The following is a 144179-nucleotide window of genomic DNA, read 5'->3' on the forward strand; positions in this document are numbered from 1 at the left end:
GTAACTAAGTCATCAATATAGGTATCTGTGTGTTCTAACCCTCGAATTACAAAATCAGTCATTCTCTGGGATGTTCCTGGAGCATTTTTCCTTCCAAAAGGCAAAACATTGTATTCATACAACCCAGATGGTGTCACAAATGCAGAAATTTCTCTACCTCGGTCCATCAATGGAACACACCAATACCCTTTCAACAGATCAATCGTTGTAAGAAATTAGCTTTTCCAGCCTTATCGATGCAATCATCCACTCTAGGGATAGGATAGGCATCTGTTTTTGTTACTGTATTTACCTTTCTATAATCAGTGCAAAATCTAACACTACCATCAGGTATGGGCACAATAATACAGGGTGACTCCAATCTCATTTTGAAGGCCTAATAATACCATTCTCCAGCATATACTCAATTCCCTGGTCAGCCAATTTACACTTTTCTACGTTCATGCAATTTGGGTGTTGTTTAATCAGTTTAGCTTGACCAACATCAACGTCATGTACTACGACCGTGGTTTGCTTGGGAACAAAGGGAAATAAATCTTTAAACTTCAGAAATAATTACTTCAGCTGTTAACCATATAACAATCACAGCACGGAAACAGGCCATCTTGGCCCTCCTAGTCCGTGCCGAACCCTTAATCTCACCTAGTCCCACCTACCCGCACTCAGCCCATAACCCTCCACTCCTTTCCTGTCCATATACCTATCCAATTTTACCTTAAATGACACAACTGAACTGGCCTCTACTACTCCTACAGGAAGCTCATTCCACACAGCTATCACTCTTTGAGTAAAGAAATACCCCCTGGTGTTTCCCTTAAACTTCTGCCCCCTAACTCTCAAATCATGTCCTCTAGTTTGAATCTCCCCTACTCTCAATGGAAACAGCCTGTTCACGTCAACTCTATCTATCCCTCTCAAAATTTTAAATACCTCGATCAAATCCCCCCTCAACCTTCTACGCTCCAATGAATAGAGACCTAACTTGTTCAACCTTTCTCTGTAACTTAATTGCTGAAACCCAGGTAATATCCTAGTAAATCGTCTCTGCACTCTCTCTAATTTATTGATATCTTTCCTATAATTCGGTGACCAGAACTGTACACAATATTCCAAATTTGGCCTTACCAATGCCTTGTACAATTTTAACATTACATCCCAACTTCTGTACTCAATGCTTTGATTTATAAAGGCCCGCGTTCCAAAAGCCCTCTTCACCACCCTATCTACATGAGACTCCACTTTCAGGGAACTATGCACAGTTATTCCTAGATCTCCCTGTTCCTCTGCATTCCTCAATGTCCTACCATTTACTCTGTATGTTCTATTTGGATTATTCCTGCCAAAATGTAGAATCTCTCACTTCTCAGCATTAAACTCCATCTGCCAACGTTCAGCCCATTCTTCTAACCGGCATAAATCTCCCTGCAAGCTTTGAAAATCCACCTCATTATCCACAACACCTCCTACCTTAGTATCATCGGCATACTTACTAATCCAATTTACCACCGCATCATCCAGATCATTTATGTATATCACAAACAACATTGGGCCCAAAACAGATCCCTGAGGCACCCCGCTAGTCACCGGCCTCCATCCCAATAAACAATTATCCACCACTACTCTCTGGCATCTCCCATCTAGCCACTGTTGAATCCATTTTATTACTCCAGCATTAATACCTAACGACTGAACATTCTTAACTAACCTTCCATGTGGAACTTTGTCAAAGGCTTTGCTGAAGTCCATATAGACTACATCCACTGCCTTACCCTCGTAACTTCTTCAAAAAATTCAATAAGGTTTGTCAAACATGACCTTCCACGCACAAATCCATGCTGGCTACTTCTAATCAGATCCCGTCTATCCAGATAATTATAAATACTATCTCTAAGAATACTTTCCATTAATTTACCCACCACTGATGTCAAACTGACAGGTCTATAATTGCTAGGCTTCCTTCTAGAACCCTTTTTAAACAATGGAACCACATGAGCAATACGCCAATCCTCCGGCACAATCCCCGTTTCTAATGACATATTAAAGATCTCCGTCAGAGCTCCTGCTATTTCTACACAAACTTCCCTCTAGGTCCTGGGGAATATCCTGTCAGGACCCGGAGATCTATCCACTTTTAAATTTCTTAAAAGCGCCGGTACCTCCACCTCTTTAATTGTCATAGGTTCCATAACTTCCTTACTTGTTTCCCACACCTTAGACAATTCAATATCCTTCTCCTTAGTGAATACCGAAGAGAAGAAATCATTCAAAATCTCTCCCATCTCCTTCGGTTCCACACATAGCTGACCACTCTGATTCTCTAAGGGGTCAATTTTATCCCTCACTATCCTCTTGCTTTTAATATAACTGTAGAAACCTTTCAGATTTACTTTCACCTTATTTGCCAAACCAACCTCGTATCTTCTTTTAGCTTTTCTAATCTCTTTCTTAAGATTCCTTTTACATTCTTTATATTCCTCGAGCAATTCCTTTACTCCATGCTGCCTATATCTATTGTAGACATCCTTCTTTTTCTGAACCAAATTTCTAATATCCCTTGAAAACCATGGTGCTCTCAAATCTTTAACCTTTCCTTTCACCCTAACAGGAACATAAAGATTCTGTACCCTCATAATTTCACCCTTAAATGACCTCCATTTCTCTATTACATCCTTCCCATAAAACAACTTGACCCAATCCACTCTCTCTAAATCCCTTCGCATCCCCTCAAAGTTAGGCTTTCTCCAATCAAAAATCTCAACTCTAGGTCCAGTTCTGTCCTTCTCCATAATTATATTGAAGCTAATGCTATTGTGATCAATGGACCTGAAGTGCTCCCCAACACATACATCTGTCAGCTGACCTATCGCATTCCCTAACAGGAGATCCAACACTGCCCCATCTCTAGTCGGTACTTCTATGTATTGTTGCAAAAAACTATCCTGCACACATTTCACAAACTCTAAACCATCCAGCCCTTTTACAGAATGAGCTTCCCAGTCTACGTGTGGAAAATTAAAATCTTCCACAATCACCACCTTGTGTTTACTACAAATATCTGCTATCTCCTTACACATTTGCTCTTCCAACTCACGCGCCCCATTAGGTGGCCTATAATACACTCCTATCAGTGTTACTGCACCTTTCCCATTCTTCAATTCCACCCAAATGGCCTCCCTAGAAGAGCTCTCTAATCTATCCTTCCAAAGCACCGCCATAAGATTTTCTCGGACAAGCAAGTTGTTGTTGCTTTGGCTGCAGATGAGACAACCTGTTAGCAATGTTTTCTGGAACAACCGAGTTCATTAGCCTAACTGGGACCATGTTTGGCTTGTAAAAAGTCTCAGACAAGTCAATTGTTTCATTCTCAGGGTTGCCAGTTTCATTTGTTTTGACAACAACACACACAGATGGTACCTACTTGTTCAAAAAAGGTTTTATCATATTTATGTGTACCACCTGTGTTAGTTCACCGTCAGTTGGGTGTTTTAATAACATAATTCACATCATTAATTTGGGAGACTATTTCAAATGGTCTATTGAATTTCGCCTGAAGTGGATTCGTCAACATAAGGCAAGTACCTTATCTCCCACCTGGTATTTTCTTTCGCGAGCCCTGTTATCAAACCAACACTTCATTTTGTTTTGAGAAATCTTTAAGTTTTGTCTCACTGGATTACAGGTTTGGTGTAGTTTATTTCTGAACTTCAAAATATAGTCTAACGAGTTAACATCAATCCATGTTTCTTTTAACAAGGTCAAAGGTCACTCTGCGACCAAATACAAGTTCAAATGGAGTAAAGCCCAGTGATTCCTGTACTGACTCTCTTTCTGTGGACAAAAGCAAATGTATTCTTTCATCCCAGTCTTTTCCATTTTCAACACAATATGTCTTAATCATTGTTTTGAGGGTAGAATGAAATCTTTCTAAAGCCCCTTGTGATTCTGTATGGTATGCAGGTGATGCAATTTGTTTTGCTCCCAGTTCTACCTGCTGGAATAATCCAAATGTAAAATTACATCCTTGATCAGACTGGATTTCTTTAGGCAAATCGAATAATGTGGAAATCTTGGTGAGAGCCTTCGCCACAGTTTTAGCTTTAATATGTATGAGAGGTATTGCCTCTGGGAATCTGGATGTGGTACACAAAATAGTTAGCAGATACTGATGGCCAGCTTTGGTCTTTGGCAATGGGCCAACACAATCCACTATAACTTTGGAAAAAGGGTTCACTGAATGCAGGTTCAGGCCACTGGGGTGAGCTCATTAGGTTTACCCACAACTTGACAAGTACCTTTTGGAAACTCTTATTCAGGGTAAACATAACTTTATGAGTTAAAGCAAACTGATCTGCTAATCCAGCAGATTCCTCCATAGTGGCAGCATCATTTCCATCTAAATACATCTTTCTGTCATCAGGGACACACCTTCTGAATTCTTCAATTAAAACCAACTCTTTCAAGCTGTTAAAATCATCATTTACATGTTCAGATGTGCACCAGCGGTCAAAACACACAAATTTCTCGTAAGCAAATTCTGTATGTCTGGTTCACAGTTTTCTTCAAATTTCTAAACTTTTGCCTGTCTGCTTCTGGGACCAACTCATAAGCTTTGAGCACAGCCTGTTTCACTATGTCATAATATGTGGTGCGTGACCATGTGGTTAAGGTGTTGAACTAGCAATCTGAAAGTCATGAGTTTGAGCCTCAGCCAAGGCAGCTTGTGTGTCCTTGAGCAAAGCACTGAACCACACACAGCTCCTGCACATTTATAGCCCAGTGGCGATGATTGGGGAAGCATAAATAAATAAATAATAAGCTGCTTCAGCGCTGTCAAAGCAGAATAGGCTTGCTCAGCCTTCCCCTTAATTACACTTAGTAAGAGTATTTTCTTACTGCTTTTCTGTCTCTCCAGCCTGAAATTGCCTCTGCCTCCATCTTTAATTTTTCTCACTTGTACTGGAGCTCAAGCTCACTAGGTTTACGTTCAGGAAACACCTCCAACTCCTCCACTTTAAACACCCCCTCAGATACATAATGTTCAGCTATTATCCTCTGCATCTGTGCCCTCCTCATTGTCAATTTCACCTTAGCAAATATTAACACTTTAGCAATACTCAATAACTCAATCCTTCTGGTGTCTTCTAATGCCTGAGAGGTTCACACTTCCAGATATCTATCAACATCCATTGCTGCAGATTTTCCACACACAAATAAATCAAAAGGGATTTATCCAATGAAATCGATATTAAATCAATCCTTAAATTTGTTCATATCCCAGACGCAGGCCCCATTTTGTTACAAACCATAACGCTTTAAAAAAGAACCAGCAGCAACAGACTACTCCCAGTGGCCATACATTTTATTTCCACATCCCATTCCCATTCTGATATGTCTATCCATGGCCTCCTCTACTGTCAAAATTAATCCAAACACAGGTTGGAGGAACAACACCTTATATACTGGCTGGGTAGCCTCCAACCTGATGGGATGAACATTGACTTCTCTAACTTCCGTTAATGCCCCTCTTCCACTTCTTACCCCATCACTGACATATTTAATTGTTTGCCTGTTTTCCATGTCTCTCTGGTGCTTTCCCCGCACCTTACTTTCTCCTGAGGCCTCCTGTCCAATGATTCTTTCCCATCTCCAGCTCTGTATCACGTTCGCCAATCACCTTTCCAGTTCTTAGCTTCATCCCACCAACTCCTGTCTCCTATCATTTCGCATTTCACCCTCCCCCCACTACTTTCAAATCTCTTTGTATCTTTCCTTTCAGTTAATCCTGACGAAGGGTCTCAGCCTGAAACATCGACATTTCTTCTCCTTATAGATACTGCCTCGCTTGCTGGGTTCCACCAGCATTTTGTGTGTGTTGTTTGAATTTCCAGCATCTACAGATTTCCTCATGAGTGTTATGTGTATAAATCTGTAGAAATAAAACTCCCAAACTATTGAGCTCGGGGGAAACAAGGCTTGGAGTCTTGAGATGGTAAAGTATGAAAGTTCAGTTCAACTACAGAATAAGTGATGAGAGAGAGATATTTGTAATCCAGGGTAAATGTTGAGAGAAGGCCATTATGTCATATTCCACAGGTTCCATGGTGGTAAAACGAGACCAACAGTCGCTGTAGATTTTATCTGTCATCCTTCCAAATCCACATACTAATTATCACCCGAAGTGACTTGTCATAAGGGGTATCATCTTCAAGTGAACTACCACACCACAGCCAGGCAAGGGTTAACACATAAGTGGTCTCCACAGGATACCCCAAATCAGATCCTCTGCTATGGATCAAATGAGGTGACAACCACACATTCGATGTATGGTGAATCGATAATTTGTCCACCCTTGTGTGCGAAGGAAGGTTCCAAACAGTGACCCTTGGCCACTAGTTCCCTGGTTTCAATTCTTCCATTTTTCCTCCTTTGTCTCTATCTGTCTCTGAGTGTCTGTGTCCTCGGTTAAAACTAAACAAGCTGCACGCGATGTAAACAAGCTGCAAGTCAGACACATTTGCCTTCTTAATCTCTCTCTCTCTCTCTCTCTCTCCACAGCAAACAAAACCTAGAGATTCATAACAATGGCCACTCCTCATTGTGAACTGATGGTGTGCCAGTAGGTGGGATGACTGAGTGAATCCTTTCCCACATTCTCAGCAGGTGAATGGCCTTTCTCTAGTGTGAACTCGTTGATGTCTCTGTAGGGTGAATGTCTGAGTGAATCCCTTCCCTCAGACTGAGCAGGTGAACGGCTTCTCCCCAGTGTGAACTTGCTGATGTACCAGCAGGGTAGATGACTGAGTGAATCCCTTTCCACAAATTGAGCAGGTGAATGGCTTCGCCTCGGAGTGAACTCGCTGGTGACTCCGTAGGTGGGATGACTGAGTGAATCCCTTCCCACATTCGGAGCAGCTGAACGGCCTCTCCCCAGTGTGAACTCGCTGATGAATCAGAAGGGTGGAAGAGTCAGAGAATCCCTTCCCACAGACTGAGCAGGTGAACGGCTTCTCCCCAGTGTGAACTCGCTGGTGTTTCAGTAGGGTAGCTAACTGAGTGAATCCCTTCTCACAGACTGAACAGGTGAACGGCTTCTCCCCAGTGTGAACTCGCTGATGTACCAGTAGGGCAGATGACTGTGTAAATCCTTTCCCACACTCTGAGCAGGTGAACGGCTTCTCCCCAGTGTGAACTCGCTGGTGTACCAGTAGGTTAGATGACTGATTAAATCTCTTCCCACATTCTGAACAGGTGAACGGCTTCTCCCCAGTGTGAACTCGCTGGTGACTCTGTAGGGTAGTTAACTGAGTGAATCCCTTCTCACAGACTGAGCAGGTGAACAGCTTCTCCCCAGTGTGAACTCGCTGGTGTCTCTGTAGGGTAGCTAACTGAGTGAATCCCTTCTCACAGACTGAGCAGGTGAACGGCTTCTCCCCAGTGTGAACTCGCTGATGACTCTGTAGGTGGGATGACTGAGTAAATCTCTTCCCACATTCTGAACAGGTGAATGGCTTCTCCGCCGGGCGAACTCGCTGGTGTCTCTGTAGGGTAGCTAAATGAGTGAATCCCTTCTCACAGACTGAGCAGGTGAACGGCTTCTCTCCAGTGTGAACTCGCTGATGTACCAGTAGGGTAGATGACTGTGTAAATCCTTTCCCGCACTCTGAGCAGGTGAACGGCTTCTCCCCAGTGTGAACTCGCTGGTGAGCCATCAGGTCAGATAACTGAGTGAATCCTTTTCCCAGAAATTCAGCAGTTGACCAGCCTCTGCCCGGTGTGGTGTGAACTGATTGGTGTGTCCACAGGTGGGAAGACCGACTGAATCCCTTCTCACACACAGAACAGGTGAATGGCCTTGTCCAGTGTGAACTTGCTGATGTACCTTCAGTTGCGATGACCGGGTGAATCCATTCCCACTGTCTGAGCAGGTGAAAGGCCTTTCTCCTGTGTAAATTACAGGCGTGCCAGTTGGTCAAATGACCGAGAGGATCCCTCCCCACAGTCTGAGCAGGAAGGGTGGTCAATTGGATCCCTTGCTCCACTTCTTAAATATCTAGGCAGAGACAACAAAACTGTTGTGCCGTGTTTGAGCTTCCTGAAGACGAATTCCTTCTCATTTTTAACCTGTAAAAAGATTTACAAACTCCATCAATGGGTGTAGGACAACATTTCTGATGAGATTACTTGAGTTGCCAAGGCTTGATCTGGTATCACACTGTTACAGTGAGGTTCTACCCAAGCTGGACAGAGAAATCATCTCCTGACTGGGCAGAGTGCTGGTATCTGGAATGACCATCAATTCTCTGATGCTCTTCCTGTCTCTATAAGAATGGGGCATTTCTGCCGTCTCCAATCTGTGCCCTGGCTCAGTTTGACTATCTCCGTTGGTATTATTCCCTGTTCCCACTGAGCTGCATGGGTTCCTGGCCCCTCAGTAACTGAAACACTCGCACGCAAATAGTTTTTCTTCTTTTATGTATTATTAACTTAAAGTGTCACAGTTTTAACGCCACATAAAAATTCCCGCTGAAATGACTGGTTGGTTCACACAGCTGTCAAAAGGGGTTAGAGTGAATTTTTGTATTATTTCAGGTTCTTGTCACAATCATAGAAAATTTCAACATGGAAACAGGCCCTTTGGGCCATCTAGTTTGTGCTGAACTATTTAAACAGCCCACTCCCACACCTCTACCATCCAGGTACCAACACAAACCTCTTAAATGTTGAAGTCGAGCTCGCATGCACCACTTGTGCTGGCTGCTCATTCCACAGCCGGATAACCGTCTGTGTGAAGAAGTTTCCCCTCATGTTCCCCTTAACATTTCACCTTTCACCCTGAACCCATGGCCTCTGGTTGTTGTCCCACCCAATCTTCATGGAACAAGCCAGCTTGCATTATCACTATCTGTGCCTCTCTATCACAATCAAATCTCCCCTCAATCATCTGCATTCCAAGGAATAAAGTCCGGATTTGTTCAATATTTTCTTTAACCCAAATCCTCCAGACATGGCAACATCCTTGTGAATTTTCTCTGAAATCTCTGAACTTCTTTTACAACTTTCCTGTAGGTAGGTGACCAAAACTGTACACAATACTCCAAATTAGGCCTCACCAATGTCTTCTAGAAGTCAACCGAACATCCATCTATTGTTATCAGTACTTTGGTTCATGAAGGGCAATGGGCTGAAATCATTCTTTCCATCCCTATCTACCTGTGATACCACTTTCAGTGAATTAAGGACTTGTATTCCCAGGTTCCTTTCTTCTACAACACTCCTCCGTGCCCGACCATTCACTCTGAAAGATCTCCCTTGGTAGTGCAACAACTCACACTGGACTGCATGAAATTCCATTTTCCATTTCTAAAACCATTTTCCCACCTGGTCCAGATCGCACTGCAAGCCATGATAGTCTTCTTGCACTCCGCTGAACCCCCAGTCTTGTTGTCATCCACAAATTTGCTGATTCAGTTAACCACACTATCATCCAGATTACTGATATAGATGACAAACAACAACAGTTCCAGCACTGATCCCTGTGGTAACCACTAGCCACAGGCCTCCAGTCAGAGAGGCAACCATCTGCTACCACACTCTGGCTTCTCCCAAAGACAGTGTCTCATCCAATTTACTGTCTCATCGAGAATGCTGAGTGACTGAACCTTCTTGACCAACCTCCCATATGAGACATTGTCAAGTGCCTTGCTGAAGTCCATGTAGACAACATCCACTGCCTTGCCTTCATCCACTTCCCTGATAACGTCCTCGAGAGACTCTATAAGATTGGCGAGAGCCATGCTGTCTATCCTTTATCAGTCCACACCTATCCAAATACTTACAGTATATACCTGGTTCCTGCACACACATTCCAATAACTTTCCCAGTTCTGATGTCAAGCCCACCAACGTATAATTTCCTAGTTTATTTTTACAGCCTTTCTTGAACATCAGAACAACATTGTCTGTCCTCTAATCCTCCAGTACCTCACCTGTCACTGAGGATGATTTAAATATCTGTGCTAAGGCCCCGATAATTTCTGCACTTGTCTTCCGCAGGGTCCTAGTGAACAACTTGTCAGGCCCTGGGGATTGATTCACACTAATTTGCCTCAAACCCCTCCACCTCTGTAATCTGTACAGGGTCCATGAAGTTGATGCGGCTTTGCCTCACTTCTATAGACTCTGTGTTCATCTCTTGAGTAAATATGGATGCAAAAAAAATCTCCACAAGTCTATGTTATCCCTTCATATGGATTACCATTCTGATCTTCCAGAGAATTAATTTTTTCCCTTGTAATATTTTTGCTCTTAACATGTCTGCAGAATCCCTGAGGATTCTCCTTCACTTTGTCTGCAGGGGCAACCTCATGCCTTCTTTTATTTCTTTCGTAAGTGTTCACTTGAATTTCCTGTATTTCATAAGTACCCCATTTGTTCCTATCTGCCTGTACCTGGTATGCACCTCCTTTTTATTGATCTGGGAGAGGAAAGCCAAAGGGGTGATAGATCTGCATGGTGGGAGGTGGGGGTAAGGAGGGTTAAACTAAAGTTGCAGGGGGAATGGGAGCCTGAATAACAGAACAGAGAGTGGAGAATTTGTGGAGACAGATGTTGTTCAGGCCTCAGACAAAGTCAGGAATGAAAAAGTTGAGCGTGGTGCAGTGAATATGCTGAGCCCTGTATATTTCAATACAAGGAGCAGCGTAGGAAAGGCGGATGTGTTCAGGGCATGGATCAATACCTGGAATCAACACTAGGATCTGGCAACTGTGGACTGGGACAGGCTGCTTTATGGCAAAGGTGTGCTTGGTAAATGGGAGGCCTTCAAAGCAAAATTTTGAAATTAGTAAGCGGGTATGTCAGAATAAAAGGTAAAGATAGAAACTGTAGGGAAACTTGAACTGCAAGAGATATTCAGACCCTGGTAAAGCACAAAATGGAATTACATAACAGGGATAGGCAGTCAGTTCCTTATGGAGTATAAGAAATGCAACAGAACACATAAGAAATCAATCAGGATGGCTAAAAGATGGCATGAGGTTGCTGTCACAGAAGAGATGAAGGATAATCCTCAGGGATTCTAGTGATAGATTAAGAGCAAAAGGTTTGCAAGGCACAAAGTTGGTCCTTTGGAAGTCCAGAATGGCAATCCACGTGTGGAACCAAAGCAGATGGGGGAGATCTTAAATATTTTTCAAACTCTATTTACCCAGGAGATGGACAAAGGGTCTATGGGATTGTGGAAAAGCGGCATTAACCATTTCAACCCTGGGGGAAAAAACACTTCTCTGGCCACTCACACGCTCAATACCTCTCATCATTTTATACACCAAAAAATGTCTCTAAATATAAACAAGGAAATTATACATTGCACAATCTACTTTCCATGATTCAGTACATTTACACAGACAGGTGTGTATAAAGGGCCCAACGAATATCAGCGACAAAAAGGCCCAACCACAAACTGTTCCTGCTGCTACCATCCAGGAAACGGTATCACAGCAAAAGGAGCAACAGGCCCCGGGACATCATCTTCCACCAGGCCATCAGACTGATTAATTCATGCTGATACAATTGCATTTCGATGTTGTATTGACTGTCCTATGTACAAACTATCTATTATAAATTACTATAAATTAAACATTGCCCATTTAGATGATGTAAGGTAAATATTACTACTCATGTTTATGAAATATGTATTTAATAAAGTCAATTCAATTCACCCTCTCCACTATCTGTTCTGTCATTCTTCAACTTATTTTAACCACATCACCCCCTCCCCTGCTCACTACCACTAGCAAGTCTTACCACTAGGATATTTGTCCCCTCTTGTTCTGTTCCTCTAACTAACGAAACCCCTATCAGTCTTTTGACTTTCATCTGCCAGGTAATTACCCCCACAGCTTCTGAAGTGGTCCACCTGTTGTTGTGTGAAATGGCCACAAGAGTACTCTGCGATGCCTATTTAACCTCATTCCCCTTCCTGACTCTCACCCAGTTTCCTGTGTCCTGCACCTTGGGAGTAACTCACCTCTCTTCATGTCATATCTATCACCCCCTCCAACTGCTGGATGATATGGAATTCACCCATTTCAAGCAGCTCATTGAAGTGCAGGGTTACAAGTTGCAGCTGGATGCACATCTTGTAGGGGAGGGCATCAGGGACACTGCAGGTCTCCCCTCCTTCCCTCGAATACCCCTCTAATTTGTAATAACTAGTGTGCAGATAAATCTTGGGACTGTGTATTTTTTACCCAGTGACAGCTAGCAAATCACTGTCAATAGGAACTTTGATCTCCTCTGGGTTTGATCGAGTTCATCTGCACTCTCACACAACCTATGTAGCAGGCCTGTAACAGGAAATGCAGGAGTTTCTCACCAAAGCTTTTGCACATTGTCCATATGTGGTTTGCTTGCTAAATTACGCTTTAAGAAGTCAGATTTCCAAATATCACTCCACTTCCTCCCACTTGCAAATTCTCCAGCAACTTTTGCATCACCAAAATGCAAACAGGCATCACTAGTTTCTGTGTTCTACATATATATTCCCCCTGAACCCGTCCCCAATGACTGACGGTGGTGAACTCAGTGATGGCAATGCCAATGAATATGAAGGGAAGGGCAGTAGTCTGTCTCCCTGGAGTCTGGCACATTTCTGATGTGAAAGCTACTTGTTGCCCAGGGCAAAGGTGCTTGATATCATTGCGAACCCAGAGAGAATGGGACAAAACATGTTCTCACCGGTAGAAAAGTCCAGAGCAAGAGGAGGTAAAGGAAGCAACACACACAAAATACTGGAGGAGCTCAGCAGGCCAGGCAGCATCTATGGAAAAGAGTACGAATGGTGAGTTCCACCGGCATTTTGTGTGTATTGTTTGGATTTCCAGCACCTGCAGATTTTCTCTTGTTAGTAATTGGAGGTAGAACAAAGGCGATTTTCTCAACTTGTGATGTAAAAGATTTTGTTCCCTTTCTCCGAGTTCCTAATCCTTGCGTTTAGATAGCTGGAGCTCAGCTCTGTCTGAGAGATCCATCTGTTCCCATTCCCTCATCAGCCGGAAGCTCCCCGGGGCCCGTGTACGGGTCGTGGGGCTGAGAGAGAGGGAAGAGGGCAGGACTGTCTCGGGATTGCTGCCCACGGTGTCCGAAATTCAGAGGAATTATCCCGAAATCGGTATTTAAGATAAAAACACGGTTAATCGCTCTTACCTGCAACCGACATTTTCAAATCCTTCTGTGCACTGCGCGCATGCGTGAAACTCAGGGACGGCCTCAGCCTGACGCCTGCGCATTTAATCGGCGCTTCAGCGCCGGCGAAATTCTGAACGCATGGCCATATGGGTAATCACGGTGCCATTAAACATTTCTGCAAGCACCGGTTCAATGTCCATACCTCATTTTTTTTTTATCTTGGGTATAGAAAAAATCTGCAGCTGTTTTAACGCAGAAAGCGGCTCCCATAAGCAATATACTCAATATCAACGTGTATCTAATGCCAAAGTAAAATGCAGATATAAAACATAGGAGATTCTGCAGTTGCTGGAAATACTGAGAAAACATTTTCTATGTATTCCTCTCCAAAATTTCTGCCTTATCTGTTGATTTCCACCTGTGTTTTGCAGAAATTAACCACCTTTTTTTCGATCAACCAGTTTCCAAATGCTTCTAATCTTTCACTTTTAACCACATCGTGCTCGTCTTATTCGTCCTCCTCCTCTGGACCCCATCTCTCTCTGGAGCCCCTGACTCAGGCTGGCAAATCTTCGGTTTCTGACTCTGCACCATCGAAGATTCACTCGTTAGTCTGCTGTCAGACTTTAGAGGTGCATTGTGTTACGAGACCGCAGGTTCGCTTACTGTGAGTGTCGCTTTAAGTGGCTGAGTGAGGCGGGGCTGTGACGTCAGACACAAGCTGCGGCAGCCTGAGGGAGCGGGAGCGGGAGAGGGAGACAAGCTGTTGGAACTTCAGCGTGTGCCTGCTATAGGCTGCAACTCTTCCATGCCCAAAAGGTTGGGTTGATCTGATCATCGGCACGTAGTGCACATCGGATGTGTGACTGTCACTTCGTATCATCCATATGTGTGGATTTGCTGGAGTACCCGTGGTATCACTTTTGTCGGCCCTTACCTGGAATCGGGGTGTTCTGTGGTAACCACTTGAAGACGATATTCCTGTCACTGTCACCTGGTGATATTTCTAAGTGGATTTCGGAACTAATCGACGGATAAGATCTTTGGCGACTGTTATTTCGTTTACCCAGAGTGGAATGTGTGTGGAATTCTTCGTAATTGCCTTCTCTCTACATTCCCTTTCTTAGTAACTACGCTATACAGCAATATAAATGCAGATATATCAAACAGGTTAGCAATAATTGTGTGTGTGTGTGTGTAAGTAGGAAAGCCAAGCTTCTTCACGCCTCTGGGTGAATGGATACCATCTTCCGGTGATGAGTGAAGTTCGGTTCAGTTCGTGGGATTGAGTCGAGTAGTGATGGAGAGAGAGAGAGGGAGAGTTTTGAGTCTTCAGGTAAGCTGACGCCGTCGTCCTCCGAAATCCTTTGGAAGTTACCGACTGTGACACTACAAACGGGACCGTTCTTCTGTGGTGGAGTTATTAACCCAGGCGAGGGATGGACACACGAATAACTCCCCACCGGTCACAGCCTTTTCACACTGCGAGAGCCACTGATCGATGCTCCGGATCGATCGCCCAAAGCCCAACTTTTTCTGTGGACACAACAAAGCTCATTCAGTGTCCAAAACCATGTGTCTGGAGGTCTGTCAGCGGACCTCCTACTTATCTCACCGCGCTGAGCCCCAGCTGTCCATCAAACAGTTCCTCCCTTCTCTCTCTGTAAGAACACAGAAGCTGACAATGTCCTTGTAAAAGTGTCAACAAGCTTACAGAGAAACCATTACACCATCTCCGAGCAGTCTTTCTCTCTCTCTCTCTCTCCCCTCCCCCCTCTCCCTCTCCCTCTCTCCAACAAGGTGTTCGGTGTTGAACAACATCTCCCTCTCTCTTTTCAAAAACACAGTTCGTAGGGGTAATTCAGGACCCCGTCACAATACTAATAAAGATAGTGATTTTAACATCGAAACCAGACTCCGTTAGTGACCTATTGCTGCTGGTACGTAACAATTGTGCTGTCTGAGGCACAGTCCTTTAAAATTGGTGAAAATTACCTAAAACATTGAAAAGAGCGGAGAAGAAGGTTTAACCATCTTCGTCCGGAGCCCTGAACAACGTCACAACCACAGTGAGCTCATCGTCTTGTTCAGCCCGGAGAAAATCATGCAGGGAATTCATGCAGGTGTATGAGATGATGAGAGGCATTGGTCGTGTGGATAGTCAGAGGCTTTTTCCCAGGGCAGAAACGGCTAACATGAGGGGGAATTGGTTTACGCTGCTTGAGAGTAGGTACAGAGGAGATGTCAGAGCTAAGTTTTTTAAGCAAAGAGTGGTGTGAGTGTGGAATGCACAGCCAGCGACGGTGGTAGAGGCGGATACAAAAGGGTCTGTTAAGAGACTCTTGGATAGGTACATGGAGCTTAGGAAAATAGATGGCTATGCGGTAGGGTAATTTTAAGCAATTTCTAGAGTAAGTTACATGGTCGGTACAACATTGTGGGCCAAAGTATCGATAATATGTTGTAGATTTCTGTGATTCTATGACATTCAAGGGAAATCTCCTATCCCACGGAGTGGTGACTAGTTGCAACCTGTCATCTCAGGGAGAGTGAGAGGGCAGCGGCAGGGATAGATTTTCATATACTGATATGGAACAGAAACATGGGCAGGGACCAGCTGGGCTGAGTGGACCTCTCAAGCGAGACACGGGATTTGATACAGAACTGATTTATCATTCACAGATCCACAATATTAAACACCAGTCTAGTTTAAGGCTAACATCAGCAGAACCGACTCCTCCAATGCTCAGTGACCAGGGTTCAGTCCTGGGTGCGATGAGCAGCCGCAAGAACTGCAGAATCTGACAGTGACAGTCCCTCATGAACCTGCAGCTGCCTTCAGTCACCGTGATGGTTAAACATTTAACACGGAGCTGATTTGTACTTCCACCCTGATGTGAAGTTGCTGGTATTGCAGCAGCTGGGATGATTGAGTGAAACTCTTTGCTCACTCCGGAAACAAAAGTGGCCTCTATTTATTGTGAACTCACCGGAGCATCACAAGGTGGATTAACTGAATGAGTCTCTTCGCACACACGGAGCAGGTGAACGGCCGCTTCCCAGAGTGAAGCTTTTAGTGTATCTGCGATGCCCGACTGAATCCCTTCCAAAATGAAAGCCGGTGAATGACGTCACAGTGCTCTGAACGTCATGGCGATGTATCCAATCAGATCACGGACATGGTCACGTGTTCGGGCTCTCCTTGTCGCGAGTGGGGCGCTGACTTCTCCAGCATCTCCGCCTCCACATTCAAGGATCGGCGGCATTCAAGCACTGGTGAACTGACAGATACAGCGGAACTATCGTGCTGTTGTGTTTGTGATTCCCAGACTCAAATCCTTTGACTTTCCTACACGGCTAAAAGCTTACAAAGCACGTCGGTGGGTGAAGGACAACATTTCCACTCAGATTATTTAGTTTCCATGGTGTCTTCTGAGAAAAACACTGTCACAACTCAAAACAACTTGGGGGGACAAGACTTCATAATCTAACTGGCCACAGTTCCGGCATCAGGAACAATATCAAACTCTCTGCTTCCCTCTCTGTATCAAAATGGATCATTCCTCCCCTTCATCACTCTGTGACTTGGCTCAGTCTGTCTGTCTCCTTCGCATTCTGAGCATGCGCCACACACCCACTGAGATCACATTTTATTTACACGGCTGTGACTGGAGACTTTCTGATTATTATGTCCCTCCTGGTATTTGACGGTGGTAAACTCAGTCAGCAATGGTATTGAACCTCAGGAGTAGGTGATTAGGCTTTTTCGTTGGAGATCGATAAACTGCCGGTAGTGTGTGTCTGGATGAGTGGGTCATTTTCAGACTGGAAGGAGGTAGCGTTTGGAGTTCCCCAGAGATCAGTCCCTGACGACAGTTGTTCACAGTTTAATGTCCTGGCGGAGGCAGCGAGATGTGAGATGTCCCAATCTGCTGGTGAGGCAGAAAGAGTGGAGTTGGGGGAGGGGAGGCTATTCACATGCAATTTCGTAGCTTTGCAATCAGTACATAGTGCACTGTGGGGCTGCAGTGCCGGGTTCCAATCTGCGAATTAGATTTGCTGACGGCACTACATTGATCCGCCGGATCCCAAATAATAACGAGGCAGCCGACAGAGAAGAAGTCATCACCCCGACACAGTGGTGTCAAGAAAACAACCTCTCCCTCATTGTGACAAAAACAAAGGAGCTGGTTGTGGATTACAGGAGGAATGGAGACAGGGACCAAACTCAACATTTCCAAGTCTGTTATTGACACAAAATGCACATTTTAATATTGATCATGACACAATGTATTTTAAATATTGTTAATGACGTAAAACATGTTTATAGATTGTTACTGACAGAGAATCGTATAATTCGTGTTCCGTGTGTTATCTGAATATACTTGCCTGTGATGCTGCCACAAGTCAGTGTTTCTCTGTTCCTGTACCTTCCCGTACGTGTGCACTTGGCAATAAATTCAACAGAACCTGAGAAATCTCAGTGAGATTTGATTAGTGATGATCATCTTGGCAGCTCGGTAGGTCGAATGTATGCGACAGTACACTGTTAAATGCAAAACCCTGAACAGTGTTGATGATCAGAGGGATCTTAGACTCCAAGTGCATCGCTCCCTGAAAGAGACTGCACAGATTGATCGGGTGGTTAAGAAGGCAAATGGCATGGTTGTCTGTATTAGTTGAAGCATTGAGTTCAGAAGTCGGGAAGTTGTGTTGCGCCTCTTCCGAGCCTGCGGTCGTACTGTGACTGTTTCTTTAAGAGCGCCGGCGTGAGGAGGCGGGACTATGACGTCAGTCACAGGCTGACAGCGCTGACTGAGGACTGAACCATAAGAGAGAGAGAGAGAGAGCGATCTGCAGACAGGCAGTCGGCCAGTCTAAAGAGAGAGAGAGAGAGAGAGAGAGAGAGAGAGAGAGAGAGAGAGAGAGAGAGAGAGAGAGAGAGAGAGAGAGAGAGAGAGAGAGAGAGAGAGAGAGAGAGAGAGATCTGCAGCCAGGCAGTCGGCCAGTCTAAAGAGAGAGAGAGAGAGACTGGAAAAGCTGATCGCTTCAGTTAGTCGCAGCAGATGCTTGGAACTCTCCTATGCCCACAAGAGTGGGTTGATCATCGGTACACGGAAACACAACGAATGTGTGTGGCTGTCACTTCGTATAATCCATAGGAGTGGATTGTGGAATATCTTGTGTTAACCCTTGCCTGGGCATGTTGTGTGGCAACCTCTGGAAGAAGGTATTCCTGTGACAGGTCACTTTCGCTGATAACTCGTATGGACGGATTCAACGGATAAGAACTTCGTCGACGGTTATTTTGAAGTAACCGCCTTTTCTCTACGTTTCACCCTGGATTACAAATATCTCTCTCCCATCATGTATTCCGTGGATTACTGAACTTTCCTACTTTACCATCTCAAGACTCAAGCTTTGTTCCCTCAGGCTCGATAGTCTGGGAGTTATATTTACACATCTATAACACTGCTAACTTTGCTTTATTTCGTTAAATTACTATGTTATAAGTAGATACTAATAAAGAGAATGGGTTTAACATCAAAACCAGACTGCAGCGTGAACTCTATTGCTGGTGGTTCGTTTCTACAACGTCACAGTTCGTAACACAGTTTTATAAAACTAGTTAGACCACATCTGGAGTGTTTCATACAGTTCTGGCCGCCCCCATTCTCGGAAGGATGTCGGGGCTTTGGAGAGGGCGCAGAAGAGTTTTACCAGGACACCTTTGTAAATGGTTCTATTACCGGTATCTATAACTTGTTGATTGAGTCTAGACAAGACTTCTTTGATAAAATAAAAAGAGCTTGGGTGGATGACGTAAATTGTCAGATTTCTGATGATAGATGGAATAAAATTCTTAAACGGGTTAATAAATCATCTTTCTGTGCTCGTCATTCTCTTCTACAATTTAAAGTGGTTCATAGAGCTTACGATTCTGAACAGAAGCTCTCCAGTTTTTATCCGAATGTTTCTCCACTTTGTAATAAATGCAACTCTGTTGATGCCTCTTTAATTCATATCATTTGGTTTGGCCCTACAATTGAAAAGATTTGGCGGGAAGTATTCCATACCTTTTCACAACTTTTTTGGGTCCAATTTGACCCAAATCCCCTTACTGCCTTGTTTGGTATACCTATCATTTTAACTAATTTTTTTTTCGATCAAATTGACTCTCTTATTTCTTCCTTTATTTGGAACAATAAGAGACCAAGAATTAATAAGTATCATTTACAAAGATCTAAACAAGATGGTGGACTTGCACTTCCTAATTTAAGTGTATTATTGGGCTGTGAATATTAGACATTTATGTTTTTGGTTATATTGGCTTGATAAGAAACAAAAATCATTATGGGTTGATTTGGAATTAAAAGCTGTTAAACAATTTCATTTAACTTCAATATTAGCAGCTCCATTACCTTTACAGCTCTCCAAAATTCCAAATTTAAATCTTTACCCGGTTATTAAACTATTCCTACGGATTTGGGTTCAGTTTCGTAATTTTTTAAATTTGAAACAATTTAGTTGTCTAGTTTTTTATATCGAAACTTTTCATTTAAACCTTCAACAACTGACCCCATTTTTCTCCTATGGAACAATAAAGGGATCCATTCTTTTAGAGATTTATTTTGTGATGGTCGATTGATGACCTTTGAAGGGCTAATTGACAAAATTTCTCTCGCTCATACACATTTTTTGGAATATGTTCAGTTTCGACATTTTTTACAACAAGTTTCCATATTCCATATTTCCTAAGTTTCCATATTTACAAGAATCTGATTTGTTAGATACCATTTTGAAATTGAATCCCTTAGAGAAAGTTTCCATTGGCAGAATGTATAACTTATTTTTGTTACAAATGAGAACATATCACTAAAGATTAAACAAGATTGGGAGAGAGAACTTCATATGATCTTTGTTAATGAAGATTGGCTTCGAGTTTTGAAAAACGGAAATTGTTCTTCTATATTCCATTGTTTAATTCAATTTAAAATTGTTCACCGTTATTATTTAACAAAGGAGAGACTATCTAAAATATTTCCTAGTATAGACAAATGCTGTGATATATATATAACTGAAGTAGCTACTTTGTCACATATGTTCTGGCATGTTCATCATTAAAATCGTTTTGGAAGTCTTTATTTCCAACAAGATCTAAAGCTCTGAAAAAGAATTTGGTTGACTGTTCTATTTGGTATAATTCCACATCATATTCAGGGTATTTCATCTTCAGATCAACATGTAATTGCATTTGTTACACTATTGACAAGAAGAGCTATTTTATTAAGATACAAAGATACTTCTTCCCTTGCATTAATTGAATGGTTTTCTCAAGGAATCTTATGTCTTAGTTTGAAAAAAAAAGGAGAACTTTTGATCCTCGATTCGATTTTGAGAGAAGATAGAGTTCTTTGCCAAATATTATCATTTAATTTGTAATATGCTATATGGTTTCCTTCCAATTTTATTTTATTATAAATATGAAATGGCGGTTGATGATTCTATTTTTATATTTAGATGATGGTTAAACGTTTTGCTCCGGGGGGTTGATTCCTAATGGGTTTTTCCCTTTTTTGTTGTTAGTGGGTTCACCCCTAGTTAGATGGGGTTCTTTATTTCCTTCCTTTTCCTATATATATTTTCCATTTTTATATTTTACTATTAGTTTTTTCCTTCAACTTTATTAATTATATACATATTAATCTATTGAAGTCTTGTTTCATTCTGTAGCTGTAGAAGATTATGTACTAGTAAAAAAAATTCTAAAAATGAAAAATGAAAATGACAAGACAACAATGTAACAAAGCATTATAGCTGCAGAGAAAGTGCAGTACAGATAGACATATGGTGCAGGGTCACGTCGAGTTACATTGTGAGGCCGAGTCCATTTTATCATTCATTTGGCTTATAACCACAGACAGGAAACCGTCCTTGAGCCTGGTGGTTCGCGCTTTAAGGCTTTTGTATCTCTTCCCCGATGTGGGAGCGGATTTGCAGCGAGGATGTCCAGGTTGTGAGGGTCTTTGAGTACGTGGCCAGCTTTTCCGAGGGAGGGGGAGTGTAGGGAGAGTCCATGGAGTGGAGGCTTGTTTCTCTGATGTTCACTGCTCTCCAAAGTTCTCTGCAGTTCCTTGCAGTCATGGGCAGAGCAGTAGCCATACCAAGGCGTGAAGTATCGACAAGAAGCTCAGAGACCTCGGCCTTCACCCTGCCTTGTGTAGCTGGATCCTGGATTTCCTGTCAGATAGCCGGCAGGTGGTAAGTGTGGGCTCTCTCACCTCTCTCTCTCTCTCTCTCTGACCCTCAGCACACATACCCCACAGGGTTGTCTTCTTCCTCCCTCCTTTACTCTGTGCACCCATGAGTTGTGTCGCCACCCACAGCTCCAATCTGCTAACTAAATTTGCTGACGGCACTACACTGACTGGCCTAATCTCAAATAATAACGAGGCAGCCGACAGAGAAGAAGTCATCACCCGACACAGTGGTGTCAAGAAAACAATCTCTCCCTCATTGTGACAAAAACAAAGGAGCTGGTTGTGGATTACAGGAGGAATGGAGACAGGGACCGAATTCAACATTTCCATGTCTGTTATTGAGACAAAATGCACATTTTAATATTTGTCATGACACAATGTATTTTATACATCGCTAATGACTTAAAACATATTTACAGATTGTTACTGACAGAGAATCGTATAACTTATGTTCCGTGTGTTATCTGAATGTATTTGCCTGTGATGCTGCCATAAGTCAATGTTTCTCTGTACCTGTACCTTCCCGTATTGGTGCACTTGTCAATAAATTCAACAGGACCTGAGAAATCTCAGTGAGATTTGATTAGTGATGATCATCTTGGCAGCTCGGTAGGTCGAATGTATGAGACACTACACTGTTAAATGCAAAACCCTGAACAGTGTCGATGATCAGAGGGATCTCATACCCCAAGGAGGCGGGACTATGACGTCAGTCACAGGCTGACAGCGCTGACTGTGGACTGAACCATAAAAGAGAGAGAGAGAGAGCGATCTGCAGACAGGCAGTCGGCCAGTCTAAAGAGAGAGAGAGAGAGAGACTGGAAAAGCTGATCGCTTCAGTTAGTCGCAGCTGAGGATTGGAACTCTCCTCTGCCCACAAGAGTGGGTTGATCATCGGTACACGGAACCACAACGAACGTCTGTGACTGTCACTTCGTATAATCAATAGGAGTGGGTTATGGAATATCTTGTGTTAACCCTTGCCTGGGCATGTTGTGTGGCAACCCCTGGAAAACGGTATTCCTGTGACAGGTCACTTTCGCTGATAACTCGTATGTGGACGGATTCAACGGATAAGAACTTCGACGGCGATTATTTTGAAGTAATGGCCTTTTCTCTACGTTTCACCCTGGATCACAAATATCTCTGTCCCATCATTCCGTGTATTACTGAACATTCTTACTTTACCATCTCAGGAATCTAAGCTTTGTCCCCTCAGGCTCGATAGTCTGGGAATTACATTTACACATATATACACTTAACACTGTCAACTTTCCTTTATTTCATTAAGTTACTATACACTAATAAAGAGAATGGTTTTAACATCAAAACCAGACTCCGCTGTGAACTGTATTGCTGCTGGTTCGTTTCTAAAACGTTGCATCTCGTAACACAGTTTTATAAAACCAGTTAGACCACATCTGGAGTGTTTCATACAGTTCTGGTCTCCCCCATTCTCGGAAGGATGTCGGGGCTTTGGCGAGGGCGCAGAAGAGGTTTACCAGGACACTGCCTGGATTAGAGGGCATGAGCTATAACGAGAGGCTGGACAAACGTGTTGTTTTCTCCAGAGCGGCGCAGGCTGGGGTGAGACTGGATTGACGTTTATAAGATTACGAGAGGAATAGATAGAGTGGACAGACGATATATTTTTCCTGGGGGTTGAAATGTCTAATAAATTTAAGGTGAGAGGAGATGTGAGCGGCAAGTTTGCTTCTTTCCACAGACTAATGAGTAGTTGGAGTCTCTGCCTGGGGGTGGGGTGGGGGGGCGGGGGGTGTCACCAATCCCGACACGTGATCCCGTTTGCCCCTCCCATTTAACCGCAGATGCCGCGCGTCTGTTTCCGAGGCCCCGCCTCCCGATGATGTAACAATCTCTTCGCGCATGTTCACAGTCTCCGGGTGGACGGTGTTATCCTCTCCGCTCAGAGTTGAAGTAGGTCGGCTGTGTTATCGGGAAAGACTTTCGTCTCTTCCGTCGGGATCACTGTCTGCGGGCCGAAGATATCACTTTCCCATCGGTGAGTATTGAGACCGATCCCGAGCGGGGAGATCCGATGTTGGCCGTGAGCCCCGAACTGAGGGCCAGGAATTCATTTGTTTCCCAACTATCTGGGCTCGTCAGAAATGTGTCAACTCCACTTAATCTGCATTGAACGATCCAAAACAGGAGCCCAGGCTGTCTGTTTCTGCAGAATTTAAATGGAAGTCCCGCCGACAGGTCACGTGAGACTGTGTGCCGCAGATTCGCCCCGCCCTCCGCTTTGTGATGCAAGGTCACGTGGTGTGATTTTGCCCACCGAGTCCCATTAACTTCCCGAACTCGCCCCGCTTCCAGAGGCTCCTCGCGTTTGTCCTGGAGCTTTCTGGCTGTTGTGTGTTCTCCCGGACTGTGCTGGGTGAGAAAGGTGAACGTCCCAGGTTGTGGGAATCTTTGATTTCACTGCCTGCTTTACCGAGGACTGATCTGGATCCAAAGGACTGTGCAGATCCTCGCAGTTACCATGCAAAGCGTGAAGTGTCCGGATGGGAAATTCTCTATAGTGTGTTGATAAAAATTTGGTGAGGATCAAAGTATATATAACAAAGTGCTTGTTGTTTCTTCAATCTTTGTCATTTTTGTATAATTAATTCAGTAGCTGCGGTGTGTTCTGACGTCTCTGGACCGGCTTTTCCGTGTTTACAACAGTAGAAATAGACCCGTGAGTCTGGTGTTCAAACTGTGTGAGGGGACCCCTCACTGTCACCAGTTTGTCACTCGGTGGAAATCAGGCAGAATCTCAAGTTGCACTAAAAACTAAATGTTTGAAGTCATTCTGACGAAACGTCATTAACCTGAATTGTAAAGTTTGTTCCCCTCCCCGCAGCTGTTCCTTACCTGCTGAGTGTTTCTGGTAATTCCACTTTCTTTTTATTACATTTAACCTGGAAATGGAAATGACTCGATCTGTGATAGTAGAACAGTAAAGAAAGCACAACTTTTCCCTGTCAATTATCCTGGAACCAGTTTGTCTGTTATTGCTGGAAATGTGTTCAGTACAGTTGTTGCTAATGAGGTTCACATGAATAATCTCAGGAATGATCGGATTTATGTATGAGGAGCATTTGATGGTTCTGGACCTGTGCTGCATGGAGTTCAGAGGGACGGTGGGGTTTGTGGAGGCGAGCTTTGGTTAAGTAAACCTACCGAATGCTGAACAGCCTGGATACAGTGGACATGGAGAGGATGTTTCCATTAGACGGAGAGTCTGTGATCTGACAGCACAGTCTCAGAATAAAGATGCTTCTCGTTAAAATTCAGTTGCGAATTTTTTTTTGCCATTAGGTGTCCGAAGTGTGGAATTTGTTTCCACAGAGGTTGGTTGAGGCTGTGATTTGGGTATATTTATGACAGAGATTAATATATTCATGATTGCTAAGTGGCTTCAGGGTTACAGGAGGAAGGCAGGAATATGGTGTTGGAATAAAAATCAGCCATGGTTAAATGGTGGAACAGACCAGATGGATCAAATCACCTAATTCTGTACCTTATGTCTTACCATGACTGAATGATGGCTCCTTTTTATCCCATATTCTTTTGTATCATGTGAGGGACAATAAAAGATTCTTCACTGAGATCAGTATATCTGCCTTCAACGTTTAAATTTCAGTGAGTTTTGTTCTTAGTAACATTAAGCAGAAATGTTTGGTTCTGCTTTTTATTGTTAATGTGCTTCATTATCTTTCATGTTAACGTTAGACCTGCAGTGAGAGATTTATTGGAAGAAAACCCACGACTGAAGACGAGGGAACAGCAACAAGTGAACCAGCCCGAGGACTGAGAGCATCAACTGGAGAGGACCCACATGACTCGGAGATTCCAGTGATTCAGTCAGGAGAAAGTTTGGTGAGTCTCATTCATTCAAGCACTGGTCCTTTAGACATTACATACCTGTACAAGAGAAGGTAGGAAACAGCTGGAGTGAGACTGAAGAACCAATTATGCCTCTGTCAGACCCAGTTGCAATCATTGCAGGTCTGGTACTGTTCTTCCAGCAGCCCAGCCGTTTGAAACCAATCCCATTCTGTGGAAGTCAAATCCGGAGAGAGTCACTCAGAGACTGTATTAGTACAAACTCTTTATTCTAAGTACCCGGGGCTTACTCAGTTAGCCACTCCAACAGGAATTCCCACCCAATCCACTAACTGACTAACAATTCCCCTTCACCACAGATATATCCATCCAGATACTCCGCACACAAGACAGGCTGGAACCAAAGTTATTTACTACATGACAGGCTGGAGCCCCTAAAGACAAATTACAAAATAGTCATAATGGCTTACACACGCAGAACAGACTGATGCTGTCCTATCTCTGCACATGAACACACAAGGAGATAAGCATCCTGAAACCGTAGCTAGCTACCCTGAAGAAGAAATATGGCTCAGCATGGCTTAGTACATCTATTGATCATCAGCAGTTTCTTTCAGAAAAACAGGCTGCTATTTTTTAATGAAGTGTTAAACCATACTTCATCATCCCCTCCTTTTTGATCATTACATGAGCAACAAAACAGTAATTTTTTACAGAGAAAGCAACCAAGTACAGCTTTGACTTCTCAGTGAGAAAAACTGCATTCAACAGTAACTATAACAATGATATGTACAACTATTAGGACATAATGCAATATCATGCCCCACATATTACAAACAGGCCTTTGAAGATCACCATTTCGACCCTTCCGTGAACCCGTGTAAATCCTGCCCTACTTTCTTGATGCTGTCAATCTCCTAGGCAGTGTGCTCGGAGAGAGATGTAGTGTCATTAGACACATCAGGGATAAAGGTGCAGCATTCTGTGTCAATAATAGCACAGGTTCCCCCTTCTCAGCTGGGATAAAATCTAAAGCCGTAAGATTCTGTACGACTGTTTGCCAGATTGCAATCTTTTCAGTGGGTATTTCTGTTACTTGGGCCTGTGTTTCTGTCAGGGCCCCTGCAGTGTTGTGGCCAGCTCCTCAAGTGCTGTAGCCAAATTTATTATCTCTCATGAATTCCCGGCTACTCCATAGGAAAGAAAAACTATCATCAAAGATCGCTCGGTCTCAGTTATTCCTTTCCACTGCTGGGCACCTGCAGTTATGGCCAGGAAGCATGTTTCCCAGTGTAGGAAGTTCTGTTTGGTGGGGGCCTGAGATACATCTGTCAATACACTGTGAATGTCGGGGCCCCTAGTTCTACCCATTTGGCATAAGTGTGACAGAGACAAAAAAATCTTAACTGGATGCTGGGGTGAGTCCTCTCAAAGACATAAACACAAACACCACTGTTATGCACCCGTAATGGTTTAAATGAACCAGCAGCTATAGACAACACCTGGAGTCTAGTTTTGATGTTAAAAGCGCTGTCTTTATTAGTATCTACTTGTATAACAACTTAAGCAAAATAATCTAAAGTTAAAGGTGTTATGAGTACACATATGTGTAAATATATCTCCCAAACCACTGAGCTCAGGGAATACCAAGCTCAATGTCTTGAGATGGTGAAGCATAAAAGTTCAGTTAAGCCATGGAATAAATGACGAGAGAGATATTTTTAATCCAAGGTGAATGTCGAGAGAAGGCAACTACATTGAATTCCACAAATTTCACAGTGGTAAAACAGGATAATGTCGCTGTAGGTCTTATCCATTGTTGTTCTAAATCCACATACGAAATATCACCAAAATTAGCTTATCACAGGGATAAGTCTTCAAAGGGTATGACCATCCAAGCAAGGGTTAACGCACAGGTAGATTCTGCAAGGTACTCCCAATCCAGATCCAACACACAAATTATTACCGACAGTGATTTCCACAGAATATCCCTTCTCACAAGTGTTTACCACATGTAACACCCTGGGTCGCCTCAGGCTCGCTCAGCTCGTTCTTGTCTAGGGGGAGCAGCCTTCGGCCCCGCCAAACTAGGTAATCAGCTGGTGTGGATGCTGTGTGATGTCCCCGCCTCGCCCACAAACAGACAGTACACCATATGCGATTAAATGAGTACAATTTATAAAGGTTACTATAACTAAGTGATTAATAACGATACAGTATATATGAAGAGAAAATTGAAGAAAAGGCGCCAAACTTATCAAAGTCCAAACCACTTCGTGCACAGCCATTGGAGCTCAATTTCTGAAGTCTTCTGGCCACCATTCGATCCCTTCCGAACTCCTCGACTCTCCAAACAGCTCAGGACCATCCGAGTGGTCAACCAAGCACATCTAGCTTCATCCCCCACCCTCCTTGGAGAATCTCCCGGCCTCGGACCCCCCTTTGAGGTCCGATCCTCACCCAGCTTAGAGCATTGCGACCTCTCTCTCGACCCCCTCGCGCCGATCTGCCCAAACGCCCGTCAACAAAAGCTTACAGACTCAGAAGAAAGAACATTAATCCCCATTTGGTTTACAAAGGAATACCATTCTCGTTATCAGTAAATTAGCATTCCTGCTAGTTAACAAAAAGAAACCCTTTCCCAACAGTAACAAAGAAAAAAGAAGAAACCCCCTTTACACTCTCCCTCCACCAAATAAAAGTCATGTCCTCATGACTACTAAATAACTCGCCACCTTTCCTGCCAACACACCATAACCCAAGCACAAACAGTGACATCTCCTCCCCACACAGTAACCCTCACGCCCTGTTCCTCAGGCGCTACTTAGGCCAACTATCTGGGAGTTCCATAACCCTTCTGAGGCCTCCATACCCCCTCACCTAAACCCTTCAGGCTCGGACACAACTGGGAATACCTTGGGCCCACTACTAACTCCTCTCTCAACCTCTCACTTATGCCCCACACTGCACACAGCTAATCCTCCCCGCTACACCTGACTCAATGGGAGAAGGGCCAAAGGTCTCTTCCTCAATCGAGGGAAAGTCAGCAAAAGGCAGCATGTACCACACATCCAGCACATCATCCATCGAATCTGTATTCTTCCTCATTCCTGTGATCGGTAGCTGCTGTTTGATCTTCTCCAAACGGAAACACGTGGCCTGCACTGCTCCCGCAGTCTCTTCAGCCTCCTGTTCAGTATTCACTGCACTTCTCTCCAGCTTTTTCTTCCTCATGACTTCTTCCAGATCAACTTTCAGATTTTGCACTTCATTTGAACTGTCGACAGTCATCTTCAGGTTCCCTTCAAGCTTCCGCTTCTCTCTTCTGAGATTCGTCTGTAATTTCTTCACCTCCGCAAACTCCCCTCTCCGGGTTCTCAGTTTGCTATTACCCTCAGCCAGACAACTTTCTTCATTCTCTCCAACTTGTAAGTCTTCCGAAAGGTTCCAGATCACTTTCTCCAGTCTCTCCATCTTCATTTCAAACTTGATTCCCTAGAGACAGTAACTCACGAGCTGCGACCTTCGCACGTGTCCCGAAAACACTTTAACTCGGTAGTTCTCAGCTGCTCCTGCAACGACCTCACTTCATATTCTCCTGAGGCAAATCCAAACACCAAGAGATCATCCACACACACCAAAACTCCAAACGCCTCCACGTCCCCTATGGTCTTCCACCTGCCCCGCAGGAAGGTTGCAAGGGCTCCAGATATGCCCTGTGGCATCTTTTTGGACCCGAAGACTCCTAGGGAATTTATAACGGCCGTCTTCTCCTTGTTGGCCCCACTCATCAGGATCTGGCAACATCCACTCCTCAGATCCAGCACCTTAAACCATTTCGCACCACTCAGACAGGCCATCGCCTCTCCAGCCCTCAGGGCCATATTCTGGTCACTGACAGTGCGCCTCTTCAACGCAATATAATCCACACACACGCTACGTCTTCCACGGCTTCAGGGGCCAGTCGCCGCAACCTCTCTCTCTCCGAGGTGTCTTCAGCAGTCAACTCCGCTCACTCGTGGTATTTCGCAGCGTCCACTAAGAGGGTCTCACCATCAGCTACGTCCCCCCAGGCCGTACCACCACTGGCTCTTGTTTGAATTGGGAATCAGCCCAATGCTGCTACACACGTCCACACAAGCAGCTCGAAACTCTGGGTGCATCGACAATGCCTCCAAACAACGCTCACCCACCTCCTCCAGGCAGGCCCCCAAGCACACCAGCAGGATATTGGTTCTCTCTAGAACAGAAACGCTGCCCGTCTCAACAGGGTCCGGACACATCAGCATTAATGATTCATGAACCTCAGTCTCCTCCACATTTGCCTCTAAGAACTCCATTTTCACTGACCAACAACTGTCGTCTGGATAATCACCGGCACTGGTACCCCGAATCTCCAGTGTCCTCAATGTTGTCAAGGGTAAATGTTTCCAATAACGGTTATGAAACAAACTGTACAGCAACTTAACCAGTGCCCCGGTGCCGAGGATGGCTTTAACTTGACTTCCATCCATCCGTAACAACACCTGTGCGCATGACCCCTCTAAGCCTTCAGGAATAGGGTCTGTTCCTTTCGGGAGTTCCTTGGTACATTGCTGGGAACGTGCCCCCCAGAGACCCCAAGCCGTTCCCCCACTGGGCCTCCTCTCAGTTTCCCGACACCTCTCGAATCAACGGAACAACTGATCCCCTTGACAGATCCCCTTGGCACCGCAAGCAATTTATCTGCCCCCCTAGGCAAAAAGGGATACCCTAAAAACTTCCCACCAATCTCCTGCCACAGATATAATAAGCCCCCCAGCTGCGGCATTTGACTTCCAGTCGAACCACACGCATTTTCCCACACTTTCCCAGAACTGGCAGTGGTCACTTCGAGGTAATTGCGCCTGACAGTTCTAACAAAGTCACCAGCCTGCCTACTCAAACTTTCAACCCGTCCCTGTCGCTTTTCCTCAGCCAAGCACTGCCACTCACCCAACAACTGAGAGGTCCGCTCCACCCACGCCTCCGCCCCTTTAGGGCTGGACATTATTCCAATAACCGGGCGGAGCACACCACTGCAGAAACATCCCAACCTGTCACTCCTCAATCTCCAAACAGTACGGACAACCCATGGTCCCACCACCATTTCGTCAGCACTAGTCGGAACTCGAACAACGACAATTGCTACCAACAGCAGCCACCCCACACAACACACACGCAGCGATAACCAGCAATCGCACACCCACAAAGGCACACCAGCTCTTCGCCACAGACACAATTTAAATAGGGTGATCACACAGCCTCCACAGAAATCAATCCCGGACGAGCCCCCACAATGTAACACCCTGGGTCGCCTCAGGCTCGCTCAGCTCGTTCTTGTCTAGGGGGAGCAGACTTCGGCCCCGCCAAACTGGGTAATCAGCTGGTGTGGATGCTGTGTGATGTCCCCGCCTCGCCCACAAACAGACAGTACACCATATGCGATTAAATGAGTACAATTTATAAAGGTTACTATAACTAAGTGATTAATAACGATACAGTATATATGAAGAGAAAATTAAAGAAAAGGCGCCAAACTTATCAAAGTCCAAACCACTTCGTGCACAACCGTTGGAGCTCAATTTCTGAAGTCTTCTGGCCACCATTCTATCCCCTCCGAACTCCTCGACTCTCCAAACAGCTCAGGACCCTCCGAACTCCTCGACTCTCCAAACAGCTCAGGACCCTCCGAGTGGTCAACCAAGCACATCTAGCTTCATCCCCCACCCTCCTTGGAGAATCTCCCGGCCTCGGACCCCCCTTTGGGGTCCGATCCTCGCCCAGCTTAGAGCATTGCGTCCTCTCTCTTGAACCCCCTCGCGCCGATCTGCCCAAAAGCCCGTCAACAAAAGCTTACAGACTCAGAAGAAAGAACATTAATCCCCATTTGGTTTACAAAGGAATACCATTCTCGTTATCAGTAAATTAGCATTCCTGCTAGTTAACAAAAAGAAACCCTTTCCCAACAGTAACAAAGAAAAAAGAAGAAACCCCCTTTACACACATAACACACCCGAATCCAGCTAAGGGTTAACAGAAGTGGTAGCCTCGAAATAATCCAACAAATGCCCATTTGGATTATACGAATTATCACCAACAGTGATTGGTCACAGGGGTACCTCTTCAAGTGAATTACCACAACCAGGCAAGGGTTAGCACAAGTGGTCCTCACAGGATACTCCCAAACCAACAGATCCACTCCACTGGATCAAACAAAGTGACAATCCCACATTCGGTATACAATGGATGAATAATCCTTGATTCAATGAAACAAACTGGGAAGTGTAAACACGCTGTGTGGTCAAATATTTCCAGCACACGTTCGTTCTCTCTCTCTCTCTCTCTCTCTCTCTCTCTCTCTCTCTCTCTCTCTCTCTCCCTCTCCCTCTCCCTCTCCCTCTCCCTCTCCCTCTCCCTCTCCCTCTCCCTCTCCCTCTCCCTCTCCCTCTCCCTCTCCCTCTCCCTCTCCCTCTCCCTCTCCCTCTCCCTCTCCCTCTCCCTCTCCCTCTCCCTCTCCCTCTCCCTCTCCCTCTCCCTCTCCCTCTCCCTCTCCCTCTCCCTCTCCCTCTCCCTCTCCCTCTCCCTCTCCCTCTCCCTCTCCCTCTCCCTCTCCCTCTCCCCCTCCCCCTCCCCCTCCCCCTCCCCCTCCCCCTCCCCCTCCCTCTCCCCCCTCCCTCTCCCTCTCCCCCCTCCCTCTCCCTCTCCCCCCTCCCTCTCCCCCCCCTCTCTCCCCCCCTCTCCCCCCTCCCCCCCCCTCTCTCTCTCCCCTCCCTCCCCGAGAAAGCTGACGTCACTCAGGCACTATCTCTTAAAATGACAATCCACGGCAAGAAACCTAGAGGTTCATCACTCTCCGCTATCAACCAATACAATTTCCTTTAATCCGAGAGAGTCCTTCTACTTAGTTCCTTCAGTAACATCTTTGCAGTCTCTTCAATGTATTGCCCCTTCAGTTTCACAGCCGTCGGAGTGGTCAGTAACACTTCATATGGTCCTCTCCACCAAGGTCCAACTTTCCCTCTATCCCAGTTCCTGATCAGGATAAATTCCCAGGTTCTATGGTGGGATAGTCACTCCTCTCTGCAGGGTAGTTCTCATCCTTGTAAGCCTGTCATACCTGTGAATGTAACGCTTGGAAAATTTTGGTTAGTTGGCATATTTATTTCCCCATCTCTTCCAATATCTAATTTTGCTGGTAGGCTTTCTGGGAGCAATGGTGCACAAGGTCTTGGTCCCCAGGATATCCTCATGGGCCAACCCTGAATGTTTTAAACTGGTGACAGGCCCGCTTTCCCCTATGGGGTAACCTTTGTGGAATAGGGCTAATGGTCGGACCTTCAACCAAGTGAGTCCAGCCTCTGCTGTTAGTCTGGCCAGTTTACTCTTCAGAGTGCCATCGGCTCTCTCCACTCTGCCAGCGGCCCGTGGGTGGTGTACACAGTGGAATTGTTGCTTGATAGCTAGTTCATTACGTACCCCTTTGTTTACTTTCCCACAAAGTGTGGGCCATTGGCAATTCAATAAAATCAAATTGTAGACAGAAAAAGGTCCACCTGTCAAGGGACTCGTACCCGCTGTGCAGGGTGCAGGTTACCTACCATTCCCTCCTTTCCCAGGGGTGTTAAATCATGTATATAATCAGCCAATATTGGTAAAAACTGGAACACATACCTGTCCCGCTGGGGTAATCCATAAAGCTAGATCAGGGTCTTTCTGGCACCCCCATCTGGAACCACAGTTTGCGCTCTTCCTCAGAGGCGTCCCCCTGAAAATTACGTACCTCCCTCATGTCCGGCAAACCCGTTCTGCTTGAGTCATGGAGGGTTGCTTGACGGGAACCCGAGGAGGCTGCAACTACTGAGGATTGTGCCACACTTTTCACTGTCTGATCTGCTAGAGCATTGTGTTTAGTGACACAGTCGGACATGCGTGTGTGGGCCACACATTTCGTAATAGCCAAAACTCGAGGTAGCTGTAGAGCAGTGAGTAAGTTGTTTACAAAGGTGGCATTACTAATGGGGTGGCCGGAGGAAGTCAGGAATCCCCATGTTCCCAGAGAGCCCCCTAGTCATGTACAATTCCAAATGCATAACGGGAGTCTGTGTAAACGTTCCCACTTTAGTCTGTTGCTGGGATACAGGCACGAGTCAGAGCAAACAGCTCAGCCTTCTGGGTGGAGTCAGATGCTTCAAAAGAGGCCTGTTCAATTACTTCACTGTCAATCACTATCGCATCGTTTCCCTGCTGGATCCACAAAAGAGCTTCCATCCTCATAAAATTGCTTCGGGCTTGAGGGGGTATTGTGGAATGGATGGGAGAGTCTGTCCTTCTTTCACTGTGATCCGGATGGGCTAGTGGGGATATTGCAGAATGGATGGGAGAGTCTGTCCTTCTTTCACAGTGATCTGGACAGGGGGACAGTTGGTGCGACCGACTTCATGGCCTGAATTTGCTCAGAGATGGGGGACAGTATCTTGGGATCGGTCAATATTAAAAGTGTGTCTCACCAGATGTCCCGCCTTCACCTCAGACTCCTTCCAGTATCGGAGTTGGACCGCAGCCAAGTCTTGCCAGTCTCCCTCGGTGCTGGAGGCTTGTTTCCTCAGGGTGTAGGCAATGAACTCTGGGCTCTTTGGCTTGAACCCAGGGCAAACACTAACAGTGGTATGGGGAACCACCAGTTCTGTCTGTCACCAAAGGAAATCCGGAAATTTGGCCAGTAATGCACTGCCCAGTTTTCCTTTAGCCTTTCCAATCACCATGACTGGGAACTTCTGTCCCTCGAGGGGTGCATAACATTGACTTTCCTCAGATGAGCACCCCGTAGGGTCACAGCACAGAGTCAGGTAGGGGTCGACCACTGGCAGATGGGGTTCAAATGCAGTGGAGTCCAGATTAAGTGCCCACAACAAGGGGGGTCGGAAATTGGGGAAGCTGTCAGTTGTTCACCTGTCACAGGGTGACACCATTGCCTGTGCAGAGAATCTCGACTTCCAACAGACAGAGCAAGTCTCACCCTGCTGGATTACACCCCCGACTGCGGGGTGCTGACTGTAAATGAAACCACACACTGGTTCCCGTGGAATTCCACCTCCAGTGGCTGGTTATGTGAATACATACATTCCATGCCTTCAAACCCAGACAGAGTGAATGTTGTGTCTGATAACTGCAATCCCTTTTCCGATACTATTTCCCAATTGAGAGTGGTTGTAGTTGCCCCTATATTAATCATGAACGGAACTGGAATAGCAGCAACTGTCAATATTACACTGGGCTCTTCCTGAGGGATGGTACTGATGGTAGGAAGCATCCTTGCTTGTCAATTTCTAAACGGGTTGTAGTCCCCACCTGTCTCTTGGTCGGTTTCTGTTCCCATTTCTGATCCCCAGATGTAGCCCACTCATATCCTTCTTCCCACTGAACATATTCACCTTTAATATTCTTTTCATATCTTTTTATTATTATTATTTAAAAATAGCACAAGTGCATCGAAGTAACAACACTTACAATGCCTCATAAAAATTATCTTAAGGATTGAAAAATTTGTGAATTAAAAAGAAACCCATTGGAGGTACAACCCCGGTGCCATGCGTCATAAAATAAGCTTCCAAAAATAAAAATCAAACCACCAAAAAGAAAGAAAAGATATATCAAAAAAAAATTACATTTAGATTGTGGAGTTAACTGAAATGATAATAACGAGCAGATGAGCCCCATCTCTTCTCAAAATCAATTAAAGGTACAAAGGTTCGACTTCTAATTTTCTCCAAGACGCAGCATCACCTGAGAGAGCCATTGTGACAAAGTAGGAGCTGATATAACCTTCCATTTCAACAAGGTGGCCCTCCTAGCTATCAATGAAACAAGCATGTTGGTGAGACACAGAAATACAATGGATATTTTGAGGAATTATTCCAAAAAGCATAGTCAATTTATTAGGTTGTAAATTGATTCTGAGTGCTTTAGAAAATGTCGAAAAGACTGTCTTCCAAAACTGATTTAATATTGAACATGACCAGAACTTATGTGTCAGTGTGGCTATCTCATTTTTACATCTATCACAATACTTGTCAACATTGGGAAATATTTTTGGAAGTCTCTCCTTCATCAAATGGTACCGATGTACAATTTTAAATTGAATCAGTGAATGCCAAGTACAGATCGAAGAAGAGTTAACCAGCTTCAAAATCCGTGTCCAATCCTTCCATATAAAAGGGAAATTGAGTTCCTTCTCCCAATCCTGTTTAATCTTAAGTAAAGGACGCTTATCCCTTTGCAATAATAAATTATAAATTCTTCCAATAGAACCTTTCAACAAGGGGTTCATATTCATAATAGTATCTAACAAATCAGCTTCCAATATGTAAGGAAAATTACTTAAATATTTTGTTAAAAATGTCTAATGAAGATATTGTAAAAAATGTGAATATAAGAGAGAATACTTATCGGCAAATTGTTCAAAAGACATCAATCTGCCTTCTTTAAATAAATCCAAAAAATAATTAATATCTTTATTTTTCCAAAGTAAAAAAAATTGGAACACTCCAAGAAGGTTTAAAAAGTAATTACGATAAATTATACTACAAAGTTTAACTTTTTTAAGATAAAAAAATTGCGGAACTCGATCCAAATTTGTAAAGAGTGCTTAACCACAGGATATAGGTTTATATTAGCAACTTTAGCTAATTGTATAGGTAGAGTAACTCCTACTAACGAAGTTAAATAAAACTGTTTCACAGCTCTGTTCCTGGTCTACCCAGATTGGCTGATCATTCCTATCAACCCAATAAAACCAAAAGGACATACAATGCAGGTTAACAGCCCAATAATACATTCATAGATTAGGCAAAGTGAGACCATCATCCTTTTTCAACTTTTGCAAATGACGTTTACTAAATCTTGGTCTTTTATTATCCCAAATAAAAGATAGAATAATAGAATCAATCCGATCAAAAAAATTCTTAGTAAACAAAAACTGGAATATTCTGAAATAAATATAAACATTTTGTTGGGCGGAAGCAGACATTTTGCTTGCTTCTTCTGGAATAATCCCAAAAATTGCTGTAAGTGAATTAGGTTGAACATCCACATCTATAACCTTAGATAATTTTCCAAACACATCCCTCCAGAAATTGTTTAAACTTACACATGACCAAAACATATGTTAGAGTAGCTACTTCTTCAGTACATCTGTCACAAATAGGGCTTATATTAGAAAAAATGTGCGCCAATTTATCTTTGGACATTTGGCCCTGTGTACTATTTTAAACTGAATTAAGATATGGTATTAACAGATAGGTGAATTATTGACTAAATAATAAATTTTACTCCACTGATCATCTGAAAGTGAATGTTGAAGTTGTACTTCCCAGGTGCATTGAACCCTATCATTTGGCGACATGCGAGCATTCATTAACTGTTTATAAACAATTGCTATGAATTGTTTTTGAAAAGGTCTAAACTGAAAAATAGCATAAGCCAAATTTAAAGAGCAGGCTGAGGGGTAAATTGGTAAAAAATCACGTTAAAAATTCCCAGCCTGCAAATATCTGAAAAAATGTGTATTAGAGATAACATATTTGTCCATTAACTGTGAAAAAGACATTAAACAGTCTTGTAAAAACAAATCTGAAAAAGTCCACTAAAGGAGGGAAATTGGCTTTTTAAAGATCCTGATATTTTTAGTAATTATAGCACCTAAATATCTAAAAGAATCCATAACTTTAAAAGGAATATTATCATATATAGAGACAGATTCATTTAACGGAATTCACTTCTACTAAAATTTATTTTATATCCTGAAAGGTCTCCAAATTAGTCATATAATTTTACCAAAGCAGGAATAGATTATTCAGGCTTGGATATATATATATCAATAAATCGTCAGTGTAAAGAGAGATCGTGTGCATGGTCTCATTCACAAGAATCTCATGAATATTTTCGGCTTCACAAAGAGCAATAGCAAGGGGCTCTAATCTTAAGTTAAATAACAAAGTACTTAATGGACAACCTTGGCTTGTCCCCCGTGATAACTGAAAAAAGGAGACCTACAGTTATTAGTGACAACAGTAGCAATTGGAGCTTTATATATCATTTTAATCCAATTATTAAAATTAATACCAAAACCAAATTTTTCTAAAGCGTTAAATAAATATTTCCATTCAATTCGATCAAATGCTTTTTTAGCATCCAAAGATATAAGGCATTGTGGAGTTTTAGAAGAAGGTGAATATATAATGTTAAATAATATCCGAACATTTGAGAAAGAATAATGACCCTTTATAAAGCCTGTTCGATCTTTAAGAATGATTTTACTCAAAATACTCTCCAACCGATTGGCCATTATCTTTAAGTGAATCTTAGCATCAACTTTCAACAACGAAATAGGTCTGTATGAGGGACAATCAGAAGGATCTTTATCCTTTTTGAGAATTAAAGAAATAGAAGCTTCATAAAAATTAGAGGGTAAATCAATTTTCACAAAAGATTCTTTAAACATCAACATATCTGGAGAAAGCAATTTTCCAAATTTTTTATAAAATTCTACAGGATAACCGGCAAGTCCCGGGGCCTTACCAGACTGCATTGAGAAAATAGCTTTATGAATTTTGGATTCAGTAATTTAGGCATCCAGAGTTTTTTGATCCTCAACAGAAATTTTAGGAAAAGCAATCGTTCGTAAAAAAAAACACATTCATTTCAGAAGAGTCTACTGGACATTGAAATTTATAAACTTCAGTATAAAAGTCTTGAAAAATCTTGGTAATTTCTTCATAATGCCGAGCCAGGGTACCATCTTTTCTACGAATTTTCAAAATTTGCCTCTTGGCTCCGGCTGATTTTAATTGAGATGCGAGTAGTTTATTATTTTTATCTCCAAACATATAAAATTGGCTCTTTAACTTAAGTAGATAACCCTTAACTGAATGCGTTAATAATAGGTTATATTATGATTGAAGTTCCACCCTTCTTTAAAATGTCAATATTAGGGGAAGTCACATAGTTATTATCTAAATCTTTAATTTGTTTTGAAATGTTATCTAATTTTGCTTTAGCCTGTTTTTTAAGTTTAGTTGAATAAGAAATAATCTGACCACGTAAAAATGCTTTAAATGTATCCAATATAATTAATTTAGACATACCTCCTATATCATCAAAAAGAAAGAAATTATTTTGTGTGGCTTTCAATAAAACTGGTAACTTCAGAGCTTTACAATAAAGTCTGAGACATGTGCCATGGTGGACGGCCAAAAATGTCATTGTCAAATTCAAAGGACAAACTCAAAGGCGTATGATCAGGTATAGCAATAGTGTCATATTCACAGTCTTTAACATCAGGGAAAAGACGGGGATTAACTATAATATAATCAATCCTTGAATATATTTTATAAACATGGAAAGAAAAAGAATATTCTCTGTTATCAGGGTGTAAATGTCCCCATAATTCGATCAACCCAAAATCAGTCAAAAAAGAGTTAATAACTGATGCAAAACGATTTGGAAGTCGTTGATTAGTTGAGCTCTTATCAATCATAGGATTTAATCAAAAGTTAAAATCCCCACCCATTAACAACATATACTCATTTAAATCTGGCAGTAAAGCAAATATTCTTTTTAAAAAAGAAGGATCATCTAAATTAGGACCATACAAATTAACCAAAACAACCTTTCTATTACAAACACTCCTTTAACTATTAAAAATCTACCATTAGAATCTGATTCAATTTCCTCTTGTGTAAATATATTAGATTTAATAAAGAGAGACACACCCTTAGTTTTGCTCTGAGAGGTAGCATGGAGTTGTTTTCCATTCCACCAGCAAAAAAATCTATTTTGATCTCCTGTCTTGCTATGTGTCTCCTGAACAAAAATTATATCAGGTTGGAATCGATTAATAATTTTAAGTCTTTGTTTCATTTAATAGGATGATTCCAACCACGTACATTCCAACTTATTACATTAATCCATTTAACTGCCACACTATAATTTTATTGTAATTGACTTTATACTTGCGAAGAACGCATACCATTATGGGATTATCAAAGATGGCAGTGATGAAGAATAAAGCCATATAGAAAACACGCATGCTCCGGAACCACCCAATGGGAAAAAACTCCTAACTCTAAACCCACCCGCCCTCCCAAAAGCCTGAAAAAAAAGCAAGTGAGCTAAGATAGATGCAATGACATGGGCCACTCTGTTGGTCTCGTCTCTGCCTCCCCCCAGCCAGTACATAAAATATATAAAATGACCTTGCAAGAAAGACAGTAAAGTCTCAACAAAGGAGAGTGTTTACATTCCATCATTTTTTTAAACAGAAAAATAATCAAAATAATATAATCTATTAGAGAGAAAAACCAGCCCCATCTTAAGTTTAGCTTTAAATCCCTAAGAAAACTTTAAATTCAGTTATAGGGCGCTATAATAAAACAGATTTAAAAAAGTTAATAGTATACTTAACAGAACTAAATTGATGAAAATATTAATTAGTAAAATCATAGTAACTTAACCCTCCCAGATAAATATATAAAAAGAAACCCTGTTGGTAGAAAAAAAAACTACCAGTTAGTAATTTAAAAAACAACAAAAAATCAAACCAAATATTAGATAAAGGGAACAAATCCTTTTATCCACTTTTCTCAGTCAAATATGTAATTAACCATTTAAACAGTCAAACTTGATCCGTAAATCTTTCCAAAAAAAATCAGATAGGATATAATGATGAGCAGGTTTTCTTTTCTTCTTTTATTAATCTGTCAATGAAATATCCAAATAGCCTTCATATATCTTCTTTTCGTAGTGTGAGTAATATACAGATAATCAAACAGCTTTACAGTTAGTTCATTCAGTAGTAACGTTAGTGATGGTGACAGGTATAGCCTGGACAAAATCCAGCTCGACTTTTGGGTCAAAGAAAGTACATGGGGAAGAATTAGGAGGAAAAACTTTCATTCTTGTCGTGTAGCTCAAAGATGGAAATCGTTTCTTATCATATGCTTGTTTCATTACCAAAGCAAATCTTGCTCTTTGTTCCATTACTTCTTTTGGATAATCTTCGTAAAAACGGAGCTCAGACTCATTGAATCTGAAAACTCTGTTTCTTGCCTGTCGCATTATTTGACCTTTAATTTTGAAGTGATGAAAACAAACCAAAATAAATCTTGGTCTGGTTGAGTCTTTAAATTTCGAAGTGGACAGCCTGTGTGCTCTTTCAATAGCAGGTGGCTGTGATGAAATAGTCAGAAATAGATCATGAAAGAGCTTAGCAAAGTAAATCATTAAGTCTCCATTTTCAGCTCCATATTGCAATCCAACGATTCATATGTTGTTTCTGCGAGACTTAGTTTGCAAATCAATAATCTTATTAACGATATTTTTCCAAATGGGTTGTAGTTTCAGACAGTTTTTGCTTAGTTGACTTCAATTCCTCTTCATGATTAGTAACTTGAGTTTCCATATCTTTAAGATTTCCCAGAAATAAGTTCATTTCATTATATTCATTTCCAGTTGATCTTTAATTGCCTTATTCTGATCTTGAATTGATTTCAGTGTCCAAACAATATCTTCAGCCCATGATGGCATTTCAACAGATCTTTCCTTTGGTGTCTTTCCTTTTTCATTACCTTTGTCAGTAGGTTCATGCAGATTTTTCCCACTTCTCATAGACATAGACATATCACTCCCCTTCAAGAATCAGCAATTAAAAATTTGAAATTCAAAATTTAATCTGTGAGCGGGAGAGAAAACTAAGAGCAGCACAGGATTAGTGCTACTCCATCGACAGACAGAGGCAGTTTCCATTCACCTGTAATATTAGTTCTCTTCGGGGTTGATTGGCATTTGAAAGCCGTGTTCCAATGATACGTCAAAGCTCGTTGCATTCGATTTTGGTCATTGTCTGGCCAATCCATATTATTTGTTAATGATGTGGGCTAACTTAGTTGGTAAGCATTGAAGCAGTAAGACATTAAATTGGGGGGACAGATTCCCATCATTAAAGGCTTGGTCTCCTGAGAAAGTGCTGTAGCAGGCCACAAAACTCTACAGGGTCGATATGCCAGACACGGGTTCGGGATCCCGTGTTTCCCTATCAGTTCTAACTTTAGACTGACGTTCCTGCCTTTCTCTCCCATGTAGGCTGTCCTCGGTTTGCGTACGGTGTTTCTCCTGCTGTTGTTTTCGGCGCCCATCCACCCATTCACGCTCTGTTTTTAATGTCTCCCAACCTTTGGTGTTCCTTCTGCAGTACTTACCTCTATACTGGTGATTGCCAACCTGTCGATTGTGATCGACTAGTCTATCTTTGAGACTTCGCCAGTAGATCCCGGGAAAAAGAAAGGAAGAAAGAAACTGTTGAGAGATTGTTTCCGGGTTGTGGGGTTTTAGTTCCATTCTTTCTACATGCGTGTAACTACACAGTGTCCCCAACCACTGGGCCGCGAGGAAACAACATGAGTCAGCTGCACCTTTCCTCGTTCCCTGTCAGCCCACTGTTGAACTTGAGTGCATGCGAGGTCATCAGTCGCCGAACCGCAGTGACACCCTCGTGCCAGAGATCACCGGTTGGCCTCGGGTGGCCGGTGGGAAGTGCCATCACTACTGGCCTGGAGTGCTGCCTCTAAACCTGTTTAGCACACTGAATGTTCGTGGGGAATCCAGTGCTAAAATGTTCGCAGACGACCTAATTCGGGCTCAGCGTTTCATAGGTATCAGACCAGCTACCGTGCTGTGATCTACTGAAACAAACTTTTGTCGGCTGATAGGTCCTACAAGGGGGGGTGGGCGCGTGCCCTGTCACACTCCTTGCTCTGTCGGTCACTCTCTCCGGACTGTGACTGCCGCGGCCCCGGCACAGGGACTTCCGGTCCTGACATTGTCCTCTCACCCGACCCTCGAACAACCAAACCAAGCCAAGGCATCTGGCGGCGGGCCGGCAGGAGGCTGTCCAATGAGGCAATGAAGCCCTCAAAACTGCTTTAGTACCCCGAGTCCAAGCACCCTGCACTTAAACGCAAATGTGTTGAGCTTTTTCAGCGGAGAAAACTTGAGCAGCGCGGGACAGAAGCTAAGTGCCGAGAGCCATGAAAAGTAAATTACAGAATGGACTGGACATAAGGAACCAGCTTCGAGTATCGCTGTATTCCCATCGTGTTTAACACCCCCACCCACCCCATCCCCCGTCGGCCGGTCCGCAAGAATATTGTCAATATTAAACCGTTCTGTGGTGCAAAAAAAGGGTGGGTGCCCCATTGTTTATACATTATTGCTACTTCCAGGTTGTGGGGCTTTACTTATGGTCTTTTCTGCCCTGGTGCGCATGTGTGTAACTAATTGATCTGGGTTGATCTTGCATTTTACTAAGGCCAAGGTAGGGGATCTTGGGCTTAAAATGGTTGGTGACCACTACTCTATCCCTTTATCACATGCATTATTCCTCCAACTTGCTGATAATATACTGTTCCACTTTAAAGGTATGTCACATACGGAATTTTTTCCAGTTAGCCAAGGATTTCCTTCAACGCCACTGTGTGGTGTTGGGAAATCATGTACAAGGCAAGTTACAGCAGTAGTTTGCCATTGCCTTCTGCTGGGTGAGTTGTTTTGTTCACCAGCTCTAACCCAGCACAGATGAAAGTGTGCAAGGGAATCAGCTGGATTCGAACTCGGGACCTCTTGCCTCAAGGTCCAACGCTGAAGCCACAATGCCACCATTGGCATAGCCAGCAAAGTTCCGCTTTACATCTGCCTTTTCCTTTCATTCCCTTTTCAACAATTTCCACTTCTTTCCTCAGTTCTTTTTAAAAATCAAATTTACTGCTTGTTCTCATGAGGTAATAACCCAGGCTCCTGCACCCTCCCCCATCCATGGCCGCATTTTGTTCTCCAATTTCTTATTCAGCGCTGCACTCAACATTCACAAATATTTTTCCTTGTCTGAAGAACTCTCATACAAATTGTATCGGGCTGCTGCTGGCCTACTTGTATCAATTGACTGCAATTGACCAATGTAATTTATTGGGCACAAAGCTTCCTGCTCAATTAACAATGAGATAAATTTACCCGGCCTGCACCTTCTGCTTAATTGATGAATTTACCTGGCATGTCTGCCTCCGGGCCACTTAGTAAAATTTTGCCTACCTTATACAAATCTCCCAACAAATTCTTTCCCGATCCTGTCAAGGTATGTGATCAGCCTTGAGTGAGGCACCGTACGTCCAAAGGAACTAACGGTGAGTGACAAATACCAATTGGGCTCCCTTTCGGTCTCCGCAGTCCCCAGAGTGGTCCAGCTGCTTACTCAGCCCGTCTGCTTGGCACTCCCTATATTGGGATGCTGTTCATGATGCCAAATGTTAAAGTTGAATCTGAATAAAACTCAGGAGACCAGCTTCTTATCGACGCCATGGTTTATTGTGCATTCAAATGCCTGCAGGAGTTTTGAGACCCAGTTGTCAAAGGGGAGCACTGCCACCTTCTGACAAGTCGAATGACTTGGGTTACAGCCATATATTTATACATCGTACATCCCATACATTAATATTGCAAGATGTTATTTGAACTGGCACACACCCTAAGTGTGTTGATGCAAAACTGAATTACTTAGATAACAGAGTTTGGTTTTAATTATAGGTGGATGGACTGTCCAGTCCTTTTCAGTTATTCCCTTTGCAAGGCCCTGACTTAATTACAAACAGATGTTCATTCCTGTCCCTATCAGTGAGTCCTCCTCCCTTTACTCACAACGAGGATACAATGTATAATCTGATCAGCTCTCAATGTGTCTCTCTGCAAGCCACAGAGAACTGGTAATGAGTCTGTCTTAGCTAAACGCTGAAGACTGAGTTCACTTCAGTTCAAAATTCCTATTCACTCCCAACTATTCTTTTAGCCAGAGGTTACACAGGTTCAAAATGAATTTTTTATATACCCTCAATTCCTCAGGAGGGTTCAGGGGAAATCTTATGCCCAATATAGAAACTGGTGTTACCTGTGTGTATTGTGGCAATGCAAGAGGTGCTGGAGAATTTGTAAGTGGGAAGAAGTGGAGTAATATTTGCAAATCTGACTTTTTAAAGCATAATTTAGCAAGCAAACCACATATGGACAATATGCAAAAGCTTTGATGAGAAAATCCTTCATTACCCATTACAGGCCTGCTACATAGGTTGTGTGAGAGTGCAGATGAACTCAATCAAATCTAGGAGAGATCAAAGTACTTATCAACAGTGATTTGCTAGCTGTGAAAACAATTACCTCTCTGTATAAAATTTACGGTGCACATGTCACCGAGTAAAAAAAGTGCACAGTATAGGATTTGTGTGCACACTGGTCATTACAAATTAGAGGGGACATTGGTGGGAAGGTGGTGAGACCTCCAGTGTCCTTGATGTCCTCACCTACCAGATGTGCACCCTGCACGTTAAGGAGATGGAACCTGAAATGGATGAATTCTGGATCGTCCGGGAGTTGGAGGTGGTGATAGATATGACATGGTGAGTTACACCCAAGGTGCAGGACACAGAAAACTGGGAGAGTCAGGAAGGGGAATGAGGTTAAATAGCCATTGCAGAGTACTCTTGTGCCCATCAAACACAACAAAAGGTAGACCACTTTAGAAACTGGTGGTGAAGGGGATTACCTGACAGAAAAAGGTCAAAGGGGTGATAGGGGATTCATTAGTTAGGGGAACAGAACAAGAGGGGACTGATATCCAAGTGGTAAGGCATGCTAGTGCTAGTGAGGGTGGAGCGGGTGATGTGGTTAAAATAAGCTGTTACGGGAATGGGAGCCAGAATGACCAAACAGATAATGGAGAGGGTGAATTAAGTTGAATTGACTTCATTAGATACATACTTCATAAACATGAGCAGTAGAAATCTTTATGTTATGTCTCCATCTAAATGTGAAATGTGCAATTTATGGTAATTTATGATAGATTGTTTGTACATAGGACAGTCAATATAACATCGAAATGCAATTGTATCAGCATGAATTAATCAGTTTGATGACCTGGTGGAAGATGATGTCCCGGAGCCTGTTGCTCCTTTTGCTGTGGTACCATTTCCTGGATGGTGGCAGCAGGAACAGTTTGTGGTTGTGGTGAATTTGGTCCCTGATATCCTTTGGGCCCTTTTTATACATCTGTCTGTGTAAATGTACTGAATAGTGGAAAGTTCACCACTACGGATGTGCTGGGCTGTCCGCAACACTCTCTGCAGTTTCCTGCAATTAAGGGAAGTACAGTTCCCATACCAGGCAGAGATGCAGCCAGTCAGGATGCTCTCAATTGTGTCCCTGTAGAAAGTCCTCAGAATTTTGGTCCCCATCTCCAACTTTTTCCACTATCTGTGGTGACAGAGGTACTGCTGTGCTCTTTTCACAACACAGCCGGTATGCACAGACAATGTAAGGTGCTTTGTGATGTTTATACCAAGGAACCTAAAGCTGTTCACCTTCTTAACCCCAGATCCATTGATGTCAATAGGGGTTATCCTGTCTCCATTCTTCCTGTCGTCCACAATCAGCTCCTTTGTTTTTGTGACAATGATGGAGGTTTTGTTTCCTTGACACCAGTCAGATGTTCAGATCATAGATAGATTCAGCAGTTAGATGGTTGAGCCTGGTATGATGAATGTGCTGAGCTGTGTATATCACAATGCAAGAAGCGTCGTAGGAAAGCCAGATGAGCTCAGGTAGGGAATTATGATATTGTAACCAATATTGGGACTTGGTTGCAGCCAACAGTCTGAGGGATTTAGAGGATCAAATTTGTAGAGAGATTGCAGACCATGCCAATAAACAAAAAGGTTGATTCAGTAAGTGATTTTAACTTTCCATATATTGACTGGGACTCATAAACTGTAAAGGACTAGATGAGGTAGAGTTTGTCAAATGTGCCCTTAATCAATACGTAGAATTCCTGATGTAGAAGTGTGCAATAACCTGTTAGGAAATGATCAGGGCTGGTGACAGAAATTAGTGATCATAATGCCATGAGATTCAAAGTAAATATGGAAAAAGAGAGGACTGGACCACGGGTTGAGATTCTAAATTGGAAAAAGGTCAATTTTGATGCTATCAGAAAGGATCTGACAAGTGTGGTTTGGGACAGGCTGTCTCCTGGCAAAGGAGTACCTGTAAGTGGGAGGCCTTCAGATGTGAATTTTTGAGGATGCAGAGTTTGTATGTGCCTGCCAAAATGAAAGTTGAAAGGTAAATTGAAGCCTTGTATATTTTGTTACTCTAAATGCCTCAGACTGTTGGGTGGTACCGAGACCCATTAATGACTAGAAGTCATGATTCCATGCACTGAGCTCATCTGAATTTTTTTGTTGTCTTCTTTTGGTTTCTCAAAACTTCCCAATAGTTTTTGTTCTTTTGTTTGCCCTCTCTTTGACATTTATGTTGTCTTTGGCTTCTCATTTTAGCCACAGTTGTGTCCTCCTGTCTTTCTAATGCTTCCACTTCTATGGAGTCACTCGGGTCCTGAATTGCTGCAGAAACTCCAGCCACTGCTGCCTAATTGTCAATCCTACCCTTTCCCTTCCAAACAAGTTTGGCCAGCTTCTCTGCCATAGAAACACGGAGAAGTTCAGTGAAGAAACAGGCTCTTTGGCCCATCTAGTCAATGCCAAAAAAGCATTTAAACTTGCAGTGCGATGTGGACCAGCTGGCAAAATGGTTTGAGAAATGGAACAAGGAATTTAATGCAGACCAGTGTGAGTTGTTGCACTTTGGTCTGACCTACCAATGGAGGTGTTTCACAGTGACTGGTCGGGCACGGAGGAGTGTTGTACAAGAAAGGGACCTGTTGTAGAAGAAAGTCCTTAATTCACTGAAAGTTGTATCACAGTTAGATAGAGACGGAAGGGAAGATTTTAGCCCAATGGCCTTCATGAACAAAAGTACTGACAACAATAGGTGGATGTGATGTTGACATGTAGAAGACATTGGTGAGGCCTAATTTGGAGTACTGAGTGCAGTTTTGGTCACAACCTACAGGAAAGATGTAAGGACTTTGAAAGAGTTCAGAGAAAATTCACAAGGATGTTGCTAGGTCTGGAGTACTTGGGTTATAAGGAAAGATTGAACAGGTCAGGACTTTATTCCTTGAACTGTAGGAGATTGAGGGGAGATTTGATTGTGATAGAGGGGCATAGATAGTGTAAATGCAAGCTGGCTTTTACCACTGAGATGGGGTGGGATTACAACCAGAGGCCATGGGTTAAGGGTGAAAGGTGAAATGATAAGGGGAACATGAGGGGAAACAGTCATACGGGTGTGGAATGAACAGCCAGCTCAAGTGGTGCATGCGAGCTCGATTTCAACATTTCAGAGGTGCATGTAGGTACCTGTATGGTAGGGGTACGGGAGTGGGCAGTTTAAATAGTTCAGCACAGACTAGATGGCTCAAAGGGCATGTTTCTGTGTTGTAATTTTCCTACAAGAATGTGAAATATTACAAAAATTCACTGTGTCATTTTAACAGCTGTGCGGACCAACCATTCACCTCAACAGGAATTTTTTATATGACATTAAAACTGTGGCACTTTAAGTTTATAATACATAAAAGAAAATCCCAGATGCACATCAAGAAAGACTAATTGCGTGAGACAGTTTTTCTTACTGTGGGGCCAGGCACCCATGCAGCTCAGCAGGAACAGGGAGTAATACCAATGGAGAGAGTCCAACTCCACCAAGGTACAAATTGGAGATGCCAGAAATGCTCGATTCTTATAGAAACAGGAAGAGCATCAGGAAATTGATGGTCATTCCAGATACCAGCCCTCTGCCCAGTCAGGAGATGATTTCTCTGTCCAACTTGGGTTGTACCTCACTGTAACAGTGTGATATCAGATCAAACCTTGGTAACTCAAGTAATCTCATCTGAAATGTTGTCCTACACCCATTGATGGATTTTGTAAATCTTTTTACAGGTTAAAAACAAGAAGGAATTTGTCTCCAGGAAGTTCAAACATGGCACACCAGTTTGGTTGTTTCTGTCCAGAAATTTAAGAAGTGGAGCAAGGGATCCAATTGACCATCCTTCCTGCTCAAACTGTGGGGAGGGATTCACTCGATCATCCTTCCTGCTCAGACTGTGGGGAGGGATTCACTCGGTCATTTTACCAACTGGCAACCCATCATTTTACACAGGAGAAAGTCTATTCACCTGCTCAAATAGAGGGAATGGATTCACTCGGTTATCACAATTGAAGGTACATCAGCACATTCACACTGGGCAAGGCCATTCACCTGTTTTGTGTGTGAGAAAGGATTCAGTCAGTCTTCCCACCTGTGGACACACCAGTTCACTCTGAGCAGAGGCTGGTGATCTGCTGAATATCTGGGAAAGGATTCACTCAGTAATCTGACCTAATGGCACACCAGCGTGTTCACACTGGGGAGAGGCTGTTCACCTGCTCAGAGTGTGGAAAGGGATTCACTCGGTCATCCACCTTACTGGTACATCAGCGAGTTCACACTGGGGAGAAGCCGTACACCTGCTCAGTCTGTGGGAAGAGATTCACTGAGTCATCCACCTTACAGAGTCATCAGCGAGTTCATACTGGGGAGAAGCCGTTCATCTGCTCAGAATGTGGGAAGGGATTCAGACAGGTATCCCATCTACTGAGTCATCAGCGAGTTCACACTGGGGAGAAGCCATTCACCTGCTCAGAATGTGGGAAGAGATTCGCTCACTCATCCAACCTACTTTGTCATCAGCGAGTTCACACTGGAGAGAGGCCATTCACCTGCTCAGAGTGTGGGAAGGGATTCACTCGGTCATCTCAACTACTGACACACCAGCAAGTTCACACTGGGGAGTGGCCTTTCACCTGTTCAGAATGTGGGAAAGGATTCACTGAGTCATACACCTTACTGGTACATCAGCGAGTTCACACTGGGGAGAGGCCATTCACCTGCTCAGAATGTGGGAAGACATTCACTCAGTCATCCAATCTACAGAGACATCATCGAGTTCATATTGGGAAGAAGCCATTCACCTGCTCAGAATGTGGGAAGAGATTCGCTCACTCTTCCAACCTACATAGTCATCAGCGAGTTCACACTGGGGAGAAGCTGTTCACCTGCTCAGTCTGTGGGAAGACATTCACTCGGTTAGCTAACCTACAGAGACATCAGCAGGTTCACACTGGGGAGAAGCCGTTCACCTGCTCAGTCTGTGGGAAAGGATTCACTCAGTCATCCCAAATACTGGAACACAAGTCAGTTCATAGTGGGGAGTGGCCATTGTTATGAATCCCTAGGTTTCATTTGATATGGACTGTCATTTTAAGAGAGATTCAGAAGGTGAATCAGTCTGACTCGCAGCTTGTTTAGTTTTAACCGAGGACACAGACACTCAGAGTCAGACGGAGACGAAGGAGGAAAAATGGAAGAATCGAAACCAGGGAACCAGTGGCCAAGGGTCACTGTTTGTAACTTTACTTTGCCACAAGGGTGGACAAATTATCGATTCACCGTACATCGGATGTGTGGTTGTCACCTCATTTAACCCATAGGAGTGGATCTGATTTGGGGTATCCTGCAGAGACCACTTATGTGTTAACCCTTGCCTGGGTGTGATGTGGTTATTCATTTGAAGATGATACCCCTCATGACAAGTCACTTTCGGTGATAATTCGTATGTAGATTTGTAAAGATGACGGATAAAATCTACAGCTATTGTTCTCTCATTTTAACACTGTGGAACCTGTAGAACAGACAGGCAGACTGATCCTGAGGGAAATCGAGTTTTGTTACAGCCACACCAACCAAGAATAGTGTAGAAATATAATTTAATCTTTGCAAGTGGAAATAAGTCCAGGAGCAGCCTATTGGCTCAGTGTGTCTGACACTCCGAGGGAAGATTAGAAAAGTTTGATGGCCATAGGCAGGAATGACTTCCTGTAACACTCAGTGTTACATCTCGGTGGAATGAGTCTCAGGCTGAATGTTATATGGTTAAAGCATGATGATGAAATTGAACATCCAGTAACTTATTTCTCAAAGAAATTTAATGCGCATTAGAAAAATTATGCCACCGTTGAGAAAGAGCTGCCAGCATTGCAATACTTCGCTGACTACATATGTCCTGCGCAGAAGCCACTTGTGGTTTACACGGACCATAATCCATCAGTGTTTCTGGGTAAAATGAATGATAAGAATAGAAGGTTGCTGAACTGGAGTCTGATCTTGGAAGATTTTGACTTGGAAATAAAACACGTGAATGATACTGAAAATATTATAGTTTGTTCAGCTTAATGTTAAGTTTAAGTTTGTAATGCTTTGCTATGTTACCTGATAATTACAAGTGTATTGCTTTAAGCTGCATAATCATTAATTAACACAAAAAAAATGTTATTTCATCAACATTTATCCTAAAAGGAGAGAAGCGTGACGAGATTTGAATAATTATTTGAAAGTGGACTGTTCCTTTAACAAGAGAGAGAGGGAGCAAACAGCATGTGTGTGTGAGAGAGAGAGATCGTTCAAAAACAAAAGCACGAAAACAGTATTCACAACTCAAGGTCACAAAGTCAGACATCTCTGCTGCCGGACAAGAATCCACCAGTTGCAGGCCACAGCCTCAGGCCAGCACAGAGGCGAGCAAACCCCGCGGAGAAGCGAGCAGAGCCGAACAGTCCCTCGACTGCGACTCCGACAACGACCCATTTCGATCCGTCCAGTTTCTTAAATCGATAATATATTGGGTCATTCCTCGTTCTGTGTTACTTCGACACGGCCTCGCGCTCGGGTTTCGTCACTTCGATTCGGTCAGTACCCGACACGGACATCGTCTGTATTTCCACTTGTAATCATGACTTAGAGAGTGTATCCAAGTTTGCTTTTAACCTGAAAGGAGGTGAGAGGGCCGGTTGCAATGCGCAAATTTGGACTTGCGTATTGATAGATAGAAAGAGTAAATAAAAAGTCTGCACATGCAGGTTAGTGATTGAGGGAAGAAGCATCAAGTGAAGAATATTACACAGAAGTGAAATTCAAAGGGATTGGGATGTCCTTCCGTGTGAGATTTAGAAAAGTATGTATGATGGTGCATCATACTGTTAACGCAGCAAGTAACACTGTTGTATTTATTACAACAGGGCTGGAGTTTAGAAATACAACTGTGCAGTGTATTAACACAGCCACACCTCGACTACTATGTACGGCTCAGAATTCCCTATTTAAGAGAGAATACGTTCACGTTGACAGTCCAGAACCTATCACCACAGCGAATTCCTGAATCAAAGGTGTGCTCTTATCACGAAAGGCTAAAGATTATAGAGTGAGGGGTGACCTATTTGAATCGGACAGAACCTGAGAGGACACAGCCGGGTAGATGTTGAGAGGGAGGCAGAGAAACACCAGCACGAAAACGGGCACTTCAACCTATGAACTCCTTGCCAGCCATCAAAGTCTATTTTAAAACCAAATATGCCCCAGCCCTTCATACTCCCCTTACATTCCCACTTGTTCTCATGCGTAGCCTGCCGCTCAGCTGCATTTAAAGAGACACATAAAACAAACCAAAATCACACATATATTTGGGATGTTGGAGGAATCTGGAATATCCGGGTTAAATATCTGATTTCCCGGGGATTCCGTGTAATCTCCACTTACCCCACCCAAGGGATATGTATCTATTTGCAATAGAGCTTTCAACAAGCGGACATAATGGGGCCGATTGACAATAGACAATAGGTGCAGAAGTAGACCCTTCGGCCCCTCGAGTCTGCACCACCATTCTGAGATCATGGTTGATCATTCACTATCAATACCCAGTCCCTGCCTTGTCCCCATATCCCTTGATTCCCCTATCCATCAGATATCTATCTAGCTCCTTCTTGAAAGCATCCATAGAATTGGCCTCCACCGTCTTCCGAGGCAGTGCATTCCACACCTCCACAACTCTCTGGGAGAAGAAGCTCTTCCTCAACTCTGTTTTAAATAACTGACCTCTTATTCTCAATCCATGCCCTCTGGTACTGGACTCTCCCAACATCTGGAACATATTTCCTGCCTCAATCCTATCAATTCCTTTAATTATCTTAAACGTTTCAATCAGATCCCCTCTCAATCTCCTCAATTCCAGCGTCCCAATCTCTCCAATCTCTCTGCGTAAGACAGCCCTGTCATCCCAGGAATCAACCTAATGAATCTACGCTGCACTTCCTCAATTGCCAGAATGTCCTTCCTTAAACCTGGAGACCAAAACTGTACACAATATTCCAGGTGTGGTCTCACCAGGGCCCTGTCCAAATGGAAAAGGACATCCTTGCTCTTGTACAACTGAGGTATATCGCAATTTCCTCTCGTGGAAAAGAGTGAATATCTGGAATTCTCCACCTTAGGGGTTCGCTGAGATTAGATCAATGGCTGTACATAATAAGGAAGGGGATACATATTCAAAGATTGGGATTTAGTACAATGGGAGCCTGGAACAGGAGAGAAGTTGAGAGATGGTAAAGATCCATGGATATTATCGACTGTCAGGACTGACTTGAGGGGCTGAATCGCCGACAGCTGCACCTGTTTTATTATCTTCCTGTCTAAAGTGAAAGAGGGATCCCGGGTGGTAAACTCGGAACACAGGGACTTGGAGGGAAGTGTTGGAGGATTTACCTTCAGGATGATAATAATAACAATAACAGCCCATTCAAACAAAGCAGAACCAGACTGTGTTTGTGATCTGCACCAGCTCCTTTAAACATGCCCCTTTCAAGTGGCCGTCATATTATCTATTCCCATCTGTCCTTAGGGAATTACGCAGCCACCCTTTGAATAAGTATTGAACTGAATTTTGAGGAACTATCTCCACGTGTAAACAAGGCCCACGACAGTTGCAGATACCAGCTGTGTTCCTAGGAATCTAATGGCAACATCTCCTGTGGAAAATGATCGTGCACAGGACAAACGCCCCCACATCAGCAGAGTGTCCATGTTGGACTCTGGGATGTGCATACATAATAGATATTGAGGGAGCGCGGGCAGACATACGCAGTATCAACCCCCATACTGTAATGTTGAACCCAGTGTGTGATGTGCTCTCACCCACGACCATTTCCACCCGTACAATGGCCCATCATCATCAGGCCGCTCTTTTTCTCACAATCTTCCTCAGTACCTGGAACACGAGAGCTTTGCTCACTCTGTTGTTGAAATAAAATGTTTAGACCGGACGTAGTGTAGAAATGTTTTATGAGGATGTTACTTGGTCTTGAGGGTCAGAATTATGAATTTGGCCAGGCTGAGTGTTTATGCCTTGGAAAGTAGACGAATGGGGATGAAAGCTATTGGAATGTTGCGTCGGTTTGTCCAAAATGAGTGGCGCAGGTTCAGGCTGAGTGGGCAAAGATTTAGAAGGTGCTGAGCATCAGGAATGAGGCCAGGGAACGTGGTTGAGGCAGCTTCACTGGGAGCATTGAAGAGGCGCTTCGGTAGATACATGGGCGATGTTTTAAATATCGATATTAAAATGCAAGGGGCGAAGCTGAAGTCGAAATTATTGTTATAATTAGCACAAGAGCATGGATGAACAGTTACAATGCGCGAGGTTTCTGTGAGGTACATCCCACCTCACCTGGAAGAACTGTTTAAGGCCCTGAGGGAGGAGGTGTAGGGGCAGGTATAGCACCTGCTCCGCTTGCAAGCATAAGCGCCAGTCGGGCGATCTATGGGGAGGGTCGAATGGACAAAGGAGTCGCGTGGAGAACAGAAAGTGGCTGGGGAGGGGGTGTGGCGTGAATTGAAGATACGCATGGTGGGATTCAGTTGGAGATGGTCATAAGAGGAGAGGAATGGAGTAATAAAATATGAAGGGTATCACGCCAATAATATCAACAATCATACAGTTTTTTTTCGGTTTCATATATATATATATATATATATATAGTAAAAAACATGGGAGTGTAAACATTGCTGGAAAATAGCGCTGTCGAGATAATAACTGGATTCAAGGGAATGGCGGACGAACTGAACAAGTATCTTGCACCAGTCTTTACTGTCGAAGACACTGACAGTGTGCCGAGAGTTCGAGGGTGTCCGGGGAAGAAGTGAGGGCGGTTGCTTTGACTAAGGGAAAGCTGTTTGAGAAACTAATCAGTCTGAAGTTAGATCAGTCACCTTGAAATGACGGGAACACACCCCAGAGTTTTAAAAGTAGCGGCTGACGGGATTGTGGGTGCTTTAGTAATCATCTTTCAAATATTACGATACTCTGGCATGGTTGCAGAAGAGTGAGAATACCAAATGACACTACAGTCTTCAGGCAAGGCGGGAAGCTACAGAAAGGAATGTATTGGGCAGTTAGCTCTATAATTAGACCGCAGTGTTCGGGATGATGTTGAAGTGGATGGTTAATGAAGCGGTTTCCGGATATTCGAAGACACGTGGCAAAATAGTTTTCCTCAAGGGCACCTGGCAAACCCTTTGGAATTATTTGAGGAATTAACAAGCAGGATGGACAAATGAGAAACGGTGGATGTTGTGCACTTCGATTTTCGGAAGGTCTTTGACAAGATTCCGCACACGAATCTGCCGAGTGTATTACATGAAAGGCAGTAGCATACGTCGAGCATTGTCTGGCTGACAACAGGGAAAGCGTGGGAACAAAGCAAAGGGATGGGTTTCGGGTTGCCTGCCGGTGACTAGGAGTTTTCCACAAGGGTGTGTTAGGACCGCTTTTTTAACGATGATAAATTTGATGGCCCTGCAGCGAAGACTGCGGACTAAGCGTAGACAGGTGGAAAAGCAGCAAGTGTTGTTTTAAGGAGGGCGGGTGCAGGAGGACAGAGACTGGTAAAGAGAATGGACAAAGTGGTGGCATGAATCCCTTCGCGCCGGAAGTTACCCGTCGTCCCAAGTCCTACTTCCATGGTGTTGTAAAACTCCGATCGGGTGGAAGACCCAACAGATGATGAATGTGAGAAGATACCGTGTTCGAATCCAGAGACACGAGGTACTGTGGTGTTTCTCCTTGTGGTGAAACTCCGATCGGGTGGAAGACCCACCAGATGATGAATGTGAGAAGATACCGTGTTCGAATCCACAGACACGAGGTACTGTGGTGTTTCTCTTGTGGTGAAACTCCGATCGGGTGGATGACCCACCAGATGATGAATGAATGAAGATACCTTGTTCGAATCCACAGACACGAGGTACTGTGGTGTTTTTCCTTGTGGTGAACAGTAACTACAGACACCTCAAATATCAATTATTATTCTAAAAAGAACCTACATTATCAGCTGACCGTTTTCTGCAATTTCTGTTCTAATTCGGATTTCCTGATCATATTTCCTATTTCTTTCCAAAAATCGATTATATTGCAAGATAATTTCCAGTTAGTTGCAGAGAGAGGGAGAGGGAGGGAGAGAGAGAGAGAGAGAGAGAGAGAGAGAGAGAGAGAGAGAGAGAGAGAGAGAGAGAGAGAGAGAGAGAGAGAGAGAGAGAGAGAGAGAGAGAGAGAGAGAGAGAGAGAGAGAGAGAGAGAGAGAGAGAGAGAGAGAGAGAGAGAGAGGGAGAGAGAGAGAGAGAGAGAGAGATCAGACGCTTTTTTTCGGTAGCTTTGTAAGTTCTTTAAAGTGCAGCGTACATTTATAATCAGTATAAATATATGTTCCGAAATGCTACAATGAGATGTAGTTTGCTCAGTAGGGGACCGGATGTGCGATCGGAGAGAAACAGAGAACAGAGGGAGAAGCAAAGAAGCAAATTGTCACGGAGCCTTGGGATATGAAAGAACAAAGAGGGAGCAGTCAGGAGATGGAGAGATTGTTGAGAAAGAAAACAAAACACACGACTCCGCTGTGTGCTCCGATGATAATTCCTCATGCTGCAACACACCAATCTAAATTTGTATACCGGCGAGGTTGAAGACATTAGCGGGGAAGTTTCCGGAGTAATCGAGGGGATCGGGAGTGAAATCGGAAGCAAAACACCGTGAACACACTAAATAGGAAAATGAGAAACAGCGAGGAGGATGGGGAAAAGGGAGCTGATCCACTCTGACTGGACAATCCCGGAGTAAAACACCGTGAACACACTAAATAGGAAAATGAGAAACAGCGAGGAGGATGGGGAAAAGGGAGCTGATCCACTCTGACTGGACAATCCCGGAGTAAAACACCGTGAACATCACTAAATGGGAAAATGAGAAACAGTGAGGAGGATGGAGAAAAGGGAGCTGATCCACTCTGACTGGACAATCCCGGAGTAAAACACCGTGAACATCACTAAATAGGAGAATGAGAAACAGCGAGGAGGATGGGGAAAAGGGAGCTGATCCACTCTGACTGGACAATCCCGGAGTAAAACACCGTGAACATCACTAAATGGGAAAATGAGAAACAGTGAGGAGGATGGAGAAAAGGGAGCTGATCCACTCTGACTGGACAATCCCGGAGTAAAACACCGTGAACATCACTAAATAGGAGAATGAGAAACAGCGAGGAGGATGGGGAAAAGGGAGCTGATCCACTCTGACTGGACCAGCCCGGAGTAAAACACCGTGAACATCACTAAATAGGAGAATGAGAAACAGCGAGGAGGATGGAGAAAAGGGAGCTGATCCACTCTGACTGGACCAGTCCGGAGTAAAACACCGTGAACATCACTAAATAGGAAAATGAGACACAGCGAGGAGGATGGAGAAAAGGGAGCTGATCTATTCTGACTGGAACAGCCGGGTGTAAAACACCGTGAATATAATCAGATAGTAGAATGAGACCGAATGGCGAGAATGAAAATTTAAAAAAAGGAAGAACGGGCGGGACACGAGTGACCCGTCACCGACAGTTCCCATGTTCTGCAGAGCGACCATCCATGTGCACAGCTGAACTGATCCTTACATATTACATATCTGATGACGGGCATATTTCACCTCTACAGGATAGACGGCAAGTAAAATAGATCACCACTAAACGCATGCGCATTTCTGAGAGCTCAGTTGTTAACCGTGATTCCACATATCGGCAGGTGGATAGATCATGGCGTTTGACTTATTTCTACTGCAGAAACCAACTGGTCGCTCTATGGTCTAACGAATGTAGATAACCGTTTCAGCGGGTGTTTCTCCGCGTTCATCAGACCGCACGGAGTATTGTGATCGGTCTGGGACCCCTCATTAAGAAAGGCGGTGCTGGTATTGGGAAGGGTCCAGAGGAGGCTCACGGGAATGACTCCGGGAATGCACGGCTGAGCGGATGAGGAGAGTTTGACTGCGTTCATCAGACCGCACGGAGTATTGTGATCGGTCTGGGACCCCTCATTAAGAAAGGCGGTGCTGGTATTGGGAAGCGTCCAGAGGAGGCTCACGGGAATGATTCCGGGAATGCAGGGCTGAGCGGATGAGGAGAGTTTGAAGGTTCCGAACCTGTACTCGCCTGAGTTCAGAACATGGAGGGTGGATTTATGGAAATCTATCGAATACCCAAAGGACTCGATGGAGTAACTGTGGAAACAGGACCAGGGGGCACAGCGTCAGTACAGAAAGTCGACCATTTAGAGCAGAGACGAGAAGGAATTCGCTCAGCCAGATGGTGTTGAACCTGTGTAATTCATTGCCATCGATGGCTGGAGACGCCAAAACACTGAGCATACTAAAGCGTGGATTGGTTGGTTCCTGGTTAGTCTGGATGCCACGTCACGGGGAGAAGGCGGGAGAATGGGGTTGAGTAGTTACAAATGAGCCATTATAGAATGGGAGAGAAGACTCGGTCGGCCGAGTGGACTAATCCTGCTCCTGTATTTAGTTGCCTAATCACACTGGGAAAGATCGGGGGTCGAGCTGGAATATGAAGATGGAGGTGATAAAAGATAGAAGGCGATACATAAAGCTAATAAGTTGGGATAGGGGCGGGATGAAAGAAAAAAATCGTGTCCCCATTATTCCCCACAGCAGCGCTGCGGTGTCTATAAAAACAGAGAGTTCTGTTTATTCAACTGAAGTGTCTTTCTGAAGGTCTATAAAAACACAGAGTTCTGTTTATTGAACTGAAGTGTCTTTTTTGAACGTCCAAATTACGGCTTTGAGGGCTCTAAATTGTTGGCATACCATTCAGTTTGTGTTTGGGTCTGCTGACCTCTTCAGTCCTGGCGGTGTCTCTCCAGGACGTCACAGACACGCGGTCAGTATGCCGAGTGGAGAGTTTGTGACGATCCCATCGGAACTGATTCACGACAGTCTCCGTCTGCCGATCTGCCTCGATTTGATTCCCTGCTGCTTACAGACTCACATTCACAAATCTTTCAAACGCACCTTCTCAGTTGTTTGGCAGCGGCTATCTGCTTATGTGTAGCAGTTGGGGGAAAATAGTTTACTTCTCTTCCACCCCCTCCTGTAACAGCCAGAAATGAAAAAAAGATCTTGAGATAGGATATGGTAACATATACGGCCTTTGATGATAGACTCACTTTGAACCGGTGATTTCTAACGTATCCTGAGATTGGAATAACATAGGGATTCGTGTTTTAATTGGAGATCGTTTAATAAATCATGTTAATTTGATTTTTCGCGAACGCACAACTGTGATTGATTCATCCCGTGATTGTACACTTTGGCCCTTGATGGAAAATTCACAATTTAATATGCAGAATAGTTGTTGGGTATTTAGAATTAAATGTAAAATTATGCACGGATATTCAGTCACAGTCCGTGGTCGATGTTTATGGGGTATTATTATTGACGAGTTTAAATATGAACGTCACTGCTGTGCCCGAGTTGGGACAGGAAATGTAACGGCAGTGTTAGTTTAGTGAGGGAAGTTCGGAATGAGCAATGAGATGATTTGTGCGGATATTCATGGACCTGATAGAAACATTTCTAACACGGTTGCCGATATTGAGGGAGAAGCCTTGTCCGTGTGTTCAGTGACCGGTCTGAATACACAGTGACTATACCAGAGCGTCAGTGATGCCTCACCAGCAGTCGTGATCTTTCTGTTTACTCCATGTTGAAGTGATAGGTCAGATCACTCGCTTTTCTCCTCTGATTCAGGGAATAAAGCGATAACCTGTTCAAGCTATCCTTATAGCTCTGTCCTCAACACCCCGCAACAGTCTCGTAAAATCTCTATGAACTCATTCAATCTTATTGATATCGTTCCTTCAGAAAGGTGACCAGATCTGCCTACAATACTCCAAATTCGGCCTCACAAACGTCATGAAACTTCAACATAACATTTCATCACCGATACCCAATACCTTAACTTATGAAGGTCAATGTACCAAATACCCTCTTTACTGCCCTGTCGAACTTTGATGCCACTTTCGAGAGATTATGGATCTCCATTCCCAGATCCCCCTGTTCCACCGCACTCATCGCTGCCCCAACATTCAACGTGTGAATTCTCCTAACGCAACAGCTCGCAGTTCCCTGAATGAAATTACATCGACCACTACTCAGCCCATTTTATCGGCTGGTCCAATGACTCTGAATGACTTTGATAGATTTGGGGGGGTCAGGTAAGTTTGGAAGACACGCCAATAGCATTAGGACTGCGTTAAGTCTGAAGGAACACGCAGTTCCAGAGTTTTCAGTCTCTCGATCCCTATAGGTAAAACACCAAAGTATGTGGGCTGTATTTCCCCCGCGTTTCTCTCTCATTGGAATCCGGCGACGCGTCTGTCCCCGCCTTCCCCCTCGACCAAACTGAGGCTTTATAAAGAACTACAGAAATTGCAACCCACATTGCGGACTAACATTCGCATTTCCACCAAACTAGCATCGACTTTTCAAGCTTCCGTTAACACTGAGATTGCAAGATGTTTCCGGAATCCTTGGTCCGATACCCGGGACACGGTCTCCAGTCTCGAACTGCGAACTGGGGGAACTGGACCGCTGAACAGGAGAGGTTTCGGGAACACACAATCGCACGCTGGAGCGGGGCAGTGCATCCGCACCAGGTGGACGGTGGGACTTGCAAGACAGAACTGTGGGTCACCAGGGCGGCGCTATCTACACTGACAAACGTAGGTCGTTCCACTCGGGAAGAGAGGGGAATATACACTGGTGAATGCAGAAAATAAAACGATTCAACGGGTCGTCAGTTGAGCTGGAGTGAGGAATCATGCGCGATAGTAAAGCGAGTGACGAATGAGACGAACACGTATTTACACGGGTCCCCTTTGCTGCAGAGTTTGCCTGCAATGAGTGGTGAATTAGTTGAGCCAGGCAGGGAAACATCATTACTTCATGACATCCTACCAGCAATGACAGCCAGGGGATGTTTTATCGTGTCCTTCAGTTGCTCCCTGAACTTGATCTGGGTGACGGCGTAAAGAGCCGTGTTTGTGCAGCAGCTCAGAAGCTGCAGCATCGATCCCATTTCTCGCAGAGAATCAGGAGGAAGATTTGCCGCAGAGACACCAGACAGTCGGTTCCACAAAGAATACACAGTGAACGGTCCCCACAGCAGGACGAAATTACCAGAGATGATCATCAGTAAAACGAGGGATTTCCTGCGGCTCTCCATCTCCGGGTCCCCGGCACCCTGTCCCTTGTCAGCACACCGGAGTCTCCTGCGCCCTCTGCTGGTGACTAAAACATGTCGGACGGTTAATGCATTCGTCAGGAGAACCAGCAGGAATGGGATTACAGGGGTGAGAAGGTAATAAAATAAGTCTATTGGCATTGATACAGAAAAAGACAAATAATTCACGGTTTCCATACAAATAAAAGGAGCAATTATCCATGTATAATGCCCTGACAGCCGAAAATACCAGTAAATGTTCTTTAAACAGCTGATCAGAGTCACTGTCCCCAGAATCACAGCCGCAGTTTTCCCGGTGCAATATTTTGTTTTCAGCTCCTGGCAACAAATGGCCACAAACCGGTCAAAGGTGAAAGTGACGGTGAACCAGACCGAACAATCGGTGACGGCGTAAAGCAGGACGGCGTGGATTTTACACAGTGGTGCATCTATAGGCCAGAGGATAAGTTCCATTGGCGCGTAAGTATTCGGAATCTTGCTCAATATCAGGTCCAGGACAAGGACCAAAAGATCCGCCGCTGCCATGGCAACCAGGTAGCGAGTGACAACTCTGGAGAGACCGCACGTTCCTCTGGACAGGATTAAAATCGTCACCAGGTTCACTGCGAGGAGGAGAAAAATAATATTCAAGTGACACACATCAGGAAGCGTTCTCTGTAAAGAATTTGTCCGATTTGTGGCTAGTGTGTAGATTTGTGGCTGGCAGTTGGCTGCGAGAATATTGCGGATTTGGATTATATTTCCAAATATTTGGATTTGGAAAATTAATTTGCATTGTAAACACAAGGTCTGGAAGCAACTTGATTCGGCAGCTGATGTTCTCGAGGGAGAAGAAGCGACAGGAAAGAAGCAACATTTCAGAGGCAAAATATCAAAGGTCATGACATTATGTGTGCAACGTTTGGACAGATTTTACCGGTTACATCACCGTCCTGCGCAGTGCTGGGAGTCACAGGGAACAGCATTGTTACAGAATTTGAATCTATCAAAAAGTCTTATCCGCAGTGTGCGACAGCAGCAATGATTTCAAATGGGCGATAAACATTAGAAAACAGTTTAATAGTGTTGCATTGTTGAGCTTTGGAGACAGACTTACCGGGAAGAGCAATGATGGCGAGGACGGGGAAGTAAATCATTTGAATGATTTTTAATGCATACGTAATTCGAAGGTCTAGGGTCATCCATTCATAATTAGCAATGATAAACTGAGCAGCCCAGAAGACATTCTTCGGAATTACTGTCACTCTCCACGCTGCTGTTCCCGGACTCTGATCCATTCCGGAACCAGCAAACCTTCCTTCTGCAGCGTGCTCTCTCTGTCCCGCTGTGTGGATCGCTGAATCACTGTGAGTGCCGGAGCGGCTGTTCAGTGAGAGCTCAGTGATTCAGATGCTTATTAATAGGAGCGGGAAACTCCCTTGTGACGCTGAAACCCTCCTTGGAAATGACGATATCGGCATTTAATGAAATGACACATGCAGTTAACTCTTTTTGCATAGTACCTGAGTAGCAGGTGTGGGGAGGTGTTGTCAAATAATATCGATGTATGAAGTTTGATATGTTCACAATTTATTTATAAAATATTCAGTAGATTTCGCAAAAAACTGAGAGTAAAATTCGAAGATAAGGTTAGAACAAAACGTGCAGATTCTATCATTAAGCTCATTTAAAGAAAAGCGCTATATGTTTCAAAAGTTGACTTTTGAATATTGTGATTGAAAAGCAGGCTGGCATGAGTACATAGAACATAGAACGTACACAGTATTTGGCTTAAACAGAGAGAAAGTGAGAGCGAGAGAGGGACAGAAGCGGAAGAGAAAAGGTTTTTCAAAGTCAGGTGCCTTAAGCACAGGTTGTTGACATATCATTGTTTTCAATTTTTCAAATGCTTCTTGACAAGGCACCGTCCATTCAAACTTCTCATTCTTCTGCAGAAGGTTAGTTAATGGAAGGGCAACATTAGCAAAATTCTTACAAAATTTCCGATAATATCCTACCATTCCCAAAAACCTTCTGAGAGTCTTTTTCCCCGTTGGAGTGCGAATCTCTAAAATTGCCTGAACTTTTGCCTGAACAGGAGCTACCTTACCTTGACCCACAATATAACCAAGGTAAGTCACAGTGGCTTGTCCAAATTCACTCTTAGCTAAATTAATAGTTAAGTTAGCTTTTGAAAGCCTTTCAAACACTTTCTCCATTGCAATAATGTGTGCTTCCCAAGTATCATTTCCTGTCACTAAATCATCAATATAAGCATCAGTATCTTTCAATCCCTGAATCACAAAGTTAATCATTCTCTGGAAAGTACCTGGGGCATTCTTCATCCCAAATGGAAGAACATTATACTCATATAACCTAGATGGAGTTACAAATGCAGAAATCTCTCTACCTCTGTCCGTTAATGGAACACACCAATACCCTTTCAATAAATCAATCTTTGTAAGGAACTTTGCCTTTCCAACTTTATCCACACAATCATCTACTCTAGGAATTGGATCTGCATCTGTTTTCGTTACAGCATTCACCTTCCTATAATCCGTACAAAACCTAATACTACCATCTGGCTTTGGCACCATAACACATGGCGAACTCCAATTCGAGTTAGAATGTCTAATGATATTATTCTCTAACATATATTCAATTTCTTTCTCAGCAAGTTCACATTTTTCCATGTTCATCCTATATGGATGTTGTTTAATAGGTTTGGCATCCCCAACATCTACATCATGTGAAGCTATAGTAGTCCTTCTCGGAACATCTGGAAACAACTCCCTATATTTAAAAATCAACTCCCTCATCTGTTGTCTCTGATCTAACTGTAAGTGTGCTAATTTTTCATCAATATTTTCCAGAATGGTTGAATTTGGTAACCTAACAGAAACAATGTTGGATTTAGAATGAAAGTCAGATGAATCATCTATCATGTTCCTAGTTAAATCAAACTCATTCTCACTAACCACAACAGTCACAGTATCAGATTGTTTCTCAAAATATGGTTTCAACATATTTATATGGCAAAGTTGTGTTGACCTTCTACGATCTGGAGTTTTTACCACGTAATCCACATCATTGATTTTAGACACAATTTCATAAGGACCATGAAATCTAGCTTGTAAAGGATTTGTCTGCACTGGGAAAAGAACCAACAGCTTATCTCCAGGCTTAAGCATCCTCATCCTAGGGTCTTTATCATACCAAGTCTTCATTTTCTCCTGAGCCAACTTTAAAGTTTCCTTAGCTAAGCTACAAGCTTTATGTAACCTGTCCTTAAATTTCAACATATAGTCCAACAAATTAGTGTGTACTTCCTTATTAATCCACTGTTCTTTCAACAAAGCTAAAGGTCCTCTAACTCTATGCCCAAACACAAGTTCAAATGGACTAAAACCTAAAGATTCCTGGACCGATTCCCTTACTGCAAATAAAAGTAAGTTTATACCCTCATTCCAGTCACTTTCATTTTCCACACAAAATGTCCTAATCATATTCTTGAGGGTAGAATGAAACCTCTCCAAGGCACCCTGCGATTCTGGATGGTATGCAGACGAAGTGATTTGCTTAGCTCCCAATTTATAAACTATCTGTTGAAACAATCCAGACATAAAATTACTGCCTTGATCAGTTTGTATCTCCTTAGGTAATCCAAAATAAGTAAAAAAGATTTATAAGGGCCTTTGTCACAGTCTTAGCTTTTATATTCCTAAGTGATACTGCCTCTGGAAACCTAGAAGAAGTACACATGATAGTCAACAAATACTGATAACCAGTTTTTGTCTTTGGTAATGGACCAACACAATCTACAATAACTTTAGAAAATGGTTCACCAAATGCTGGGATAGGTTGTAATGGAGCTACTGGTGTAACCTGATTTGGTTTACCCACAATTTGACAAGTATGGCACGTTTTACAAAATATCGCCACATCTTTTCTTAGCTCAGGCAAGTGAAAATGTTTTAAAATCTTGTCCACAGTTTTCGTTACCCCTTTATGTCCACCTAAAGGCACACTATGAGCTAAAGTCAAAATCTCATTTCGATAAGCTTTTGGAACAACTACCTGGTAAACAACATTCCAATCCTCACTTGCAGGTATTGTAGGCGATCTCCACTTCCTCATCAACACTCCTTTTTCCAAGTAATATCCTACTGGCACCTTATCAATTTCACTATCTAGTAAAACCTGCTCTCTTAATTTTATAATCTCAGAGTCTCTATTCTGCTCTGCTATCATTTCCTTCCGAGACAAAGATAAATCTTTATAGTCAGACTTACTCCCAGAATCTTGTTCAAACAACGAAGATAAGAAAGTCTCTGACACATCCTCAAAACTCGAATCCTGAGTCGAACAGTCCTGAATAACAACCTCATTCTGCGCATCAATCTTTTTAGCCATAGCTCTAGTCACAACACAGGAAGAATATGTGTTAGAATTCAACTCTGGTTCCTCTGACTCCATTGTCAAATGCTCTTCAGGAAAAACTTGTCCACCTGCCAAGTCATTACCTAACAATAAAGAAATACCCTTCACAGGTAAGCTATGCTGTAATCCTACTTTAACAAATCCTGTAACTAACCCCGACTTTAAATTTACTTTTTGTAAATGTACAGGCATAAAATCACTTCCAACACCCCTTATGTAATTTACCTCACCAGTATCGAACTCTTCATTAAACTTCAACACACTGTCTAACATCAATGATTGAGAAGCACCAGAATCCCTAAGGATTTTTATTGGCACCAGAGTAGATCCTTCCTTCAAGGATACAAACCCTTCAGTTACAAAATGATCATATCCCTTTCTAACTTGGTCAGACTCTAACAAAGCCTCATTTATGTTTATCAAACCCTGTAACTTTACAGGTGCTTCAGTATGTTGCACACAAGCATCTGGAATTGCTTCCTTCTCTTTCTTTTTCAATTTGAAACAGTTAGCTATTACATGGCCAGGCTTCTTACAATAGTTACAAGTAAGACCAAACTGTCTTTCCTTCACAGGCTTTCCTTTCTCATCAACTTTCTCATTAACGTCCGATTTAATTTCAAATTTACCTGGAGTTTCCGTGTTATTTTTCCTCTTAAAAATTCTGCCCTGAGGAAATCTGTTCTTATGGATCAAAACATACTCATCAGCTAATCTAGCACAGTCCTGCAATTTATCAGTATCCTTCTCATTTAAGTAGGTCCTTACTTCAACAGGAATGCTTCTTTTAAATTCCTCCATTAAAATCAGCTCTCTCAATGTATCATAGTCCCCATTTACATTTTTAGAAGAAACCCATCTCTCAAAACACATAGCTTTATCATAGGCAAATTCCACATAAGTTTTTTCCACAGGCTTTTTCAAACTTCTGAATCTTTCCCTATATGCTTCTGGGACTAACTCATATGCGTTTAAGATATGCCTCTTTACAATATCATAATCAAGTGCTTGCGCAGCTGTTAAAGCTGTATAAACTTGTCGTGATTTGCCTTTAATTACACTCTGTAACAACACTGACCATTTATCTTTCGGCCACTCTGACATCCGAGCAATATTTTCAAAATGTTGAAAATACCTTTCCACGTCTGTTTCACTAAATGGAGGGACCAATTTAATTTCTTGACTAGCAACAAACGTTTCTTTAGAACCAGCTGATTTCCAGACCTTAATTCCTCCATTGCATATGTAAATTCTCTCTGCTTTTGTTCCGCCTCCAATTTACACCTCTCCAATTTCATTTGTTCGATTTGCAACTGCATCTCCAGATTACTTATTGGAAACGATTCTAAAATCGATTCATCAATAACACCCGAGACCACATAGTGTGACGCGATTTTTCTCTGTATTGCAGCCTTAGATGTAGTCTGCAAAATACCTTTAAGTTGCAATCTACTAGCTATCTCAAACACCTCAGTCTTTTTCGCCTACGCCAACACCTCCGCAGCTGGCGAAGCCAGAAACTTATCAATATTCATTGCTGCCGAATACCACAACAAGCCAAACACAAGAACCGAGTAACCCCGTTTCCAAAACACCGATTTAAAAGTTAGCAAGCATTTAAACTCAAATGATTCAATCCCGGACGAGCCCCCATATTTAATGTTACGTATTCAGGCAACAATAAATATATGAGTTCGGCAAGGGTGTCTTATAACAAACAACACGTTTATTAAACACAGAAAACAAACCCCCGAAATGTAAACAAACACTAACGTAACCGGAAACAGCTGCTGAGCGGCAGCCCAAACAGTTCTTAACGTGATATTCCAAAAACAGTTCTTAAAAGTGGTATTGCCAAAAGTTCGATATGCTCACAGTCCATTTAAAAGGAGAGACTTTACAGGACGATTTAGGTTCTCTTTCACGTCGCTTGCTTCGATCCCCGACGTCGAACTACCCACGAAGAATTTACGAAACAGAACGGCTTAAAGGCACTGACCTTTCCATCTCCACTACCTTCAATCCTTTCTAGTTAAACCTAGGGATTAACACGAAGATAGTCAACGAAATCCTTCCAAATAAGGATCAAACAAAGGTCGCCCCCGTTTCGCCGTAGAAAGCGATTCTCCTCGATCTTTAACTTCCGAACTTCCAATCTTCACTCTCCACTAATTTCGAACTAACAGAATCATAAAGAACCTGCTGGCAATGACCTCTTAAACTTTAGGCATTAAATAAAAACTTCATCCTTCAGCTAAACTGCGTCATCACTTAAAACACGCAGTGGCATGAAGTCAACCTGTCAAATCCAGCCACGAACTGCCCCTCCTCACAGGGTGGGGTCTACCTTTTATAACCTGTAAAAAAAAACCGTCACGTGATCTCTACTGGCGGGAAAATGACGTCACCACCATCACAAGACCATCACCTCAATTCCAGTACAGCTTTAACCCCCAGTCACGTGACAAGGGCTCCACTGTCATGTGTCACGAGTACGTAACACTCTCTAAACGGAAACACACTCACTTTGGCCTGAAACCTTTATATATGATTACTATCGGACATGGTAGATATTATAATATCTCGCTATTCTGCTTAGACTTTCTTCAGACTTGTAAACCTCTATCAAATCTCCCGCCAGTATTCGCCCCTTATGCATACTGATAAACCTCTTCTACACCTTCTGCATTCTTTTTTTTAATGCAGCGAAAATAATTGGATGAAGTAGTTTCAGCCTAAGTGGCGTTTTGTAAAATTGCGCCATAATATCCCAACAAGTTAAATCATTTGCTCAATTAATAAAGGCAAGCTCCCTGGAAGCAGCAACGTTCCAGATCAGGAAAATTTATTGTGTCATAGAGACAGTACAACGCAGCGGACTGGGATAAGTAGCAATCAACCGACCGGAAGATTTTATATAGTTTCTACTGCGGCCTGAACCACCCTACGGCTCTGAGACCACAAAAGGTAACGCGATGTGTGCAGGAGGCTCTTGTGACACGCTTACTGTCTTTCGGTTTCCATTTTGATGTTCAACCTCTCTCTTTACCGAGTCATCATGTGGATGAGGAAATGGACACGGAAACTAATCCAGACGCTAAACTGTCCCCGGAAGGACAGACTAGCATACCAATGTAGAAATGCCTGAAATTGCACACCCATTATACACTTGGCTTCGGTTAGGAGTTCCAGGATATCCCTGCCAAATGAAGTAAAAATGTGAGAGTGCAGCTCCAAACTCTTGGGTGGTAAGGTACGGGAATTTTGTGTCTGTGCAATTACATGTCAATAAAATAAAATAAAAACACACACGCGGGTGACAGCTTTAACCGGTGCATTCAATTGCAGAGAGAAAGAAAGAGGGAGAGAGAGAGAGAGAGAGAGAGAGAGAGAGAGAGAGAGAGAGAGAGAGAGAGAGAGAGAGAGAGAGAGAGAGAGAGAGAGAGAAAGATGCGCATGTGCAAATTTCCACACAACAGATCAATGCGCATAGGTACTATCAGTCCACAAGTAGCGGGAGTCAATAAATTGATCAACATTACACTTCCCCCGCTTTCGGTTAATGTAACATAGTACTGTATATGTACAGCGTATCATTTTCTTTCCATTTCTTGTTGATTACTGTACTCCAAGGGGAAATTCAGTGAGTTGGAAATTTTCTGTACGCATCTCTGTACTTGTGTTTTACAGTACCGTTTGGCGGAGTAGCGTGACTGTTCCTTTGTGTTCATGGTTTAGCTTTCGCCAGCATCCTGACGCACCATGAGTTGGACCTTCCAGACATATGTGTATTTGTAGCACAATCAATTTGTTTGTGTATTTGCAGTACATCTTGTCTGCACACTGTGTTCCCCTTTGAAAAGATTATGTGACATCTAAAAATTTGCTGCACCAGTAGTGATTTGGTCTGTATATTAAAGGGGGTCAATTATCATGCAATCAGAGTCAAAAGAAATCCAGATTAAATCCGATGTGACTCAACGTTTGTAAAACATACACAACAGACATGAAAACTTCTAAGGGGTGAAAGTACAATTCAGGTTGTCAAATATGTAAATCTGACTAACTACTCGCCGTCAACATCCTCACCACTTTAGTGCATCTGGAAACCAATTGTCATTGTGGTAAACATAGAAACACAGAAAACTGGTGCTGGAGTAAGCCATTCGGCCCTTCGAGCCTGCACCGCCGTTCAGTATGATCATTGCTGATCATCCAACTCAGAACACTGTACCTGCTTTCTCTCATACCCCCTGATCCCTTTAGCCACAAGGGCCATATATAACTTCCTCTTAACTATAGCCAATGAACCGGCCACAACTGTTTCCTGTGGCAGAGAATTCCACAGATTTACCAATCTCTGTGTGAAGAGGATATTCCTCATATCGGTACTAAAAGGCTTCCCCTTTATCCTTAAACTGTGACCACTCGTTCTGGACTTCCCCAACATCAATGTTGATGCTGGTATACATTTAAGAATGCGGATGCTTTGTCGCTGTCAGCATTTTCAGTAGTTCGAGGGGTATCAGTACTCTGAATGAATGTCGCTGCTTCGTACCAGTACGAAACTTGTTGGGATCTGGTTTACCATCCGAGGGACTGCTTCAATGTGATGCGCATACAAAACGCGGGAGGAACTCTGCAGCTCAGACAGCATCAATGGAAACGACTGTATGGGACACGTTTCTTGATGAGTACCAGAGAGGGGAGAGGGAAATGGACAAAATAATAATGTTGGGAGAGGTGGAGAACGGGAGGAGGACAAGCTGGAAGCTGATAGGTGATGATAGGTGTTTGGGGAAGGTGGGCGAGATCAGTAGCTGCAAGTTATGTGGAGAAGGAGAAGAGCTGAAGAAATAGGAAGCTGACTGAAGAAGAAAGTGCATCATGGGAACACGGGAAGGATGAGGGAGGTCAGAGGAAAGTGAGGAGAATATTAAGAGGCTAGAGCGGGGAAGTGAGAAAAGGGAAGGGGCACCGAGATATACCGAAAGGAAGAGATTTCCATAAGTTTGCAGATTGCCTAGACAGTGTATAAGTTGTTAGTCCTCCAGCCCGAGTGTGGCCTCGTCGTGGAAGTAAAGCAGGCCATGGACCGACCTGTCGGACCGGAAATGGAGACAGCAATTGAAATGCTTGGCCTCTGGGAAATTCTGTTTTTTGTATTTGGAGCTGGGGTACTCGACGAAGAATTAATACATGTGAAGAATGGTCTCTGCCAGAAACATCGACTGTTCATTCAATTCCACAGATGCGCCCGACCTGCTGAGTTCCTCCTTCGTGTGTGTTCCAATTAATTTGATTAACCGTTTTCATTCGTTCAGTATCTTCGTATGACTGGATGCGATATTGGATTAAGGCTCCTCACAACATAACGGGAACGTACAAGCAACATATTCTTTTTTATATTCCTGTTGCATGATCTATAACTGAGACAATTTTGAGAGTGAAACAGGGCAGCCCAATGACAGTGCAGCATTGGTCTATGATAACAATGTCTATGGAGTCTTGGGATGGACAAGATCAACAATAACAATCATCAAACCGAGAGTCGAGCCTCAGAGTGTCTCACAACAACATTCACTGACTTCTCCGATCGTCATTTCTTTGTCTTTGAGGTTTTGCAATTTGTTGTCAAATTATCCATACCTCATCACAATTGGGATTTGAATGACATGATTTTTATTTTTACCCAGCTGTTCGAAGACACGTCAGCCTTGTGTAGTATTGAATATTCAGTGTGCTGGAGAGAATATAAATGAATGACCGTGGAGATTCATCAGCTCAGAGTTTCTTCAGCGAAATCGCGGGCAGCTGGAAGACAGGCTGAATCTCAACAACATGCTTGAGACATTTTTCCGTGTGAGAAAGTTGTATTTTTTGATCATTTCCGTCATTGGTGCTCCTGGTAAGATCATGGGCGAATTGACATTTACAGTTCCGTGTGCGCGGTCTTTGAACTCGGTGAGTTACCGACACCGTTGTGATGCCGGTGTATCAGTGAGTGCGGTGCAGACATTGTGACAAAACTCTGTGTACTTTCGGAAGTTCCCTTGCAGTTTAACCCGCAGCCTCGGCTGAAATTCAACCGGCAGGTGAAACAGATGTAGAGTGGAAGATCGGAGAGATGGATTCATTTTGTTCACGAATGGCTGACAGTCGTGATTTATCAATATAAAGCATAAACTCCGAGTTGATAAACTCTGATAATGCAGCGTGCTCGACGCCCTTAAGGGGATTCTGTACCAATCGCGCGACATGATTTAGATTGAAATTTAAAGGCATTGTACTCGTTTTTTAAGAAATTACTCTAACTTTGAAACGAACGAGGGAAGCGAATCACTCTTGAGATTCAAGGACTACTGGTAGTGTTCACTTGTGTGTTAGCTCGATCCATAGGGAGATTCGAAAATTCAAAGGAAAGCTGGGTGGGCGTCCTTGCACCAGTGTTTGTTTCCACGCGCTAATATCGGTGAAGTGAGCAGTGTCAGTTAGACGTCAGACGGGGTAAAGTACAAGCGATACTCCGCTCTGGAATAATAAGTATCGAAGCATCTAGAATAATACTGAAGTAATTTGGAGCAGCACCTAAAATAGGAGATGTTCTGAGGTACCCATTGAGTTTTTCCTTGAAAAATAGTATTCTTAATCACTACCGTGAAAAATACCTGAAATTTTACGAGCCAAACTTGGGAATTTCTGATCCGATTCCTCGACATAGTGTGAACCCTCCCCAATCAAGAGGAGCCATAGAATTTGAAAGAAGCGAGCTCGGCGCGGCCCCTGTGGGCGGGTGACAAATGAGAGTCAAGAAGGAGAGGAAGACACACGGAAGCGCGAAATAAATTTCTTGTGAGATTTGCGGGGCGCGGGGGGAGCCAGTCTTCGCTATACGCGGGGAGCAACAGAATATAGGTGTCGTAAGAGCGGCAAACGCCATTGCTGAGAAAGTTGCCGAGGTGACCAGGCTTTCCAGTCGAGTCGAAAACCTGAGGTTTGCAGACTTATATCGATTTCTCCAAGTTTCCCTCGGTAATCAGTTGACAATGCCTCCTTCCCAACCACTGCTCCCCTTCCTGTACCGAGCACCGTGACGTTTTACATCTTCTAAATCTCCAGAAATGATTTGTCTGGAAAGTTTTATTCTTCTCAATTTCCAGCTTCTTTCTGTGCTGAGACAGACGGAACGGCGAGACGGTAATTCACTCATTCTTTCTGCTGTTTCCCCAGTGAATTTAGTGGCGATTGTGATCCTGTCCCGGGGAAAGTGCGGCCTCTCCACCTGCATCACTCGCTACCTGGTGGCCATGGCAACGGCGGATCTACTAACCATCACCTTTCGTGTCATATTATGGCGGGTCAGTTATTATTACTTCCCCGGGACTTTCCTGGACATCACCCCCGTATGCAGCGCGATCGCCGCCCTGGGAATGGCAGCAACAGACTGTTCTCTCTGGTTCACTGTAACTTTTACGTTTGATCGGTTTGTCGCCATCTGCTGCCAGAAGCGGAAAGCAACGTATTGCACCGGGAAAACTGCGGCTGTAGTTCTGACAACAGCTGGGTCTCTGCTGTGCTTTAAAAATGTGCCCTTCTTCTTTACATTTCGTTCTGTGAACGTGATTGATAATATACCCTGGGACTGTATTCGAGAGCCGGGCTACTATACGGATCCCGGGTGGGTGGTGTATCGATGGCTTTCTACCGTTCGAACGCCATTACTCCCTTTTTTGTTGATCTTGTTGTTCAACACTTTGACAGTCAGACACATTTTAGTGATTAGTCGCGTCCGCAAGGGGCTGAGGGGTCAGGGCTTGACGGAGAACCGCAGAGACTCGGAGATGGAGAGGAGGACGAGGTCTGTGATCTTACTTCTCAACATCTCCGGAAGTTGTATAATCCTGTGGTCAGTGAATGTTGCCGAATTCCTATATTATATCATTGCCGGAGTTGACCCAAATAGTTACAACGATTCGGAGTACATATTTCGGCACTTGGGATATATGCTGGCGATATTAAGTTGCTGCACAAACACGTTTATTTACGGGGTAACTCAATCCAAGTTCAGAGAGCAGTTCATCAGCGCAGCGAAATATCCGCTCACGCCAATTATTCAATTAATTAATAAACAGAATGTCTGACCTCTTCTCAGAGGCGCTCGGGGTGCTTTCCATCGTGACACTACATATATGCTGATTATGAAACAAAGTCACAGCGGGGAAAATGAAACTTGTTTCGAGCCATGGAGAGATGAAACGCGGGAACAATCCCTTCGACACCCGCTGGCCGCGATTTCACCCGCCCAACAATTATTGAAATGATCTTGCATATTAGTTTAATGTTATCCCCCATCTTCCCGCCTGGTCACCGCCACGCCCCTTCCGATCATGATAGAGCATGCCGGGATCTGAGGACATCCAATACCATATCAGTGGAAATGCGTCTCAAAGGTCCCAATGTTCATTTTATTATCAAAGGACACAACTCTGAAATTCTTCAATTCCCCAGGTAGCCAGGAGACCAAGAAAGTGAAGGAAACAGGTAGCATGATCGTCAATCTCCAAATCTCAGCCCCTCGATAAAGAGCGAAACGACCAAACTGAATAGGCACATCACCAACTTCCATGCCGGCGCAAACACAAACGAAAACCTGTCAGGCACAACGACCGTTCCGCAAAAATAAAGCGTTACTCATACATTACTTTACATTTTGCATGGGGTTAAAAACGACAAGAAATGTTAACAGTCAACACAGCAGTAAATCTTGCATTTATCCGTCATATTAGATGAACATGTTAAACATTTAATTCTACAGAACTCGTACATTCTGATCATAATTGTGCAATTTCTATGGAAACCCCTGATGCCTACTCTCCTTCAAGGAAAGAATGTTATCTCAGTTCCTGGTCACTAATAAATTTGCGTCCGAGCAAACTGCATGTTTAATCTCCTCTACATTCATTTCAGTACAATCGCATGTTTATGATTTTACTTCCTCAGCGAAAACTAGTAAAACTTGAGGTATGGACAGAGACAAGAACAGTGATTACTCAATTGCTCGGAACTTTCGGACTATTCTGGTCGTGTTTATTATTGTGGCTTTCCGGAGACTTACATGCGTATAGCTGTGTTCAGATGTATTCATTGTTCATATGTATTGTTAAATAACTTGGGATGAAAGCAGCGGTAGATATTACAAATGCCGCAATATATACAGTTTATGTGCTATGACTTTTCAGTTTCTTAAGTCAGCATATTTCTGGTGTTTTTAATTTAATGATTTCACTGTGTCCTGTGTGTCGGAATGGCCAGACCTATAAAATAAAACCGAAAAGCCTTGAAAATATCGGGGTGCTTTCCAGAGATGATGCCTGAGCAACTCCAGTCTGGGGTTACTTATAAGCAAGTAATCCGTCCCTCCTCCACGAATCCGAGGATATGATTGAGCAGAACACCGTAGTAACTTGGCTTACAGTACTCAATATAAGTAATGGAGTTTGGTCTATTCCATTGAAAGGAGAGGGTCAATTTCAATAAGCTTTCACTTGGCAAGGACAGCAGTATACTTCGACTGTTTTGCGGCAAGGTTTTCAGAATTCGCCGACAATTTGTTATCAGCTGTTGGCAAACAGGCTGAAAGTTTTTTCAGCTCCCCCGTGTTTAATTCAGTATGTAGATAGTCTCCTGTTGCAAAGACCTGAAAGGAACATTATGAATTACTTAAATAATTACTGTAACTATTACTGGAGATCGGTTTGAAATATAGAAGTAACCGTCAAACGGGATTAGAGCAAGAACAGTGGAAGTAGACAAATCAAATGCATGTCCTCTTGCCATGTGCTTGAAAGAGCGAAGGCGGCCACTTTGTTAATGTGAACATTAACATGCATTTTGTGAACATTCCTTCTCCCCAGGCTCTCTCTCCCTAGTCTCCAGCCCATTGCCTCTCTCCTTTCATTTTGTCTCCCTCAACTCTTTACTCTCTCATTCTCTCTCCCTCAGCCCTTTATTCTTCGCTCGTCTCTCGATCCCGTATCTGTCCCGTTCTCCTACTCTCCCTGTCCCTCTCTTCCAACTTTCTCCCCACATACTTTTTCTCTCTTCCTCCGATTTCCCGCTCTTTCCCTCCCTCACTCGCTCTCTTCCTTTTCCTCTCCCTTTCTCCTATTTCCCTCTCTCCCTCTGTCTTTCTCCTTCTCTGTCTTTTTCTCTCCCCCTTTCCACTGTGCTACATCTTCCTCTGAATGCCACCCAAGTTCTGATATCCAAACACAGCACGAAGGCTATTTATCTTGTAGACAACTGTGTCTCAGTCACCATTACTCATTGAAAGGAATGGGTTGCATCCTGCAATGAACACGTGTGGATTAGTGAAGAGAGGGGGTGAGGTTGTAGACAGAAAGGGAAGGATGTGAGAGTGAGAGGTAGTGGGTCTGAGGAGAGTTAGAGGGCGATGTGAGGTAGAAGGAGGGCGAGTATTAAGGTGAGAGGGGAAATGGGTAAGGAGACGAGGGTAAGAGAAAATAGGAGAATGAGAGAGGACAGTGTACTGAGAGGGTGAAGAGTGGGGAGAACAGCGGAGACAGAGCACGTGAGCGCACCATGGAGACAGGAGGGAGGAACACTGGGATAGAATTGCACATACTCAGACAGGGTGTTGAGGGAATCCCACCACCTCTGTCCCGCTCACAGTAAACCTTCGAATGGTGTATGTTCAAAAAACAAAAACAGAATTCATCACTCAAAGCGAGCTTGTGCTATTCTGGAAAGAAGTACACACCAAGAAATTAAAATGAAAGTCAGCCCAGAAATATGAAGATACAGTATTTATCGATATAGCAATCAGTCTGTCCGAATGCAGGTCAACTGTTGCTACTGTGCTCACAGGTGGCGACGTGGAGATACGTCTCCAGCAAAGACGGCGAGAGGCGCGCCTTCACTTCGCTTCACTGCAGTCCACCACTGGAAAAGATTGCGGTGGGGGGTGTCACCCCACGATCATGGAAGCAGGTGGTGGGTGGTCCTATGAGCAGTTGGAGCACTTCGCAGGTACTTCGTATGCGACCACTGACGTCAGGTGGACTGCCTTGTAAAGGCATGCCACTTGTTTGCTAAGGCTGTTCGGGAGAGTTTAAACTAGAATTGCTGGGGGTGGGAACCGAACTGAAGAGACGGTGGAAGAGGCGGTTGGCTCACAAATAGAGAAAGCTTGTAGACATTACGAGAGAGAGGATAGGCAGGTGATAGAGAAGGAACGCGCTCAGCCCGATGGTTTGAGATGTGTCTATTTTAATGCAGCCAATTTTATGAGCTTAGAGCGTGGACCAGTACTCGTAGCTATGACGTTGTGGCCATTACAGAAACTTGGATGGCTCAGGGGCAGGAATAGCTACGTCGAGTAACAGGCTTTAGATGGTTCAGAAAGGACTGTGAGGGAGGCAGAAGAGGTTAGGGTTTGTCACTGCTGATCAGAGGTAGTGCAGCGGCTGCAGTAAAGGAGGAAGTCATGGAAGTATTGCCTACGGAGTTTCTGTGGGTGGAGGTCAGGAACAGGAAGGGGTCAATAACTCTACTGGGTGACTTTTGAAAAACCACCCAATAGTAACAGGGACATCGAGGAGCAGATAGGAAAACAAATTCTGGAATTTGTTGTCTTGGTGGGAGATTTTAATTTTGCAATATTGATTGGCAGCTCCCTGGAGCAAAGGTTTTAGATGGGGTGGAGTTTGTTAAGTGTGTTCAGGAAGGTTTCTTGACATAATATGTAGATAAGCCTACAGGAGCGGAGGCTGTACTTGATCAGGTATTGGAAAATAAACCTGGTCAAGTGCACTGTCAGATCTCTCAGTGGGGGAGCAGTTTAGAGATAGTGATCAAAATTCTATCTCCTTATTGGAAAAGGAGAAGAACACACAAGTTAGGAACGCGTTTAATTATAGTAAAGGGAAGTATGAGGCTATCAGGCAGGAATATGGAAACATAAAATAGGAGCAGATATTCTCAGGGAAACGTACGGAAGAAATTTGGCAAACGTTCAGGGGATATTTGCGTGGAGAGCACAGGAACGTTCCGATTATACAGAGAATGTTATGGAGGGTACAGGAGCAGTGGTGTATAATGGCAGTTGTAAATCTAGTCAAGAAGAGAAGAAAACCATCGGAAAGTTTGAAAAAATCTTGAAAAACTAGCAGGAAAGAGTTTTAGAATGAAGTTAGGAGAGCCAGAAGGGGTCATGAGAAGGTTTTGGCGGGCAGGGTTAAGGAGAAGCCCAAGGCATTCTAGAACAATGTGCAGAGCAAGAGTGTAGGACGTCAGAGAACATGACCAACCTAGTGTGACAGTGTAAAAGTGTGAAAAGAACCGAAGGAGATAGGCAGTGATACTTAATGAATACCTTGATTCAGTATTCACTACGGGAAAGGATCTGTTCGATTGTAGGGACGACTTAGAGCGGACTGAAAGGCTATGTTGATGTTGGTTAAGAATTCGTTGAGGCTTAATTTGGAATATTATTGCAGGTTTTGCTCGGCTACCTGCAAGAAAGATGTAATTAATTTTGAAAAAAAAAGCAGAAAACTATTACACGGCTATTGCTGGGACTGGATGTTTTGCATTAAAAGGAACGATTAGATATTTTAGCACATTATTCCCGAGCGGGTAGAAGACTGAGGGGAGATTTGATAGAGGTATACAACATCATGAGGCGTATAGAGAGTGTAAATGCATGTGGGCTTTCTCCACTGATGTTGGGTGAGAATACAACTGGAGATCACGGGTGAAGGGTGAAATGTGAAATGTTTAAGGGAAACATGAGGGGAAACTTCTTCACCCAGAGGGTCGACAGAGTGTAGACAGTGCGAACAACGCAAATGGTAATTGAGATTCCGATGTCATATTTTAAGAGATGATTGGATAAGTTAATGGATGAGAGGGATATGAATGGCATATCGATGGGAGTAGGCAGTATAAATAATATAAATAAATCTTCCTGGACCTGACGGGCTGGCGATCCTATTTCTGTGCAGTTGTTTCTTGTGGCTGTCTGATTTTACAAACTTTGTATATCTGGGCTAGAAATTCAGTGTTTCACTGCACCGACCAGTCGAGAGAGTTGTTGATACTGTTCGATCACTCTGTCCTTGCACACACTGAAGCAATATGACTGAGTAAAATGGATGGCTATAGCAGGAGAAGATGGAAGTGCAGATGTGAGATGATGAAAGGAGTATCACAATACAGGAATATACCTTCACTCATTCAGTAAGGCGGTAAAGATAGTAGTTCCGGGCTGGAGGTGGGTGTGAAAGTGATCCCAGTACAGTGAACAAATCTGTTGCTTCAGCGGTGGTAATGTGGATCATTCGCCCCGATACTGTACAACAAATGGTTCATTTAATCCGAATCCTATCCTTAGTCCGAAATTGGAGGCGAGAAAAGTTGGCAGTCGTTGGAGTCGTCATCTTTAACTGTGTTGAATATTTACTCGTGTGCGATATATTACTTGCTGCGTCTCTGTCTTGGAGTCAAAAGGCTTGTTAAATGTTGTATGATTGACAATACAGAACAAATAAGAGCATGTCATTTTTTGCGATATTTAAAAAAAATATGAATGCATAGTGGATTTAAAATATTACACCAGGTGTGGGCATCAGTGAGTTCAATTGAAAGAGAAATATAAAGATTACAGTCAGAAATGACTATATGGGAGCCATGTGTTTTTTAGTTTGTGTTGGCTGGATGACGGATAATCATCCTTGTGCAACACGGCTGCCCGCTGTCTTCCGGACAGAATTCACTCTGTCTACGACATCATCTGCCTTCTGTTAGGAAGCCAATCCTGAATCAACGCAGACAGGTTTCCCCGGATTCCAGGCCTCCTGACTTTCTGAATGAGTCCACTAGGGGGAACTGATCAAACTCCTGACCATAATTAATGCACCCACATCGACTGTCCAGGTTCATCTGTTTGTTTTATTTTCACTTTTTGAAACAATTCAGTCTGACTTATAAAGGACAACATGCCCCTCAGAAAGCCATGTTCACTCTCCGTAGCTGGACCGCGGTTCTCCAAATGCTCATAAATTCCCTCTACAATAATCTTCTCCAATAGTTTACCCACTACTCACATAAGACTCACTGGTCCATAATTCGAAGGAGTATCCCTGTTACTTTACGTCACAAAGAGTAATATCTGCCACCTCCAACCTTCCCGTTCTACTTCCGTGGCCAACAAAGACACAAATATCCTGCCCAAAAGCGCAGCAATATCTTCACTCGCCTTTCAAAATTACCTGGGCTATATCGATTCTGACACCGGGGAATCATCTATCATGATGTGTTCCAAGTTTCTATCGCATCCTCCTTCTTAGCGTTGGCATGTTCTGGCATGTCTACCTTTTGACGCTATGTTCAGATTCAGCAATGTATTCAGTGAGGAGCTTCACCGCCTCCTTGGACTCCAGACACAAGTTTTCCTCTTTTATCTCCGATCTGCCCGCACTTTCTCCAGTCAGCTTCCTGTTTTTCACAGTGCAACTCGCCAAGGACTTCCCAAGTCCCCTCCTACCTGTTCTAAGTCCATTACTAAATTCTTTCTTGCCTGCATTGTGACTCCCCAAAGCCCAACCTTTTCTTCCAAAACATTAAGTATCTTTCTTTTCTGCTCTTGACGAGTTGTTCCAGTTTTCTTGTAACCCAGGGTTACTTTACGCTATTATTCTTTCCCTGCCTGACTGAGACAAGCCTATATCGAACCCCATGTCGGTTGTCCCTAATCAATCTCCACATATCTGTTGCTCATGTCCCTGAGTACATCATTTCCCAGTGTACGTTCCCAAGTTCCTGCCAGGTAGCACCACACATCGCAGACCCCAACTAAATACATTCCACGCTCCCTGGTCCTACCCTCTGCAAGGTAAATGTCGGGAGGGTCTTCCTTATCGTTCCGAAATGCTGACCGGCGGAGAGAACTGTCACCTGACCCGTTTCTTTTTCCAATATAAGGTCAGGTCTGAGCTGTCCGCCTTTCTTCTGATAGTGACATGAATCCTTCCAGGGCACAAGTGAGAAATTATGCCATAACTAAACATTGCACCCTGGGGAGTTGCCGAAGAATATTATAAATGTTTCAGTTCCTCCTGCTGATAATATGGCACATGTCCAACTCCCGCTTCCCGATCGGTTCCTCACTGTTCCCGTTGCAGTTTTTTTTTGTACAGAGGCGGCTGTATAGACACTCCAAATGGGGTGATCATGTTTCTGTGCTCGTCTTACAGTCTATTAATAAACGAACGCTCCATGTTGTCCATCTTTTCGGCAGCTCCGATGCCATCCCTGGTTTGCCATCGCACCTCCTTTACACTCTGTTTCCCAACCCTGTCCATTTTTAAAACGTCTAAAACCCCGAAAGTCCTGCAGCCATCCCTGCGCTTTGACAGTCGAGTGTCTATGATGGTTCGGAACATACTTCAACCAAAGTGACAATCACGCCAGCAGCATTGAGCGTTTGTATCACTACCAACCTGAACTGTATGAAGTCAGCAATCTTCAGCCAATTCTGCAATTTCCGGATAATCAGGCATATGATTGTTTGAAGTAATGACATATTTGCCAAACCTGTTCATTGTAAAATGGCTTTATTTGAAAACTCCGCCAGTTACCATTAGACGCGGGCGTTAGCTACGCAGATGGCCAATTAATGTAAACACATACTTCATTCCATTCCTAAGCTCTTCCCTGAATTTCCTCTGTGTCAGTGTATAGATACAAGTATTGGTGCACACGCTGAGAATTTGTAACATGAACCCAAATTGTTGTAGGATGTATACCGGGGAACTCAGATATCTGTCCTGGTAAAAATAGTTTCAGGGAATGGGCTACATAGGGAATCCAAAATAATATGAAATTAGCTGATATAGACATCAACTATATCGTCGATTTTCTGCGGTTTTCCACCTCGGCATCTTTCTGATTGTCGTTGCTGTACCGAAGCTTTCTGCAGACTCTATTTGCCACAACGATATGTCTTATGGTTAACCCATTAAACACCAGGATTAAGCCGATTGGTAGCAATAGTGTTAAAATACTGTCCAGTAATTGGTATCCTCTCCACACGGGTGAAGTAGCGTATTCATATGTGACGGATGCACCGCCACGGCGTGATGTCAATGATGACGTAAGGTTCAATGGCAAAGTGAAACGGGACACATCTCCCACAGCTCACTATAACCACGGTCACCATAACCACCGTTGCTGTTCTCTCGGTGCAGTATCGCTCCCGCAGTTTTCGGCAACATATTGCGATAAAACGATCGAAGGTAAAACTGACCGTAAACCAAACAGAATCGTCCCGTGTCACAGCCACAAATACAAGTGTTAGAGCGCATACAGGAGTGATGAGCAGGGATCTGGAATAAATGTGGATATTGTTGGTCTGTTCCGCTAAAGCAACAACGATAATCACCATCAGATCCGCTGTTGCCATTCCAACCAGGTAACGGTTGTTGCATTTGGAGAGTCCGCATTTTCCCCGAGAAAGGATCACAATCGCCGTTAAATTAACTGCAAGAAATTTGGAAACAAAATAGAAATATTGTCAGCTCCATCAATGCCCCCATTCTACGGATGCTATGCAGGGTAACGTCTGTTTGGATGTGGAAAGCGGGAATCCAGTGTGTGCGCGTCGCTGCACTCCGGCTGCAACCGCACTCATTTACTGATTTACAGAAGAACAGGCATACGTGTCGAAAAAAAACTGGACCGTCATTTAAATAAGCTGTCACATTGTTATAAGGTCGAAGTATCGGCACAGATAGAGACTCGGACCTAGAAAAGCAGACACCAGCATCACTTCAGAAAGCCTAGCGAGGTGAAATTATGAAACATTTACAATATCGGCACGAACTTCATTGACGAAAAAAGAAAACACTGCGATGGAAGTATGGAAAATGAAAATAAAACAATCAGATGCCTGAAACCTCAATTCCAGAAACACGTTTCCACCGACGGTAGCATTTGTGCTCAGTAACAGTGCGGATACCGCAGCAGAGTAACGACGGCACCATACATAAAGTGTCCAGCTCCGGCATCTTACCGGGGACACCAACAGCTACAAGTGTGGGATAGTAAATGGCCGCAATGTAGTAAATCGCCGGATATCCCATATTCCGTCTGAAGCAGCGTTCAGTTGTCCGGAGCGTTTCAGTTGCTCAGATGGACTGGGCATCGGTTTAGCAGACTTTTATTGAGGAGAAAGCAATTCCACTGAGGCAATTAGTGTGGCGATCACGTCAGGGACATTAGTGACAACGAACTGCTCAAACTCTTACTTTAAACTATTTATACTCATTGTTCCCGTGTCTTGAATTTGACTCCTCAAGGTATATTGCAATCTATTTAATTTAAAACAAAATATGATGCGAAATTTCCATGTTATTTTCCATGATGCCTGGCATCAGCTATTTAAATGGGATATATTTATATCTGTGTGGTTTTTAATGTTGGCATTTATCTTGAAGTCGATTTATTTTGTAACATTTGACGGAGCACATTCGCTTCAAAAATTGAAGGGAGGAGTTTGTTCTGGCAGGTGAAATGGAGAACACTTCTATATTAAAGGGGAACATTCGTTCGTTCTTTTCTTTGGTTCGTTCCGGTCGCAGGCTATTTGAGTGATAACACAGAGTGACAGTTAACATGTGTTACAATAACACTGCACTTATGTGCCCCCAACCACGTTTAAAGTTTTAAACCCCGGTTTTCCTCTTACCCTCCGTTTTCTCTTACCCCACAGTCTGTCTCTCTCTTCGCTACCAAGATTCTCTTTCACACCCAGTCTATCTGTTCCTCACAGTTTACAGTGCGGGGGCGTGTTGGCGTGTGGCAAGGTGGTTAAGGCGTTCGTCTAGTTATCTGATGGTCGCTAGTTCGAGCCTTGGCTGAAGCTTTCGTATGTGCCTTTGAGGAGGACACTTAACCACATATTAATCTACGACGACACCTAATGCCCTAATGGACAACATCGGTGGCGTGGAGAGAGAGATTTCTTCTTTTCATTTTATTATTATTATTATTCAAAATAACAAGAGTACATCGAAGTAACACTCACAATGTCTCAAAATAAAAAAAAAAACAATGTTAAGGTTTGAAAAATACGAAGAAGAAAAGAAAAAAAAATCTACTAAAGCAAGAAAATGGTGAAAAAAAATGAACCCGTTAGGTGTTGAACTCCGGAGGCATGTGTCATACAAAAAGCTTCTAAATGTAAACATCAAACCACCAAGAAAAAAAAATATATAATATACCAAAATTCACAATTAGATTGTGGAGGAAATCTACCTATTAACTCAAATGGTAGTAACGAACAAATGAACCCCACCTTTTCTCAAAATCAAACATAAGTTCAAAGGTTCGACTTCTAATTTTCTCCAAACTAAGACATAACGTCACTTGAGAGATGCAGTGTGACAGAGTGGGGGCCCACTTGGCTATCAATGTAACAAACGCAATACCATGTTGGCCAGACAAAGAAATACCGCGGATATTTTGAGGTATCATTCCAAAGAGCACAATTAATTTGTTAGGTTGTAAATTAATTTTGTGCTTTAAAAATTGTAGAAAAAAACTGACTTCCAAAACTGTCCCAGTATAGAACAAGTCCAAAACATGTGTGTCGGTGTAGCTGTCTCAGTTTTACCTCTATCACAATAACTATCAATATTAGGAAAGATCTTAGACAACCGCTGATTCGTCAAAGAGTTACGATGTACAATTGTAAATTGAATCAATGACTGGCGAGCACAAATCGAGGAAGAGTTAACAAACTTCAAGATGCGCATCCAGTCCTCCGTTATAAAAGTCAAATTAAGTTCATTTTCCCAATTTTGTTTAATCTTTTCAAAAAAGGTCGCTTATCCCATTGCAATAATAAATTATAAATTCTTGCAGTGGAACCCTTAATCAAAGGGTTCATATTCATAATAGTATGACAGGTCGGCCTCTAATATTCAAGGAAAATTACTTAAGTATTTTTTGTAAGAAATGTCAAACTTGGAGGTATTGTGAGAAGTGTGAATATGAACGAGAGTATTCATCGACTCATTGTTCAAAAGACATCAGTCTATCTTGTTTAAATAAACCCAAAACATAATTAATACGATCATTTTTTCCAAAATAAAAGATTGGATCTCTCAAAGTAGGCTTAAATATAGTTTTGATGAATTAAACTGCAAAGTTTAATTTTGTTAAGATTAAAAAAAATTACGGAACTGGAGACAAATTTGTAAAGAATACATAATCACAAGGTATAAATTTAAATGAGCAAATATATTTAAGTGTATCGGTAGAGCAGCTCCCAATTACAAGGTTAAATGAAACTGTTTCACAGCTTTCAATTCAAATTCTGCCAAATTTGGCCGCACATTCCTATCAACCCAGTGGAACCAAAAGGACATATATCGCACATTAACAGCCCAGTAATACATTCTTAAATTAGGCAAAGCAAGATCTCCATCCTTTTTCAACTTTTGTAAGTGATATTTACTAATTCTTGGTCTATAGTCATTCCAGATAAAAGATGAGATAATAGAATCAATTCGATCAAAAAACTTCTTAGTCAAAAAAACAGGGATATTCTGAAATAAATATTTTTTGAAAATGGTAAAATCATCGTTTTGACTATACGGAATCAGCCAGCAAGTGAAAATGTAAGTGGGTTCCATCTGCTAAATAAATACTTCATAGAATCTACCAAGGGAACGAAATTAGCTTTATAAAGATCCTTAATTTTTAGTGATTATAACCCCTAGATATCTAAAGGAACCATAACGTTGAAAGGAGTATTATCATATGTATAAACGGATTCATTTAAAGGAAACAGTTCACTTTTATTCAAATTAATTTTATATCCTGAAAAATCTCCAAAGTAATTAAATAATTTCAGCAATGCAGGGATAGATTCCTCGGGATTAGATATATAAACCAGTAAGCTGACAGCACAAAGAGAAATCTTGTGAATCTCACAAGAATCCCATGAATATCTTTAGCTTCACGAAGAGCAATAACAAGGGGTTTTAATATTTAGTTAAATAACAAAGGACTTAATGGACAACCATGCCTTGTTCCCCGTGAAAGATGAAAAATGATATATAATTAGTAGTAATAACTGTAGCGATATGAGTTTTCTATATAATTCTAATCCAATTATTAAAATTAACACCAAAACCAAATTTTTCTAAAACAGTAAATAAATATTTCCATTCGACTCGATGAAATGCCTATTCAGCATCCAAAGAGACGACGCATTCTGGAGTTTTAAAAGAAGTCGAAAATATGATATTAAGTAATCTCCGAACATTAGAAAAGGAACAACGACTCTTTATAAATCCTCTTTGAGCTTTAAAAATAATCTAACCAAAAAATATTCTAACCGATTGGCCATTATCTTTGGCAGGATCTTAGTTAGCATCAACATTCTATAATGAAGTAGGTCTTTTTGAGGCACAATCAGTAGGATCGTTATCCTTTTTAAAAATTAAAGAAATAGAAGCCTCATAGAAAGTAGAGGGTAAATCACCTTTCACAAAAGAGTCCTCAACCATTTCCAACATATACGGAGAAAACAAATTTCCAACCTAAAGGATCACAATTACATTTAGCCAATTCATTTCTTTGGAAACTTTGGGCCTGTGGGGAGATAGCAGGACAGTGTGGTTAGTTCGGGGACTGACATAGGTTCAGAGGGGGAGATCGGGGTAACAGGATTCGTTTGGGGACTGACACGCGGGTGTGGGGAGAGAGCAGGGCAGTGTGATTAATTCGGGGACTAACATAGGTTCATAGGGAGAGATCGGGGTAACGGGATTCGTTTGGGAACTGACACAATGGTGCGGGGAGAGAGCGGGGCAGCGGGATTAGTTTAAGGACTGACATAGGGCTGTGGGAAGACAGCGGGGCAGAAGGATTACTTTAAAGACTGACAGGGCTATGGGGAATATGCTGGGACTTAATGGGTCAGTGGGCTTAGTTTGGGGTGACACGAGGCTGGGCAGACAGCGAGATGGTGGCATTATTTTGATACTGACACAGGCCTCTGCGATTAGTGTGTGTCCCCGTTCACTAAAGGTGGGCGCCAGTACAGAGTGAAGCACGCTAAAATACGAATTTTACTGTATTTTTCACATGTTAGGTTTGTGTTGTTCCATAAATAGTTACATGACAAATCGAGCTCCCCCGCCCCATCCTTCCATCAAGTAGCTCCCCCTAACGACCAAACTCCGCATTCCCATGCTTTCACTCCAGCCTTCCTTTGTCCTCCAGGCTACGGAATCCCTGAGCCCAGAAGCACCGCCAAACACACGAGTGCCGGGTGTTCTGATTACCCACCGACCGGGCCGGACGTGAAGTAAATCTACAACTATCCCTCAACTTCCTATAGCCTCTTCGGCCTCAGGAACTCTCGCAAGCGAGACCCCTCGGTACACACAGTGGGGATGCTCCCGCGCCTCCAGCACCCTCACCAATCGAGACTGAGGCAGGAGGTCGTGGGCGTTTTGTGTCCGGATGAGAGTAAGCACCGGCGAATCACAGGACCGAATAGGAAGTAGAAGGGAGCGGTAGAGTGGAGGAGGAACACGGCGACGGCGACGGCGACGGGTCAGTTTCTCTCTCTCTGGGAGGGGGCGTTTTCTCTTGGAACGTACCCATCTCCAGCTCGGCCCGGCTCCAAACCGCACTTAGCTCCGACTGCAGACTGGAAAGAGGGCTGGCTGTAGACCGTCCGTGCACTCCCTGGGGCACACCACCTCTTGTCGGCAGGCAGGCACCGTCCCGTCCGGGAAGGACAAGTGACACCACAGAGGGGAGGGAAGACGATTTCTGCGGAGGGTCGGAGAGAAAGAGAGACTGAGGTTTAGGTCGGAGTAGGGGATGTAGGTGGGGGTGTTCGGGAGAGGAAGGGATGGTGGTCGTGATGATTCGTTAGGGATGGAGATCGCGAAAAGGGGTGGAGTGTGTGATCAATGTGACAGGGAGGGAGGAGTCTGACCGGGACGGAAAGGGCTGGATGGATGTTTCAGAGTGATTTTACAATGGAAGTTGTACAATCCTAAAATGGCGTGCGGGTCTGAAAACCCTCAAACGACTCACGATACATAATCTTTTCTCTGACTCAGAATGCCCCAACCTCCCTCATCCCTCAGTCTCTCAGCTCCCAGTCTCTCTATCTGCTTCCGCTACTGTTCTGCTCTGCCGGCTCTCTCTAAGTCTCTCGCCTCACCTCCACCAGGCTTTCTGCTAGTCTGTCTCACCTCACAGCCACTCAGCACTGTCTCTCCCCAGCCCTGAGGTCTCTCTGCAAATGTTTCGTCAACCCGCGACAAATCACTCCGTGCGGCCTCGTTTTTCTCGGCCGCCTTCTACCGCCTCTCTGTCGCTCCACAATGTCCCTCCCCTCGTCTCTCTCGTTCCGCATTTTCTTTCCTCAAGTCTCTTCCTCATCAGTTTGTCTGAATCTACAGTCATTCCCTCTACCCCTCAGTCTCTCTCTCATCCCAGGATCTCTGAGTTCCTCACTCCACTGGCATTCCTATGCTGTCTCTCCTCTGAATTCTTTCGCCCCCAGTCTACCTCTCCACAAAATTTCTCTCTCCGCAGTTTCTCTTCCCCCTGTCTTTTGTTCTAGTATTTATCCACCCCGCTCGCTCTGCATTCTACCCCTCTTTGCCTCCCTCTCTCTCTCTCTCCCTCTCTCTCTCTCTCTCTCTCTCTCTCTCTCTCTCTCTCTCTCTCTCTCTCTCTCTCTCTCTCTCTCTCTCTCTCTCTCTCTCTCTCTCTCTCTCTCTCTCTCTCTCCCGCTCTCTCAGCAACTCTCGGAACCCACAGTGTCTTTCACCCAATTCCTTCTATTCCCCCAGCCTCCTTCAGCTAGTCTCTTTTACCCACTCAATCTAGCTGTCTCCCTCCCCCCATTCTCTCTATCCACCAGTCCCACTTTCTCCTATCCTCTCTACGTCAGTCTCTCTCCACTCTGTCTTTCTCACTTCCGTCTCTCTGCCAGTGTCTCTCTACCCAGTTTCTCACTCACACAATTTCTCTCTCATCCCATTCTCCCTCTGCCATATCTCGACCGTCTCTCTCTCCCGTATCTCTCTCCATCCACCTGATCGTACTTGTGTCTCCCAGACTATAACCTCCAGGGTGTCTTTCCATCCATATGTATTTCGATAACCCACAGTTTCTTCGACATCCCACCAGTCTCTTTTCCGCAAAGTCACTCTTTCCCGTCTCTTTCTTTCCAGCCCAGTGTCTCTCCACAACCCAGACTCTCTCTCGGTCATTCACAGTCTCTACCTATCCCCCCGTCTGTCTGTCCTCCAGACTCTCTATACTCCAGTCTCTTTCTCCCCTCAATCTCTCTCCCAGGTTTCAACCTCTCTTACCGTCTGTCTATGTCCCTGTCACTGTCTTCATTCTGGTCTATCCTCAACCCAATTTCCATTTCCATCCCCACGGCGATCCCTCTGCCCAACGCACATCTTTATCCACACCCAACATCTATACCCACCCCAATCTCTTTGCTCACTATGACGACTCGCCGCATTCAATCTCTCTCTCTCTCTCTCTCTCTCTCTCTCTCTCTCTCTCTCTCTCTCTCTCTCTCTCTCTCTCTCTCTCTCTCTCTCTCTGTCTCTCTCTCTCTCTCTCTCTCTCTCTCTCTCTCTCTCTCTTTCTCTCTCACTCTCTTCCTCTTCCCAGCCACCCTCTACGTGGCCACTCGGTCTCTCCCACAATCTCCCTCCATGAAGCATCCTCCCTCAGTCTCTCTCGCGCGTCCAGCTCTCTCTCCTCGTGTCTCTCCCTTCGGCTCTCTCTCCCAGTCTCTTTTCCCACTAGTATCTCCGCCCCCTTCGTCTTACTCTTTCCAAAGTCTCTCTGTCACGCATGATTGTTCTGCCAGGCTTTCTCATATCCCCCAGCATGTCTGCGTCACTCTGTCACCGCAAACTTTTTTTCCCCTGCGATCTTCTCCCTCCCTCCGTTACTCTCTCCATAGCCCCGGTCTCTCTTGCCATAGCCCCACTCTCCCACCCCCTCGTCTCACTGACTCACCGGCCCCTTTCCCCAGTCTCTCTCTCGCTCTCTGCACGCCATTGCTGCTTTGCTGACATCCCTGCCAGCAGGTCTTTCTAATTCACTTTGGCCAACTTCTCTCTCTTACCACAGTAATTCCGCTCACTCCACTGAAACACTGCTACATCAGACTTTCCTTTCTCCCTGTGAAATTTCAAGTTGAACTCAATTTTATAGGGTCTGTAAAATACATATATATTTTCCTCATTGTGCTTTGTAAATGTGAGGACTGGGCCTCAAAGCCACGGATTCGCCTTGAAGGAGTCTGTCGTCTAGCGGGCGTCGGGGGACAGTCTGCAGGTGATATCGTCGTTGTTTGTTTGACTGATATTCTATGCGGGTTTATTGACATATGGACAAAAGACAATAGACATTCGGCCTTCCGAGCCTGCACGGCTATTTTGAGATCATGGCTGATCATATACTATCAATACCCGGTTCCTGCCTTGTCCCCATATCCCTTGATTCCCCTATCCATAAGATACCTATCTACCTCCTTCCTGAAAGCATCCAGAGAATTGGCCTCCACTGCCTTCTGAGGCAGTGCATTCCACACCCCCACAACTCTCTGGGAGAAGAAGTTTTTCCTTAACTCTGTCCTAAATGACCTACCCCTTATTCTTAAACCATGCCCCCTGGTACTGGACTCTCCCAGCATCTGGAACATATTTTCTGCCTCTATCTTGTCTAATCCCTTAATAATCTTATATGTTGCAATCAGATCCCCTCTCAATCTCCTTAATTCCAGCGTGTACAAGCCCAGTCTCTCTAACCACTCTGCGTAAGACAGTCCGGATATCCCAGGAATTAACCTCGTGAATCTGCGCTGCACTTCCTCTGCAGCCAGGATGTCCTTCCTTAACTCTGGAGACCAAAACTGTACACAATACTTCAGGTGTGGTCTCACCAAGGCCCTGTACAAATGCAAAAGGATTTTCTTGCTCTTGTACTCAATTCCCTTTGTATTAAATGCCACCATTCCATTAGCCTTCTTCACTGCCTGCTGCACTTGCTCATTCACCTTCAGTGACTGATGAACAAGGACTCCTAGACCTCTTTGTATTCCTCTCTGACCTAACTCTACACCGTTCAGATAATAATCTGCCTTCCTGTTCTTACTCCCAAAGTGGATAACCTCGCACTTATTCGCATTAAGCTTCACCTGCCAGGTATCTGCCCACTCACCCAGCCTAACCAAGTCACCCTGAATTCTCCTAACATCCTTAACACATGTCACACTGCCACCCAGCTTAGCATCTTCCGCTAACTTGCTGATGTTATTCTCAATGCCTTCATATAAATCGTTGATGTAAATGGTAAACAGCTGTGGTCCCAATACCGAGCCCTGTTGCACCCCACTAGTCGCCACCTGCCATTCCGAGAAACACCCATACACCGTTACCCTTTGCTTTCTATCTCCCAACCAGTTTTCTATCCATGTCAATATCTTCCCCCCAATGCCATGAGCTCCGATCTTACCCACCAATCTCCTATGTGGGACCTTATCAAATGCCTTCTGAAAATCGAGGTACACTACATTCACTGGATCTCCCTTGTCTAAATTCCTGGTTACATCCTCGAAAAACGCCAATAGATTAGTCAATCATGATTTGCCCTTGGTAAATCCATGCTGGCTGGATCAAATCCTATCACTGCTATCTAGATTTGCCAGTATTTCAACTTTAATAATGGACTCTAGCATCTTTCCCACTACTGATGTCAGGCTGACAGGACGATAGTTCTCTTGTTTTCTCCCTCCCTCCTTTCTTAAAAGGTGGGGTAACTTTAGCCATTCTCCAATCCTCAGGAACTGTTCCTGAAACTAAGGAACATTGGAAAATGATTACCAATGCATCCGCAATTTCCAGAGCATGCATATGCCACATATGCAAGCAGCCGCGGCGTCACGGGAGGCGAGGTGGTTGTGGAGTGGGAGGGTGGACCTCGGGACACCTATTGCTGGATAATGATCTTCTGTGTGCTTACTGTGTTTTCTCACCTTGACCCCGTGGCAAAGCTGTCTCGTTGGGCTGTATTCATGGGTATTAATACATGGATAAATGACAATTAGAACAATTAAACTTACATTGAATGGAGGTGGGGTGTAGGCTGAAAGGGGCGGAGAGAAGTAAGAGTGAGAGGCAGTGGGCGTGAGAAGAGTGAGACAGTGACAAGGGGAAGGAAAGTAGGGAGAGAAGAGTATCAGGTGATGGAGGGACGAGTCTGAGAGATGGGAGGGTATTCGGTGTGGCTGGAGTGGGCTGAGAGAATAGTGAGGGATAGGAAGGAATAGGGAGACGAAGTAGTGGAGTGAACAGTGGAGAGGGGAGGGAAGAAGTCTGTGAGGGAGCTGCACACATTCAAACAGGGTGTCAGTGGATTCTCCAATCCCTCTGTGGCAATATAGGATCAGATGGTTAATACAAAAATATTAAATTATACAATTAAAGACCAGCAAGACGACAAAAGGAGAAAATGCGAAGAGAATCCAGAAGCTATCCAACACTTCGAAGGATCTTGCAGCAGTTTAGTTAAATCCGATTACTTGCCCAGGCAGAACAAAGCGGCAAGCATCATTCACCAAAGCCCTGCTTCGAAACACAAACTCATGAAGGATACTCTACTATAAATACAAACCTCATTCAGTTTGAGAGCCCGAGTTACATTGAAACGATGACAGATCCATTATTACATATCCATAATAACCGCCCCGATAGAATGTTACAGGACAGACAGAAAGGAAACAACTTCCTTAATGGATCCATTCCAAACATACACAACTTGCTGAAATCCAGTAGTAAAATCAGCAGAACTATGCTGACTTAAAGGAGAAAGTTCACAGACTATGGTATGAACAGGGTATACATTGTACCGACAGTAATATATGCCAAGTCACTACACTGTAGTGACGGTAATATTTACGTAAATGTCCAAAACGCACCAGTACTAAACCCCACGAGAATAGAAGGGAAGTTTTTGGCAATTAAGAAGCCATTAAAACGTCATTAAAGGTTTTTGTTCCTCTCCCATCCCCGGCAAGTACCCAGAGAAATGAGGAGGAAACGTGCTTTTCTGACAAAGTAATGCCCGTCACATTTAGAAACAGGCTTTCAGTAGATGATAATCAGACCTTGGGCAGACATTCCCAGTGCAGGTGAAATACACCAGGAAGTTCAAACAAACTCACTGGATACAGGTGTACACGAATGTTGAAGTTTAAATATCTGTAAACAGGGGCGTTGTCTGCTCAAAGCGTGTTGGCGGACGTGCCGATCCGATGCTGGATGCGAAAAGTTAATTCTTACTGCGGTGTTGTCTACTCACTGCGAGCACGGAGCGGTCCCGAGCTGGTCTCCAGTGCGCTCAGTGTGAATTCCGCCCGTTCTCCTTGTGCCGGCAGTGTTTCCAGTCGGTGCTCCCGTTCCTCTCCGTCACCGGGAAGCAACGGATATGCCGATCACTTGACCAGTGAGCATTTACACCGGAGGGCGGGATCTGTTACCGATAGACGCGTGGCGGTAACGGCAGCGGGAATGTGGTGAAACATACAAATAGAAGGTGGATTGAGTTTAATGACCGTTCGGAGGTGGAGGGCGGGATTTGTTACCGATAGACGTGTGGCGGTAACGGCAGCGGGAATGTAGTGAAACATACAAATAGAAGGTGGTTTGAGTTTAATGACCGGTGGGAGGTGGAAGCCGCCGGCTGCAGTTGCCGAAGAGCCTGTTCCGGATCAGGGTCTCACTCGGGCTCTCAACCACCCTCGCAGCTGCCTCGTTCTCCGATGCCTGTCAGTTCTGTCGTGTCGAGATGGAAAAACAAAAACTGCCCCAGCCTCTGGGAAGAACTTAGGTAGTTTGTTTGTTAATCAGTTGAACAATTGACGTGAGCGGATATTTCGCTGCGCTGATGAACTGCTCTCTGAACTTGGACTGAGTTACCCCGTAAATAAACGTGTTTGTGCAGCAACTTAATATCATCAGCATGTATCCAGTGTGTTGAAATATATATTCCGAATCGTTGTAACTATTCTGATCCAATCCGGCAATGGTGTAATAAAGGAATTCGGCAAATTTTACTGATCACAGGATGATGAAGCTTCCGGAGATGGAGAGAAGTAAGATCACAGACCTCCTCCTGCTCTCCATCTCCGAGTCACTGCGGTTCTCTGCCTTGCTCTGACCCCTCAGCCCCCGACGGACACGACTAGCCACCAAAATGTGTCTGACTGTCAGAGCGTTAAGTAGTAGTATCAACAGGAACGGGAGTAATGGCGCCAGAACGGTAGAAAGCCAGCTGTATCCCACCCACCCAGGATCCGTATAGTAGCTCGATTTGCGAATGCAGCCCCAGGGTATATTGTCAATCACTTTCATTGGTCGATACATAAAGAAGTATGGCATATTTTTTAAAAAAGGAAAGAACGCCGGTTGTTGTCAAAACTACAGCTGCAGTTTTCCCGGCGCAATATTTTGCTTTCAGCTTTTGGCAACAAATGGCGACAAACCGATCAAAATTAAAGGTGACAGTGAACCAGTCAGAACAGTCTGTGGCTACCCTTAAGGGGACATAATTCACACGACATACCGGGGTTATGTCCAGAAATGTCCCGGGCAAATAATAATTAAAGACCCGCAATATAACCTGAAACACGATTGTCAGTAGATTCGCCGTTGCCATGGCAACCAGGTAGCGCGTGGTGCAAGTGGAGAGCCCACACTTTCCGCGAGACAGGATCACAATCGCCACCAAATTCACTGGAGAAACAACAAAAAATGAGAGAATTACTGTCAATCGAAGTTTGCAGACAACGCATTTCTGAACTTTAACAGGTGTAAAGAGGGACTCGCAGGTGCCTCGTAAAATTACATGCTGAGTGAATGGAAATACTACTCGGTCCTGGAAGAGGAGCAGGGTTCTGCAGTCGCCCCACGCAGCGAAGCCCCGCTCCCTAAGCTTCTGTCTCCCGTACCCATGTCTTCGCCTCCTCCCCAACTCCCGTCGGTTCGCTTCTTTAAAATATAAAAATTCTGCAACTACGCTTGACCGTGATCGATTGCAACCAGGAAGTTCTATTTCCCGATTTTAATGATTTTGCCTGTATCTTGAACTTTAATGCTTGATCCATCCAATTATCAAAGGAAAGCCAATTTATCTTTTGCAAAATATTTGCCTCTTCTAGAGGTTGCTGCAAAAATAACTGCAGCATTATTCTAAATGCTGCGATGCTTATAGTTCCAGAGCAGAGTATCGCGTGTACCTTATCCCGTCTGACCTGCAACAGACACTGCTGGATTGGGTTTTAAATCCTTCTTCACTAGATGTGTCGTAGGACGCGGAAACGAACCCTGGTGCACTAAACCGCACACAGACCATTATTTGAATTTTGCAATCTCACAATGGTCCGGAGTCTAACTCACAAGTGTTGTCTAAAGTTCTCCCCTGAATTTCACCGGCGATCTGCTTCCGAGATCCAGTCAAACTTGAAGCAATTGCTTAAAACTCGGCGCAACACGATGAATCTAACTGTGAGGCATGTTACGCTATTGATACGGAATACAAATCACCAAGTAGCCGGTAAAGGTGCCGGGCGAGCTGGATTATCGGAGTTTACTTTGACAGCAGCTTTGCATTGATAAATCACAACTGTCTGTCATGAATCCGCAAAATGGATCTATATATTCTATCTTCCGCTCTGCAGCTGTTTCAATTGCCGGTTTATTTTCAGTTTAGGTCACGGATTGAACTTCAAGGGATCTTCTGAACAAACACACAGTTTTGTCACAATGTCTGCACCGCACTCTCTGATACACCAGCGTCACAACGCTTTCGGTAACTCACCGAGTCAAAAGACCGCGCTCACAGAACAGCAAATGTTAATTTGCCTCTGTTCTTACCAGGAACACCAGTAACGGCAATGATCAAGAAGTATATCTTTCTCACACGGAAAAATGTTTCTAGCATGCTGTGTGAGATTCAGCCTGTCTTCCAACTGCCCGCGATCTCGCTGAAGAAACTCTGAGCTGATGAATCTCCACGGTCATTCATTTATACTTGCTCCAGTACACTGAATATTCAATACTACACAAGGCTGACGTGTCTCCCAACAACTGGCGTAAAAATAAACATGATGTAATTCAAGTAAAATTAAAATTGTAATGAGCTATGTATAGCTTGACACGAAATTTTCAAATCTCAAAGGCGATGTACGTTGGTGAATGTTTTGCGAAATGTCTTTGGCCTCATGGACGTGGACATCCTAGACCAATGCTGTATTGTCATTGACTGCTCTGTTTCTCTCTGAGAATTGTTTCGGTGATAGATCTTACAGCAGAATTATATAAAATAGATTAAGTTGTTTGTATCTCCCTGTAATATAGTGAAGAGCCTTAAACTAATAGAATATAGTCAACGCACCAAACCGTTAAGCAAATGAATTCCACTGAAGCAAAATGCCGGAGGAATTCAATAGGTCAGGCAGCAACTCTGGAAATATATGAACAGTCGTCGCTTCGGCCGAGACACCCATTCTCATTAATGAACGTGTCGTCGAGTGCCTTATCTCCACCGACAAAATATTCCATTGGCGAACCGCTTCCATTTTTATCCCCATTCCCGATCCAACATATCTGCACCCTCCTCTTCAGATTGGAGGAGTAACACCTTCTGTTCCGTCAAAGTGACCTCCAATCTTATGGCGTGAATCTTATGGAAGATATCTCCATCCTCCGGTATTTCCGTCTCTCCCCTCTTCTGCATTTCTCCACTCTTCTCCTCATCTGTCTATCAACCCTCCCCACCAATCCCCCTACTCATTCCCTTTCTCCCATGATCCACTCTCCTCTCCGATCAGATTCTTTCTTCTCAAACACTCTGCCTTTTCCGCTAATCAACTTCCAGCCTCTTATTTGGTCACCCGACTCTAAACAGCTTGCTTCACCTATCATCTTCCGGCTTGACCTCCTCCCACCGTCCCAAACATTCTTATTCTGGCATCCTCCTCCATTTTTTTCCAGTTCTGTTGTAGGTTTGGGCCCGAAACATCAAGGGCCGATACATTTCCATAGTTGCTGCCGGAACGGCTGTGTTCTTCCAGCATTGGTGCAGCCCTCCACATGGTAAACCAGCTCCAGTCAAGGTTCGCAACGGACTGACGAAAAGCAATTAAATCACCGTCTTCGGATTGGTTAAAAATGCTTAAACCGATAGAGCATCTGCATCCATTACATTTTTTTTTTACCAACAATGACAATTGTTTTGCAGATGCAAAAAATTGGTAGCTTTGTTGACCATGAGGTAGGTAGCCGGATTAACATATTTGACGAACCCAACAGCGCTTTCATTGGGAATACTGTTTTGGACACTGTTGATGGGGACGACCTACCAGGGATAAGTTGCAGTGGTTGCTTCTCTGGCACCGAGACTGGACCCTCAACTTAGAAGGGAAGGAGGGAAAAGAGGAGAGCGGTAGTAATAGGGGATTCGATAATTAGGGGTACAGATAAGAGGTTCCGTGAAAGAGATCGAGAATCCCGGATGGTCCGCTGCCTCCCTGGTGTCAAGGCCCTTGATATCTCGGATCGAGTTCTCAGTATTCTCAAGAGGGAGGGTGAGCAGCTGGATGTCGTGGTCCATGTGGCGACCAATGACGTGGGTAGCAAGAATGAGGAGGTCCAGAAAGATGAGTTTAAGGAGTTAGGCGCTACGTTAAAGGACAGGACCTATAGGATAGCAATCTCAGGATTGCTACCAGTCCCACGTGCAGGTGGGGTTTAGAAATAGTAAGATAGCGCAGATCAACACGTAGTTGAAGACATCGTGCAGGAGGGAGGGCTTTATAGATAATTGGGCAGTTTTCCAAGGAAGATGGATCCTGCACTGGCGGGAAGTTTTTCATCTGAACTGGAGGGGGATAAATATTCTTGCAGGTAGGTTTGCTGGAGATGCTACAATGGATTTAAACTAGATACAAGGCGGGGTTGGGAACTAGAGTGTAGGAACAGATGTATGGGAGAAGGAAGAAAAAAGAAGATGGTAAAGTTGTTGACACCGTTAGTGATAAACAGAGACCAAGGGGTGGAACATTTCTTAAATGCATTTAGTTTAATGCTAGGAGCATTGTAAGAAAGGTGGATGAGCTTAGAGCATGGATTGATACCCGGAAATTTGATGTTTTAGCTATTAGTGAAACATGGTTGCAGGGAACGTGCGATTGGCAAATAAATATTCCTGGATTTCGTTGCTTCAGGTGTGACAGAATCGGAGCGACAGGACGAGGAGGTGTTGCATTGCTTGTCAGAGAAAATTTTACACCGGTGCTCTGGCAGAATAGATTAGAGGGCTCGACTAGGGAGGCTATTTAGGTGGAATGGAGGAATGGGAAAGGTGTAGTGACACCTATCGGGGTGTATTATAGACCACCTAATGGCGAGCGAGATTTGGAGGAACAAATTTGTAAGGAGATGGCAGATATTTGTAGTAAGCACAGGGCTGTGATTGTGGAAGATTTTAATTGTCCACACATAGACTGGGAACCCCGTACTGTAAAACGCTGGGTGGTTTGGAGTTTGTAAAATGTGTGCCGGATACATTTTGTGCAGTAATACATGGAGGTATCAGCTAGAGAAGGGGCAGTGTTGTATCTCCCGTTAGGGAATGAGGTAGGTCAGGAGACGGAGGTAGATGTTGGGGAGCACTTCGGGACTAGTGATCACAATGCCATTTGCTTCAATATAATTACCGAGAAGGATAGGATTTTGATTGATTGATCCTAAGGTTGAGGTTTTTGATTGGAGAAAGGTTAACTTTCAGGAGATGCGGAAGGACTTAGAAGGAGTGGACTGGGAAAATTTGTTTCATCGGAAAGATGTAATAGAAAAATGGATGTCATTTGAAATTGAAATTTTGACGGAACAGAATCTTTATGTTGAAAGGAAAGGTTAAAAGTTTGAGAGCCATGATTTTCAACGGATATTGGAAACTTGGTTCGGAAAAAGAGAGATATCTACAATAAACATAGGCAGCATGGAGGAAATGAGGGGCTCAAGGAATACAAAAAATGTAAAAAGAATCTTAAGAAAGAAATTAGAAAAGCTAAAAGAAGATTCGAGGTTGCATTGGTATGCAAGGTAAAAATAAATCAAAAGGGTTTCTGCAGTTATATTAATAGCAGAACGATAGGGAGGGATAAAATTGGTCGCTTAGATAATCAGATTGGACAGCTATGTGTAGAGCCAAAAGAGATGGGAGAGATTTTGAACAATTTCTTTTCTTCGGTATTCACTAAGGAGGAGGATATTGAATTGTGTCAGGTAAGAAAAACTAGTTGGGAATTTATAGAAACGATGATGATTAAAGAAGAGGAAGTGCTGGCGCTTTTAAGGAATAGAAAAGTGGATAAGTTTCCGGATCCAGACAGGATTTGCCTAGGACCTTGAGCGAGGTTAGTGTAGAAATAGCAGGAGCTCTTACAGAAGTATTTCACGTGTCATTAGAACCGGAGATGGTGCCGGGAGATTGGCGTATTTCTCATATTGTTCCATTGTTTAAAAAGAGTTCTAAGAGTAAACCTAGCAATTATCGGACTGTACGTTGACGTCAGTGGTGGTGAAATTAATGGAAAGTATTCTATGTGATGGTATATGGTGTGGATGGTATTTCCACACGTAGACTGGGAAGCTCATTCTGTAAAAGGGCTGGATGGTTTAGAGTTTGTGAAATGTGTGCAGGATAGTTTTTTGCAACAATACATAGAAGTACCGACTAGAGATGGGGCAGTGTTGGATCTCCTGTTAGGGAATGCGATAGGTCAGCTGACAGATGTATGTGTTGGGGAGCACTTCGGGTCCAGTGATCACAATAGCATTAGCTTCAATATAATTATGGAGAAGGACAGGACAGGAGCTGGAGTTGAGATTTTTGATTGGAGAAAGGCTAACTTTGAGGCGATGCGAAGGGATTTAGAAAGAATGGATTGGGTCAAGTTGTTTTATGGGAAGGATGTAATAGAGAAACGGAGGTCATTTAACGGTGAAATTATGAGGGTACAGAATCTTTATGTTCCTGTTAGGTTGAAAGGAAAGGTTAAAGGTTTGAAAGCACCATGGTTTTCAAGGGATATTAGAAATTTGGTTCGGAAAAACAGGGATGTCTACAATAGATATAGGCAGCATGGAGTAAAGGAATTGTTCGAGGAATATAAAGTATGTAAAATGAATCTTAAGAAAGAGATTAGAAAAGCTAAAAGAAGATACGAGGTTGGTTTGGCAAATAAGGTGAAAGTAAATCCGAAAGGTTTCTACAGTTATATTAAAAGCAAGAGGATAGTGAGGGATAAAATTGGCCTCTTAGAGAATCAGAGTGGTCAGCTCTGTGTGGAGCCGAGGGAGATGGGAGAGGTTTTGAACGATTTCTTCTCTTCGGTATTCACTAAGGAGAAGGATATTGAATTGTGTAAGGTGTGGGAAACAAGTAAGGAATTTATGGAACCTATGACAATTAAAGAGGTGGATGTACTTGCGCTTTTAAGAAATTTAAAAGTGGATAAATCTCCAGGTCCTGACAGGATATTCCCTAGGACCTTGAGGGAAGTTTGTGTAGAAATAGCAGGAGCTCTGACGGAGATCTTTAAGATGTCATTAGAAACGGTGATTGTGCCGGAGGATTGGCGTATTGCTCATGTGGTTCCATTGTTTTAAAAGGGTTCTAGAAGTAAGCCTGGCAATTATAGACCTGTCAGTTTGACATCAGTGGTGGGTTTAATGGAAAGTATTCTTAGAGATAGTATTAATAATTATCTGGATAGACACGATCTGATTAGGAGTAGCCGGCATGGATTTGTGCGTGGAAGGTCATTTTTGACAAACCTTATTGAATTTCTTGAAGAAGTTACGAGGAATGTTGACGAGTGTTATGCAGTGGATGTAGTCTATATGGACAATAGCAAAGCCTTTGACAAAGTTCCTCATGGAAGGTTAGGTAAGAAGGTTCAGTCGTCAGGTATTAATGCTGGAGTAATAAAATGGATTCAACAGTGGCTAAATGGGAGATGCCAGAGAGTACTGGTGGATAATTGTTTATCAGGATGGAGGCCGGTGACTAGCGGGGTGCCTCAGCGATCTGTTTTCGGCCCAATGCTGTTTGAAATATACATAAATGATCTGGATGATGGGGTGGTAAATTGGATTAGTAAGTATGCTGATGATACTAAAGTAGGAGGTGTTGTGGATAATGAGGTGGGTTTTCAAAGCTTGCAGGGAGATTTATGCCGGTTAGAAGAATGGGCTGAACGTTGGCATATGGAGTTTAATGCTGAGAAGTGTGAGGTTCTACATTTTGGCAGGAATAATCGAAATAGAACATACAGGGTAAATGGTAGGGTATTGAGGAATACAGAGGAACAGAGAGATCTAGGAATAACAGTGCATAGTTCCCTGAAGCTGGAGTCTCGTGTAGAGAGGGTGGTGAAGAAGGCTTTTGGAACGCTGGCCTTTATAAATCAAAGCATTGAGTACAAAAGTTGGAATGTAATGTTAAAATTGTACAAGGCATTGGTAAGGCCAAATTTAGAATATTGTGTGCAGTTCTGGTAACCGAATTATAGGAAAGATATCAATAAATTAGAGAGAGTGCAGAGACGATTTACTAGGATGTTACCTGGGTTTCAGCACTTAAGTTACAGAGAAAGGTTGAACAAGTTAGGTCTCTATTCATTGGAGCGTAGAAGGTTGAGGGGGGATTTGATCGAGGTATTTAAAATTTTGAGAGGGATAGATAGAGTTGACGTGAATAGGCTGTTTCCATTGAGAGTAGGGGAGATTCAAACGAGAGGACATCATTTGAGAGTTAGGGGGCAAAAGTTTAAGGGAAACACGAGGGGGTATTTCTTTACTCAGAGAGTGATAGCTGTGTGGAATGAGCTTCCTGTAAATGTAGTAGAGGCCAGTTCAGTTGTGACATTTAAGGTAAAATTGGATAGGTATATGGACAGGAAAGGAGTGGAGGGTTATGTGCTGAGTGCGGGTAGGTGGGAATATGTGAGATTAAGAGTTCGGCACGAACTAGGAGGGCCGAGATGGCCTGTTTCCGTGCTGTGATTGTTGTAAGGTTATATGGTATATATAATTATCTGGATAGACAGGGTCTGATTAGGAACAGTCAACATGGATTTGTGCGTGGAAGGTCATGTTTGACAAATCTTACGGAATTTATGAAGAGGTTTCTAGGAAAGTTGACGAGGGTATAGCAGTAGATGTTGTCTATATGGACTTCAGTATGGTCTTTGACAAGGTACCACAAGGAAGGTTCCATCGTTATGTATAAATATTGTAGTAAAATGTGTTCAACAGTTACTGGTTTGGAGATGCCAGAGAGTAGTTGTGGATAACTGTTTGTCACGTTGGAGGACGGTGACTAGTGGTTTGCTTCAGAGATCTGTACTGGGTCCAATGTTGCTTGTTATATACGTTAATGATCTGGATGACGCGGTGGTAAATTGGATTAGTACGTATGCAGATGATACTAAGATAGATGGCGTTGTGGATAGTGAAGTAGGTTTTCAAAGCATGCAGAGAGATTTAGGCCAGTTAGAAGAGTGGGCTGAAATATGGCAGATGGGGTTTGATGCCGATAACTGCAAGGTGCTACATTTTGATAGGACTCATCAAATATATGGTAAATGGATGGGCGTTGAAGAATGCAGCAGAACAGAGTGATCTAAGAATAATGGTGCATTTCTCACTGAATGTGGAATCTCATGTGGATAGTGTGGTGAAGAAAGCTTTTGGTATGCTGGCCTTTATAAAGCAGAGCATTGAGTAAAGGAGTTGGGACATAATGTTATAATGGTACCAGGCTTTGATAAGGCCAAATTTGGAGCATTAAGTACAGTTTTAGTCATCGAAATATAGGAAAATAGAGAGAGTACAGAGAAGATTTACTGGAATGTTACCTGAGTTTCAGCACCTAAGTTACAAGGAAAGGTCGAAGAAGTTAGGTCTTTATTCTTTTGTGCGTAGAACGTTGAGGAGGGACTTGATAGAGTTATTTAAAATTATGAGGGGGATAGATAGAGTTGACGGGGATAGGTTTTTCCCATTGAGAGTAGGGGTAATTCATACAACAGGACATGAGCTGAGAGTTAGAGGGCAAAAGTTTAGGGGTAACACGAGGGGCAACTTCTTTACTCAGTGCGGTAGGTGTGTGTAACGAGCTTCCAGCAGAAGTAGTAGAGGCAGGTTCGGTATTGTCATTTAAATTTAAATTGGATAGGTATATGGACAGGAAAGGAATGGAGGGTTATGGGCTGAGTACAGGTCGGTGGGACTGGGTGAGCGTAAACTTTCGGCACGGACTAGAAGGGCCGAGCTGACCTGTTTCCGTGCTGTAATTGTTATATGTTTATATGGAAATATAACACAATATTCTATATTCTTTTGATTGTTCGCAGCAAGTGCTTATGTATTGCATGGTCTGAACTGAATGGCGTAAAAGAAGACGCTTAAACTGTGACTAGATAGTCATTGCAGTGATAAATTAATGGGTCGTGGGTGATGGTATACAGTTCATCAGTTGGCACTGATTGGCAGATCAGCATCAATATTGAAGTATGCGGTAATTATTGTCCATGGGTGAGTAGTGTAAGGACATTCACAGTGTAACGGGGTTCTCGTGAGTGCTGATTCAGAATCAGATTCAGATTTCTGTTTCTTATCAACGGTATGTGACATTATTTTTTTAACTTAGCAGCAGCAGTTCCGTGCAATACATAACGTAACAAAGAAAGAAATATATAAATAAAATAATAAAAAAATAATTATAAAAAAGTTAATCAGTTACGTATATTGGGTCTAATTAAAAAAACGTGCAAGAACAGAAATGCTGTATATTAAAAAGAAAAGTGAGGCAGCATCCAGAGATTAAATGCCCATTTAGGAATCGGATGGCAGCGGGTAAGAAGCTGTTCCTGAATCGATGAGCGTGCGCCTTCATGCTTCTGTCCCTCCTACCTGACGGTAATATTGAGAAAAGGGCATGCCCTGTCTGCTGTTGGTCCTGAATAATGGACGCCGCCTTTCTGAGACGGACAAGGTAATGGAATTCCAAGCATCAGTGAAGGCGGTGAAGCGGATTGATAATGTTGTGTTTAATACTTGACTTCACTGACGTGTTTAGTTACATTGCTCGGGAGAAGGTTCTTGGGAAGCCGAAAGGTCTGAAGCTAAATAGGTCACCTGGACCAGATGATGTCCGTCTGAGAGTTCTGAAAGAGGTGTCTGAAGAGATTCTGGAGATTTAGTAATGATTTTTCAAGAAGCAATGGATTCTGGAATGGTTCCGAAAGACTGAAAATTTGGAGATAACACTTCACTGTTCAAGGAAATAGAGAGGGAGAAGAACCAAAATTATAGACCAGTTAGTCTGACGGCTCTGGTTGGGAAGATATTGGAGTCAGATGTTGAGGATGTTTTTTCAGTATCTTTGGGGTTCATGACAAAATTGGCCATGTTCAGCATGTTTTCCTGAAGGGAAATTCTTGTCTGACAAGTATGCTGAAATCCTTTGAATTGATTGAAGAAATAACAAGGGAGATAGAGAACGGAGATTCGGTTCATGATGCGCACCTGGCGTTTCAGAAGTTCACATGAGGCTGCCTATCAATTTATAAGCGCAAAATATTACAGGAAAGATTCTTGAATGAATAGAGCAGTGGCTGATTGGCAGGAGGCAAAATTAGTAATAAAGTAATAAAATAGAGTAATAAAAGGAACCTTTTCCGGTTTGCTGTCGGTAACCAGTGGTGTTCCGCAGGGATCTGTGTGGGGACTGATGCTTTTTATGTTGTATTACAATGACTTGGATGACAGAATTGACGGCTTTATTGCAAAGTATGCGGATGATACCAAAGTAGTTGGAGGAACAGGGAGTTTTGAGGAAGTAGATAGACTACAAGAGGGCTTCGACAGATTACATGAAAGGGCAAAAAGGAGGCAGATGGAATACAGTGTACGGAAGTGTATAGCCATGCACTTTGGAAAAAAGAAATAAAAAGTAGAATATTTTCTAAATAGATATTGTAAAAAAAGCAACAACGATGCACAAAGGGAACGGGAGTCCTTGTGCAGGATTCTCTGATACGTAACTTGCAGGGTGAGTCGGCGGTGAGGGAGACCAAGGCGATTGTAGCATTCATTTCAACAGAAATAGAATATGAAAGTACGAATTTAATTTTAAGGCTTTATGAAGCACCGGTGAGGACTCACTTAAAATGTTGTAAGCAGTTTTGTGCTACTTATATTAGAAAGGATCGGCTGACACAGCAGTGAATTTAAAGGTGGTTTACGACAAAGATTCCAGGATTGAATGTCCCGTAATATAAAGAGATTTTGAGGGGAGTTATAACTGCAACCTTTCTAATGTCTCGATGGATTGGATGTGGAGAGGATGTGCCCTATGGTGGCAGAGACTAGCACCATAAGAGGCAGTTAATAGAGGGGCGTCCTTTTGAAATGAAGATGAGATTAGCCGGAAAGTGGTGAATCTGTGGAATTCGTTGTTACAGGCAGCTATAAAGGCAAAGTCCTTATGTTTATTTAAACAGAGGTTGATAGATTCTTGACATGAAGGGATATGAAGGGATACAGGGAGAAAGCAGGAGATTGGGGCCACGAGCAAAATTTGATCAGTTATGAGGAAATGGTGGAACAGACTCTATGGGCCAAATAATCTAATTCTGCTCCTATATCTTGTCTTTTGTTTCATACTCATCTCTCGGTTGTATTGTATCTTGCCGACCTTTTTCATATTCCATCAGCTCTATTGCCCTCACTTATCCTGTCCATAGACAAAGGAGAGACAATGGATGTCGTTTGCGTGGATTTTCATATGGTCCGTAACTAGGGCTTGTACCTCAGGCCGCTTAGCAAGGTCACAGCTCGCGGTATTACACGAAAAGTACCAGTATCGATCGAAGATTAGTTTACTGGCAGGAGGCAAGGGGTCAGAACAATGTGAGCCTATTCTTTGCTGCCAGTAAATAGTGGTACACCGCTGTAGTAGGTATTGAAATCAACGATTTGCATGAAGGACTTGATAACTTGGTGACCGACTTTACCACTGATATGAACGTAGGTTAGAGCAAAACAGGTGTCGGCAGAAGGACTAGGACGTATTTGGAGAACGGGCGATGCAATGGCAGATGAAATGCAGGTTGAAGACCGAGTGGAGATTTGATAGATGAATAACAAATGACGAGGCGAAGAGAGAGTGTAAATGCAATTGGGCTTTCTCCACTGATGTTGAGCGAGAATACAACTGGAGATCATGGGCGAAGGGAGAAATGTGAAATGTTTAAGGGAAACATGAGAGTAAATTTCTTCACCCAGAGGGTGGCGAGAGTGTTGACATTGCTGCCAACGCAAACGGTAATTGCGATTCGATGTCAGCATTTAAGAGATGATTGGATAAGTACGTGAATAAGAGGGATGTGGATGGCCATGGTCCGGGTGCACGTCGGTGGGAGCAGGCAGTGCAAATAATTCCTCACGGCCTGACGGACTGAGGACCCTGTTTATGTACAGTGGTTCCCTATGGCTGTCTGACTGTATGTCTGGGTTAGAGTGTTAGTGTCTCACAACACCGGCCAATCTAGAAAGTCGTTGATACTGTTCAAAGCCTCCGTCCTTGCACACATTGAAGCATGGAGACTGAGTTAATGGATGGTTACAGCATGAGAAGACTGAAGCGCAGATGTGAGATGATAACAAGGGTGTTACACGACAGAAATATACGTTCACCCCTTCAGTAACGCGGTAAAGACAGTAATTCCGGGCTGGAGGTGGGCGTGACAGTGGTCCCGGAACATTGAACAGGTCTGTTGCTTCAGCGGTGGTTACGGAGATCATTAGCCCCGATAATATACAACAAAGGGGTCATTTAATCAGAATCCTATCCTTGGTCAGAGATTGAAGGTGAGAAATCTTGGTAGTCGTTGGAGGCTTGGAGTGGTGGAGACGTCATATTTTAATTGTGTTGAATATTAACTCGTGGACGATAAGTTACTTTCTGCGTCTCTTTGTCTTGGAGTCAAATGGCTTCATTAAAAGTTGTATGACTGCAACTACAGATGTTTGTTAACTATTGAACAGGTAACAGGAAGCCATTTTCTGCAATACTTTGAAAATATGAATGCATTGCCAATTTGAAATATAGCACGAGGTTTGGACATAAGTGAGTTCAATTGAAAGAGAGAGAGAAAGATTACGACCATGAATGGCGTTATGTGAGATGTGTGTTTCTTTAGTTTGTGTTGGGGGGAATGACTGAATTGATCTTCATTTTCGCCATACATATGACAAAAAAGGCTGGTTCTTTTAAGGAGCAGCAAAAGCTGCTGCTCAATATTTTGAAATACTGGTTTTAAATTGTCGGTTTCCATTGCAAAAGATTGTTTTGATGTCATTGTACCATCTGCCCTGTAATATGTAAATGGAAGGTCTGTTTAGATACCGTTGCGGTGCAGTCAATAGCTCAGAGATTTGCTTACCTCCTTAGCCCTAATTCCACAAATTACTCAGCTGCTGCTCGGTGGTCAGATTAAGTCGGATATTTCCCTTTATAACTGCAGAGCCCAAATATAGTTAAAATATAATTTTAACCCTCCGTGCGGAACATGGATGCCCGCTGTCTTCCAAGCAGAATTCACTCTGTCTACTACATCATCTGCCTTCTGTTAGTAAGCCGATTCTGAATCAACGTAGTCAGGTTTCCCTGGATCCCTTGCCTCCTCACTTTCTGAATTAGTCTATTATGGAGAACTGATCAAACGCCTGACCGAGATTAATGCTCCCACATCGACTGATCTTATTCTTCTGTTTGTTTTATTTTCCGAAGAGTTCAATCTGGTTCATAAAGGACAACATGCCACTCAAAAAGCAATGTTGACTCTCAGTAGTCTGGCTACATTTCTCCAACTATTCAGAAATTCGCTCAACAATAATCTTCTCCAATAGATGATATCTCCACTACTGATATAAGACTCACTGGTCTATAGTTCGAAGGAGTATCCCTATTCGTCAACAAAGGTAATAGGATAACATCTGCCACCCTCACCTCAATCTTCCCCTCCAAAAGCGCAGCAATATCTTCGCTCTCTTTCCAAAATTACCTGGACTATATCACTTCTGGCACCGGAGAATCATCTATCATAATGCTTTTCAGCTTCCAGCACATCCAATTTCTTAGCGTCGGCAAGTTCGAGCATATCTGCCTGATGAATATGAATGTGTTCATATTCATCAATGTATTCATAAAGGAGCTTCGCTGCCTTCTTGGACTCCAGACACATATTTTCCTCTTTTCCTTCTGACCTGCACAGACTCTCTCTAGTCATTCTCCTGTTCTTCACACTGCAACTCGCCAAGAACTTCTCAAGTCCCCTTCTATCTCCGCTCAGTCCATTTTAACATTCTCTCCAGTCTGCACTGTGATTCACCATAATCTTACCCGATCCCTTCTTCCAAAATTTTAAGTTTGTTTCTTTCTTCCTCTTGACTCGTTCAAATTTTCTTGTCACCCAGGGTTACGTTACGGTATCATCCTTTCCCTGCGTCACTGAGATAAGCCTATACTGAACCCCATGTCAATCTACACATATCTGTTGCGTATTTCCCTGATTACATCATTTCCCAATGTACGTTCCCAAGTTCCTGCCAGGTAGCGCCATAATTCGCAGACCCCAAACTCCATGCTCCCTGGTCCTAACCCTGTGCAAAGTGAATATAGGGGAGTTCTGCCGTATTCCCCTGACATGCAGACCCGCGGAGAGATTTGTCACCTGACCCGTTTCCTTTTCTAATAATAGATCCGGTATTTACTGCTTGCTAGTCCGTCTTTCTTCTTATAGTGACATGAACCTTTCCTGGACACAACTGAGAAATTATGCCATACCTAAACCTTTAAACCTGGTGAGGTGCCAAAAAATATTCGGGAAGTTTCAATTACCCGTGCCAGTAACGTGGTCGATGTACATGTTCCGCTCCCGATCAGTTCCTCACTGTTCCCGTTGTGTGTGCGTGTTTTCTTTTGTTAATCTGGCGGGCGGCTATACAAAATACACCAGATGGACGTTCATGTTTCAGTATTAGTCTCACAGTGTATTAACAAACGAACGCTCCACGTTGTCCTCCCTTTCTGCAGCTGCAATACTATCCCTGGTTTCCCATCTCACTCCCTTTACACTCTGTTACCCAACCCTGTCCATTTTTCACCATCTAAAACCCCGAAAGTCCTGAAGCTATTCCTGCCCTTGTGACAGTCGAGTGTCTGTGATAGTTTGGAACATACTTCAAACAATGTAACAATCACGCCAGCAGCAATGAACGTTTGTATTTGCTACCTACCTGCATTGAGTAAAGTGAGAAATCTTACGCCAATTCTGCAATTTCCGGATGGCCAGGCATACGATTGTTTGAACTAATGGCAAATTTGCCAAACCTATTAATTGTAAAAGGGCTTTATTTGAAAATTCCGCTGAATTGTCATTAGACACGGGCGTTATCTACACAGATGGCCATTCAATGTAAACACATACTTCATTCTATTCCTCAGCTCTTCTCTGAATTTCCTCTGTGTCAGTGTATAGATACAAGTGTTGGTGCACACACTGAGCATTTGCAACATGAACCCAAATTGTTGGAGGATGTATACCGGGGAACTCAAATATCTGTCCTCGTAATAATAGTTTTCCAATTGCCATTTCAGGGAATGGGCAACATTGGACATCCACAATAATATGAAATTAGCTGATATAGAAAACAACAAAATCATCGATTTTCTGCGTTTTTCCACTTCGGCATCTTTCTGATTATCGCTGCTGTGCCGATGCCTTCTGCGGACTCTATTTGCCACAACGATATGCCTCATTGTTAACTCGTTAAACACCAGGATTAAGTTGATTGGTAGCAATGGTGTAAAAATACTGTCCAGTAATTGGTATCCTCTCCACACGGGTGAAGTAGTGTATTCATATGTGCCGATGCACCGCCACGGCGTGTTGTCAATGATGACGTCAGGTTCAACGGCAAAGTAAACCGGAGCACATCTCCCACAGCTCACTATAACCACGGTCAAGATAACCACCGTTGCTGTTCTCTCGGTGCAGTATCGTTCCCGCAACTTTTGGCAACATATTGCGATGAAGCGATCGAAGGTAAAACTGACAGTGAACCAAACAGAACAGTCCGTCATTACAGTCCGAAATACAATTGTCAGAGCGCATACAGGAGTGATGAGCAGGGATCTGGAATAAATGTAGATATTGTTGGTCTGTTCCACTAAAGCTGCAACTATAACCACCATCAGATCCGCTGTGGCCATTCCAACCAGGTAACGGGTGATGCATTTGGAGAGTCCACATTTTCCCAGAGAGAGGATCACAATCGCCGTTAAATTAACTGCAAGAAATTTGAAAACAAAATAGAAATAAGGTCAGCTCCCTGAATGCCCCCATTCTACCGGTGTTGCCCAGGGTATGGTCTGTTTGGAAGTGGAAAGCGGGAATCCAGTGTGTGCGGTCTCGGTCGCTGCACTCCGGCTGGAGGACAATGACGGATGTGAGTGTCAGTGGATTGGCGACCTTCCCACAGTTTAGAGCGAGGCATCCGAGTTCCACGACTCACGTACCGGTGAGCAGTCGATCGCTCCTGTAAACAACACCATTTCCATTATTAGATGTGAAATAGCTGAAGGGATTGTTTGTAGCGGTGACAAAGTGGAGTCAAGGAGATATAAAGCACGAGTTCTCATTTACTGAGTTACAGAAGAACAGAGCAACGTGTCGGAAATAGTCTGGACCGTCATTTAAATAAGCTGCCACGGTGTTATAAGGTCGAAGTGTCTGCACTGATAGAGACTCAGGCCTAGAAAAGCAGAAACCAGCATCACTTCTGAAAGCCTAGCCAGGTAAAATTATGAAGCAACGACAATATCGACACTAGCTTAATTAACAAAAGAAGAAAACACTGCGATCAAAGTATGGAAAATGAAAATAAAACAATTTGATGCTTGAATCCTCCATTCCGGAAACACGTTTCAGCCGACGGTAGCATCTGTGCTTAGTAACAGTGCGGATACCGCAGCAGAGTAACGACGGCACCATAAATAAAGTAACCAGCTCCAGCATCTTACCGGGGACACCAACCGCTACAAGTGTGGGATAGTAAATGGCCGCGATGAAGTAAATCGCCGGATATCCCATTTTCCGTCAGAAGCAGCGTTCAGTTGTACGGAACGTTTCAGCTGCTCTGATGAACTGGTGATCGGTTTAGCAGACTTCTATTGAGGAGAGAGCAATTCCACTGAGGCAATTAGCGTGGTTGTCACGTCAGGGACATTAGTGACAATCAAATGCACGAACACTTATCTTAAGCTATTTATACTCACTTTGACCGGGCTGGTGAATTTGACTCCTCAAGGGAGTCTTAATTTAAAGCAACATAAGATGAGCTTTTTTCCCCCCTGTTATTTTCCATGGTACCTGGCTTCAGCTATTTAAGTAGCATATTTTATACCACTGTTGCTTTAAAACAGACATTCATCTTGAAGTCAATTCATTTTGTAATATTTGCCCGTGCACGTTCGCTTCTGAAATTGAGGGAAGGAGTTTGTTCTGGCAGGTGAAATGGAGAATACTTCTTTATTAAAGGGGAACTTTCGTTCATCTATTCGTTCGTTCGTTCCATTCATTCCCGGCGGTGTGAGTGATTGAAATCACAGTGACAGCTGACATGTGTTACAAAAAATGCAATGCACATATTCCTACAAACACTTTGAAAGATCCATAGCGATATTCCAGAGACCTTTGATCAAAAAGGGAGCATGTCTTCAGGAAATTAGCGAGGGCTGTCGACAGTTTGAAGAGCAGGTTTTCCAGTGAACACATTCAAATTCACCCTTCCAAAGTGAATCTCTCCGTAATGTTCCGGTGTTATGCTCCGGTCCAGAGCCCGCATTCCGGGTCTTGATCCGGACAGCGGACTCCGGGTCTTGTAGCAGTCCCTCCTTTCACCCTTTGAGCCAATAAGTCACACCTGTGGATCATTGTGGCTTGTTTGGACTCAAGGAGGCGCACCTGATGGAAGGTGTATATAAGGAGCTCTTGGATTGAACCTAGTTGGGGGTCGTCCTGTCTCTCTCGTAAGTGCTGGTCCCGCTGTTCTGTCCGGTTCGCCTGTCTCGCGCTGTCGCGCTGTCGCGCTGTCGCGCTGTTGCGCTGTTTGCCTATCCATTTCTCCCCGTTCATCATGGTGGCCCTGCTTGCGTTGTTCGCCCGGTTTCGTTCTGTGCGTCCTGTTCGCCCCGGCTTGGAGTACCCACCGCTGATCAACCAGTTCTGTGATTCAGTCTCGTAGTCACCCTGGAGCTAGTCCCCTTCCTACCCCTCGCCTCCGTCGGGTAAGCCAGGCCAGATTGCCGTTGCCTGGCGGAAGACTTTGTCTCTTTCCTACACCTCGCTTCCAACGGGTGGTACGCCGCAACTGCCCAAGTGTCCCGCGTCTTGCCCAAGCCTTTGTGTTTATGCCTGGGAGGCGGCCCTGTCAATCAGTTATGCGGCCCGCCCAGGGGGCTCACTTCCCTGCATTCCTTGTCCCAAAGACCCTTCCTCTAGCCTAGCCAAGACCCCGCCCCGGCCCGGACCCCCCGAGACCCCGCCCCGGCCCGGACCCCCCGAGACCCCGCCCCGGCCCGGACCCCCCGAGACCCCGCCCCGGCCCGGACCCCCCGAGACCCCGCCCCGGCCCGGGGCCCCCCGAGACCCCGCCCCGGCCCGGGGCCCCCCGAGACCCCGCCCCGGCCCGGGGCCCCCCGAGACCCCGCCCCGGCCCGGGGCCCCCCGAGACCCCGCCCCGGCCCGGGGCCCCCCGAGACCCCGCCCCGGCCCGGACCAATTTTCTTTTTCAAGTCAGCATATTTCTATTGTTTTTCACGTACTGACTTCTGTATATCATGTGCATTTGGAATGGCACACTCATACCTGCGGATTTATCTCTTATTTGTGATTGGTTGACTTTTAAGTAAATTGTTTTTGCTGCTTTATTCTCTGATATTATATCTGTAGGTGAATTATGTATTGCTCTATCTCTGGGTCTTAATACAATTGTCGGACACAAACTCTAAAACTCCCTTAGGATTCTATTTGTAGTAATGGATCGTCTCTTTCATGAGTTTGCAATTTAAAGCATGATTTTGCTGAATGATGTTTGCCAACAGATTGTGCCTGTGTAAGTAATCACCTTCAGTTAAACAGTTTCAGGATATGATATACAGAAATCAGTACGTGAAAAACAATAGAAATATGCTGACTTGAAAAAAAAATTGAAAGTCTGTTATATGAACAGGGTATACAATGTCCCAATTTTAATATCCACTGGTGGTTTCATCCCAAAGCCACTGCACAACAATAATTATACCTACACAGGTATATTTTTGTGAATCTCCAGAAAGCTACCGTAATAATCTTTAGTAGAATAGTAGTAAAGTTCCCAGCAATTGAAAAATGACTTTTGCCAGTCTTAGCTGTGAGAAAAAAAGAAAAATTATTAACATACATGTGTTTGTACTGGAGTGAATGCAGAGGATATTCAACATGTATTTTACTCAGATGGAAATTTGGAAAACTGCCGAACTCGACAGTTACAATTCGGATCTGTGTCCTGGTGAATGTTGTCTGCTCATCGCGTGTTGACGGATCCCATGTTGGGTGCAAACAGCTAAATCTCATTGCGGTGCTGCCCACTCACTGCGAGCTCGGACCAGTCCCGATCTGACAGTCGGGGTGCTCAGTGTGAATTCCGTCCGCTCTCCTTGTGACGGCGATATTTCCAGCAGCTGCTCGGTCTGCGAGAAGCACCGGCTTTGTCCGTCACTTGAACGGTGAGTATTTACACTGCAGGGCGAGATTTATTATTCAACCTGGTTCGGCGATGATGACAGCGGGGTTATGGTCAAAAATAAAAATAAGGTGCAGGATGAATTAAATCACTGGTCGGAGGTGAAGGTTGCAGGGTGCGGGCGCCGAGGGGTCTGTTCTCATGATGTGTCTCCGTCGGGCTGCAAACCAGTTTTATTCTCCCCGCTGCCACGTTCTCCAATGACGCCGGTTTTGCACTGTCAAGGTGGAAAAGCCCTCTCCCACCACTGAGAAGAACTTAGACATTTTATTTATTAATTAGTTGAATAATTGACATGACCGGATATCTCGCTGCGCTGTCGAACTGCTGTCTGAATTTGGACTGAGTTACTCTGTAAATAAACGTGTCTGAGCAGCGACTTAACACCATCAGCATGTATCGGGAGTGTTCAAACATTTTCAAACACTTGGAGGGATTCCGAGCAGAAACGGTCGCGGGGGAGGCAATGACGGGAGAATGAGAGCACAGTGGACAGTGGAGTAGAGACACTCGGGGAAGAGAGAGATGGGTAGAGAAACTGAGATAAAAACGAGACGGAGAGACGGAGGATCGGCGAGGGAAAGGAACGCGAACGAACTAGAGACGTGAGGGAAAAGAAATTTCAAGGGAGCAGACATTTTGGTTAGAAAGACTATGGCGGAGGAAGGTTGGTTGGAGAGAGACTGAGAGTGTGTGAGAGAGGAATGACCGACTGGGAGAAAAGAGAGACTAGTGGAAGAGGGTCTTGCAGAGATGGGGAGAGACACGGAGAGAGAAAAAGAGAAGAGCAGGAAGAGAGAGAGAGACTGGGAGAAAGACGGGAGACAGGGAGAGGTTGAGAAGGAGCGAGTGACAAGTACGGGAGACAAGAGAAGGATACGCATAGAAGGAGAGTGACGAGGAGAGAGAAACAGGGCGAGGGAGATTTGAAGGAGATAGAACGAATGGGCTGAGAGACGGGGGACAGAAACATTGGGGAGAGCTGGGAGAAAGAGGCCTGGGAGAGAAACTTATGGCAGAGAGATTGAGCGGGACAGTCTGGGAGAAATCCACTGGGCATGGAAGACTGGAAGACGAGAGAGAGAGAACGAACTGGCTTACAGGACCGAAATACTGAGTGAAGAGATAGAGTGGGGACAGACAGAGAGAGGGAGAATGTGGATGAAGGAGTCGGGTGAGAGCGCAGGCGAGGAGAGAGACTGGAGTCAAGCAAGAGACTGGAACGAAGAAAGAGACGGGGAGGGCGAGGTAGACGTGAGGAAGACAGGCTGTACAGAGAGAAACTGTGGAACCTGAGAGAGGATGAGTGAGAAAGAGAAAAGCAGGAAGATAATCCGGAGGTGAGAGACACGGTGTGGGGGTAGGTAGAATGGGAGACTGGGTGAGAGAGTCCCGGATTGGGTAGAGATAGCGGGATTGGAAAGCGAAAGTGATGGGAGAGGCAGAGACTGTGGGAGACGGGAGTGATAATGGGGGATAGAGTGAGACTGGAGAATGTGCAGAGAGAAGGGGTCCAGTCTGGGGAGATATGGACGGGGAAGTGAGACGTGGGAGAGAAGACAGTTGAGAGGGAGACGGACACGATGGCCTATGGGAGCAAAAAGCGGTGGCGGGTGGTGGAAGAAACTGGGTGAGAGCCGGAGGAGAAAGTGGAGAAAGAAACAGGGAGAAAAAGCGCAGAGAGAATGGGGAGACAGAGATGGAGAGAACTTGGGGAAGAGAAAGACTTGGTGGAGATGGACTGGACAGAGAGAGAGAGAGTGTGTCGAGTGACTGAGGGAGAGAGATTAAGAGGAGAGAGAGCACCGGTAGATAGAGACTGGGAACAGAGTGACTCGATAAGGGAGAGACTGGCAAGGGCGACTGGGGGAGAAACACAGGGGAGAAAAGGGCGGAAGAGACCAGGGAGAGAGACTTATGGCCAAGAGATTCAGCGGGACAGTCTGGGAGAAATAGACTGGGCAAGATAGACTGTTTGGAGGGATATCGGAGAGAGAGCCTGGGAGATAGACTGGAAGAAGAGAGACTAGGGAGAGACCACCTCACTCTTCCTACCCACGTCGTTGGTCCCGACTTGAACTACGACATCCGACAGCTCACACCCCCACACCCCTTGAGCATATTGAGAACTCGATCGGAGTGTGTGTTGCTTGATCGGGCATATGATTGATTGAATTTATGACATATTGGTCAAACCTATTCATTCAAAACCGGTTTATTTGAAAACTCCGCTGAATTGTCATTAGACCCGGGCGTTATCTACACAGATGGCCATTTAATGTAAACACATACTTCATTCCATTCCTCAGCTCTTCTCTGAAATTCCTTTGTGTCAGTGTGTAGATACAAGTATTGGTGCACACGCTGAGAATTTGCAACATGAACCCAAATTGCTGTAGGATGTATACCGGGGAACTCAAATATCTGTCCTCATAAAAATAGTTTTGCACTTGCCATTTCAGGGTATATGTTATAAAGGGCATCCAAAATAATATGAAATTAGCTGATATAGAGAACAGCAAAATCATAGATTTTCTGCGTTTTTCCACCTCGGCATCTTTCTGATTGTCGCTGCTGTGCCGAAGCTTTCTGCGGACTCTATTTGCCACAAACACATGCCTTACGGTTAACCAGTTAAACACCAGGATTAAGCCGATTGGTAGTAATGGTGTTAAAATACTCTGCAGCAATGTGTATGCTCTCCACTCGGGTAAAGTAACGTATTTATTTGTGAGGGCGCAACGCCACGGCGTGTTATTAATGATAACGTAAGGTTCAATGGCAAAGTAAAACGGGACAGATTTCACGCAGCTCACTATAACCACAGTCACGATAACCACCGTTGCTGTTCTCTCCGTGCAGTATCGTTCCCGCAGCTTTGGGCAGCATATTGCGATGAAACGATCGAAGGTAAAACTGACAGTGAACCATACAGAACAGTCCGTCGTTACGACCCGAAGAACAAGTGTTAGAGCGCATACAGGAGTGATGAGCAGGGATCTGGAATAAATGTAGATATTGTTGGTCTGTTCCACTAAAGCAGCAACGATAACCACCATCAGATCCGCTGTTGCCATTCCAACCAGGTAACGGGTGATGCATTTGGAGAGTCCGCATTTTCCCCGAGGAAGGATCACAATCGCCATTAAGTTAACTGCAAGAAATTGAGAAAGAATAGAAATGTAATCAGAATAAATGCAGACATTGTTTATCTGTTCCACGGTTGCCATTCCAAACACGTAACTACAAGACATTTGGAAACAAAATAGAGATACGGTCAGCTTCCTGAATGCCCCCAATCTACCGATGCTATGCAGGGTATGGTCTGTTTGGAAGTGGGAAGCGGGAATCCAGTGAGTGCGGTCCCGGTCGCTGCACTCCGGCTGGAGGACAATGACGGATGTGAGTGTCAGTGGATTGGCGACCTTCCCACAGTTTAGAGCGAGGCATCCGAGTTCCATGACTCACGTACCGGTGAGCAGTCGATCGCTCCTGTAAACAACACCATTTCCATTATTAGAGGTGAAATAGCTGAAGGGATTCTTCGTAGCGTTCACAGAGTGGAGTCAATGAGATATAAAGCACGAGTTCTCATTTACTGACTTACAGAAGAACAGACCTACGTGTCGAAAATAGACTGGACAGTCATTTAAATAAGCTGCCACGTTGTTATAAGGTCGAAGTGTCGGCACTGATAGAGAGTCCGGCCTCGAGAAGCAGAGACCAGCATCACTTCAGAAAGCCCAGCGAGGTAAAATTATGAAACAGCGACAACATCGACACCCTTAATTTACAAAAGAAGAAAACACTGCAATCGAAATATGAAAAATGAAAATAAAACCATTAGATGCCTGAACCCTCCATTCCGGAAACACGTTTCAGACGACGGTAGCATCTGTGCTCAGTAACAGTGCGGATGCCGCAGTAGAGTAACGACGGCACCATACATAAAGTAACCAGCTCCGGCATCTTACCGGGGACACCAACCGCTACAAGTGTGGGATAGTAAATGGCCGCGATGTAGTAAATCGCCGGATATCCCATATTCCGTCAGAAGCAGCGTTCAGTTGTACGGAGCGTTTCAGCTGCTCATATGAACTGGTGATCGGTTTAGCTGACTTTTATTGAGCAGCGAGCAGTTCCACTGAAGCAATTAGCGTGGTTGCCACGTCAGGGACATTAGTTACAAAAAACTGCACAAACAATTATGTTAAACTATTTTTACTCACTCTGTCCCCGTGTTATGTGTTTGACTCATCAAGGAATATTGCAATCTATTAAATTTAAAACAAAATATGATCTGGATTTTGCATGTTATTTTCCATGATACCAAGCTTCAACTATTTAAATAAGATATTTTTTTCTATATCGGTGTTACTTTTAAAGTCGGTATTCATCTTGAAATCGTGTTATTTTGTCATATTTGACGGAGCACATTCGCTTCTGAAATTGAGGGAGGGAATTTGTTCTGGCGGGGGAATGGAGAACACTTCTTTATTAAAGGGGAATTTTCGTTCATTCTTTTCTTTCGGTCATTCCAGTCATTCCGGGCCGTGTGAGTGATGGAAATCACAGTGACAGCTGACACGTGTTACAATAAAATACACTGCACATATTCCTCTAAACACTGTAAAAGATCCACATCGATATTCTAGAGACCTGTGACCAAAAAGGGATCGTGTCCTCGGGACATTAGCGAGGGCTGTGGACAGATTAATGAACTATGTTTTCCAGTGCACACATCGTCCGTTTGGCAGGAACCTGACCTCTTCCAGTGAATGAATTGACCTCCTCATACTCGTGACGTGCGATGCACACTATTCAACTTTAAAGATATTCTCAAATCTGCCACAATTCTACCAATATTTCGCCATCCATTCTCTGTTTAAACAAAAGTAACAAGTAAAATCTGTGAACAACTTGCAGGTTTCCAGGCAGTTCTGTTATTTGCCACAAAATTACATTCGTTTTCTCCGGATTTACTGTCAGGTCTATTGCCTTTTGCGTGTCAGCATGTGCAGAACAGCGGATGTGTTCGAGCTCATCTTCCGATCACACTTCTTCCTGCTCCTGCAGTGCACCGCTCCTGCCTATTGTGTTAATCATAGCGGTGAGCGGGCCTCGGCTTATTGGAGAAAGTCTCCCCACTCTGTTTCCATTGTGGAACTCGTACTAATGTGCAGCCCTCGTTTGACTCGAGCAAGTATCACCTCTGCCTTCAAATTCATCCTTCCAAAGTGAATCACTCCGTAACGTTCCGGGTTGCACTCCATCTGTAACTTCTCAGCACTGTCCTGCGTCCTGTCACTGCCCTGTTGTAACCTGTGACAATCTTCTACACTACCCATAATTCAACCAACTTCCATAATTGAAAATACAATTACCCACCTTTCCACTTCCTTCTTCATATCACTTATAAAGCAGATAAATCTGAGTGTCTCAGAACAAAACCCTGCAGGACACCACTGGTACCTGTATCCATGGAGAAAACGCTCCATTCACAACTACCCTCTGCCTTCTTGGGCGTCAGTCCTGAATCCTCAAGCCAGGGCACAAAGCTTTCTGAAAGGTCCTGCCATGGTTAACCGTCAGGATAACAGTCACATCCTCACAAATTGAACCAGGCTCGTGAGACATGATCTGCCCCTCACAAAGCCATACTCAGTCTCGCAAGTTAGGCAATGCTTCTCCAAACTCCTCGTAAATCTTGTTTCTAAGAATGTTCTCCAATAATTTGCCCTTCACTGAAGTAGGACTCACCGCTTCCCGCAGTCACCCAAGGTTTCTCCCGACCACACAAGAGGACTTATCTATACTAATCTATTTTTTTACAGGTTCCAGTACATCCTCGCTTTTAACCTTGATACTGCATGTTGTCGCTCATCGGTTCGTTTAACCCTCTCTCCACAATTATCCCTCTGACTTGTGAATACTGAAATAACGTCTTCATCCGGAACCTGACCTTATTCCCCCGACTTCAGAGGCTTGTTTCACTTTCTATCCCCGTTCCGTCCTACTCAATCCAGTCATGCTTTTTCTTCACATATTTCTATAATGGCTTGGAGGTTTCCATAAAGCTACTGCAATCCTTCTGTAGACGTCTCTATTTATCCCAATTCCATTCCTCAATTTGTCCCCGGATACTTTGAAAATCTACAGTCATGTCTGACCCTTGCTTTCTAATCCTGTCATCTTCCTAAAGCTTCTTTCTTACTCTTGACCAGATGTTTCACATCACTTGTCAACAATGGTTCCTTCACCCTACCGTCCTTTCCCTGTCTGAATTGGCCAAAACTATCCAGAACCCTGTGTAAGTGCAGCCTAAAATACCTTCACATTACCATTGTGTATTGCCCAGGACCTATCCGTTCCTGATTTATGCTTTGATGTTCCTGCCTAATATTATCATAATTCCACTATACAGTTAATTACTTTGCCGACTGACAGAAGGATGTAGGACGAGAGCGGGTAGAGTGATGAATTTGGACCCTGACCCGGGGCTGTGAGCAGAGCGTGGGACAATGGGATGGGTATGGGGAATGACACGATATCGTGGGGATACGGCGAGGCATTGAGGATAGAATCATGGAACCATAGAACATTACAGCACAGAAACAGGCCTTTTGGCCATTCTTAGCTGTGCCGAAACATTTTTCTGCCTATTCCCACTGATCTGCACCTGGGCCATATCGCTCCATACACCTCTCATCCATGTAACTGTCCACGTTTTTCTTACATGTCAAAACTGAGCCCGCATTCGCCACTTCATCTGCAAGATCATTCCACACACCCACCGTTCTCTACGTGAAGAAGTCCCCCCCCCATGTTCCCTTTAAACTTTTCCCCCTTCACTCTAAACACGAGACCTCTTTTTTTTCCCTGGCCTCAGTGGAAAAAGCCTGCTTGCATTCATTCTGTCCACACCCATCATGATTTTATACACCTCTATCAAATTACCCCTCATTCTCCTAAGCTCCAAGGAATAAAGTCCTAACCTATTCAACCTTTCTCTGTAACTCAGTTTCTCAAGTCCCGGCAACATCCTTGTAAATCTTCTCTGCGCTTTTTCAATCTTATTAATAGCCTTCCTGTAATTAGGTGTCCAAAACTGCACACAACACTCCAAATTCGGTCTTACCAATGTCTTATACAACCTCAACATTACATTCCAACTCTTATATTCAATACCTTGATTCATAAAGGCCAATGTACCAAAAGATCTCTTTACAACCCTATCCACTGGTGACGCCACTTTTAGGGAATTATGAATATGTACTCCCAGATCCCTCTGTTCTACTGCACTCCTCAGTGTCCTACTATTTACCTCATATGTTCTACCTTGGTTTGACCTTCCGAAGTGCAATACCTCACACTTATCCGCATTAAACCTCATCTGCCATTTTTCAGCCCAATCCTCCAATTGTTCCAAATCCCTCTGCAAGCTTTAAAAACATTCCTCACTGTCCACTACACCTCCAATCTTTGTATCATCAGGAAATTTACTGATCCAATTTGAAATATTATCATCTAGATTATTGATATCGATGACAAATAATGACGGACCCAGCTCTGACCCCTAGGGCATTATCCATTTTGATTTCACTTAGTGGAAAATCAGCAACAGTGGAGATTGAGGTTGGTAGGTTTCTGGTGGAACCATCCCCTGAATCATTAGATGATGCTAAGAGGGATGTGCTGTTGGGAATTGCTAATAAGTTAAAACTTAAGGTGACCACCAGAATGAGGAAGTCGATAATAGAGAAGGGATCTTATATATATATATATATATATAGGGAACATTTGAAGAGGATGTGTGAGAAAAATTGTTGAACGTAATCCCACTGAGGTTGACGTTCAGTTTCGGTAAGAAAAAAATAAAGAGGGAGAATGAGAATGTGGCTGAGACCCTCTCAGGATCTGCTAAGTCAGCAGACGAGCTTGCATTAAAGTATGAGGTTTAGCTTTTCCTGACAGAGAGCTTCCAAATGATTATCTGGGATAATCATGCTGAACTGGAGTTTGAAGTTGGGACTAGTAATGAAAGCGAGAAAGTGGCAGCTGGCCCGATTGCCTGTGTTCAGGTTGTTGAGTTAGACAGTGTTCTAAAAGTTGGCGAGGAGATGAAAACTGGTGAGGTGAATGTTGTTGAAGATATTGAGAAGGGTGCTGTCTCTGGACTCTTGTTTAAAACACCTGTGAAATCTGGATTAGTTTTAAGACCTTTGACCTTGCTGACCGAAACAGCTCTCTCAGGTGCTGAGACCGTACACGTTGAATTGTTTAACTATATTTTGGAACTTAAAGATAAACAATTTGCTGATGTTGTTCAAGATGTGAATTGGAAGGACAGGGTTCGGAGATTTCTCAAAACAAACGGAAGTGTTGTTTTGACCAAGAGAGGCCTTCTGCAGGTGTACTTATGGAAACATATAGAACTAAAGATCTTGGAGATCGAACTAATGACTTGTTTGGAAAAAAGGTCTTCTTTGGAAATTCAGCGAATGTGCTTAGTTGCGAAAACATGAGAGAGGATTTAGCTCCTATGCAGAATAATGTTCAGGCCGTCCTTGAAAGTCTTGTAGGAGCTGATTCACGTGATGCTTAATTATTCTGCGTAGAAGTGGAAATGAGAAAATGGGTGATCAAACACCATTTTGAAGATAACAGGATTTGGTTTTTCAGGAATTTGGTTTTCTCGCAAAGTATGTGAAAGTTAAAGACAATAACATGGTGGATTGATTGTCTGGATGTTAAGTTTAAGAACGATATAGAAATTAGTATTTTTATACGCTTCTGTAGTCTGCTACATGTTTATCAGATATGTATTGCTTTATATTCTGTAATTTAGAGTTAGACAAAAAAATTTGCTCCTTGACCAAACTTTTTTACCAACAGGAGGGAGGTGCGAAGAGATCCTCAGGATTACTCAGTATGGAATGTGTCTTTAAAGCGAGAGAGTGAGCGAACACTGATTCAGAGAGAGAGAGAGAGAGAGAGAGAGAGAGAGCACCGAACAGCTCGTGAGTCTCCATGGCTACGAAAGGGCGGAGCAAAATAATGGGCAACTAGCATTCAGCATGTTTGGGATACATATAAGGTCAGCTGGCATTTCAGACAGACACACGGAAGACACGGACAGAAATACAGAAGAAACAGACACTGGATGAGATTTCAATGCCCACTGAAGGGTGGGGTTTGCTCGCAGTGTGGAAAAGGGGGCACCGGTGGAAGGCTCTCGGTGTGTTTAACCCTTGTCTGGGTTGATCGCTTTACCGCGTGAAGACGGTACCCTTCTGAGTGGTCACAGTCGGTAACTTAAACAGGATTTCGGAGGGCAACGGAAAAATCGACGGCATCAGCTTATTTGGAAAACAAATCACCACTCTCTCTCTCCTCAGTTCTACTCAACTTAATATCAAGAACTGAACTGACGTCATTCCTAGACCATCTTAAGACTGAATCATTTGCCACCCAAACATGAAGAAGTTTGGGGCTTTATGTTTACACATTTATATATGTAGAAACTCAGCTAACCTGTTTGGTGTATCTAGTTTTATATTACTATATTACGTAACTACTAATAAATAGTGTTTTCTTTGTAGGAGATTTCAGAGGTTCGGTTCGGATAAAGAAGTGGGCTGAGGCGTGGCAGATGTTCAACCCGGGGAAGTGTGAGGTGGTACACTTTGGAAGGACAACCTCCAAGGCAGAGTACAAAGTAAATGGCAGGATACTTGGTAGTGCAGGGGAGCAGAGGGATCTAGGTCTAAATGTCCACAGATCCCTGAAAGTTGCCTCACAGGTAGGTAGGATAGCTAAGAAAGCTTATGGGGTGTTAGCTTTCATAAGTCGAGGGAAAGACTTTAAGAGACGCGATGATGCAGCTCTATCAAATAATGGTTAAATCACACTTGGAATACTGTGTCCAGTTCTGGTCGCCTCACTACAGGAAGGATGTGGAAGTATTGGAAATGGTACAAAGGGGATTTACCAGGATGCTGCCTGGTTTAGAGTGTAGGCATTATTATCAGAAATTAAGGGAGTTAGGGTTTTACTCTCCGGAGATAACGAGGATTAGAGGAGACAAAATAGAGCTATACAAGATATTCAGATAAATAGATAGAGGGGACAGCCAGCGCCTCTTCCCCAGGGCACCTGCGCTGAATACAAGAGGACATGGCTTTAAGGTAAGGGATGGGAAGTTCAAGGGGGATATTTGAAAAAGGCTTTTCACTCACACAGTGGTTATACTAATAAATAGTGTTTTGTATGTAACAATACCAGACTCCAGGTGTGTTCCATTTCTGCTGGTTCTTTTAACCCGTTACGGGGTACGTAACAAAACCGTTCCAACCCCTACATCACACCCCATTTCTGTAAACCCCTTCTACCCCTACAGCACTCGGCATCTCCGCAAAACCTCCATCATCCACCCTGGTGCATACAGACGACAGCAGACCCGAGAAAGATACAGATTGAACGGTTCATAAAACACTGTTGGCCAGCAGAAACGACAGTCTGATCAAGGACCGGGGAAGCAGACAATCCAGTTCTCTCTGTTTTCCCCAATTTTGTGGACTATGAACTGATTCTTGAACTGGAATAATTTAATCAGAGGAACTGAATGTGGACGCAGGAAGCTTCAGGTAATGATCTGCTAAACCTGAGACCATTCTCAAACAAGTCGCCATTTGTTATGTGAAGGGCGAGGACTCTGAACGGTTTCTTCACCCAGCGACAATCTAATCAGAGTAATAAACCAGAGACCATGCTCAGAGGAGCAGCTACTTGTTATGTAAAATGCCAGACATATCAAAGAGGCAATCTGTTGCCTCATTTAACTGGTTCGCACCAGTCAGTGTGCAACGATACGAATACACAAGGCTGGGTTGGGCAGAGCCAGGTTCAATATGTTGGTTGTAGCTCTGTACAATGACCAGTAACCAGGTGTCCCATGTGCGACAGGTGACCTTGAGCCAATGGTTTGGGGATCCAATGGTTCAATTGATGAGGAACAATATAAGATTACGGATCTACAAATATGCCGGGGTGATAACTCTCCAGCGGCCAGAGACCAACCATTGCCGAAAAGTAGGACTCCACGGACACGTGGAGATCGGGAATTGGGGATTGGAAGATGATGAGAGGTATTGTTCATGTGGATATTCAGAGGTTTTTTTTCCCAGGGCTGAAATGGTTGCCACAAGAGGACACAAGTTGAAGGTGCTGGGGAGTCGGTACAGAGGAGATGACAGAGGTAAGGTTTTTGACTCAAAGAGTGGTGAGTGCGTGGAATGGGCTACCGGCAACAGTGGTTGGTGCATGGAGCTTAAGAAAATAGAGGGCTATAGGTAAGCCTACTTATCTCTAAGGTAGGGACATGTTCGGCACAACCTTGTGGGCCGAAGGCCTTGTATTGTGCTGTGGATTTTCTATGTTTTCTATGTTTCTATGGAATGTCTTTCCAGAGTCGACTCTTTTCCCGGAAAATAACTTTTCTCTTCATTGGTTGTTCATGCAGTGTCAGGGTTTCCAGTAGGGTGCACACAGGAAGATAAATCTACATGCATTTAGTACAAATTATAAATGATACTTGTTGCTAAATACAGATTCTCTGCATCTCATTGATCAATGTTACAAGGGATGATTCTTGTCACAGTGGCGTCCAGCATTAACATTGCCCACTAACAGGACGTGCACTCTACACAGTGTTACCATCGGGAAAGTGATACAGAAGCCTAAAACCTCAGGCACAGCGATTCAGGAACAGTTCATTTTTCCCCGCTGCCACCTGTATCTCAGTTTTGCTTTCTCTATATTTATTTATTCTTTATTTCATTGCACTGCTACCATAAAGTTAACAAATTCACGACGTATGTCTGTGATATTAAATCTGGTTCTGATTTTTTTTAAATGTACCTTTGAAAGCTTTTATTCTGATTCATATGCAGGGGTGATGTTTCAGATCGGACTTATATTAGTTGAAACCCTATCAGAACCTCGTGTACTGTGCTGTAATATTCTATGTTCTGTGCTCGATCGAGTATACCGTATCTTGCTATAGTTAAGTCGATTTATTATTTAAAGCTCTGACGCCTTGCTTTTCCAGACTACTCTCAATGCGTCAGATAAGAAAATGCTGGAGAATTTAAAGAAATAATAGGCCATAAATATCAGTACAGTCCGCTGGATGATCTCGATAGCTTTGCTTGGAATGGACTCGCCAAGTATTACGTAATGATGAATTGCCCTCGGTGTTCAGACTGCGCTGGTCATGCGGTATGAACGGATGTATCTGGACAAACAGGAACATTAGCGATACTCAGTATGGGCCAGTGCGTAGTAGGTCATGTGTAACCAATCTCACAGAGCTTTACGAAGTAGTTACCAGGAGTGGTGTGGAAATCAAGGCAGTGGATGCCGGCTAACGGGGACTTTGGCAAGGAATTTCTCAAGGTTCCGTATGGGAGGATGCTCAAGAAGGTTCAGTCGTTTGGCTTTCACAATGACGAAGTAAATTTGATTCGCCATTGGCTATGTTGGGGAAGCTAGAGTGTGGGAATGGACGGTTGTCTCTCTGAATGGGGACCTGTGATGAGTGAAGTGTCCCAGGGATCGGCGCTGTGTCCGTTGTTATTTGTAATCTATATCAACTATCTGGATAATAATGTTGTTAACTTTAACGACGTACAATTTGACGATGTCAACAACATTAGGGGTGTAGTCGACAGCGGGGAAGAGTACCGGAGCATGAAGCAGGATCTGGACCTGCTGGCAAAATGGGCTGAAAATGGCAGATCGGATTTAACACAGACAATTGTTGGATTTGCCCTTTGGGCGGACCAGCCAGGGTGGGTCTGACACAATGAGAAATAGGGCACTGAGGAGTACGATGGAACAAATGAATCTGGGAACGCAGGTCCATAATTCAATGGAAGTTGCAGCACAAGTAGACAGGGTCGTAAAAAAAGACTTTCGCACGTTGGCCTTCAGACACCAAAGTACTGAGTGTAGGAGTCGGGACGTTACCTTGCTGTTGTTTAAGGCTTTATTGGGGCCTAATTTGGAATATTGTGTGCAAGAAAGATGAAAATATGATTAAAATAATGCAGAAAAAATTACACGGCTATTGCCGGGACGGACTGAATGTTTTTGATTAAAAGGAAAGATTACGTATGTCAGCACTTTATTCCCGAGCGGGTAGAAGACTGAGGGGAGATTTGATAGAGATATACAACATCATGAGGCGGATAGGGAGTGTAAATACAAGCGGGCTTCCTCCACTGATGTTGGGTGAGAATACAACTGACGATCATGTGTGAGAGTGAAATGTGTGTGGGCTTTTTCCACCGATGTTGGGTGCGAATACAACTAGAGATCTAGTGGAATGGTGAAATGTGAATTTTTTAAAGGAAACATGAGGGAAAACTTCTTCGCTCAGAGTGTAGACAGTGCTACCAACCCGATCAGCAATTGAGATTCCGATGTGAACGTTTAAGAGATGATTGGATAAGTACTGGGATATGGATGGCCACGGTCCGGGTGAGATCGATGGGAGTAGGCAGTTTAAATAATTCCTCACGGACCGAACGGGCTGGAGACCCTGTTTCTGTGCAATGGTTCCCTCTGGCTGTCTGACTGTGTGTCTGGGTTAGAACTTCAGTGTCTCACAGCACGAACCAATCTAGAAAGTCGTCGATACTGTTCGATCCCTTTGTCCTTGCGCAGACTGAAGCATGGAGACTGAATTAATGGATGGTGACAGCATGAGAAGACGGAAACTTTGGAAGTTCTTTATTCTGTATTTTCCAATTCCCTGCGATGGTTTTGAAGGAAGAAAAATGTGAGCCCGGATATTTGCTTTGCCTTCGCTGCGTTTTTAGTTTGTGTTGTTTTGTATGTTTCGTTTATTAATGATTTCAGAGGGAGACACGGATTCCACACCGGCCATGTGGATTCAGGATTAAATAGATCGAAATAAGAGCGTATCGACACTCGATACGATCAATCCACGATTCAGAGTTAAATTGACATTAGGATGACTTGGGGCGAACTTGAACTGGCAATTTGGAATCGGCATTTTGGAAGGCTAGTTATTTTAATAAGCAGTAAAAGCTGCTGCTGAACACTTTGAAATGCTGTTTTTAAGTTGTAGGGCTCCACTGGAAATGATTGCTTTGAAGTCATTGCAGCATCTGCCCTGTAATATGTAAATGACAGGTCAGTTTAGATAACATGGCGGTGCAGTCAATAGCTGAGCGTTCTGCTTACGTCATCAGCTCTATTTCCATAAATTTGCATCTTTACTGTAATATGTAAGTGACGGGATAGTTAAGATAACGTGCCGGTGCAGTCAATAGTTCAGCGATTTGCTTACATCGTCACCCCTAATCCCATTAACTTTCCAGCTGTTGTTGTGTGATCAGATTAAATCGGTTATTTCCCTCAGCCCTGTTTCTCGGAACACTGTAACTGCAGAGTCCAAATAGAGTTGTAACTTGTACCACAATTTCGACTCTCCGTGCGGAACACGGTTGTTCGCTGTCTTCCAGCAAGAATTCACCCTATCTACTACATGATCTACCTTCTGTTAGGAAGCCAAATCTGAATCAACGCAACCAGGTTTCCTTCGGTCCCATGCCTCTGACTTTCCGAATGTGTGCACTAAGGGGAACTGATCAAACGCCTGACCAGAATTAATGCACCCACATCGACTGTCCTGGTTCATCTGTTGGTCTTATTTCATTTTTTGTTCAAATAATTCAATCAGGCTCATTAAGGACAACATGCCATGTCGTCTCTCCGTAGCCAGACAACGCTTCTCCAAATATTCATAATTTCCCTCTTCAATAATCCTGTCCAGTAGTGTACCCACTATTGATGTAAGGCTCCCTTGTCTGTAATTCCAAGAAGTATAACTATTATCTTTCGTCAACAAATTAATAATATTTTCCACCCCCCCCCACCCCAAGTCATCGTTCTACTTCCGTGGCCAGCGAAGTCACACAGATCCTGTCTAAAAGCTAACTAATACCTTCGCTCACTTTCCCAAATTAACTGGACTATATCCCGAATTAATGACACATATGCCAAACCGGTTCATTGTAAAACGGTTTTATTTGAAAACTCCGCTGAATTGTCAGTAGACGCGGGAGTTATCTACACAGATGGCCATTTAATGTAAACACATACTTCATTCCATTCCTCAGCTCTTCCCTGAATTTCCTCTGTGTCAGTGTATAGATACAAGTATTGGTGCACATACTGAGAATTTGCAACATGAACCCAAATTGTTGCAGGATGTATACCGGGGAACTCAAATATCTGTCCTCGTAAAAATAGTTCTGCACTTGCCATGTCAGAGAATAGGCTACATATGGCATCCAAAATAATATGAAATTAGCTGATATAGAAAACAACAAAATCATCGATTTTCTGCGATTTTCCACCTCGGCATCTTTCTGATCGTTGCCGTTGTGCCGAAGCTTTCTGCGGACTCTATTTGCCACAACGATATGTCTCACGGTTAACCCGTTAAACACCAGGATTAAGCAGATTGGTATCAATGGTGTTAAAATACGGTCCAGTAGTACGTATCCTCTCCACACGGGCGAAGTAGCGTATTCATGTGTGAGGGCGCAACGCCAGGGCACATTGTCAATGATGACGTAAGGTTCAATGGCAAAGTAAAACGGGGCACATTTCCCGCAGCTCACTATAACCACGGTCACCATAACCAACGTTGCTGTTCTCTCGGTGCAGTATCGCTCCCGCAGCTTTCGGCAACATATTGCGATGAAGCGATCGAAGGTAAAACTGACCGTGAACCAGACAGAACAGTCCCTCGTTACAACCCGAAATACAAGTGTCAGAGCGCACACAGGAGTGAGGAGCAGGGTTCTGGAATAAATGTAGATATTGTTGGTCTGTTCCACTAAAGCAACAACGATAACCACCATCAGATCCACTGTTGCCATTCCAACCAGGTAACGGGTGATGCATTTGGAGAGTCCGCATTTTCCCCGAGATAGGATCACTATAACCCTACGCAGGGTATGGTCTGTTCGGACGTGGAAAGCGGGAAGCCAGCGTGTGCGGTCTCCGTCGCTGCACTCCGGCTGGAGGACAATGACGGATGTGAGTGTCAGTGGATTGGCGACCTTCTCACTGTTTAGAGCGAGGCATCCGAGTTCCACGACTCACGTACCGGTGAGCTGTCTATCGCTCCTGTAAACAACACCATTTCCATTATTAGATGTGAAAGGACAGAGGGGATTATTTGTAGCGCTGACAAAGTAGCATCAAGAAGATATAAAGCACGAGTTCTCATTTACTGACTTACAGAAGAACAGACCTACGTGTCGAAAATAGATTGGACCGTCATTTAAATAAGCTGCCACGTTGTTATCAGGTCGAAGTGTCTGCACTGATAGAGACTCGGACCTAGAAAAGCAGAGACCAGCATCACTTCAGAAAGCCTAGCGAGGGGAAATTATGAAACAATGTCAATATCGACACCAACATAATTGACAAACGAATAAAACACTGCGATCGAAATACGGAAAATAAAAATAAAACCATTGGATGCTTTAATACTGCATTCCGGAAACATGTTTCAGCCAACGGTAGCATCTGTGCTTAGTAACAGTGCGGAAACCGCAGCAGAGTAACGACGGCACCATAGATACAGTAGCCAGCTACGGCATCTTACCGGGGACACCAACCGCTACAAGTGTGGGATAGTAAATGGCCGCGATGTAGTAAATCGCCGGATATCCCATATTCCGTCAGAAGCAGCGTACAGTTGTACGGAGCGTTTCAGCTGCTCAAATTGACTGGGAATCGGCTTAGCAGACTTTTATTGAGCAGAGAGCAATTCCACTGAGGCAATTAGCGTGGTTGCCACTTCAGGGACATTAGTGATAACCAACCGCACAAACACTTACGTTAAACTATTTTTACTCACTCTGTCCCCGTGTTATGTGTTTGACTCCTCAAGGGGTATTGCAATCTGTTTAATTTAAAACAAAACATGATGTGGATTTTGCATGTTATTTTCCATGATACCTGGCTTCAGCTACTTAAATAGGATTTTTTTTTCTATATCAGTGTTACTTTTAATGTCGGTATTCATCTTGAAGTCGACTTATTTTGTAATATTTGACTGTGCACATTCGCTTTTGAAATTGAGGGAAGGAGATTGTTTGGCAGGGGAATGGAGAACACTTCTTTGTTAAAGGGGAACTTTCGTTCATTCTTTCCTTTCGTTCGTTCCAGTCATTCCGGGCAGTGAGAGTGTTGGAAATCACATTGACAGCTGAAATGTGTTACAATAAAATACACTGCACACATTCCTCCAAACACTGTAAAAGATCCACAACGATATTGCAGAGACCTGCGATCAAAACGGGAACGTGTCCTCCGGAAATTAGCGAGGGCTGAGAACAGTTTGAAGGACAATGTTTTCCAGCGCACTCATGGGACGTTTGGCAGGTACCTGACCTCTTCCAGTGAATGAATTGACCACCTCATACACGTGGCATGCGATGCAAACTATTCAACTTTAAATATATTCTCAAAACTGCCGCAATTCTACCAATATTTCGCCATCCATTCTCTGTTTAAACAAAAGTAGCAAGTAAAATCGGTGACCAATCTGCAGGTTTCCAGTCGGTTCTGTTATTTGCCAAAAAAATGTATTTTCTTTTCTCCTGACAGGTACATTGCCTTTTGAGTATCAGTGTAAGTATGTGTAGAACAGCGGATGTGTTCAAGCTGACCTGTCAATCACACATCTGCTCCTTCAGTGCACCGCTTCGTGCCTATTGTGATAATCATAGCCATGAGCGGCCTCGGCTTTTTGGAGAAAGTCTCATTAGTCTGATTGGGGTGTGGAACTCGTATTAGCGTGCGGCACTCGGTTGACTCGAGAAAGTATCACCTCTGCCTTCAAATTCATCCTACCAAAGTGAATCACTCCGTAACGTTCCGGGTTGAACTCCATCGGTATCTTCTCAGCACTGTCCTGCGTCCTGTCACTGTCTTGTTGTAATCTGTTACTACCTTCTATACTATCCAAAATTCAACCATCTTCCACATCATTGACAATACAATAACCCACTGTTCCACTTCCTTATTCACATCATCTGTAAAGTAAATAAATCCGAGGGTCTCCGAGCAGACTTCTTGCAGGACAACACAAGCCCAGCATCCAGGGAGAAAACGCTCCATCCACAACTATCCTCTGCCTTCTGGGGCGTCAGTCCTGAATCCACAAGCCAACTTTTCCAGGATACCAAATCTTCTGAAAGGTCCTGCCATGGTTAACCGTAAGTATAACCGTCACATCCTCACAGAATTGAACCAGGGTCGTGAGACATGATCTGCCCCTCACAAAGCCATTCTGACTCTCCAAAATTAGGTAATGCTTCTGCAAATTCCTCGTAAATCTTGTTTCTAAGAACGATCTCCAATAATTTACCCATCACTGAAGTAGGACTCACCGATTCCCGCAGTCACCCTGGGATTCTCCCGACCACACAAGTACTTATCTATCTTATTTTTTTTACACAAGTTCCAGTACATCCTGTCTTTTAACCTTGATACTGTATGTTATCGCACATCGGCCCTTTTAACCCTCTCTTCACAATTATACCTCTGACCTGTGAATACTGAACTAAAGTCTTCATTCAAGACCTGCCCTTATTCCCCCGACTTTAGAGGCTTATTTCACTTTCTATCTCCTTTCCGTCCTACTCATTCCCGTCGTGTTTTTACTTCACATATTTCTATAATGGCTTGAAGGTTTCCATAAAGCTACTGCAAACCGACTGTAGACGTCTCCACTTATCCTAATTCCATTCCTCAGTTTGTCCCCGGATACTTTGAAAATCTACTGTCATGTCTGATCCTTGTTTTCTAATCCTGTGGTCAGCTTCCTAAAGCTTCTTTCTTCCTCTTGACCAGGTGTTTCACATCTCTGCTCAACCATGGTTCCCTCACCCTACCATCCTTTCCCTGTCTGAATTGGCCAAAACTATCCAGAAACCCGTGTAAGTGCAGCCTAAAATACCTTCACATTAACATTGTGTATTGCCCAGGACCTATCCGTTCCTGATTTATGCTTTGATATTCCAGCATAATATTATCATAATTCCACTTATACAGTTAATTACTTTGCCGACTGACACAAGGATTTAGGACGAGAGTGGGTAGAGTGATGGATTTGGTCCCTGACCCGGGGCTGTGAGCAGAGCGTGGGACAATGGGATGGGTGTGGGGAATGACACGATATCGTGGGGATACGGCGAGGCATTGAGAATAGAACCATGGAACCATAGAACATTACAGCACAGAAACAGGCCTTTTCGCCCTTCTTAAACGTGCCGAACCATTTCTCTGCCTATTTCCAGTGACCTGCAGCTGGGCCATATCGCTCCATACACCTCTCATCCATCTACCTGTCCAAGTTTTTCTTACATGTCAAAACTGAGTCCGCATTCGCCACTTCATCTGCAAGATCATTCCACACACCCACCATTCTCTACGTGAAGAAGTCCGCCCATGTTCCCTTTAAAATTTTCCCCATTCACTCTGAACTCATGACCTCTTTTTTTTTTCCCTGGGCTCAGTGGAAAACGCCTGCTTGCATTCACTCTGTTTATACCCATCATGATTTTATACACCTCTATCAAATTACCCCTCATTCTCCTCCTAAGCTCCAAGGAATAAAGTCCTAACCTATTCAACCTTTCTCTGTAACTCAGTTTCTCAAGTCCCGACAACATCCTTGTAAATCTTCTCTGAACTCTTTCAATTTTATTAATATCCTTCCTGTAATTAGGTGACCAAAACTGCACACAATACTCCAAATTCGGCCTCACCGATGTCTTATACAAACTCGCCATTACATTCCAAATCTTATATTCAATACTTTGATTTTTCAAGGCCAATGTACCAAAAGATCTCTTTACGACCCTATCTACTTGTGACGCCACTTTTAGGGAATTATGTGTCTGTACTCCCAGATCCCTCTGCTCTACTGCACTCCTCAGTGTCCTACCATTTACACCGTATGTTCTAACTTGCTTTGACCATCCGAAGTGCAATACCTCACGCTTGTCCGCATTAGACTTCATCTGCTATTTTTTTCAGTCCATTCCTCCAATTGTTCCAAATCTCTCTGCAAGCTTTAAAAACCTTCCTCACTGTCCACTACACCTCCAATCTTTGTATCATCAGGAAATTTACTGATCCAATTTGAAATATTATCATCTAGATTATTGATATCGATGACAAATAATGACGGACCCAGCTCTGACCCCTAGGGCATTATCCATTTTGATTTCTCTTAGTGGAAAATCAGCAAATGTGGAGATTGAGGTTGGTAGGTTTCTGGTGGAACCATCCCCTGAATCATTAGATGATGCTAAGAGGGATGTGCTGTTGGGAATTGCTAATACGTTAAATCTTAAGGTGACCACCAGAATGAGGAAGTCGATAATAGAGAAGGGATCTTATATATATATATATATATATATATATATATATATATATATATATATATATATATAGGGAACATTTGAAGAGGATGTGTGAGAAAAATTGTTGAACGTAATCCCACTGACGCTGATCTTCAGCTTCGGTTAGAAAAAAATAAAGAGGGAGAATAAGAAAGTGGCTGAGACCCTCTCAGGATCTGCTAAGTCAGCAGACGAGCTTGCATTAAAGTATGAGGTTAAGCTTTTCCTGACTGAGAGCTTCCAAATGATTATCTGGGATAATCAGGCTAAACTGGAGTTTGAAATTGGGACTCGTAATGAAAGCGTGAAAGTGGCAGCTGGCCCGATTGCCTGTGTTCAGGTTGTTGAAGCACCTGTGAATACATAGGGTACTGGATCTTGTGTTCAAACTCAGTAAAGGTCTGAGGTGTCTGACTCGGTTGAAAACGAATGCAGCCCTTTTGTGTCAGATGGACTTGGTTCAGTGAATAAAGGGTTAACCTGGTACCAATGGAAATTGAGGATTCTCAGTCATTTGAGTTAGACAGCGTTCTAAAAGTTGGCGAGGAGGATGTTGTTGAAGATATTGAGAAGGATGCTGTCTCTGGACTCTTGTTTAAAACACCTGTGAAATCTGGATTAGTTTTAAGACCTTTGACCTTGCTGACCGAAACAGCTCTCTCAGGTGCTGAGACCGTACACGTTGAATTGTTTAACTATATTTTGGAACTTAAAGATAAACAATTTGGTGATGTTGTTCAAGATGTGAATTGGAAGGACAGGTTTCGGAGATTTCTCAAAACAAACGGAAGTGTTGTTTTGACCAAGAGAGGCCTTCTGCAGGTGTACTTATGGAAACATATAGAACTAAAGATCTTGGAGATAAAACTAATGACTTGTTTGGAAAAAAGGTCTTCTTTGGAAATTCAGCGAATGGGCTTAGTTGCGAAAACATGAGAGAGGATTTAGCTCCTATGCAGAATAATGTTCAGGCCGTCCTTGAAAGTCTTGTAGGAGCTGATCACGTGATGCTTAATTATTCTGCGTAGAAGTGGAAATGAGAAAATGGGTGATCAAACACCATTTTGAAGATAACAGGATTTGGTTTTTCAGGAATTTGGTTTTCTCGCAAAGTATGTGAAAGTTAAAGACAATAACATGGTGGATTGATTGTCTGGATGTTAAGTTTAAGAACGATATAGAAATTAGTATTTTTATACGCTTCTGTAGTCTGCTACATGTTTATCAGATATGTATTGCTTTATATTCTGTAATTTAGAGAGAAAAAAATTTGCTCCTTGACCAAACTTTTTTACCAACAGGAGGGAGGTGCGAAGAGATCCTCAGGATTACTCAGTATGGAATGTGTCTTTAAAGCGAGAGAGTGAGCGAACACTGATTCAGAGAGAGAGAGAGAGAGAGAGAGAGAGAGAGAGAGAGAGCACCGAACAGCTCGTGAGTCTCCATGGCTACGAAAGGGCGGAGCAAAATAATGGGCAACTAGCATTCAGCATGTTTGGGATACATATAAGGTCAGCTGGCATTTCAGACAGACACACGGAAGACACGGACAGAAATACAGAAGAAACAGACACTGGATGAGATTTCAATGCCCACTGAAGGGTGGGGTTTGCTCGCAGTGTGGAAAAGGGGGCACCGGTGGAAGGCTCTCGGTGTGTTTAACCCTTGTCTGGGTTGATCGCTTTACCGCGTGAAGACGGTACCCTTCTGAGTGGTCACAGTCGGTAACTTAAACAGGATTTCGGAGGGCAACGGAAAAATCGACGGCATCAGCTTATTTGGAAAACAAATCACCACTCTCTCTCTCCTCAGTTCTACTCAACTTAATATCAAGAACTGAACTGACGTCATTCCTATACCATCTTAAGACTGAATCATTTGCCACCCAAACATGAAGAAGTTTGGGGCTTTATGTTTACACATTTATATATGCAGAAACTCAGCTAACATGTTTGGTGTATCTAGTTTTATATTACTATATTACGTAACTACTAATAAATAGTGTTTTCTTTGTAGGAGATTTCAGAGGTTCGGTTCGGATAAAGAAGTGGGCTGAGGCGTGGCAGATGTTCAACCCGGGGAAGTGTGAGGTGGTACACTTTGGAAGGACAACCTCCAAAGCAGAGTACAAAGTAAATGGCAGGATACTTGGTAGTGCAGGGGAGCAGAGGGATCTAGGTCTAAATGTCCACAGATCCCTGAAAGTTGCCTCACAGGTAGGTAGGATAGCTAAGAAAGCTTATGGGGTGTTAGCTTTCATAAGTCGAGGGAAAGACTTTAAGAGACGCGATGTAATGACGCAGCTCTATCAAATAATGGTTAAATCACACTTGGAATACTGTGTCCAGTTCTGGTCGCCTCACTACAGGAAGGATGTGGAAGTATTGGAAATGGTACAAAGGGGATTTACCAGGATGCTGCCTGGTTTAGAGTGTAGGCATTATTATCAGAAATTAAGGGAGTTAGGGCTTTACTCTCCGGAGATAACGAGGATTAGAGGAGACAAAATAGAGCTATACAAGATATTCAGATAAATAGATAGAGGGGACAGCCAGCGCCTCTTCCCCAGGGCACCTGCGCTGAATAGAAGAGGACATGTCTTTAAGGTAAGGGATGGGAAGTTCAAGGGGGATATTTGAAAAAGGCTTTTCACTCACACAGTGGTTATACTAATAAATAGTGTTTTGTATGTAACAATACCAGACTCCAGGTGTGTTCCATTTCTGCTGGTTCTTTTAACCCGTTACGGGGTACGTAACAAAACCGTTCCAACCCCTACATCACACCCCATTTCTGTAAACCCCTTCTACCCCTACAGCACTCGGCATCTCCGCAAAACCTCCATCATCCACCCTGGTGCATACAGACGACAGCAGACCCGAGAAAGATACAGATTGAACGGTTCATAAAATACTGTTGGCCAGCAGAAACGACAGTCTGATCAAGGACCGGGGAAGCAGACAATCCAGTTCTCTCTGTTTTCCCCAATTTTGTGGACTATGAACTGATTCTTGAACTGGAATAATTTAATCAGAGGAACTGAATGTGGACGCAGGAAGCTTCAGGTAATGATCTGCTAAACCTGAGACCATTCTCAAACAAGTCGCCATTTGTTATGTGAAGGGCGAGGACTCTGAACGGTTTCTTCACCCAGCGACAATCTAATCAGAGTAATAAACCAGAGACCATGCTCAGAGGAGCAGCTACTTGTTATGTAAAATGCCAGACATATCAAAGAGGCAATCTGTTGCCTCATTTAACTGGTTCGCACCAGTCAGTGTGCAACGATACGAATACACAAGGCTGGGTTGGGCAGAGCCAGGTACAATATGTTGGTTGTAGCTGTGTACAATGACCAGTAACCAGGTGTCCCAGGTGCGACAGGTGACCTTGAGCCAATGGTTTGGGGATCCAATGGTTCAATTGATGTGGAACAATATAAGATTACGGATCTACAAACATGCAGGGGTGATAACTCCAGCGGCCAGAGACCAACCATTGCCGAACAGTAGGACTCCACGGACACGTGGAGATCGGGAATTGGGGATTGGAAGATGATGAGAGGTATTGTTCATGTGGATATTCAGAGGTTTTTTTTTCCCAGGGCTGAAATGGTTGCCACAAGAGGACACAAGTTGAAGGTGCTGGGGAGTCGGTACAGAGGAGATGACAGAGGTAAGGTTTTTGACTCAAAGAGTGGTGAGTGCGTGGAATGGGCTACCGGCAACAGTGGTTGGTGCATGGAGCTTAAGAAAATAGAGGGCTATAGGTAAGCCTACTTATCTCTAAGGTAGGGACATGTTCGGCACAACCTTGTGGGCCGAAGGCCTTGTATTGTGCTGTGGATTTTCTAAGTTTTCTATGTTTCTATGGAATGTCTTTCCAGAGTCGACTCTTTTCCCGGAAAATAACTTTTCTCTTCATTGGTTGTTCATGCAGTGTCAGGGTTTCCAGTAGGGTGCACACAGGAAGATAAATCTACATGCATTTAGTACAAATTATAAATGATACTTGTTGCTAAATACAGATTCTCTGCATCTCATTGATCAATGTTACAAGGGATGATTCTTGTCACAGTGGCGTCCAGCATTAACATTGCCCACTAACAGGACATGCACTCTACACAGTGTTACCATCGGGAAAGTGATACAGAAGCCTAAAACCTCAGGCACAGCGATTCAGGAACAGTTCATTTTTCCCCGCTGCCACCTGTATCTCAGTTTTGCTTTCTCTATATTTATTTATTCTTTATTTCATTGCACTGCTACCATAAAGTTAACAAATTCACGACGTATGTCTGTGATATTAAATCTGGTTCTGATTTTTTTTAAATGTACCTTTGAAAGCTTTTATTCTGATTCATATGCAGGGGTGATGTTTCAGATCGGACTTATATTAGTTGAAACCCTATCAGAACCTCATGTACTGTGCTGTAATATTCTATGTTCTGTGCTCGATCGAGTATACCGTATCTTGCTACAGTTAAGTCGATTTATTATTTAAAGCTCTGACGCCTTGCTTTTCCAGACTACTCTCAATGCGTCAGATAAGAAAATGCTGGAGAATTTAAAGAAATAATAGGCCATAAATATCAGTACAGTCCGCTGGATGATCTCGATAGCTTTGCTTGGAAAGGACTCGCCAAGTATTACGTAATGATGAATTGCCCTCGGTGTTCAGACTGCGCTGGTCATGCGGTATGAACGGATGTATCTGGACAAACAGGAACATTAGCGATACTCAGTATGGGCCAGTGCGTAGTAGGTCATGTGTAACCAATCTCACAGAGCTTTACGAAGTAGTTACCAGGAGTGGTGTGGAAATCAAGGCAGTGGATGCCGGCTAACGGGGACTTTGGCAAGGAATTTCTCAAGGTTCCGTATGGGAGGATGCTCGAGAAGGTTCAGTCGTTTGGCTTTCACAATGACGAAGTAAATTTGATTCGCCATTGGCTATGTTGGGGAAGCTAGAGTGTGGGAATGGACGGTTGTCTCTCTGAATGGGGACCTGTGATGAGTGAAGTGTCCCAGGGATCGGCGCTGTGTCCGTTGTTATTTGTAATCTATATCAACTATCTGGATAATAATGTTGTTAACTTTAACGACGTACAATTTGACGATGTCAACAACATTAGGGGTGTAGTCGACAGCGGGGAAGAGTACCGGAGCATGAAGCAGGATCTGGACCTGCTGGCAAAATGGGCTGAAAATGGCAGATCGGATTTAACACAGACAATTGTTGGATTTGCCCTGGACCAGCCCTGGACCAGCCAGGGTGGGTCTGACACAATGAGAAATAGGGCACTGAGGAGTACGATGGAACAAATGAATCTGGGAACGCAGGTCCATAATTCAATGGAAGTTGCAGCACAAGTAGACAGGGTCGTAAAAAAAGACTTTCGCACGTTGGCCTTCAGACACCAAAGTACTGAGTGTAGGAGTCGGGACGTTACCTTGCTGTTGTTTAAGGCTTTATTGGGGCCTAATTTGGAATATTGTGTGCAAGAAAGATGAAAATATGATTAAAATAATGCAGAAAAAATTACACGGCTATTGCCGGGACGGACTGAATGTTTTTGATTAAAAGGAAAGATTACGTATGTCAGCACTTTATTCCCGAGCGGGTAGAAGACTGAGGGGAGATTTGATAGAGATATACAACATCATGAGGCGGATAGGGAGTGTAAATACAAGCGGGCTTCCTCCACTGATGTTGGGTGAGAATACAACTGACGATCATGTGTGAGAGTGAAATGTGTGTGGGCTTTTTCCACCGATGTTGGGTGCGAATACAACTAGAGATCTAGTGGAATGGTGAAATGTGAATTTTTTAAAGGAAACATGAGGGAAAACTTCTTCGCTCAGAGTGTAGACAGTGCTACCAACCCGATCAGCAATTGAGATTCCGATGTGAACGTTTAAGAGATGATTGGATAAGTACTGGGATATGGATGGCCACGGTCCGGGTGAGATCGATGGGAGTAGGCAGTTTAAATAATTCCTCACGGACCGAACGGGCTGGAGACCCTGTTTCTGTGCAATGGTTCCCTCTGGCTGTCTGACTGTGTGTCTGGGTTAGAACTTCAGTGTCTCACAGCACGAACCAATCTAGAAAGTCGTCGATACTGTTCGATCCCTTTGTCCTTGCGCAGACTGAAGCATGGAGACTGAATTAATGGATGGTGACAGCATGAGAAGACGGAAACTTTGGAAGTTCTTTATTCTGTATTTTCCAATTCCCTGCGATGGTTTTGAAGGAAGAAAAATGTGAGCCCGGATATTTGCTTTGCCTTCGCTGCGTTTTTAGTTTGTGTTGTTTTGTATGTTTCGTTTATTAATGATTTCAGAGGGAGACACGGATTCCACACCGGCCATGTGGATTCAGGATTAAATAGATCGAAATAAGAGCGTATCGACACTCGATACGATCAATCCACGATTCAGAGTTAAATTGACATTAGGATGACTTGGGGCGAACTTGAACTGGCAATTTGGAATCGGCATTTTGGAAGGCTAGTTATTTTAATAAGCAGTAAAAGCTGCTGCTGAACACTTTGAAATGCTGTTTTTAAGTTGTAGGGCTCCACTGGAAATGATTGCTTTGAAGTCATTGCAGCATCTGCCCTGTAATATGTAAATGACAGGTCAGTTTAGATAACATGGCGGTGCAGTCAATAGCTGAGCGTTCTGCTTACGTCATCAGCTCTATTTCCATAAATTTGCATCTTTACTGTAATATGTAAGTGACGGGATAGTTAAGATAACGTGCCGGTGCAGTCAATAGTTCAGCGATTTGCTTACATCGTCACCCCTAATCCCATTAACTTTCCAGCTGTTGTTGTGTGATCAGATTAAATCGGTTATTTCCCTCAGCCCTGTTTCTCGGAACACTGTAACTGCAGAGTCCAAATAGAGTTGTAACTTGTACCACAATTTCGACTCTCCGTGCGGAACACGGTTGTTCGCTGTCTTCCAGCAAGAATTCACCCTATCTACTACATGATCTACCTTCTGTTAGGAAGCCAAATCTGAATCAACGCAACCAGGTTTCCTTCGGTCCCATGCCTCTGACTTTCCGAATGTGTGCACTAAGGGGAACTGATCAAACGCCTGACCAGAATTAATGCACCCACATCGACTGTCCTGGTTCATCTGTTGGTCTTATTTCATTTTTTGTTCAAATAATTCAATCAGGCTCATTAAGGACAACATGCCATGTCGTCTCTCCGTAGCCAGACAACGCTTCTCCAAATATTCATAATTTCCCTCTTCAATAATCCTGTCCAGTAGTGTACCCACTATTGATGTAAGGCTCCCTTGTCTGTAATTCCAAGAAGTATAACTATTATCTTTCGTCAACAAATTAATAATATTTTCCACCCCCCCCACCCCAAGTCATCGTTCTACTTCCGTGGCCAGCGAAGTCACACAGATCCTGTCTAAAAGCTAACTAATACCTTCGCTCACTTTCCCAAATTAACTGGACTATATCACGAATTAATGACACATATGCCAAACCGGTTCATTGTAAAACGGTTTTATTTGAAAACTCCGCTGAATTGTCAGTAGACACGGGAGTTATCTACACAGATGGCCATTTAATGTAAACACATACTTCATTCCATTCCTCAGCTCTTCCCTGAATTTCCTCTGTGTCAGTGTATAGATACAAGTATTGGTGCACATACTGAGAATTTGCAACATGAACCCAAATTGTTGCAGGATGTATACCGGGGAACTCAAATATCTGTCCTCGTAAAAATAGTTCTGCACTTGCCATGTCAGAGAGTAGGCTACAGATGGCATCCAAAATAATATGAAATTAGCTGATATAGAAAACAACAAAATCATCGATTTTCTGCGATTTTCCACCTCGGCATCTTTCTGATCGTTGCCGTTGTGCCGAAGCTTTCTGCGGACTCTATTTGCCACAACGATATGTCTCACGGTTAACCCGTTAAACACCAGGATTAAGCAGATTGGTATCAATGGTGTTAAAATACGGTCCAGTAGTACGTATCCTCTCCACACGGGCGAAGTAGCGTATTCATGTGTGAGGGCGCACCGCCAGGGCACATTGTCAATGATGACGTAAGGTTCAATGGCAAAGTAAAACGGGGCACATTTCCCGCAGCTCACTATAACCACGGTCACCATAACCAACGTTGCTGTTCTCTCGGTGCAGTATCGCTCCCGCAGCTTTCGGCAACATATTGCGATGAAGCGATCGAAGGTAAAACTGACCGTGAACCAGACAGAACAGTCCCTCGTTACAACCCGAAATACAAGTGTCAGAGCGCACACAGGAGTGAGGAGCAGGGTTCTGGAATAAATGTAGATATTGTTGGTCTGTTCCACTAAAGCAACAACGATAACCACCATCAGATCCACTGTTGCCATTCCAACCAGGTAACGGGTGATGCATTTGGAGAGTCCGCATTTTCCCCGAGATAGGATCACAGTCGCCGTTAAATTAACTGCAAGAAATTTGGAAAGGAATTAGAAATACGGTCAGCTCCCTGAATGCCCCCTACGCAGGGTATGGTCTGTTCGGACGTGGAAAGCGGGAAGCCAGCGTGTGCGGTCTCCGTCGCTGCACTCCGGCTGGAGGACAATGACGGATGTGAGTGTCAGTGGATTGGCGACCTTCTCACTGTTTAGAGCGAGGCATCCGAGTTCCACGACTCACGTACCGGTGAGCTGTCTATCGCTCCTGTAAACAACACCATTTCCATTATTAGATGTGAAAGGACAGAGGGGATTATTTGTAGCGCTGACAAAGTAGCATCAAGAAGATATAAAGCACGAGTTCTCATTTACTGACTTACAGAAGAACAGACCTACGTGTCGAAAATAGATTGGACCGTCATTTAAATAAGCTGCCACGTTGTTATCAGGTCGAAGTGTCTGCACTGATAGAGACTCGGACCTAGAAAAGCAGAGACCATCATCACTTCAGAAAGCCTAGCGAGGGGAAATTATGAAACAATGTCAATATCGACACCAACATAATTGACAAACGAATAAAACACTGCGATCGAAATACGGAAAATAAAAATAAAACCATTGGATGCTTTAATACTGCATTCCGGAAACATGTTTCAGCCAACGGTAGCATCTGTGCTTAGTAACAGTGCGGAAACCGCAGCAGAGTAACGACGGCACCATAGATACAGTAGCCAGCTACGGCATCTTACCGGGGACACCAACCGCTACAAGTGTGGGATAGTAAATGGCCGCGATGTAGTAAATCGCCGGATATCCCATATTCCGTCAGAAGCAGCGTTCAGTTGTACGGAGCGTTTCAGCTGCTCAAATTGACTGGGAATCGGCTTAGCAGACTTTTATTGAGCAGAGAGCAATTCCACTGAGGCAATTAGCGTGGTTGCCACTTCAGGGACATTAGTGATAACCAACCGCACAAACACTTACGTTAAACTATTTTTACTCACTCTGTCCCCGTGTTATGTGTTTGACTCCTCAAGGGGTATTGCAATCTGTTTAATTTAAAACAAAACATGATGTGGATTTTGCATGTTATTTTCCATGATACCTGGCTTCAGCTACTTAAATAGGATTTTTTTTTCTATATCAGTGTTACTTTTAATGTCGGTATTCATCTTGAAGTCGACTTATTTTGTAATATTTGACTGTGCACATTCGCTTTTGAAATTGAGGGAAGGAGATTGTTTGGCAGGGGAATGGAGAACACTTCTTTGTTAAAGGGGAACTTTCGTTCATTCTTTCCTTTCGTTCGTTCCAGTCATTCCGGGCAGTGAGAGTGTTGGAAATCACATTGACAGCTGAAATGTGTTACAATAAAATACACTGCACACATTCCTCCAAACACTGTAAAAGATCCACAACGATATTGCAGAGACCTGCGATCAAAACGGGAACGTGTCCTCCGGAAATTAGCGAGGGCTGAGAACAGTTTGAAGGACAATGTTTTCCAGCGCACTCATGGGACGTTTGGCAGGTACCTGACCTCTTCCAGTGAATGAATTGACCACCTCATACACGTGGCATGCGATGCAAACTATTCAACTTTAAATATATTCTCAAAACTGCCGCAATTCTACCAATATTTCGCCATCCATTCTCTGTTTAAACAAAAGTAGCAAGTAAAATCGGTGACCAATCTGCAGGTTTCCAGTCGGTTCTGTTATTTGCCAAAAAAATGTATTTTCTTTTCTCCTGACAGGTACATTGCCTTTTGAGTATCAGTGTAAGTATGTGTAGAACAGCGGATGTGTTCAAGCTGACCTGTCAATCACACATCTGCTCCTTCAGTGCACCGCTTCGTGCCTATTGTGATAATCATAGCCATGAGCGGCCTCGGCTTTTTG

The 144179-nt window shown here is 43.7% G+C and overlaps 3 protein-coding genes across 7 annotated transcripts; 1 reads left to right on the forward strand and 2 right to left on the reverse strand.

Annotated features, from left to right (window-relative positions):
* Positions 1–6731: 6731 nt before the first annotated feature.
* LOC132389611 (zinc finger protein 235-like) lies at positions 6732–13364 on the reverse strand. 2 transcript variants are annotated; one of them, XM_059962116.1, is made up of 2 exons: positions 13206–13364; positions 6732–8121 (listed from the first exon to the last, which is right to left on the reverse strand). In XM_059962116.1, exon 2 carries the CDS (start codon positions 7707–7709, stop codon positions 6732–6734), a length of 978 nt encoding a protein of 325 aa, XP_059818099.1. In that variant the 5' UTR covers positions 7710–8121; positions 13206–13364. The 2 variants fall into 2 exon arrangements, with proteins under 2 accessions (XP_059818099.1, XP_059818101.1); XM_059962118.1 differs by lacking the exon at positions 13206–13364 and adding an exon at positions 12738–12769.
* A 9973-nt stretch (positions 13365–23337) lies between these two features.
* On the forward strand, positions 23338–83277 carry LOC132389612 (gastrula zinc finger protein XlCGF8.2DB-like). 4 transcript variants are annotated; one of them, XM_059962119.1, is made up of 3 exons: positions 23338–23471; positions 25190–25336; positions 48262–50580. In XM_059962119.1, the coding sequence occupies exon 3, from the start codon at positions 48704–48706 to the stop codon at positions 49586–49588; it is 885 nt and encodes a 294-aa protein (XP_059818102.1). In that variant the 5' UTR covers positions 23338–23471; positions 25190–25336; positions 48262–48703; the 3' UTR covers positions 49589–50580. The 4 variants fall into 4 exon arrangements, 3 of the variants coding, with proteins under 3 accessions (XP_059818102.1, XP_059818103.1, XP_059818104.1); XR_009510620.1 differs by lacking the exons at positions 23338–23471; positions 48262–50580 and adding exons at positions 23809–24012; positions 83090–83277; XM_059962120.1 differs by lacking the exon at positions 23338–23471 and adding an exon at positions 23811–24012.
* Positions 60830–62147, reverse strand: LOC132389600 (probable G-protein coupled receptor 139). The gene is made up of 3 exons (XM_059962083.1): positions 61916–62147; positions 60925–61421; positions 60830–60859 (listed from the first exon to the last, which is right to left on the reverse strand). The coding sequence occupies exons 1-3, from the start codon at positions 62094–62096 to the stop codon at positions 60830–60832; spliced, it is 708 nt and encodes a 235-aa protein (XP_059818066.1). The 5' UTR covers positions 62097–62147.
* Positions 83278–144179: the final 60902 nt, after the last annotated feature.

The sequence above is a fragment of the Hypanus sabinus genome, unplaced genomic scaffold, assembly GCF_030144855.1.
Source record: "Hypanus sabinus isolate sHypSab1 unplaced genomic scaffold, sHypSab1.hap1 scaffold_61, whole genome shotgun sequence".
Lineage (NCBI taxonomy): Eukaryota > Metazoa > Chordata > Chondrichthyes > Myliobatiformes > Dasyatidae > Hypanus > Hypanus sabinus.

Coding starts and splice junctions, on each gene's coding strand:
- LOC132389612 (XM_059962119.1), top strand. CDS start 48,704: ATGGCACACCAGCGTGTTCACACTGGGGAGAGGCTGTTCACCTGCTCA.
- LOC132389600 (XM_059962083.1), bottom strand. CDS start 62,096: ATGGATCAGAGTCCGGGAACAGCAGCGTGGAGAGTGACAGTAATTCCG. Junction 61,422..61,915: donor CGCCATCATTGCTCTTCCCG/GTAAGTCTGTCT, acceptor TCCTCCTCGCAG/TGAACCTGGTGACGATTTTA. Junction 60,860..60,924: donor TTTATTACCTTCTCACCCCT/GTAATCCCATTC, acceptor TTTAGTCACCAG/CAGAGGGCGCAGGAGACTCC.
- LOC132389611 (XM_059962116.1), bottom strand. CDS start 7,709: ATGGCTCACCAGCGAGTTCACACTGGGGAGAAGCCGTTCACCTGCTCA.